Here is a 120,528-nt window from a genome sequence, read left to right on the forward strand (position 1 = left end):
ATTTTCAAGTGTGAATAGTGTATGAAATGCAAAAAATACCAATCATGTTAATAATGTTAATTTCGGAATAACAAATGGTGAAGGAGTATCCTCTCATCAGCAGCATTAAGATCATGAATAACAAATATTGTGTTAGGTGAAAAACAAACATGTCCTTTTCAGACCAGTGAAGATTAGTTCTTTTCATTTGCTTGAATAAATGAAACATCTAAAAGACTGAGATTGAAATATATGGCGTGTCCTGTGCAGTTGATAAATGTAAATTAGATTGATTTATCTCGCAGTGTAAAATGTTATGTTTGAAATGCTTTTAAGACCATCGGATAAAAAGTTTAACTATTATGTAAGGCAATATGGCGTGTTATACGTGAATAAACATTCTGATATATGTTGGAAGTCGGGTGTAATATTGTGTTTGGAGTTGGATATGTAAATATTATTAATCAAAATGAATGTACCAACTGTACATGTATAACCAGAAGTGGGCTCGGTAATACGGCGATAAATTGTAGGAAATTTGTTACCATTTTAAAATCAATTTTTGACTTAAATGGAGAAAACATCTATTTACGTCGACGGAATTATATGGACGTTTGAGATTTATCAATCTCGATGTTTCAGAACCGATTTCAGCATCTGATAATATGTATTGAATTATGCATTTAATTTAAACTGTCGGGAGACCATTTTCGCCACGTAAAACAGCTTTGTTGTACACTTACGGAGTACCTACATTTACTGTTGGTTTAATGAATTTCATCACTTAAGTAGCAATCTATATAAATATCAGACAGGTGGTGATTCATGTTGGTAAAACAAACACCACCGAATTCAATTTAATTTCTTATTCAAAAACACTTACAGACAACAAAACCAGTCGTTCGTTCGAGATGAAAATTATATAGACTGTGTGAAATTGGCGCTTTGCAAGCGTAATCGTTCTTGATTTTGGTTTGATTTTGTTAGTTTTATTTGGAAATGAATGTATGAATTTCTAAAAAATGCGAATCTTAATACTGAAGGGACTATCGTTACGTAAATATATAGCATCTCTGGACCGGAAAAGCGTCGTTTTTTTCGCTGGGTTTGCCTACACCATAAATCACCTCTACCACTGGCAGTGCCTGAATAGTATATGGACTGGTATTTAATGAGCATACCTCACTTCTTACTGTATCCAGAGATGAAAGATATGAAACAACATGTGCAAAAAATGTATACCAACGTTTTTACTTTGCAAGGAGAACTCATTTTTGCCACTTATTTTTATTAAAATAATTAACTTCTTTGAAAGAAAACCCACAAAAAAATGCTCATCAAATGACTGTAATTTGAACTTTTTTACAAAACGTAAAGTTTGTAAAACAAAATTATTACGGGTTTAAATTGATTTTAATATCACAAAATAAGGTAATTATGAAGACATATGACTTGATTGTATTATTTGGTTAGATTACTTTTTCCTAAATTAAGAAGTTATGACCAAAGTTGAATTATCTAATATTGTTTTGATAACCAAGCTTTCATTTTGAAAGACAAACATGATATATTAGTCACAAATGTGGTAGCGATAATGGGAAAATGGCGAAAATGGTATTAAACTTTACATGTATTATAAATACAACCTTAATCTCAAACTCGCGTTTGATTGTTCAGATAATACTTGCTGCATTTGCAAAAGAATGCAATATAATAAGAGAACAAAATGACCTTTAATTTCAAATTTTACGAGGCACTCGATCGCCATAATTGAATCCAACAGGTTATAAGAGTTTTTAAATCTGTTTTCTGAATAATACACATTGCACCAACATAAGTATTTTACATTACACATTCCGAATGTAACTCAGTAATATAACTTCAATATAAGCTGTTGTGTGAAATAATGAAACCATGAACCTAAATGGTTTTTGCATTAATATACGACATTTGCATTTATTGTTTTTTTTATCATTATTATTTTTTGTGTGTGTGTTTTTTTGAATTATGTAGATATATATATTTTTTAATTTTCTTATAAAACACGTTACAAGTTGACAATATTTCTGTGAAAGAGTTTCATAAATAATGCACAAACATTTTCACTTCAAGTCATTGCATCAAGACGTTTTTGAACCCTTAACTGACATTACTCTTATTGAGCTGTCATGATCAGTTCATTATGATAAATCAGTGTTAATAAATAAGATATTACATTTTTTCTTTACATTTTACCAACAAAAGATAATAATTCATTATTCACGGTCTTCAAATACTTTAATCTTAGCAAAAGCAAAACATATTTTATTGACAATTTAATGAACGATAATTACATTAATTATTCTCTGATATTAACAGACAGCTTTATAAAGCAAAACACTTTTGTATTGCTGTCACTACGCCAATAATGTTCGCAGTAATGATGAATATCCTTCATAATCAGTGTAATTTCAAACCAATCAAGATTTAATTGAATTAAGCTCTTATTAACGGCAGTGATAACTTTGTTCGCGGCCAATTACGTAATCAACTGAAATTTAATGCAATATGGTGCCTGCTGCACCTTCTGGATATTAGTTTTAATTTTTATTTTATGAAAACCATATGTGATAGTTGAAGTCTTATTCAAGTAGAAGATGACTATCCTTTTCACTTTTGAACATCAATAATCTGTTAAAACAAAAACAAGAACAGGTGAAAAAACTGTACACTTGATAACATATGACGGTTGATTATTTTCACACATTTTGAAGGGAACACATTATTACTTTATCTGAAATTTATTATGTCAAAAACTTTAATGTTCTTTTAATGTGTTCTATTATTCATTTATTTGTGGTGGCATTGGGAGAAAAAACGTTTGATATAGATCGTTCTTATACAAACGTCAGATACTTTTCGTGGTAAAAGTGAATAGCAAAAGAGTCCACCGTATATAAGAACATATACTTAACACCGTCGGAAGAATTCATTTTTGCCCAGTGATTAAATATATAATTGATTACAAATATGTCATCTCAATGTGCCATTTACGCGTATTAACTGTTTTTTTTCAAAGAAAATGTTTTTTAATTGATTTTGGTGTTTGATTTTTTAGACGTTTTAGCTTTCACACAATTTTTTTTATTAGAAAAAATAGAATACAATTACAATAAAAAAAGAAAACGAAAAGAAAATGAAAGACGAAAAAGATCATTTCTCCTTAGTATGGTTTAAACTCACTCATTTTCCCGATATTGTACAGTGGAAAAAAATGGCGTGAAAGAAATAATATTCCGTATGGCTATATGATTATCAATGTATCATTAGTACAGGTGAATATTTATTTTCAATATGGAAGCAAATGAATATTAATATCATTTTGAAGGAGAAAAAAGTGTTTTTTTTAAGTAAATACCTAGTAAAGAATAAAATTTATGATGATGCATGCAACCAGGTTTGTATACTCTGTTCATGTAAGAACTCGTACCACGTAAAAGAAATTGTTCAACACAGATGAATATACTAACACTGTATATACCTGCCAAACCTTTATAATGTGATAAAATGAAAATAGCAATAACAAACACGATTGAACTTACATATGTCGTGTTGTATTTGTATATGGTTTTGTATATGTACATGTATATGAAATTTGAGAACATATGACAGTACATGCCAAACTTGAGAACAATAAAAAATTAAATTAATATAAACAAAATAAAGCAAATACAAACAAAACAAACAAATAAATAAATAAATAAATAAATAAATGAAATAAAGTTTGTTGTACAGTGTCAAGACGAATGCATGTCGTTCATGATTTAAAACAAATACCAGTATTTCATGGGTGCATCTCGTTTTATAATTTGGTAATTAGTGAGAATATCAGGGTATCAGAAAGTAGGATTGACCGATTAAATTGTGAAATTAAATTCTTTCATTTTCATATTTCATACTAGTATAACAAACAATGTATACATGAGAGCCCATTAACGATATTCGCCTTCATAATGTCAAAGAAAATCCTTAAAACAAATGTTGTTTTTTGACGTTGTCAGAGTGGGTGAAAGCCGTCATTAATCATTTTGTTGAACCAGTACCAGTAGACAAATCTCAAAACAGTTTTTTTTATTTGCGAGTCGCATTACATCAAATGTTTATTATTGAAGGTGGATGTAGAATATACTACCAGTAATGAGGCTTCTACTACTACCACACACTTTAAAGAAGATTTTATACAAACAAATCTGTTTTATACTTTCTGGTCTTTTGGTCTCTACAAAAGGCGATGATTATGATTTTCAATGATAATCCTGAAAAATTCGAAAGATTTTCTGGATCCTCAATGCTAGATTATTATCAGATAAAAATGGCGTCAGTACTACTATTTCCAATATTCAGTTGAGTTCCCGACCCAAAAGCATAAAATCGACATTACTTCGGAAAAGACGGTTCACCTAGCTACAAATACGCAGTACTTCGCAGAGACTCCTCATACTTTGTAAAAGGCAAGTCCAAATAATCATCAAAAATATTCTGAGTAGATGTATCAAAATGCAGATTTTTTTCTCAACACTTTTTTATCGAGTGTGTTGGACACGTTTATCAACAGACAATCAGCACAGCAACGGAAACAATTTGTGCTCCCCTACTCGCTGAACTTTTCCTTCTACCTATTTAGGCTAACTTTATAGCCGATCAGTTCAAGAATAAGGAACCCCATTAATCCAGATCCTTTGATCTTAATTTCCGCAATATAGATGACGTTTTTTCTTCAAACAACTCTGGTTTCGGGGCATTATACATTGCATCAACCCAAACGAACATTAAGATTAAGGACACTACAGACACTATTAATTCAGTCTTATATTTTGACTTACACTTAGAGATCGATAAAAAAGGAAAACTCATGACTCAAGTATACGACAGACTCGATGACTTTTCATTCTGTATCGTTTACTTTCCTTTCATTTGTGTCAATATGTCTTCAGCTCCTGCGTATCAATGTACTCATATGTTATGCCACAGCTTGTCGTAACTAGATAGTATTCAAATTTGTACCGCACACGACTTCTTACAACTAAGTTTCTGCGACACGGTTATGTTGCTACAAAAATTTCAGTCATCACTTCAGACCTTTTATGTTCCTCATCATGAACTGATAGACCATTATTGGGTATCTATCTGCACCACAAGAACCGATTTGTTCACTGCGTCCTGTTTTCCTGTTCTCTTTCGTTTATCCCGGACGTAACATTTTATGAGCAACGCGACAGATGTTTCTAGAGGTTTACACTACCTTTGTACCTGGTCCATGCTCCCAGATTTAAGTGAAGTGCGGGTTGTTCATTTATTTTTGTCCCTTTGTACGTATTATTTTGGTTATTTCATGTCCTTTGTTGTGTGTGTCTGTTTTCATTGTCTTGTCTTTGTTCATGGAATATATTCTTTCAATTCTCCTTAAAATTTTGGTTCTTTTGATTCCCCGAACCATGTATTAGATTCAGAAGCTCTTCAAGAATTCATACGAACAAGGCTTTATAGATGGATCTGCAAAATGCACTACCTAGCCTATCTCGAAATAAAGAATACCCATAATTAAAGCTTTAAAGAGGATGCGGTCTTAACACGACACTTGTTACTCCCGTCGTAGTATGAGTTCAATGTGGATCCTGAAAATTCGAGATAAAAAAATCTTCTGGAAACCTTCAATGAGAGAGTATCATCGGAATATGAAAGAGTCAAGACCTATTATTTTTCAATTATTTAAACTTCTTTCCCTATTCTCTGTTTTAACCCCCACCCAAAACCTTTATGTCGTTGTAAGATTAAACAATAGAAAAATACGTATTACTTGGTAGATATTCTTGATAAGAAAGTTATTTAAAGTTTTCTTCTAACTGTACTGAAGAAGACGTTGTCTTGCTTCTGATTTTTTTTCTCGATAGCATATTTGTTAAATAAAGTGGCCGTTATTTTATTTCATAGAGTAATCAAGGGAACCAAGGTTATAGCGGTAATTAAAAGAATGTAATCCAGGGACAAAGACCAGACATGGAAAACAGACATACACAACAAATAACATATAGTAACTAAAATCATACATACAAAGTAACAAAATCAAATGAGCAACTCCGACTCCACTAAAAACTGGGAGCATGGACCAGGTGCACCGGTAGGGTAAGCGTCCTCTGCTTTTCTAGAAACATCCTCCGAGTTGCTCATAAAAAGTTAAGTCCGGGGTAGACGAAAGAGGAAAGGAAAACTATGACACGTTGAACAAATTAGTTTTCATGGCGCAGATAGATACACCGTGACGATCCACGAGTTCATGATGACGGCCATAAAACTTCTGTAGTAATGACTTCAATCTTGTAGCAACATAACCCTGTTTCAGAAGCTATTAGTTAGAATTCAAGCGCGATACAAAAAGTCTGCGTAGTTTCGGCAAGCTCTGGCATAACGTAAGAGTTGTGATATGAACAATCCATACGCAGGTGCTGAAGGGATGCTGCCACAGATGAAAGGAAAGTTGACAATTTTGAATGAAAAGTCATCACGTTTGTCGTAAAAGTTGGTCAATAGTTTTCCTTTACCGTCGATTTCTAAGTGTAGGTCAAGATACGAAGCTGACTTCACAGTGGCTGTTTTATCCTTTGTCTCAAGTTCTTTGGAGTAGATGCTATGTATCAAAGTTAGGATTGTTTAAAGATAATACGTCATATATATAACGGAAACTGAGATTAAAGGATCTAGCTAAATTATATTCTATCTTTCGGATCAGATCAGCTATAAAGTCAGCTTCATAAGAGTGAAGGAATAGGTCAGCAAGTAAATTTTTTCCCATTGGATTGTTGACCGTTTGTTGAAAAACGCGGCCGTCACACTGAACAAATATGTTGTCGATTAAAAATTCCAGCATTTTGTAAACATCTTCTGTAGATTTGGAAGATGATTTGGAATTATTTCTTACAAAGTATGGGGAATCTCTACCAAGAACTATATATTTGTATCAAGGTGTACCATCTTTTTTTGAACAACGACGATGTATAATGTTTTTATGACGGGATTTTAACTGAGTATGTGGAATAGAAGTATACAGTGTTGAAAAAGCATAGGTTTTAACGCTATTATATTCTGATAATAGTCTTGAACTCATTGTCTTCAAAAGATCTTTCGAATTTTTTATGATCAACATTGAATTAATACCACTACGGGAGTAACAAGTGTTGTGGTAGGACTGCAAACCCTCTTTGACAGCTGTGAGTATAGAAGTTAAAAGTTTTGTTTGGTACATTTTGCAGATTCAGCTATGTAAAGTTTTCCTTGATTCTTGTGGAGTTTAGGAATCCAGTACATAGACGGTAAATCAGTCATCGTCTTTGGTAGAGAGACCAAAAGAGGATAGCACAGATTTATGGTTTTCCACCATTTTTTCTTTCGAGAGTGTGGTAGCAGTATAGGTCTTATCACTGCTATTATTTTCTACGTCTACCTCTGATAATAAACATTGGATGTAAAACGTTTTGCAGACAAAAACAATGTTGTTTTGGGCTTTGTCTGCTGGTTCGACAACATATTTGTGATGTATAGTAGACAATGTTTTTTGCTACATCAAGGTCTTTGAAAACTGATGTAGCATTGGCACTCATTGACCTACTTAAAACTTCCATTCGTTTCAAAATTAAGGACCTCACGGCCGTTAACCTGTCTGACAGAGAATCAATGTCTTCTTCTTGTCGTTTTATCCATTTTCTTGCGTAATCCTCCACGGCATCCATAAGAACTTTAAAGTTATAATTCCAATTTATGGAGCGCGGTTCACGGTACTTGGAACCTTTAGAAAGGATATTACACAGAGATTCGTTTTCGATGATTGACAAATCTCCGGAAGGACCATATTTGAATAAAGAGTTTTTGCAAGAACAGTCAGGTGGTTTAGCCTTGAAGTCCTCAATCTCGAGGTACCGCAATAGCCTTTTATAACAATCGTAACGAATTGTGCTATACTACTCTACTCGCTGACATGCTATTTCGCTATTATGCGGCTCATTTTATAACTGATTCAAAAGAAGGAACACAATTAGCAACTTGTAGCATCTAGACACACAAAATATTACCTTCTGTTTATAAAACTCTCGTTTTTAATTTTTTTTCCCATTTGCATAATCACATATTTCACGACATTGGGGCAAGGTTATTTATTTCTCTTTCACTGTATAAAGTATCTGGACTAAGGTAAGACAATTAATTCATTTTGTAGGAATTATAGGTCAGAATATTTATTTCAGGGATAAAATATTTATTTAAAAAAAAAATTCCAGCTCCCACCTCGCCCCGAATCAAATGGTCGTCACTTAAACAGCCCGTTTCTTTATACTAGTATATATTTTTATAATTGGGACAGAGGTGATGGATTCCTGGAAAGCGGAGTTCCTACAAACCACTATAGACATTAAATACACAAACATTTGTACAGTTTCAACCAATATCGGAAAACATACTGAAGAGTCATGATCAGCAGTGGGATAAACCAAGTACGTCAAAAACTCCAAAACATGGCGAATACGTGAACACAGGAAATAAAAAACATGAGTGACATCTGGTGCTCTAGAAGGGTAAGCATATTCTGTTCCACCAGCGGCACATGTAATATGACAAGTGAGTATTGTCCGTATGAGGATACATGTTAAATGATTGTAACTTCAATTTTAAAATACTGTTACTATCTTACTTTCATGCCTTTTTTCTACTATTTTGTACTTTTGTTAAACAGTTCAAGGAGACAGGGTGATTTTATAATACAAATAACATTGTCAAAAGCAATCGTATGCTTCTGCAAAACTGCTGTTGTGTTTAGAATTTGCTTCACAAGGACGAATGCAAGACATGGTGTGGTAATGTTGCATATGATTTGAAAACAAAATAATAAAAAATAACCAGTTTATTCCTAAATGCGTTTTATTATTGTAACTTGATATTTTGTAATATAATTGAATCATGTCACCTCTGTGATATTCGCGCACTTGACGATCATGAATGATATCTTTTATGAGATGCTCTGCGGTATTTTCTTTTTTTTTAAAACATTTTGATAATTGAAATATCCTAAAGTACGCATGTACATGCAGCATAATAAACAAACTGTTTTGAAACATGCCTATTTCAAATTTTATAATGACTCCATGAGACGATTTTAATTGTGCGTCTCAGTGGAGAAAACGTCAACATTAAGTAACATCGACATTTACTGATAACTTCTTGCAGTGAACTTACTTAACAATCTTGGCAACAATATTTTGCAGCAAGGTAAATATACATATTTAACATCATAAGCAAAGGTCATTTTTTACATAAAGTATACTTTCTAAGAGATGTTTTTGAGTATTATACCTATGTATCATGTGATAACAACATAAAGACTCAATCAACCAAATATGACCCACCTGTATATGTTTTTTCATGACGAAATATGCTCTAATGTAAAGTGAAAGTCAACTCCTTCGTGTTTTGCATGAACATCGGAAACAAAGACCACATCATTCATAATGTAGCAAACCGAATGAAATTTACACATAAAAACTGAAAATAAGGGAAGTATTTTGGTAAACACCATATAAATGTAATATTCTTTGTTGTGTTGATCATGTAACTTGAGGACGTGGTCAAAATTAGCACACACGATCTAAGGTCATTTGATATAGACAAATCTCGGTGCTTCAGATTAATATCACATTTACACTATACTGTTCACCAGACAATAAACCTACTGCTAATGATCATCTAATGACAAAAAAGCAATAGTTTTAATATGATCAAAACTTTATGGATTTCCAATTTCCTTTTTGGAAACAATGAACATTTCCACACTCTTAAGTTTTTCTGTTTGTTTAAATGACTATTTGTTAAAGACGATTGGTTATGTATGTTGATAAAAAGGAAATAATCTAAAACATAACTGGGGGAGTACACAGTTTGTTTTGTTTTGCTTTGGTTTTCATATCAAAAACTTAACGTCACATTGAATTGGGCTCATTCAGTAGGTTAACATAGTCTACGATTATAGGCTTCTAACTTATTGACACAATCGAAGTAAATAAGAAATAATTTAAAGTCGGTATCTGAATTATGAATTTTCAAATTGGTAATACGGATGTGTTCATGACATCGATTTAAAAGATTCTAAAAAGTTGACGAAAGAAGAACTACATCAGAATTAAGATTCTTTACAAATGACGAAATCAAAAATAAGATTCTTTATAATTGACAACTTCAGAAGTAAGATTCATTTACATTGATAAAATTAGAACTAGGATTGTTTAAGTTGACCAAACCAGAACCAAGAAGAATAACATCATAAAGGGAATAGCATTTAAAGAATGAAAACAAAGTAGTTGAATATTTCTTACGCGATGTGGAAACAACTGTAAGTCCAAAATCTATTAGGGGTCAAAAATATTGGGTTTATTATGAAATGGACAGCTTTCAGTACCACTCTAGCTATACGCCTTCATTTGTTTAGGAATTACAAGACTGGCAAGGTAGTCAAGTGTATCAAAATAATATATTCTGCGGAGTTGTATTTGTGATAGATGAAATGACTTTTATTCACAGAAATGTAATTACTAATGTTTATTTCTGCATTCTTTCTGTGTAAACACTCGATAAGAGAATAAACTATATATCAGAATGTTGTATTTCCTTTGCATGAACAATTAAATATCCAGTGACGTTACTTATACTTAGGCATCTGTGATCTGTAATGTCAAAGAAATACCTAACACAAAAATACATTATTTTTATAAGTTTCTACTTTATGGTATTAGACAGCTTCAACTCTCAATAGAAAAAAAATGTCTGAGTTATCACTCATGAGCATATATGCATGTATAAAGCTGAGCTACAAGTACAAATATCATTATTACTTATTAAAGAAACAAAACACTTCTGTAAAAAATTATATACAAAATATATATGTCCAGCGTTTCAACGGCCTTAAGCCTGTGCAAAATAAAACATTTATTATTAAATCGGTGTCCATAGACGCCCCGAGAAGAAGGTGGCACATGACAATTTTTGTTTTAAATGAATTTCATTCATAAAAAATTACAAAATCATCTTTTCAAAGAAATGTATGGTAAGAATAAAATGAATTATTGGAACTGTATTCAGTTTGTTTGTTGGGGTTTAACGTCCGAGCAGCAATATTTCAGCTATGTTCAGACGATGAACATGAAATTGATGATAAAATGAACATGAAATGATGATGAAATGAAAAAGGGATGGGACACAAGGACAATGGGATCGACAAATTTTGATTGCCATTGGAAATAGGGAGAGGTGGGTAGGGTCGGGCAATTTAGCCTCCTGTGTAGGAGCCCTATGGTTCCTACTCCGTGAGAATACCACAATACGGTTCTTTAACGTGCAAGGAACGTGGCATCTTTCCAAACATGGTGTACCACTATGGTTTGCGGTCAGGTTTTCCGTATTATAGCCTGACAATCCCAGCATGTAACACGCCAGGGGTACCCCATTCCACTACCTGGGGCACACATCCCAGTTACTCTGTGGGCAGAGCGCCCTAGCCCCCGGCTAGGGTTCTGAGCACTATTTAGTCGCCTTTTACGACAAGCTTAGCGCTGCTGCAGACACCCGGACCTACACGGGGCCGTTTGTATTCAGCATTTTACATCAATCTCATGTAAGCTTCAAAGTAAATCGGACTGATTTCATTCTGTTTCAATTGAAAGCTTAATAGACTTTGGTGAAATTGAATATGATACATACATGTCACTGATTTCAATAGTAAGTTCCCTTACCCTAGGTCTACATCCTTAAATATCTAGTAACCAAATTAGGTAACAATTATATAGCGAATATAAAATTCGTGCTACACATTTCTTGCTTAACCAATAGCAAATGTAAAACTCTGAATCTCTAGGCATAACAGAATGTACGAGATTTAACGTGCCTGTCTATTATGTAATAAGAGCTATCCCGATCTTACTTTGTGAGGTTACTCATACTTTGTTAGAAATAATTCCAAATCATCTTTAAAATATACAATGGAAGATGTTTTCAAAATGCTGAAATTTTTAAACGACATCATATTTGTCCAGTGTGAAGGACGTGTTTTTCAACAAACGGTCGGCATTCCAATTGGAACAAATTGTGTTCCTTTACTTGCTGACATATTCCTTCACTCTTATGAGGCTGTCTTTACAGCTAGCTGATCTGATCCGAAAGAAAGAATAACGTTTGGCTAGATCCTTTAATCTCAGTTACCGCTATATGTATGACGTATTATCTTTAAACAATCCTAATTTCGGGGATTTGATACATCGTATCTACTCCAAAAAACTTGAGATAAAGGATACTACAGACACTGTGAAGTCAGCCTCATATCTTGACCTATATTTAGAAATCGATGGTAAAAGAAAACTATTGACTATACTTTACGACAAACGTGATAACTTTTCATTCAAAATTGTCAATTTTCCTTTCATCTCTGGCAACATCCCTTCCGCACCTATGCATGGAGTTTTCATATCACAACTCATACGTTATGTCAGAGCTTGCCGAAACTACGCAGACTTTTTGTATCGCGCTACAACTCTAACAAATAGGCTTCTGGAATAGGATTATGTTGCTACAAGATTGAAGTCATCACTACAGAAGTTTTATGGTCGTCATCATGGACTCGTGGATCGTTATGGTGTACCTATCTGCACCATGAAAACTGATTTATTCAACGGGTCATATAGTTTTCCTTTCCTCGTTTGTCTGCCCCGGAATTTACTTTTTATGAGCAACTCGGCGGGTGTTTCTAGAAAAGCAGAGGACGCTTCCCCCGCCGGTGCACCTGGTCCCAGTTTTTAGTGAAGTCCGAGTTGCTCATTTGCTTTTGTTATTTTGTATGTATGATTTTAGTTACTTTATGTTCTTTGTTGTGTATATCTGTTTTCCATGTCTGGTCTTTGTCCCTGGATTGCATTCTTTTAATTACCGCTATAGCCTTGGTTCCCTTTATTATTCTTATATGCTGAAGCATATCAAAATCAAGCAGATGAAATAACAAATGCTGAACAAGATGCTACGATTTTTTTAATTGAAAGAAACAACAAAATAAAAGAAGCAACCATGGAAACCGCAAATCTTTTCGAAACATTTTTCAAATAGTACTGCCCTCTCAACGTCTTCAATGCCTCTACTTTTAAAATATATCAACACAACTAATTTCCATTCTCACCACGTGTTTGCGTTTGCAGTAAAAATAAAGTGTTGCTACTTTTTTAGCTATTTACATCCGTCGGCTAAAATTTCCTGCCACAACTTTATGTATGTATTTTGGTTATATGATCACAATTTAAAATCTGCATGTTGACATGTACTCAACGTGTCATTAAAATGTTTTTAGCATTGAGAACTGCAAAAGACAATAAATTGTAAACTTTATCAAAGACCTACATTGCATAAAATATATTGCACCCGAGACTTAAATCAAATCCGAACAAGTCACATTTTGTCACATGCAGTATCAACTCTTAACCTACATCATCTTTCGCAGCACTAGTAAATTGCTGATATACAAATATAAAAGTCCGAGGTCGATACGGTGTGTGACACTGAATTTGACTTGCGATATTCAGTATACATATGAAAGTTTGTTGTTATGGATTTGAATTTTTATCTGTTTGGATTTGTTCAAGTGTGGGTGCTTAATGTCTTTACTTCATTTTAATTTTCGAGTAGATAAAGCCCAAGTGCAAACTAAACAATCATCTTATATTTCATTGCTTTAACCATGTTTTGTAAGGAAGTACATGAAGTTAAACCTGTATAAACCGAAACCTTGCTATACCAAAAACCTTTCTAAACCGGATACATCTCTATAACATATTAAGTGTATTTTAAACATGAATAAACCGAACACAAGTCAAAACCGTACACTTTCCACAGGCCAGAAAGAGTTTTGACGTGACTATACGTAGCAATACATAACGTTTGACCAATTTTGTCTGCTCCAACAACTAAGTATACCCAATAAGTGAAACCAAATTCTATGACACAAGACTATTTCCTGTAGCACAGACGAATTTTAATCCATTGCATGTAGTCGTTAGCCTCTGATGAGTCGCTGTTTCAGTATATTCATTTGTTTAAATTATCGATTCCGTCTTTGTCGTAAATCATTCTCCAATATAAACGGTCATAATCTGTAAATGCTGAAAAAGTCTGAAATATGTACATCTAATCGAACAAGATATTTGCAACAGCTGAATAACTATGTATAAGAGACAATGTAACATAAAATATTAACATAGACAAAAGTAAATAATTTCATTATAAAAAAACAACATATTTCATTTTGGTTATATAAAATTATCACATTTAACACCAGGACAGGTATGTCTGATAATGAAAATATAAATATTTGATTAACTTGTGTTATGTAAGCAATTTAAGTCTAGTAAGTTCCTAAAATTTAAAAAAAAGAAATAATCCATAGCTGAAAATGTATAAAGGGATCCAAAATTCGTTTTTTTTAATATTTATTAAGGATAATGGCTGGACAGGCAAATAGACACACACACACACACAAACATGAAATAACCATAACGACATATTCCAACAGAGACATAACTGACATGAATCTGTCCAGACTTCAGTTTGTTTAGTATATTTATATCCTGCAGTATTTGGTAGAGAAATACAACAAAAAATTATCAATCCTTATCTAAAAATAGAATGCTCTCATGCAAAGCTAACGAGATAGCAACTAAGTAATGAATAACTATTTTTGATTAAATATTTTGTTATTGTCAGTGTATGCTATAATTATGACATAAAAGGATAAATCTAGAAACTCTCCTTAATATTGTGATTGTGATTCTATAATTTTTGTTTGTTAAAATTATTGTATGGTAATGATAACTATGTATAAAGCATCCTCCAATATTTCTAAAAAAATGGTTCATAAACGTTGTTTTATATTTATTTAAATAACGGTATAACAACTATCCAATAGCTATTCACTTCCTTGTCTAGAAATGATAGAAAGAAAAACTGAATATGGCTGCAAGTATAAATCAGAGACATGAAATCTTTATATCAAACACAAAAAATAAAAGGAAGATTTCTAAGAAGAAAATCATCGGTAATATAAGATATTTATAGATAACATAATGATTAATAATAGACGAAGAGTTACACAATTCCCTTCAGTCTCAAAACGATTATTATTGTAATACTCTAATTAAACCAGTACACGGAAGAATAAGAAGTTATACAATAATATAATATTTAAAATTATTGTTTCCAGAGAGTTTCATAATTCCTGTTTAAAACGATACGCATTTTATTATGGAGTAAATTTCAACTTGTTACATACATAAACGTTTAGTTTTGTCAGTACTTAGCGATGTTTAAACAATTTCGTTGTTACCTTGTCTGTTCCAATGTTGCTCTGTGGTTAGGTTTGATTCATTGCCCTAAATTTAGTCTCCCTCTTTGTTTGAAAGCATTACTTCTTTATTATGTTTTTTGCATCTCTTATAAGTGTTGTTTGTTATTTGTGTTGCTCTAAATCACTATGTCACTATGATCGAAAATTAATCAGTGCAAATTTTTTAAATCTGTCATACGCAAGAGTCTTTAAAGTGAAACAATGATACAAAATACCAAATCCAGAATATGAATGGCTTTACACAAACATACTCAAGAAATATGCCAGTATTGTTTGTACAAGGATGGACGTTTTAAAGAGTTCTCCAATAAAAGTAAAACCTTAACAAATACACAAATTAAAACACACCGAGCCCTGGGTATACCATAATCCTGTCTAAGCTGGACACCTTATAAGACCCTTCATCTCAGATTAAATAAGTTTCAAAACTTAGTTAACGGAACAGGTGTCACTGTACATGTCTTAAAGTTTAAATAATTCTAAAGTATTGTTTAATGTGTGTAAATTCGTTAAACACAAGAGAAAATTACCACTCTGACATGCTAAGAGGTAAAAACTTCAATTTCAAAGTATCAGAGATTCCTTATACTTTATTGGCGACTCATTACCCTAGAAAATCAGTATATTGTCATTAAATTATACACCACATGAGTTTAAATTTCGGTAAGCTACCTAAATGACAATATTGATTGAAGATTCGCTCGAATTTTAGTGGTATTTTGGTACTAATGAGGCAGTACCTGTCAAACTAGAGAAGTATCTTTCCGCACTGAAGTTGAGTAATTGTGTTAATAAGGTTAGCATTTTAGTAATTATTTAGCAGTGACGGTTAAAAGGCGACAGAAATACTGAATTAAAGCGCCAAAACTTTTTTCTATGTGATTATTTGAAAAAATGTGACGAAATGTGTTACTGCCAAAATGATGATCAGTGTATGAAGCACTTTTAACTGAAGATAGTTTCATGTTTTTGAAGATGAATAAAACATACATGAAATCGGTTTGAAATCTAGAATACTCACACATATCTCGTAATCAGAGATTGACATTCACAAGTATTTTCATTCATTCAAAACAACAACCAGTGGCGGATCAGGAAATGTCGAAAAAGGGATCACCGATTACACTTTGAGATTCCCCTCTACTAATCTCCAGTTGTTAATTATATAGTCAACCAAAATTTTGAGCACAGGTCGAGCTGTCGCCACACTTTTGGATCCACCCTTGACAACAACAATATTGAAACTTATTATAGGATTGTTGTATATATTTCTGAACATTAACATCAGAAGTCATTATGCAAGCACTTAGGCATTCTGGATTTTATGTCGCTTACTTATATTAATTTCAAGCGTTAACATCAGGAAACCTTTAATCACAAACATAGATATAACACTCTTCGAGTTCTCAAGTACGTTTGTTTAAAAGTAAAAAAAAGCAATTATTGTGAAATTATTGATATTCAATTGAACACCATCAAATGCAAGATGGATTTTAATCTGTTTACTCCCTGCAGTTTCTAACCGCAGCATTTATTTTCGAAAAGGTCAGCACATCTGGTGTGTGTGTGTGTGTGTGTTTGTTTGTATTGCCTACTGTTATCATTTGAATTACTAATCAGAGATTTCAAGAAAGACAATTTTAAAAATTGCTTTTAGGGCATTTCATTTCCAGAAAACTAGTAAATTATGAAATGAAATTAAAACACAAACGTGAAGACACAAGGAAAAATCATCAACACCAATGCACGAAACATTGCATACACTATATATTGAACTAGTATTATTAAAAATATGACTGAATGCATTATTTATTTTACCATACACTCGTCTACTTGTTATACATGTTTTACTGCAAGGATTTTTATTTTGACGAAATATGGCCAAAAAATTCCACGATTTACCGAAAGTAAATCTTAAAGCGGTCTTTGAACGAATATTCATTGTTTAGAATTTCTGATTACTACTTACATATCATATTTATTCTATAGATTTTCCTGATAATGCTGTTCTTCAAAAATATAATTCAAATGTTGTAATTGGTGACTGATGTTCGAAAGCGATTTGACTCTTTGGTGGCAGAAAGTCCCAAAATGAAAAAAAACAAAACAAAACAAAACAAAACTTGTAGCGTATGTAAAATATAGTCATATTTTTTTACAGGAACATAACAAAAATCACTGCTTTCGATTAAATAATGCATTTTTTAACTCTGAAGATTCACGAAGTCAGAAATCAGCCAGTGACAATTATTTGTATATTACCGCAGGAAATATTACGGAAGTGGCGAGAACAAACCAATAAAAGTCACAGAAGTTTTATCGGGCCAATTATTTGTAGTTTTACAACATTCAGTATTAATAGTATCATTAAATCACTTGACGAAATAATGATGGCAAGACATTCAAAACTTGGTCAATGGCCATGTCTGCTATGGACCTGCGAACATTATATTCAATTGTCCTTATAAATCAAATAGTAATTTATATTCATAAAATCAGATATGCATCGTGTGCTGAAAACGATGAACAATCTGTAAACATACATGGCCATAAAAAATTCCCTCGTAAATGTCTGTGCAAAATCAGGACTATTCCTTTTGACTGTTGTCTAGAGTGTATCAGTTCGTATTAATTGATTATTTCCCTTTATTCAAATATTTACCTGCAAAAAATAGGATCTTGATTTCGTTGCCTGTCTCCAGAAAGGTAACGAAATCGGTTGGAAAATAATTGATGAATTTTGATGTGATTTTTCTTTGTACGTATTGTTTTCGTTATTTCCTGTTCTTTGTTGTGTAATTCTGTGTTGGACTATATTCTTATAATGTTTGCTCGAATCCTGGTACCCTTGATTACACTTTGGCATTATAAACGTTTCTTTTTTGTTTTGGTCTTATTATCCATCTCAGTAGGTCGATGGATTGCATACTGCAAAATATCATCAATGATGTTTTTCAGGAATATCTGATAATAAATATGTATTGATTTTTTCTTCCCACTGCTCATATAAAGTACACAACATGCAAATATTTTGGTCTGCAAATGGAGAACAACCGCATGTTGACATTTCTCCACATATCAGGACGTAGACATAAGGGGACCTGTTCTTATTTAATAATAATATCATGACGAAAGAGGCTTTAGCAAATTGAATTTTATGACTTATTCGGTCACTTTATTTCTTCATTTATTTGCCTTTACTAACATTATAAAGCGTCTCTCATAATTAACAATTAGTCAATTGTACGGAAGGTCATATGGCATTATAGAGACTGGTATGTCGCCCTTAAAAATTAAAAAAACAGCATACACTTCAATACTAACTGTTACATGTAGACAAGTAAAAGAAATAAGTAGCAGTCCAGCCAAATAATGTGCAAAAGGCGATGCTACATGTGTATTATCTTTGTAATCTTTTTAATTTGGTCTTAAAACAATTCGCTTAGTATATAGGGGCACTTTTGGCGGGAACATTTTCCCACACGACACTTTTTTTTCAGGTAAATTATATTTTCCCATGACCGGAGTCAATTGCATACCGGCCTACTTTCTTCTCTTACTAACCGCTGCAGACGGGCCTTTCTCGAAAATAACTCGAATCATACGTGGGCTTACAATCGGATAATGTTGCGTTAAATCATTCACATGATTACAAAAGTATAATATGAAGTCATCGAAATAAAGGCCCCGATCTGAAGTTTACTGTTAACTCCATTCAAAATCACGTGCATTTTTTTTCAAACTTTCGTTTGAACCGATGTGCATTTTTATAACATATTACTTATTTTGAAGTAACACTTAAAGACAATATTTTACGTTAGAAAAATAGTTGTGAGAATTTTATTCCGTGCATGCCAGGTTATTATGATTGTGCAGGACAAATGATCCCTTTGCGCCATGCTTAAATGCGTTATATGGCGATAGGTAATCATAAGTCGATTATATGTTTGTTCTTTAAAAAAGACATATATTATTATTAGTTTCATTTTTACCGCTAAATTTCAGGATCGTTTTTTTTTTAAATCAAAATTGATTTCCAAAAAAGTTTTGATCAAATAGCAATTCAGTGCTTGGTATTACCTTATCAAATGCATAGTTTCATGCTTCTAAATTTCTAAATACTAGTTTCAAACACATACATAAGGATTGGGAAATACTGTAAAATCTTTAGATGAATAATGAGAATGTAGTCAATGTGGTGACTTAAGATTAAAAAGAGAATTTTATTTCAATGCTGTATATCTTTATTGTACAGTAAACAAAAATGTACATGGTTCTTGTGCTGTCAACAGCATTTTTTGTACATAGGTCTACTGCTGTCAACAAAAATGTCGATATTTCTAAATCAGCCACACGGAGAAACAAGGTAAAAAAATATTTGATCTAATGCTATATTTGACAGGGGACTTCGAAAATTGAACCAAACATGTAACGAAAAAAAAATCAAACTAAAGTTTAAAAAAAAACAATGATGTTTAGGTGTGATCAATCCTTCTGTTTATGTCGCTTATGTTTGGTAGCCAGCAAAGCAGCATGATGCAAAAAGAAATCATGGATCGATGCTGGTAGAAACTAAACGTTATGTATTGCACATGTTTCCGGACTAACAATGTATATTTTTCCTTCAGTTATTGTACTATCAATATCTCGGCATTTATAAAACTGAGACTCAAATGATTTTTAGAGCTATCTATGTATCTTTAACCATGAAAAACATACCTTTTATTTTGGACAAAGTGCCTTAAACGATGTGATGTTGTGAGATCAGTGCCTCATGTGTGGCGACAATATTCTGAAATAACAACAAATGACCTAACAAATGCAATACTTATATCACAAAAATAAAAACATTAACAATTGTTATATCACTTAATTTCATCTGCAGAGACACTTATGAGAAACTTGTGAAAAATCATACTTACATTGGAGATGTTCCTATGTTGGTATCATAGAAGACCATTGCGAAAGAACCATCAGCATTTAATTTACCAAATTGTTGTACGTATACATGGTTTGATGCTTTTTTGGAATTTTGTTGTTGATAAAATTAACTATTTTTGTCGAACATTTTGTATATATAAGTTGTCTGTAATTAACTTGTTTGCGTCTAGCGCTATTATTCAAACTTGATTGTTTGGTTTTTATATATTTGTTATCATTGATCTATGTTCCATTGACAATTTAATACAAAAGAAGTCTTCCTTATAATGCTATGCAAAATATCATCAATGACAATCAGATTAATGGGAGAAAAAAAATAATTTTCCTGAAGAGAAATCCCTGGTTAAAGGCCACCAGATATACAGTGATGTCCTTCAAAAGGCTTAACAGACTCATACTTTATTCTTGCCTTAGTGATAGTTCGTGAAATATTTAAATTTGAATGTAGTTTTACAGTATGTTAAGCAAAAATTTGCTTTGAAACACATCTAAAACTCCTACATTGCATACCATATACCATAGTTTCCAGTTGTCCTATATTATGAAGGCTGCAGCAAAACGTATCAATCTATTTCATGTTTTAAGTTCCTAGAATAGGTTCTAATCAAAACATAAACTCATTTTATTGTCATTGAAATGTGTTTTTTGCAATATAACTCAACCTACTGTTAAAATGCATTTTCTGTATGCCTAACAAAGTGAGTAAAGTGATAAATCATCTGATGAAAGCAAACTTGCTAAATTAAACACTTCATTTCCATAATCATTTTACATACATATTTCATCTGTAAAGAACATGACATTATTCTTAAAGTTAGAGGGTAATTGCATTCTTAACATTATTACAATATATAACACATATACAAATATTATGCATTATCATCTGGTTCTTAACCCAGAAAGCGTCTGAAATGTTCACGTACAGTTATTCTCAATGTCTGCATCCAAACATATGCATGTATCAAAGTATCTCAAACGGCACTCTTATACAAGGACTAACTCGTTGTTTAAACAGAGTTTTGACAAAACAAATACCACTTTGCATATGTACGTTAGGGAATCACTAATTAATAATATCCAATATTTCACATATTCACTATATAATTTCGTTATAAATGTATTTTTCCCCAAAGGGTTTTTAAATAGAAAGGATCTTATAAAAAACGTGCAATGTTCAATAAGAACAATTGTGTATATTTAAGTACATGCCTTTACCTATTGTTTGTACTGTTTTGATGAAAACATACAAAGGATGTGTTTATATTTCTATGAAATGCATGATACAATAATTCAAAATACTGTCATTTTGTTCCAAATAAAGCTGCAATACCGAAATTGTTAACGAGGAAAAATCAAGACAACACTGAGAAAATCAAACTTGGATCACTTGATTCATTGATTTATTACTATATCATATATATCATGCATTTTAGGACGTGATCAAGTGACCACTCAACCAGACCCTGCTTTGTACTAGTCCAACTTGATGAACAAAAGTTTAATTGCGCTTGCTCACAAATAAAACAGCTCGAAAGTAGTTATGCCAACAAGTCAGACACATTATTTTGACTCCGATCCAACGAGTTGTCACTCTACACCTTATACACTGCATGCTTATCGGAGAAGCATTAACTACAAAATTTAAGTCTTTAGTGTGACTCAACCGGGGATCAAACACAACGTTCTGGAGGCGAGCAGGCTTCCATAAGAAGACCAAGGTAATTAAAATTACGCGAGGAACCAACCGTACTATTTCAGAACTTAAACAGAACAAACCCATCTAAAAACAAGTGGTGATTATCAGATGCTCAACGTAACTTGAAACATGTAAGTTAATCACATCACATACATTATTCATTTCCGAATACCTACTAATACAATAGAAAAGTTTCATATCTTTTATAACCATAATTGTAAACTCATGTTCTATCTAGCATGCAAAACATTGAGCGTAATTTTTTTTCAGTGATGTAGGTAATTTATTTGCGGAGATATAAAGTAAGCATGGGTCGGACTTGAGGGAATTCATACTATTTAATTTGAATGAAATTTTAGTATAAAAACGTTTTAATTAATGAGGCTAATAAGATAGTGTAGTGATGATTAAAGTATCACGCATGCAATGCCGATAAAACAAAACAAATGTAAAACGCCTTCACATTTGTAAATCAAAATGCAAATCGAAAAATATAAACAAATGTCATTCTTATCTGTAATAAAAAAAAGGTCATCAAAGGAATGTAATCAAGGGACAAAGACGAGACATGGAAAACAGACATACATAACAAACAACATCAAGTAACTAAATTCATACATACAAAGTAACAAAGGCAAATGAGCAACTCGGACTCCACTAAAAACTGGGAGCATGGACCAGGTGCACCGGTAGGGTAAGCGTCCTCTATTTTTCTAGAAACACCCGCCGAGTCACTCATAAAAAGTGAAGTCCGGGGTAGACAAACGAGGAAAGGAAAACTATGAAACACAAGAAAGATTACAAAATCGAATGTGCGGTCATCGTTCGTGGATTAATACCATCAAATTCCCGACAGTTTATCCAATTTAATAAACAGGATCATTCAATCCTCTCTACAAAAGTTACCATCCAACGAACAGTCCTGTACTTAGGTGAAAGCTAACACAGGGAAAGAGAGGAATACTGGATACCCAGACTTGGTTCTGCAGTACCTTCCGTGTGCAATGGCAACAACAAAAGTATACGAACCCTTTCAAGTCAATATAACAATAACATAAAGGTGATGAATTTATTTGACAAACGAGGAACAAACCGTACAATTTAAGAACTTTAACAGAATAAACCCAACTAAAAACTAGGGGTGATATAATATGCTTAACGAAACATGAAACGTGTAAATTAATTACATCACATATATTATTCATTTCAAAATATCTACTAATACAAATACAGAAGTTTAATTATCTTTAATGTGATCTTAAGTATATGTCTTTGAGCTTGCCACGTCAATATAGTCATAAATCAAGCAAAAACAAAATAAAATATCACCTGACTTTTGGGTTGTATACTTTGATGAGAACTTATTAATGTAAAAATAATACTACCTTACTTTACTCATAGTCTGCAAACTTAACATTTTTATACTTAAGTATTTATTTTCTATACTTTTTAAGATACTATTGTTTCGCATTTCTTGGTTTCATCTGTAGATGATTCATATTGGTTTAGTGCATTTGTTCTCGAGGTTTATACTCGAATAACGTTTAGGATTCGATAATGTACTTTGCAGTAAGACAGCAATGAACAAACATGGCCATGCGAATGATTCAATTCGTTCCTCTCGATGAGAAGTTTTTTTTTAATTTTGTTTTCGACTCTTTCTTAGCTGCATGCGATTTATGTATGATAAGCACTAACGTAGGCCTAAAAGGATGTTTTGAGTAATATACAAATGGTATGTGATTAAATTTACTAGGATGTCAATCGTTCGATATGACTTTTACTTCCCTGTCAAGTCAACGATAATAAATCTGAATTAACATTCATCCAAGGAGGTAATTTTTTTCGTTAAATACCTGATTTCGTGGTTTGATGCTATCTACGAAAACCATGAAAACTAGAAGCCCAAGAATAAAGAATGAAACAACACTTTATCATATAAACTTTAAACATATTAAGTAGCGGTCTTTATAAAAAGCAGCAGGTGATTCGTGCATGCCAAAAACCCACCGAATTCACTTTTATTTCTTATTCAAAATCTGTTACAGACCATATAACCAGACAAAGTTTTTCATTTGGATGTTGCGCTTTTTTAGATAAAATTCATATAGATTGTACATGAAATTAGCACTTTGCATGAGTTGTCGTTCTTGATTTTGTTTGATTTGGTTGATTTTAGTAGGATACATATGTATGATTTTCTCAAAACTACAGGTCTGAATATGGAAAGGACAACTGCTACGTAAATATATAGCATATGTAGATTGAAAATACTTGGTATAAAATGAAAACGATGCGTTTGTATATTAAGGAGATGCAGAATACTTGACATAAGTTCAATAGAATGTTTTAGATGTTCTCGTGTAAGCTAAAACATGTTAAGCAAACGCAAAATACTTGACATAAAGTTCAAAACTATGTTTTGCTATGCCATTCTTGTTTTTGACGTAAACTTACTTTTTGTGATTGGCTTCAGGTTATTAAAAAACAACTTGACAAACGTTTATTGCTTTTGAAACATTCCTGACATTTGCGGTTACATCTATATATATATATTTAATTTATCATTATCATTATAAACGCAAGTTTAAAGCAAAGAAACAATGTAGTGTAAGCAAGAAAACCTGAAATACGTATTAAAATATCATGACAACCGTTTGATCTTCACTTTGAATACAATGAAACAGAATATAACGCGAACAAGCAGAAAAAAAAAAAACAGATTAACGAACAAAACGAGAGCGAAAACTTGAACCCATTAAACGTCAAGAAGATTTACCGATTGCAAAAATAACACTAGATTTAGAATAAATATTCCTTTTTCTTAATCTGGGCCTATCAATTTAATTATGGATTTTACTTAATTTATTGTTTGTAATATTTATTTTCAAGATTTGAACAAGCGATTGTTTACTGTTGCGTAAATGTAGAAAGTAAAAATGATAGTATATATTGAAGCAAAAATATCGTTTTATTTTTGAAAATGTATTTAAATAGAAAAAATATACAATACAAGTAGAAAACAAGATCAATGAATCATCCAATCGTACAATTTTATAATATCTCTGTACATGGGCATATTATGAAGCTCCAAAACGTTGGTTATTTATTTTCTGCATTAGATTACAACGAATGATATAATGATAGAGTAAAAAAAGAAGTGTTTCTTCGACACCCTGCTTTCCTGTAGCAGGAATCTAAAATCAGGGGGCGGAATAGCATCCCTTTCAGTAATGAGTGGTTTAAATTATTTTATCAATCGCTATAGTGAAATTACTCTAACATGAAGTTGCCTCAATAAAAACAAAAATAACGAGTTATGTTTAAAAACATCTTCGTCAAATTTGTAAAAAAGCAAACTTTCTGATTTTTTTCTTTACGTGAATATAATCTAACGAGTTCGTTGAAGCCGTTGTATTCCAGTTGATGCAAAGTACACATTTGAGGAATCAAATTATCAGAAACTTCATCTACTTAAAGTAATGAATTTTTCATGTTTAGAGTAATTCAATAAAATAAATTAGTTTTATAGTATTATAATTGTAAACTCGTGTTCTATCTAGCATGCAAAACATTAAGCGTAAACATTTTTTTTCAGTGATGTAGGTAATTCATTTGCGGAGTTATGTTGTAAGCATGGTTCGTACTTTAGAGAATTCAAACTATTTTATTGGAATGATATTTAAGTACAAAAACGTTTTAATTAATGAAGCTAAAAAGATAGTGTAGTGGTAATTAAAGTATCGCGCATGTAATGCCGATAAAACAAAACAAACGTAAAACGCCTTCACATTTGTAAAACAAAATGCACAATGCAAAAAATCTGAATAAATGGCATTCTTATCTGTAATAAAAATTGCAAAGGATTTAAAAAGCTACAAATGAACAAAACTGAAAATTCTAACAATGCACATGTACAATGTATGTTTGTAAGATTCAACACTGACAACAGTCCGGACACACGGTTGTCTTGTAAGGCTGTGGTGTCTCCAGATAGAAATACCTAGCACGCTATTATCAGGTATGGATAGTGCCCCAACAAAATGTGTAACCAATCGTATGTGCAGTCTGGTGACCATCTATTCCAGTACACAAATTTCGACAATTTCAATATAATCAAACCATGTTCTATCACTTTAAATGATATATATGACTACAACAATGACGAACCACATTGTGCTTTATCAAAATGTGGAACTGTGGAATTAAAAATTGCATAACATGAACATTCTAATACCTGACTCTTCACAAGTACCCGCACGAACAAAATTTTTCACACAAGAAGTCATAAAGAAGTTACAAATCGACGAACTTAATCTACGGATTAGAATGCAACTTATGCGGTCTAGTATATGTCAATGGAACACAAGAACGATTATACAAACGAATGTGCGGTCATCGTTCGGGAATTAATACCACCAAATTCCCGACTGTTTATCCAAATTTAAATCAACAGGATCATTCAATCGTCTCCATGAAAGTTCGTATTCTTGAAAAAGCGTAAACAAGGAAACCAAGATTTTAGCGGAAATCAAAATAACGTAATCCAGGGACAAAGACAGGGAAAACAGACAAACATGACAAAGAACATAAAGTAAATAAAATAATACATACAAAGCAACAAAAGCAAATGAGCAACTCGGCGCAACTAAAAACTGGGAGCATGGATCTAGTGCACCGGTAGGGTAAGCATCCTCTGCTTTTCTAGAAACACCCGCCGAGTTGCTCATAAAATGTCAAGTCCTGGGTGGAGGAAAGAGGGCAGGAATACCATGACACATTGAACAAAAAAGTTTTCATGGTGAAGATGGATACGCCGTAACGATCTACGAGTTCATGATGACGACCATTAAACTTCTGTAGTGATGACTTCAATCTTGTTGCAACATAGCCTTGTTCCAGAAGCCTAATTGTAAGAAGTCTAACGCGATACAAAAAAGTCTGCCACATATCTTGACTTACAGTTTTAGATCGATGGTAAAGGGAAACTATTGACCAAAATATACGACAAACGCGATTATTTCTAATTCCGTATTGTCAACTTTGCTCACTTGCTTTTGTTGCTTTGTTTGTATTGTTTTGGTTATTTTGTGTTGTCGTATGTGTCTGTTTTCCATGGCTGGTCTTTGTCCCTGAATTATATACTTTTGTTTTCCGCTAGAATCTTGGTTTGGTTGATTACTCTTCCAGAAATAAAGCGAAAATTTAAACCGGATCAGAAGTAAGTACTTAAAATCTGCCTTAAGGGAACGTCGGTCAATTCGATTACATGTCGAGACTAGACACTTCTTGAAGTTCCTTTTTATCAATTTAAAGTATGTTGAACCTTGGTAAACTAAACACTTGTCTAAACTGAAAACAAATAATGTTAATAATGCTAGTAAGTTCTATTTAACATTCATGCAAATTATTGATTTATGAAAACCGACCCATTTTGATACTTTTTTCAGGTTGTAATCTATCTTATGATCTTTTGTCGTTCCCAAACTTTTAATCTCAGCAATAATCTTCCTTTCAACTTGTTTTACTGCCTATTCCCATTAGCCCAATGCACCAAGGAACGTTAAAATTGTCCTTATTATTTGGGAATTTTATACTCTTTGATGTACGAAGGCTGCAACATAAAGGATTCATTTTGTCACCAGGTATCACTAGTCACAACACAAGATGATTGAGATGAATAAGTGCAACACGCGACAATAACAATAAAACAAATCCACAGCAAAGATTATCAACTCCTTTTGATTAGACGGCAAATATAACTGTTGTAACTCTGTAACATGTTTTACAAATCAAAGGAAACTCGTTGTAATTAATTAATTTTCAAATTCATTTCAACAATAAAAAATTGATAATATTTAAAAAAAAAACTCGAAATATGAAATCCATATATTTGCAGAAAGTTAAAACAACATAGATGGAAACATTTAATACTACTTTTCATAAATCTGTTTTTGTGTAATCGGTTGAAATGAAGTTAAACGTAACAAAGAAAAAAACTCGATTCATAATATAAATGTAGAGGACGCAGGCATAACCATTACGATGATCAACATGAATTGAACGTTTGATTTTAGATTCTCTGAATGTCTGATTTAAGGAGGTAGCCTAATGTAAGGGACACAACTCTTTAAAATCATTGGAACGTTTGTATTCAGCCTCTTTATATCAATCTCATGTAAGCATCAAAGTAACTTGGATTGATTTCATTTTGTTTCCAATGAAAGCTTGAAAGGCTTTGGTGAAATTGAATATGATACAAACATATCACTGATTTCAAGATTAAATCCCATTACCCCAGGTCTACCTCCTTAAGTGTAAAATGAAGTAATCTGTTGTTTAATACATGGGACACAATCAACTAGTTTCCACGACGATATCCCACTTATTGTATTAAGCTATATACTTCTTTCTCGTGAACATTGCACCTGGTTCATTTCCATCAAGAAAATGAAACAACCCTTATGCACTGTCTTGCAGCCACAAAATCTTTTCTTTTGAAATGGGTCAAAGATACAAATGGCCGGGTTGCCGTAAACAAGAAGTAGAAGAGCGACATACCTGTTTTTACATTCTCGGATATGGGACCCCATTCTGAAGTTGCGTACCACATAACTCGTGCCTGTGACCTACAGTAACTGAAGAAAATGTTTTCCCCGCCTGCCCCGACATTCAACACCCTATAAGCCGAATTGCACGAGCGATACGCAGCCAAATATCAAATTAATGTCTAACCTAATCATACCAATGTGGATTCCGAATCATTGTGTCTTTGTACAAATTTAGAAATAGTTCATGGCAAAACTATTGTAAATCAACAAGTTTAGTTGTGATACCAACGATCAATGCAAACTAGAGAAGACGTGAAATAAGTGAAATTGGAATAAAATAATGATAGTGAGGATTGTCTTTTAAAATAATAATGTAATATGCAAACAAAACTATTTACTAAACCTCTTACTTAGTAATGAATGCAGCTTATGCCTACTATATAATTGTCCTAACCTAAATGATCAGTGTGCATATTAGAGAGCAGACGTCTTGTCTGGCAATTTGTCTTTCTTGTTTACAGAAGCATAAGTGTTAATCATATGATGCAGCCTTTGGGACTTCTAGAAAAAAGTTATTAATTATACTGTATATCATGCTATATTTCTACTGCTGATACATTCAATGCTGAAAACATCTATTTATCAACGGACATCGAAACAGCTTTAGTAAAACATCCATTCATTTGACTTGGAATCATAAAGTAATAAAAAAAACTGATTTTACTCATATACAAAAAGATAAAAATATGTATTCGAATATTTTGTCGATGTATGTGATTATCATTTTATCATTTTACTTATTGTGCATCCTCTTTGATGCAAACCAGATTTTCTGTTTTAATATTAGATAAAATTTTATGTCCCATCGGAACAAGGTGTATACGTACAAGACACAACGTGATTTATTCAATTTATCAATTGTGGTTAAATGCAATTATCTTTTATTTATTTTCATTGAATTAACAAAACGCCAATTATAGATATAACACGACCAACCAACTTTCAATACCGTCTAAGTGTTGCTAACGTGTTAGGTCGGAATAGCAAAAGGTTATCAAGAAGAAGTGCCAAACATATTAAAAATAGTATGCAAGGCCTTTATCATCACATTGTCAAGTAGGTCAATGAGTGTCAATGCTACATCAGTTTTCAAAGACACCGATGTACCAATAACATTGTCTACTATTCATGATAGATATGTTGTGGTACCAGAAGACAAAGCCCTAAACAGCATTGTTGTCTGTCTGCAAAACGTATTACATACTTTGTTTATTATTAGAGGTAGACGTAGAAAATAAAAGCAGTAATAACACCTATACTGATACCACATTCCAAAGAAAAGAAGTGGAAAACCATATCTGTGCTATCCTCTTTTTGTTTGTCTACCAACGAAGATGATGTGATCTACTGTCAATGTACTTGATTCCAAACCCCCTAAGAATACATACAAACAACGCTACAAAGCTGGATTTGCAAAAATGTACTACCAAACCGCTTTTTAGTTTTATAGTCACAGTTGTTAAAGAGGGTATCCAGTCCTATCTAGAAACTTGTTACTCCTGTAGTGGTATTAATTCAATATGGATCCTGAAAAAAATTCGAAATATCTTCGGAAACCCTCAGTTAAATTCCCTACACAATAACATTATACATCGTTGTTTTTCCAAAGAAGACAGTTCACCAAGGAACAAATATGTAGTTCTTGGTAGAGATTCCGCATACTTTGTAAAAGATAATTCCAAATCATCTTTCAAATATACCAAAAAAAGAATGATTTCAAAATGCTGGAATATCTGTACAGTATGGACACAAATCACAACTCATTCGTTACGCCAGAGATTGCCGTAAATATGCAGACTTTTTATATCGCGCTAGACTTCTTACAATAAAGTTTCTAGAAGATTGAAGTTATCACTAAACAAGTTTCATGTTCGTCATGATCGTTACGGCGTATCCTTCTGTAACATGAAAACTGATTTGTTCATCGTCTCATAGTTTTCCCCTCTTTCATTTATCCTAGATTGGACAATTTTATGAGCAACTTGGCAAGTGTTTCTACAACAGCAGAGGACGCTTACCTTTCTGGTGCACCTGGTCAATCTTTCCAGCTTGTAGTAGAGTTGTTAACTGACTTTTGTTGCTTTGTATCTATTATTTTTATTGTTTTATACTCTTTGTTGTGCGTGTCTGTTTTCGATTGCTAGTCTTTGACCCTGGATTACATTTTTTTATTTCCACTAGAATCTTGGTTCCCTGTGGACAAATTGCCCAGTTTTTAATTTACCTGGTACACACAGTTTACGATTACATTGTATCATTAAACAACAGAGGCAATCGTGATATTTTCCAACCTCACATGTACTTCTAAACATGTTTCTGTAATTAACTATATTTTGCATATAATTGTTGTTTCCATCCGTACTCTGTCACGTTAGCATAGCGTTTTAAGGGAATTATCATTAAAGAACCAGCCTATGGTTGTTAAGTCTTGTAAAAGCATTTGATAACATCAAAAAAGTATTTTTGTGCATTAGCACGCATATTGACAACACAGTACTGATAAATTAAAGCTTTTATAAAACAAGAATGTGAATCTTTTGATTAACGTTACATTCACATTAGTGCTCTGATGTTCAGCATTACTAACACATTAGTGAAAGTTTTACCAATATAATATATCTTGAACGTTACAGCTAAAATCTGCAGCATATACCAAAACAACTCCAGCCTTCTATACCACCCCAAGGGCTACCGGATTGTCAGGTTCATTATATCTTTATAATACTTCAATACTGTTCCGTGTAGGGGTGTGATATATGGTATACGATATAGGTCTAGGGGTGTAATACTGGGTATGGTGTATAAAATAAATATATTAAACAATCAATTAAAAAAACATACATTTCTATTCTAAATATTTGATATTTAAATACAATATTAATAGTTTTATTCAAGAAGAGTACAGTAGATAAAAAACAATACTAGTAGTTTTTTGTATGCTTTATACGAGCAGCTCGTTATGTGGAAACTCCATTTCAGGTTAATTTACTTAATGCTTGCAATGTTTACAGTAGTGAAATTAGTTGTTAATTTTGTCTTTGTGCATGTATCAGATTTTGTTTAAATGTGTTGGTTGTTGTTGGTATATATTCTCTCGATCCAGGTATATTCATGTTTTTTTTTATCAGGAATGAATGTAATTTAAATCGCAGTTTTCTCAATCATTCTTTACTTTCTCTAAGACTGCAGACCATTTATTTTAGGTGCAATGCAATAATAGCATTGTTGTATGTTTTAATATTGCTTCATTTTGTATTAGTTTTTGTTCAGTCTTATTCGTTAGTGAACTTGATTTTGAATTTACATTAGCTTTGGATGGTTATTAGTCGGTTGATATCTGGATGCTTTGCTTGTTTGTTAAGCCTTCCGACAAACTATTTTATCCACTAAACATTAATCTTTTCTTTGACTAAAAGCAAACATCACCAAGACGTGCTATCAATTAGAGCATTATGTATGCTCTTAGAAAACGCTTACTTCAACATCAAAACAATAGCGTAAATATCATGCAATGGCGGAAAACAGATTTCTAACATTAAAGAAATCAAATCAAGCGTTATAAAAACATCAGCGACTGCATATTTTAAACATAAATTTCAGGCACCAGCTAAGTCCTGACGTAGTCTCAACAACAGCTATCGTATGGAAATGTCAATACTTGACAGGTTTGTATGATTTCCGTCTTGTTTAATACTATGTGGTATATTTATAGGAATGATCCAATTTAACAAGGTTGACAAACTCTTGTTGACAAAAGTACTTTAAGTGCATCTTTAACTAACATCCGTATTTTAAATGGAACTGTCATGACTCATTTCATCATTATGGTAGAAACAACCAGGTCTTAGTCTTGTATTCCTCGCCCTATAGGCTTGTATACTAAACTTTAAATGTTCATAATTTGGAAAAAAAATAGACAACAAATTTTAACCTTACTTTGACCATGTTTTTCCATTGAGGAAATGTTTATAATATTTTTTTAATCTATTTTAGTAAAAAAAAAAAGCACGAACTTTGGTACACCAGAACAGTTAAAATTAAAAATTACACTTCTTCTACTTTCACTCGTATTTTGGGTTCATAAATTAGACCCCTATTCTGAAGTATTACTTTCCATGGAAATACTGTTTTTCCTCAAAAATGCGTTTTTTGTGTCAAAGTTTGATATCAATCCTATACTTTTGATGAAAAATGATAATCATTTGCGAAAAAGCAAAAAAAAAAAAAAAAAAAAAAGAAAAAGAAAAAGAAAAGAAAAAGCGCACTATATTTTAGCCGCCATCTTTTGACGTACATCTGCTTAAGAATATGTAATACAAGACCAATACTACAAGCTTATATCACAAAGAGAAAAAAGTTACTTCGATTTGTGATTGATATTTCATTGCATCAATTTAAATATTTGATCGTATTCGTTCAAGTCACTTCTTACATTGTCTTCCATGTGAGTAATATGACGATAAAAAACTGATAGCTTCCTTTAATGTAAGCGCTGAAAAAATATTTCATATTGATTTCTTGTTTGTAGATCATGTCTTGTAGTTTTGGTAAACTGATTTCCCATATTTACCTCAAAAAGAAATAAAATATATATATCAATGTTCAATTCAAATTATTATTTATTTTAAATTATACACAGACACAAAAAGGAAAAAAAACAATAATCTTTGAAATTTTAACATTTTTTTCTTGTTGTTTTCATAATCTACAAAAACCTATTTTACTTCAATATATTATTTCCCCGACAATTATCACCTCGTGAAAGTATTCTTTTGATGATGTAGAGATTTTTACCGTGAACGCATTATGGTAGTTTTGCTAATTGAATGGACTAAAACTAAAGGTTTAACATTTCATTTGATATTTAGTGCACGTCATTTATTTTCATACGAAAGCATGGTTCCATGAAATGATAATGAACTACCTGAATTAACTTTATTTAACTAACCATATGATTTTCTTTTTTTTTTCTTAATTCACTCTTATAAATATCATTGCGAGAACTTCATATCCTTCAGTATTATAAACAACGCAATGCATTTGCACTGATTTATTTTTTTAATTTTTTGCCTGACGTCACGGCGTCAGGCATATCTATTGGTTAAGACAAGTTCCGGTTTTGATTGTTCCTAGCAAAATGGTTTAAAACAAGGGACGTGTACGATTTTGTAAACCAGTAATCAAAGTTGTACTGATCTCAACAAAGTATGGAAAACCAGTTCAAAGTTCACAGAATTATTCACGACATACGCATGAGTAATACCTAGGCGAACTTTTTTTTTGTATCACCGGATCATGTGACCGGGCTAAGGATTAATCGGCACAACCGGCTTACAAGCGAAAAGTATATAAAAACTACGGATGCCATCTCGCTCTAGCTTCACACTTTTCCGTCAGTTTTCTCAGCAACCACATGCAGTAAAGCTTCGATTTTTTACAGGATGTTCTACACTACAGTTGATACCATTTTCATGGCTGTCACTCATCTACTTCCTGTTTATGTAATACTTAGTTAGTTTGCACATAGTGGACATATACAATGTTTTCATTGCAGATTTTTCAGCAACAACATGCAGTTGAGTTAAGATATCATACAGAATGTTTTATCCTATAATAGTTCTTAAGCATGTATACTATTTTCACGTTCCGATATTAGCGTGTACACAAAATTTGTGAAGTATTAAAGCGGCTTTAGCTGTCATTTTTTAAACTTTTACATTAATTTTTTTGTTCACGTTTTTGGTTCATTATGATAAGGGCAAATGGTATTGTATAAGTTTAAAATTGCTTACAAAGAAATCGGTAGAATTTAAGTGTACACGTTTTTTTATCGAGTGTTTAATCTGAATTTAATTAGGTCGTTTTTCCCTGTATTTAGTACGTGATTTAATGTATAAATGAATATCAAATAAAATAATGATTTTTTTTTACATGAAAAGTACAATTTATTCGAAATAATTAAATCTACGTCTGTTTCAACAATGAAAAAAAAATTAACAAATTCGGCAGCTAATGCTGCTTTATGCAATAAATGCTTATTTTCCTGCGCCTTTGTCCAAGATTGTTTGCTTCAACATACATAAATTTAAGAAGAACAATTAGGTAAGATGCCAGTTTTTAGGAGAAATATACATCTAGGTATGGTCAAGGTGTGCAATGTACTTTTGTGGCCTTGGTTTCATTGATGGAATTACGTAGTTTACAAATCCCGCACCCACTTCACTGGTCAAATGCCACCTGAATATACTCGGCTATTCAACACAAAGTGGACATATAAAAAATTACATAGCAGTGTTTTGTCAGCAACCACATGCAGTAGAGCTCAGATATTTTGCAGAATGCTTTATCCTATAGTTATATAGCGTGTATACCATTTTCATGGCTGTCATTCATTTACTTTCTGTTTACTCATGTTTTTTAAGGTGACATATGAACAATTTTTTATCATATAGTACTATAGTGTGTATACCGTGTATACCGTTTTCATGACCATATCATCTATTTTTTATTTACTGAATGCTTAGAAAGCCGGTGACACGTCTTCCCTGGAAGACTCCATCTAGCTATGTATATATGTACATATGTGTTTCCTACATATAATTAACGCTTAAATACCTAATTTTGTATTTCAATGTTTCTCAAACAGTATGAAAATTAATTCTAATACAATATATTTAACAAGAATTCAATCAATATAAAGAGAAAGGATAATAAAAAATGTAGCAAAAGCGACCAAAATCGCAAAAATACAACGAAAATTCAATTGATCGTTTCGACTAGGTCTTCAACATGTGTACCCACACCTAGTAGCAAGATATAGAACCTCCGTTACAGACAAGTGACAACTCCACAGTCACTTCTTGCTTATTGCTACATACATATATATCCTTCGTAGACTGACCTACATTGCCCCCAAAATTGAAGTCACAAGACCTATATTTCAAGGTGAAATGGTTTTGAAGTTACATGTATGTAAAATGTAATGCTATAGAAACAATATTACATCTAACTTGATTTCTAAGATAATAGGTGCACTGCCATCATATACATGTAGTTTGAAATCAAACAAAAGAAAAAGTTGATTTGACCTAAACTTTATTCAGCCTTGTTAAAACATCAACCTTTACTTTCCAAGATGCAATCCTGAAGATATAGGTTGGCAGCTAAAAAAAAGAGTGTCAGCATCCCACAAAGAGAGATAACTTTTACCTACATTCCATGCTTGACTGACTCTGTTTAAATAATGTCTTACTTGCTTCGTCAGGTACTAGTACTGATACTATCATGTAGCTTATTTATGTCTCTCTCCACTTTGGTGGGGACACATATTGTTTTTCGCCTGTCTGTGTGTCTGTCACAAAGTTTGTCAGCCCAACTACTCTGAAAACAACAGGGCAGAATTTGACGAAACTTGGTATGTAAGCTATTTTCATCACTTTGCGTCAACCGTCGGCGGCGGCGGTGCTACAAACTTCTAGTTGGTATTTCAAAAACAAACTTTAATTCATTGGTATTAAGTATAACAAACAAAATGAAAATATTGGGATTTTATAACCCATTCTTCATGCTCGATTGCCTGGTAATTTTTGCAATCATACCAATGTTAGGTCACATTTTATGTCCTACCTGGTTTCCCAGATATTATGTATGCAACCACCATTTTTAAATTGATACGTCTGTCAACATCCATCCTAAAATAAGTCAAATGACCTACAAATTACACTTCATTCACAGAGGTAAGCTAAGGGTTAGGCAGATTGTTAACATGGAGGTGTAATTAACTACCATATCAACAGTTTTTTTATTATTTCCTCTCAAAATAGTATTAGACATACTTGCAGACCACATGAGAGCAGCAACCAATTATTTAACAGAAATATTAGGGCCTCGCCACAAAAAGTAGCAGTCGCCCTAAAGTAATTGCCCTGTCTGTTCGTTCGTTACAAAATCTTGTCCCGACTGTAAATTTAATGTTTTTTTAGGAAGACTTTTGATATTTGGCATGTGGCTAGGTCACCCGAAGACGAAGTGTCACGAACCATCGATAATGACCTTCGACCTTGAGGTTAAATCGCTGATTTTAAATGGTAATTTCTTGTCTGGTTTTGAACATTTTTTGTTTTATGAGATAGGATTTGGATATTTTACATGTGGATAGATCACTTTAAGGCAAAGTGTCGTGCACCATTGATGATGATTTTTGGCCTTGAACTTTTGACCTTGAGTTTAATTATTGATTTTTACATGATAATTTCTTGTCCGGTCTGGGACTTTTTGTCTTATGTGATAGGCTTTTGATATTTGGCATGTCGATAGATCACCTGAAAACATAGTGTCTCCTACCATTGATGATGTCCTTTTATCTTGAGGTTGATTTATTGATTTTTACATGGCAATTTCTTGTCCCTGCTGTTTTTTGTCTTATGTAATAGGCTTTTGATATTTTGCATGTGAATAGAACACCAGATGAAGTGTTGCATACATATTATAGCTAATTACCCTAAGCTTTGAATTTTGATCTCAAGGTCAAATCATTTTATTTTCTATTTCTTTGTTATTGTCAAAACATTTCCTCTCACACTTATCCAATATGTACATTAGTATGAATGTGACGAATATGTAGTGTCTATCCACCATATTGTGCATATCACAAAGACAAATAGGGAGTAGATATTGGTGCACCACTTGCGGGGCCAACAGAGATGGTTGCCATCTCATCGATGTCTAGTTGCGTATAGACACTATTGTTAAAAGATTCCGTGTAAATACTAACCAAAATTTTAATTCTAGATAATAAACTTCTAATTACCTTGACCTACAAGTTTTATATGTGAGCTAACATATTTATTGAATTCTTAGTCAAGCAAGCTTTTTTGAAAGATTATACTGGTATACAATTACCGATTCAATATTACATGAAGTATGACCATATCCCAATGTAAGTTGGTGTTTAAAAATGCATGTGACCTTTTGTTTTTTTCCAGGTTTCTACAGATTCCATTGGAGAAACCAACTCCCCATAAGCACATCTTTTTAAAATTATCTTTCCAATCGAGATAGTGAAATTCAGTTTTAACATGACTAAAGCTTGCATGTTGTAAATGATAATTTAATCGTCTCGATTGGAGAAAAACTTTTAACTTACTGAAAGATATTCTATATTTTCTAACCAGTGAAATTAATTTGAAAACAGTTATGTTAATTTTGTTTATTCATAATGAGGGAAATAAAAATAAATTATTTTGTTATTGACTTTGTGGTGTTAGAATCAACCTTTAACAGCCACTAGTTTATATCACAGGCGGCGTTGATAATTGCATTAGATTTATAATTAAAACCCTCACCATCTGCACCATGAAAGCTGATTTATTCAACGGGTCATAGTTTTCCTTTCCTCGTTTGTCTACCCCGAACTTGACTTTTTATGAGCAACTCGGCGGGTGTTTCTAGAAAAGCAGAGGACGCTTACCCTACCGGTGCACCTGGTCCATGCTCCCAGTTTTTAGTAGAGTCCGAGTTGCTCATTTGCTTTTCTTACTTTGTGTGTATGATTTTAGTTACTTTATGTTCTTTGTTGTGTATGTTTGTTTTCCATGTCTGGTCTTTGTCCCTGGGTTACATTCTTTTGATTACCGCTATAACCTTGGTTCCCTTGATTACTCTCTCATAAATGCAGACTCGGACAGAAGAGCAACTATTTCCACGTCTTTTCTGACGAGACTTTCAACATGAAGCAGCTTTCTTTGATGATAAAAATATCATTAATACTATGTGGACATCTTTTCTATTACACTATTAAACCACAACAAACTATTAATTGATTTATTTTTCAAAGGTTATTTAATATTGAATTAAATTTATCTACAATGTGTATTGTGGTAATAAAAGTGAACAAAAGTCAATGGCCGCACCTGGGTATGTCAATAAGAGAAATGTTTATCTTACATTTGCCTTTACTTTAATAAATATTGATATGTATTTCTAAAGGCAACACTAAGTAAGAAAATTCAGTAAAGTAAAAGTGTGGAGGTCGATGAACACTCTAGATACATTAAGATATTTGTTTTTTTCCTTGTACAAAAACCCTTAAGGTTTCCAATCATTGGTGACCCCTTTCCCTAGATTCGCCACAGTACATTACAATAACAGCCGCCGTTTGGTTAAAATTTTTCATTTAAAACATATAACATTCCTCAATTATTTCCATCCCCTTTCCCCACAGAAACATCTCAATATCGTATAGAACGTCCGTTGAATTTGTTTATTTTATAATAACATTATATTATATCATAATTATATTATTATTGTCTTGTTGTTTTTATTAAACTGAATTCAATTTATATACAAATAACGTTTTTTCCAAAACATATTCACAATTAAAAATTCTTCATCACCATTACAAGATACACATTACCATATATAAAAAAAACTAGGAGATAACTGCATTATTGTATTATATTTGAAGATTTGGATATGATGGTGGTCATTTGAAATAATTAGCGACGTGTAAGTGGAGTAAAATGTACGCATTTAGAATGGGGATTTCATCAAAAGGCATTTAAGTATCTATAATTGTGAAAACAATAATAAACATTATTTAAAACAATTATGAGTATGGGTAGTCAATTATGCAATTTTGTTTAATGTTCAACCTACTTTTTTATTTATTTGTACGTCGATACGTTGTACTTTGTTTCAAGCGTGGTTTTTTATCATCGTTTTCGCATATCTGAAAACCAGTGCATAAAAGACTATGTTTCACTTCACAGTTCAGTCAATGTGAATGTTATTGCTACTTATTCCTTAAAACCCTACTTGACATGATTCAAACAGAACACAAATGCATGCAAAGCTTTTATTACAAAATCGCTCATAACATTGATAAAGCATCAAACACGAATTTAACATAACACTCTTTCATGTAGTAAAATAAATGCACTGTTTGGCAGTCTTAGTGCTTGTTAACGTTCACTATAAAAAAGTTATGTTCATGTAATGTTTGGTAAAATATTCAATAAGACATAAATCTCGTGTTATTTCATGCAAAAAATGAAAAATATATGAACCTAAAACATTCCTCTGAATATAAAGCAAAAAAAAAAAAAAACATGATAATTGAAAGACAAATATGTAAATTCATGAAAAAAATGTAAAGAATGATTTTCATAAAAAAGAAATTGATCTTTGTTTTCCATTAGTTCATATCTATAATTTAAAAGAAGAATTTATTTTAAAACGTATTTTTTGTTCCGATATTTATTTCAAAAAGGAGTCTGTTGCATTGAAACTCGTAACATAATTTAACTTTGTTATTGCGAATAATGTTTGTTCTATTTTTAGTCAAATCAAGCCAGTTTTTAACCTTCAATTCATACTTTCAAAACATACACTACATCAAAACATGAGATTACGAATTTTAATGTGATTTATTGTAGTCTTTGAACTGTATGTCTTTGAAATGTAAGTGATAATGGCACCAACCGCACACTGCTAAGATAATAAGTCTTAAAAAAATCAATAATAATCTAGGAAAATATTTGAAACTACATGTAATAAGCTTCATCTTCCTTTACATAATTTACTTTACCCTATCCTTCTATAAGTTGTCTGTATTTTATATTAACAGAAGTAATCTTTTGTAACGTTTTATGCAGGCTTGTATTATCAGAAAAATTATTGAAATGTGATATAAAAGGTTTTCTTTTAACATATATAGAAAAAAAAAGTCGACAAGGGTGTTTTTGTTTGTTACTTATAAGCCTCTTCATATCGTTCAAATCTCTTTAATACCCACAAATAAGAATAAAGGTAATATATTTATAAGAAACATTCCATAATGACCATCCTAATGAAGCCATTTTAATGTCTTCGTTCAGGTAACAATGTATACAATCACATATTATTGAAAGCAAAACTTACATTTAGAAGAAAAACTCGCGCATACTATGAAACCATTATTTTGTATGAACAATTCATGGTTCTAAGAGCAATCAAAGGAACGATGGTTCTAGTGGAAATCAAAAGAATGTAATCCGGGGTCAAAGACCAAATATGGAAAACAGACATACACAACAAAGAACATTAAGTATCTAAAATAATACGTACAAAGTAACAAAAGAAAATGAGCTACTCAGACTCCACTAAAAACTAGACGAAAGAGGAAAGGAAAAATATGACACGATGAACACATCAGTTTTCATGGTGCAGATGGATACACCGTAACGATCCATGAGTTCATAATGACGACCATTAAACTTCTGTAGTGATGACTTCAATCTTATAACAACATAACACTGTCCCAGAAGCCTAACTGTAAGAGTCCTAGCGCGATAGTCTGCGTAGTTACGGCAAACTCTGGCATAACGTATGAGTTGTGATATGAAAAGGCCATACAGAGGTGCCGAAAGGATGTTGCCACAGATGAACGGAAAGTTGACAATTTTGAATGAAGTCATCACGTATGTCGTAGAGTTTGGACAATAGTTTTCCTTTACCATCGATCTCTAAGTGTAGGTCAAGATATGAGGCTGACTTTACAGTTTCTGTAGTATTTTTTATCTCAAGTTCTTTGGGGGTAAATACGATGTATCAAGTCCCCGAAACTAGGATTGTTTAACGAGAGTACGTCATCTATATAGCGAAAACTTAGATTAAAGGATCTAGCTAAACGATGCCCTTTCTATCGGATCAGATCAGCTCTAAAGTCAGCTTCATATGAAAATATGAACAATAACAAGAAAAGAAATTTATTTTATAGACTTAAGATATACGACTTCTTGCATTTTACTCACTACGTAGTATGATACTATGATGATACCGGAATTTGTTGATAAAAATTGTTGGTTTAATGAAAATATGTTTATACCATGAATCTTTAATTAGTATATTTTACGTTAAAAACAGAAAATGTTCCATAGATAGTTGTTTTGTTTTGTTTTGTTCATGTTTATGTTGTGTAATTGGCTGAACACGAATCTAAGATAAGATGTTCATCTACGATTTATCATTTGGCGATCACTATTTCAAAACGTGATCGAAAAAGTAATCAAGGGAACCTAGATTCTAGCGGAAATCATAAGATTGCAATCCAGGAACAAAGACCACAAATGGAAAACAGACAAACACAACAAAGAACATAAAGTAAATACAATAATACATACAAAGTAACAGAAGTAAATGAGAAACTCTGACTCCACTAAAAACTGGGAGCATGGACCGGGTGCACCAGGGTTAAGCGTGCTTTGCTTTTCTAGAAACACCCACCGAGTTGCCCATAAAACGTTAAGTCCAGGGTATACGAAAGAGGAAAGGAAATCTAAGACTTGTTGAACAAATCAGTTTGTGTTCCTGGTGCATATGGATACACCGAAATGATCCATAAGTTCATGATGACGAACATGAAACTTCTGTAGTGATGACTTCAATCTTGAAGCACATAACAGTAGTATATAAAGACGGTAAGTATAACAAACTATCAAATACTGTTAATGATTTTATAATCAACACTGATTGAATAATTATTTTAATAATTTACGGTTTTCGCAGAAAACTTCGTACGTAAAATATTTAGAAATGCATTACAGTTCGTAATGCGCATGAATATGGCCGAAATAAAAAAAAATAAACAAATGGAGCAACAACAAAATAGGTACTAATCAAAACATTGGTTTCAAGAAGAGTTAATAACCGTAATTTATCTAGCTGTTTTTTTTTCTTTTAACGTTCCGACATTCGTATTCCGTGTCAATCTCCACGCACAGACAAACGTTCGTTTACTTTCTCACCAAACACTGCAGATATGCCTTCCAAATAACAATGTTGGCGTTATTTTTTTCAGAATGTAGTCTATAGCGCAAGGTAAAAGGGAAACTTGGTACCTTGTATACAATATTCCCCACTCAGTCGTGGTTAAAGTATTTTAGATTGTTGAATACTCTTTCAGATACGTTTGTATATGTTCAATAAACTTTTTACCATATTTGAGTACAAATTTCTGCACCTCAAAACACCCTAACAACATATATTATTTCTAATTATAATGGTAGAAAATCTCATTTGTACTCATCATTTTGATAAATTATATTGAAAATCTAGCTTCCGAACTTTAATTATAAATGATTCAACGTTCACGTAGGTGTCAAACAAACTATAAAGTATCATACATATTTTACAGTCCTACTGTGCTATGTATTAAGTCTTAGGGATAAATGCGTTCTTACAGCTTACTCACCAAAGTTATTCATCGTAAGCAATTAAACAGAATCCGATCAATCACATCAAGTGGCAAAAAGTTTGTAAATTTTCACTAACAAATGTATCTTTAAATTTTATGAATATTTTTTAAGGTACAGGAGGGGTTAGATTTTACACAATCATTGAAAACAATTGAAAGTTTTGCTCTTCAATTGTTTAGTTTCTCTTTGTTAGTAAAATCTGTTTTTAAGAAATGCTAGTACTAATAGCTAGTCCCTAAAAAACTTTGACAATTGAGAGTGAGTGTTTGATTGAAAGTGATTTATAATGAATGATCATAGCGTGTGTATTCATGATCTGAGTGTATTTTTATGATCAGAATGTGTACCCTTATGATCATATTGAGAGTTGTCATGATATTGGTGTGTATTTTCGTGATCGAAGTATATATTTATAGATTGCTGCTTTTCTTCACGATCGTTGCGTATTTTCATGATCGTAATGTGTATTTTCATAATCTCACTGTATTTATATGATCGTGTTGTGTACTTTTATGATCGTAATGTGTATTTTCAATGACGGAGCGTGTATTTTCAACAATATTATGTGTATATTTCTGGTATTGGTGTTTTCTTTCGAGATTGTAGTATATATTTTTATAACAAAAGGTTTTTTTTTGAATGATCGTAATGTGTATATTCGATCTTAGCGTGAAGTTTCGTGATCGTAATGAGTATTGTTATGATTATTATTATAGTAGTGTGTATTTTCGTCAAGGCTGTATCGTTTGGATGGTCGGGTCACAAAAAAAAAAAAAAAAAAAAAAAAAAAAAAAAAAAAGGCATTTCTAAGTAACTGATTTAAGGAACTAATATGATAATTAGATTATAATTATATTAAACACTTTTATACTTTAAACAATATTCTTATGATCTAATTTTGTCAATAAAAGCTAATTTGTTTTTTAATGGTTGTTTCAATCAGTACTGTTCGTTTTGTTTTTCTTAAAATAATTGTTGAAATATAAATCTTCTTCCTCAATAACCTTTAAAATGCTTAAGGATTTTGACGGACATCCCCTCTTAACTTTGTAAGAATAATTAGGATCCTCAACGTCCCCCGTTACGTTAAAGCTACAGTACTTGCACTTGACATCTATTTTCGATCTATTCACGATCATATCCCTCTACCTTGACAGAGTAGCGGGGCGACCTAAAACACCAACTATTGCACAGTACCTTCACCTTTAAGCGGAAAATAGTTTGATGAACTTTGTTTTAAATAATATTGTAATACACCACGCTACCTGAATATTCATTGTGCAACCAACTCGTTATCGCAGCAGTATACACTGTTTAAGCAAAGTCTATATATATGCTTTATATGATATCCCAATAATAGATTAGAAACAGGAAATGAAGATGAAAAATAGATTTTGAATCATTACAGTTAATCAACATGGAAAATTAATTCAATATTACGTGATTTATCTTAATAGTATAACGAAGCTTGATTATTTATGATGATTTTAATCATATGAAAGTGCAATGTAGGAAAACAATTTATGGCGGTTAATTTTACGATTTGTTTATGAATTGGGGTATTAAATTTACGTGGTTTTTATTTTTGGGGACTTAAGATTAAATGGAATTAAATTAATATGTGAAATATATATGTTCTATGCGTAGGTTGTATCAATTTGATTCAATAAAGCAGTGTAGCGAACAGAATCGTCACATTCTATGATGTATAAACGACTCTGTTCTCTACACAACTCCATCGGATCGAACTGATACAAGGAATATAACGTACCCATAGAAGGGTCTATACAATTCCCAACCATGGTAGAACTGTTAAATTTGCAAAGCGGGACTCAGACTCGAATCGTTGTGACATCTATGGCCACGCTGCATACACAAAGTCCAGAGCCATAGATCACCCGGCCAGCTAGGCTATTACTATATTTTTATATAGCCCGGTTGGCCGAGTTTACAAAACAACTCTGAAAATATATTGATACTACAAGGATATCTTAGTCATGCAATAGTTCTGGCTGACAAAGTATTTAAAATGAGTAGCAAATTTCTTAAACTTGCACTAATTAGAGGTCTTCGGCTGAATCAAGAAGACATGAAAGAATTCGTAAGACACCAGACTATGTTTCTGTTTTCTAAATATTTCTATTTAAACAGTTTTGTATATCTGATGCAGATATTATCTGATATTGTCAGTTATTTATGTTTTAATTGATATGCTTTATGAATTTTCTTTCTGTTATTTGATCCCTGATTATATACTCTCGTATTTGAGATTAGATATAAACATAAGGCATGAAATTACAGTTCATAAATTTTTACTTGCTCCTCATAGAAGTTGTAAAAAATCTATATATTAAACACAAATATATATCGTCATGTCAATTGTCATAAATAAAGATAATTAGAAGTATTGATTAACGGCATATGCGTTCATTGTTGTGCTAATTAACATGTTCTCATCTGTTTTTCAACACTAAATATACTTTGAATGTGACAATAGGTTTAGTATAAATAAAGTGATTTCGGAATTCAATGGAAATTACTTTGTATGAAGTAGACGATCCGAATATATATTCAAAACGAACTTGTTTTTCATGTTTAACCATTGGTGTTAGTGTCGACGTTTACGTGATTTATATATATATGGTCTGACAGTTTCCTTATCACCCAGGAAAGACTTCATAGATCAGGTAATATAAATATAATCTTTAATACTTTGATGATTTACATTTGTTGTATGTGTTACCTAATTACTGCCATTCAACAGCTTTTCCTCAACTTTTGTTTAACAGAAGGATTTAATTGACAATTTATATGCGTGTATACGCTTTAAACTATGGGGTTTTAGCTGGGTTACAGACAATTAGTGATTATAGGCTATATTGCCCTTTTTTTCAATTGTGCACGTTCACAAAAAAATTTACCGACAAATGTTTGTAAAAAAGGGGTTTATCAAACAACTGTATAACATTTTTATCGTTTTAAACATAGACAAATTTTGTAAATATGCACAAGTATACTGAATCAATAAGTAATCTTTTTTAATAGGATTCAACAAATTTTAAAATTCTGTCTATTATTTTGTTTAGCTTTCAAATTAAAACTTTAATTGTGTTCTCTATCTGTATGTTTTGATTAAACGCGTCGTACTATTAGTCTCTTTGCAACTTTTGATTTACTTAAATATGAGTTGTTGTAAGCCCTGTTAGACACAAATCAGAAAGATTGCCATCTGTTTCAGTGATAAAAAAAGCTGTCGGTCAAGTATGTATTAAATACTATAGTAAATTACAAGGAAACATGTAGTTAGTTGATACAAAAGGTAACAAATAAGTTCTATTGTATATGTACATGAATATACATGTTCATAATTTGGCAAACCATGAATTCAAATTTCCTGCAAAAAATGTGAATTATAATTGAAAATTAATAAAGTTGCTATGATAAGGAAACACGAAACTGTATACCACATCAAGCCATATCATTATCATGATTTTATTGATTATTTTAGAAACTTTTAATGACATGTATCATCCTCTGAGACCGATACCTGCATTGTAGTAATGTTTAATCGAAGTTTCTTATTACACTAGAATTATCATGTTTATCCTATCAATTTTCAATTTTGATAAATAGAAGATAGAAAGAGCAGCTGAAACATACACCTACTGAATAATATATATTTAATGCACATATATCTTTGATCAATTCCAGTAGCTATTGTGTAAACGGAGACATTACGTTTTTAAAATCATGTTTGAGTATTTTTACAGTTATAATCTATCGAAGTTATGACCTCAGGATGTACGAGGATTTAATACAATTAAACCTTTACATACCTTATGCCAGTAAAATCAATGATTGCACCCACTTCGAGATGGTCACAACCAAATCTAATCACAAAAACTTCTAAAGTTATTTTCTGCAAGTATAACTATCAAAATGTATTAAACCAACGTTATTGCACTGCATTATTTGTTTCGTTTTAATCAGATTTGGTTTTCGTTTTCTACGTAAAGAATGATAAATAATTGATCCAATAAGGTGATAATCGGAATGTTTTTTTGTAAAAAATAATGGGAGTAGTAAGATAATAATCACCAATATATATCATGCATCTCAAAACATGCTGCACCTATGACAGTAAAATCACATGGAAATCAAGTTTAGATGACCTTCACAAAAACAATTTGCGAAGTCGGAATTGGAATAAAAATATAATGAATAAGGAACATGTTATTTGTTCACATATGTATCATGCAAACGGTGTCAGCAACTTCGAAATGCAATTGGAAGTTCCAAGTCAACAACTTGGAAATTTGATTCGGAAGTGAATTACTTGGAGTATTGGAATATTACCTTAGTGAATCTAAATGACTTCCAAGTGGATAGTTGAAATAACTTCCAAGTGACTTCCAAGTAAACTCAAAAAAACTTCTGAATGGCAACATGAAAATATCTCCAAGGGACTTCCATATCAAAAGAAACTACACTTCATAACTTTTATAAGTGTAAATTTATACATAAATGCAATGTAATCCAAATATTAAGGTTTTTGGGTGTACTTTAGTAGTGAAACAAATTATAGTAGTCATAGTTGGTTGTGCATTACAACCACATTATGTTAGTAATGTTAACACTTAAATACTGCCACTTAACAAACTTCACAAAAAAAATCATTTTCCCGGTTTTTATCGATATGTTTGCATATTCTGAGATGGCTGTCCGAAGAGTATAGAGTGAGTTTTGAACGCTGCATACTGCTAAAAGGAAGGTGATATTCGTTTAGTGGCCTAGTAATAGGGATCAGCATTGTTAATATTTTAATATTCATAAGAGCATTGTTTTTTTTTAGTTTTTGGCTCATGTATCGTAATATTACGTAATGGATAAGTCTGGTTAAAACTCCATTGCTATGTAGTTCATGTAACAACACAAATAAACCATACGAATCTCATGTGTGTTGGTTACAATGTATGTTAATCGCTTTCTTTAATTAAGTACCCAAAAGTATACGTTGTGATACGTATTTGTATACGTATTTGCCATCTTCTGTTATTATTTGCGTCATGAACTAGTCATCATTTTCGACCATTAAAAACCTGACCTTTTTTTCTGATGTGTATCACGGTATTTTGTTTTGAGCAAGATAGATTTTTTTAAAAACTGATATTTGTGTTGCTCAATTAGCCTATAGCAATTTTGAATATTTTTTTCAGTATTTGATAACGGGTAAAGATTTTACTCTCTTATCATTTTTTCCTCAAAATGTTGAAGGTAGAATTAATCATTATCTTTCATAGGCATAAAGGCAATTTAAATGCCAAAAAAAATGCATAAATAAGATACAGAACGCACAGATTTTACGAGTGTGCGAACTTGTTCCGAGCACAAGTTAATTCTTCAAAGTTCATGGTACGAGCCAATTTTAATTATCCGATATTATCAATAAAGTATTGCTTTTGTTTGTTTTAAATTATGTGTTCGTTAAAATTCATGTCACGTTTTAGCAGGAGAAAATACGAAAGTGAAATTATCGGATTTATTTCATATGTATATTATCGAAATTTATTATCAATTCCAAGTAAGATAATATTTTACTGAATTCATGAGTTGTTCAGGTCACTCAACATCATTTGAAACGTAGGCAAAATGCTCTAGTGTATTATGAACTGATTCTATGTAAAAAAAAAAAAAAGCAAATTGAATCTTGAAAAAAATAACTTGTTTCTAGTAAATAACACAATTCTAACCTTGTTATGCCTTATTTGAACAAGATCTTGTTCAATGAATTTCATTTTGGTATTCAGTATGAAGACCTCTTTTGTACAATAATATTAAATTCCTATATATAATCTTAAGGAGTTCATCACACTTCACGGTATTGAAAGCTATTATATACTTAAAACTATAAAGTAAAACAATAGCTTGCGAGTTACATATAGTTTTCTTCTACCAAACCTGGTTAAGCCAACTTTATGTTAGAATGCTTGTACCAAATCAGGACTATGGACATTGATACGAAAGTCTTCTTTGATCTTTGAGTTTTTTTTCTGAAAGTTTCTATGTACTGCACTATTTAGAATATCGAACATAATTTCCTGTTCTTAAAGGTAGTTTTTAGATATATATACTTTTGAAGCGGTCATGTTTCTGGGCAAAATATGAATCATAAAATCCAAAGCGTTATATGTGTATGTGTAAAACAACAAATAGAGATGAGTAGAATTAACTTTTTTTCTTATTTTAAATATAAGAATAATGAAAATACAGCTTAAAGGTTTATATTTTATATTTCGTTGTAGCTTTCGTTTGTTTTTATCTTAAGAAATAACTAACTAGTATACGTGTTATGTATTATTTAAGTTACTTTATGTTCTTTGTTGTGTTTGTCTGTTTTACATATCTGGTCTTTGTCCCAGGATTACATTCTTTTGATTTCCGCTAGAATTTTGCTTCTCTTGATAACTCTTACACAAGTAATATGGAAACAAAATGATATTATAAAAAATAAATATCAATTCATAAATCTTTAATAAGCTATATGCAGTGTATTGTAATGCAAAAGATTGCCCAACATTAAAAACATATGTCATTAAAGACAATAACATCTTATGCTTTATCTGATCAATCAATCATTACAAATAATTTATTGAGATTAACTAACACATCATAATCCTTAATGGTTAATATGATTAAAAAACCAATAACTATCATATTCTGAGGACCTTCCATCAAAACATTACGGATTATTAAAGCGATACTGGCCATCATAAAAATGATTGTATTTTGTTCGTTTTTAATCTATGGAAACCACCTTGACAATACACCCAATTATCTACGCACCTATGTTCCCATTTTTATTATCTTTTATTCATTTATCATATACCGTAGTGTACCCAACCATTGATAATATATGAAAATCTAATTATTTAAAAGAGTTGTATGCATAGCAAGCACTTTACAGTATCCTTTGTTCATGAAACGAAAACTACTTTTTTATGTCTTCTCTAAAATGAATATGTCATGTGTACATTGGTGTGAAATGAAAGGTTTTACGCTTCAAATCACATTCAACTAAAAACCTTAACACACAGTTCCATGATTGAAAGCTGAACAAAAATTAAACGATCAAGGAATGTTAAAAAATACTGATACCCCATGCATTGCAATTGAATTCTTAATCGGTCTATATATCAATTATTCAATTTTCAATTCAGAGAAACTGCATTATTATTCTGCAATATTTTCGGCCATGCAATGTCTGAATTACTTTTTTTCATTTATTCTATATAATACGATGGAACTAAGAGGATCGTATTTTATGCTTATGTATTATCTATTAGAGAAAAAAATAGTTGCTGTTAGTGCTTTACGAAAGGGTCAATGCGTTTAAAATAACCATGAGCTAGGAATAAAGAATACAATGGTAATATTATTATTGTTAAATGATAACTATGTGTTCGTGTTTCATATCGGGGAACGTCTCCGTGGTTTCTTGTCTGCTCGCCTTGGGTGTGGAAGTCGTGGTTCCCGAACGAGTCAAACCAAAGACAAACACACAGGTTGGAGCTCACTGCTGCTCCGCCTAGCACCCCGTATTTTTATATTGGAGTGACTACAGGAGGGTTTGGAGTCAAACCGATGTGTCCTAGCGGGATGAAATGCATTTGGGCCACATATTATAACTGTGAACTAAACGTTCAAACATTCTGAGACGTTGTATATATATATATATAAAACGTCTCAGAATGTGACGACTCTATTCGCTACACTGCTCCATTGGATCAATTGATACAGGGAAGATAACGTAAACTTATAGAAGGGTCTGAAAAATTTCCAACGATGTTATAACTGTCAAATTTGCGGAGCAAATTCTTGGTCGTTCCCTCCTCGGGACTCGAATTCGTACCGCTGTGACATCTATGGAAACACCGCGTGCACTAACTCAAGCGCTCTAGACCACTCTGCCAGCTAGGTTATATAGAAATATAGCTTTCGCTGGCCGGGTCATTCCTCCTCGTAGGATTAATCTAGGGCTGTAACTTAGTACACGATGTATGGTAGTACGGGACAGTTCATTTCAGATGTTATTATTTATAATAGTGGATCAAATTAATGATGCATGTCACAACAAATCAATATTATACAACGTCTCAGAATGTGACGACTCTATTCGCTACACTGCTCTATCGGATCAAATTTATACGGGAAAGATAACGTAAAGAGTAATCAAGGGAACCAAGGTTATAGCGGTAATCAAAAGAATGTAATCCAGGGACAAAGACCAGACATGGAAAACAGACACACACAACAAAGAACATAAAGTAAATAAAATAATACATACAAAGTAACAAAAGCAAATGAGCAACTCAGACTCCACTACAAACTGGGAACATGGACCAGGTGCACCGGTAGGGTAAGCGTCCTCTGCTTTTCTAGAAACACCCGCCGAGTTGCTCATAAAAAGTAAATCCGGGGTAGACAAACGAGGAAAGGTAAACTATGACCCGTTGAATAAATCAGTTTTCATTGTGATGGATACATCACAACAATCCACGAGTTCATGATGACAACCATAAAACTTCTGTAATGATGACTTCAATCTTATAACAACATAACCCTGTTCCAGAAGCCTATTTGTTAGACTTCTAGCGCGATACAAAAAGTCTGCGTAGTTTCGGCAAGCTCTGGCATAACTTATAGAAAGGTCAGAAAATTCCCAACGATGTTAGAACTGTCAAATTTGCGAAGCAACTTTTTGGCCGTTCCCTCCTCGGGACTCGAACTCGTACCGATGTGACGTCTATGGCAACACCGCCTGCACTAAGTCCAGCGCCCTAGACCATATATATATATATATATATATATATATATATATGTAACAGAATACAAATGTCGACGATGCCATAAATCTAGACTAGTTTAAGTACTTTTCCGTCTAAGGATCGGGCAAAATGTTTTAAGTATACATTATGACCTCTAGAAAGAACCATCAAATTGTTTGTAAAACCTGCCTTTTTATGATATTGGTAACTCAAAGTATGAAATGCACTACATAAAAATGGCAGCAAAAATTTTCTGCAATATTTCCTTACATAAGCAGTCAAATGTATCTACGTCACATATGCTTCAGGATAAATTTGAGTGACATTTTAGTTGTTTTCTAAATGTATTACATATGTTTGAGGTAAGAAAGACGAAACTGAGAATTATGATGTACCACCCATTGCTTGATTCTTACAAAGAATGGTACTTAAAATCATTATGCGACTATCAACATATACTTATTTCTTGATTGAAGAATACATCAAAGGGCCAAATGTAAAAATATTTTGATACTTTAGAAAACATCTCCATAAGAGTAAAATCCGGATTCAGTATTTTATATTTTTTACATTTCACCCACGAGTTCTTATTCTGATAAATTTGTGGATATCTAATAAAAAGTTCTCAGTTTTCTCTTTCGTCTAATAGAAAAAAAAAGAAAGACGACAATTTATGCACATAAGAAATATAATAGCATTTTCTATTACCAAAGTTAAAGTAAATCTAGAGTATCAATTAGCTAACTCGAATCGTAGTATTTTTGCTACTCTAGGTATTGAGAGTAATGGACATGTCGTGTTTATATTTTTATTATATATTTGTACTGTGATAATGTCTAATTAACCATGTTCAAAACAATTTCAAAACAAATGCAAAAAGTTGTCTACACAAATTTCAAGTGCAAGATATTTTCTTCGAACACAGGCACTTCTGATTTTAATAAACATTGTCATAATTGTCTGCATATTACCAACACTGAACATGTACGATAAAAACAAATTTTAACATTGCCTTGTCTATTGGTAGTAAATGACTGTCGTGTTCATTGTTGGAACTCAATCCTTGTATTAATTGATTGTTTTTCTTAAATTTCAAGATTTAGTAGCCAATCATAATATTTGTAAAAAACAGCTTTATGTTTCTCCTGCTTAAGTAAAATAATCTTCATCTTTCTTTATTCGTTTATTTTGTAAACAAATATTCAGAAAGAATACATCTGGGGTTTCATTTACAACGTGTTGAGCAGGGTAGCATATATGATTTTTTCCGATGGGATTTAAGATTGATGTCTGTATATTTATCTATTATTTTCTCTCGTCGTTATTGGAAAGCAAAACACTAAGCTTGTATGATAGCTGCAGTAATCGATGGCATTAGAGAGATATCATTTAGCTAGAAGTATTTAACATTACAAGCCACTCTGTACCAGATAAGTTGTGTTTAAAGTTTAGGAGAAACGCAAATTGAATTGGGATACTTTATGCAATTCAGTGGTAAGATTATTTTTAAACTTGTTTGATTCAAGTATGAAAGCATTATTCGATCATCTTATGAAATTTTCTTCTCAAATACATTGCCAACCTCTCAAATTGTCAGATCAATTATGGAAACTATAGGTAAGTACTTCCTAAATTTGTAATTACGCAAGTTAACGTTTTTGTGTTTTTAGTTTGGTTGTTTGCAGAAAACATTAACTTAACCTGCACAACTCAGCATCATTGATATATTTTATTGGAGAAGGGCTAACTTAAATATGTTATACAATAATGACTGTTCTGATCAGTTATTATTGAATAAGGCTTTGTTTTGTTTTTATTTTTTTTATTGAAATTTTCCATTTAATACAATAATCTCTTACTTAAAAACCTGGACAATATGAATAAGAGAAATTTTTAAGCTGAGGTTTTTATTCCAACAAACCTTTTTATATGAAATATGTATTACTCATGTATAGAATTTGAATTTCTAAATTAAATGGACTAACGATGGTAGAGTTGATATTAACGTCTAAATTACACGGTTATGAGCTAGCGTTGTTTTTTATTCATACTTTTGTCAATATTTGATGACAGTTGTATTTTGATGTTAACTGCATACTTGCGTTAAAATTGAGTACACTATGCTTTGAAACATTATATATATGCTAAGAAAATAATATAATAAACTCTAACATGGGCTAGCAGTCATAGATTTCAAATTCAAAAGGTAATTGAGTAAAAAATGATGATTATCTTTAGCAAACGTATAAAAGTTATGTTTTTTTAAACTTATATCAAAACTGCTCGCATTTAGACATACCACTGATTAAATACATAACTCCCAACTATTAAATTCTACTCATGTATAATATCAGAATGGAGTCATTGATTGATAAAATGACAGGGGTTCATTCTAATATAGCACTGTGGTCTTATCTGCTAAAAACACTGACAACATAGTACTGATAAGTGATCTATAAAGTTAACTGCCAGCACATTTAATTCAAAGTTGTATACATTCAACTCCTTGATTCTCTGATATTTTAGTGATTATACGAAAAATAGCATTGCTTTTGAACCTGATTACATATTTACCTTGAAACCAATCATTGTTTTCTGATGCTCTTCGATAGAGGTCTAGACGATTATAATTTGGCCAACTACAAGTTCGACAAACTTTCCTTTTGGTATCATATTATTTACTCTTGTGAATATGTTTCCATTTATTGAGAAACTATCCCACAGAAGACATTGCAATTTCTTAAAGAATAATAAATTGTTTATATCACTTTAACGCCTGTAATACTATATAACAGCGTAGGTGTAAAGTCGATACGACTAAAACTAATGCATATTGGTTTACATTTGGCTTGGAAAACGATATAATATGCCTTATGGGAATAAAAGTATCACGAAAATTAAGTTCTATTCAATATCATACTGTAGAAGAACAACTGAAATGTTCTGCAGGAGTATTATATGATTATTTACTATATAGTTGGTATCTGGTACATGTATTGTATGCTGTCAGCGCTTTGGTTTAAACATTTATCGGATATTTTACTCGAAACATAAAACAACTTGGGAAATTAAATTTTAAGCAACGTTTGGTGATTTCGTTGGTGGCAAAACTGTATTTTAGGTCCTTTTAAAAATATATATGTTTCTAGTCAGTATTACGTTCGGTAAAAACAGGAATTATGGTAGCTTTGTTAGGAAAAAAAAATACGAAAATACAGATAATAAAACAGGGAGGCTGGTTTACACATATATATCCGTGGTATCTACGCATATGGATATCTATGCTTGATACATGAGTTTGTGTTATGTTTCTGACGACAAGCCTTACACATTTATAATTGAATTAAATTTGTTTTATTGTCAACAGCAATCATTGGATGCGATATTTCATTACACTTTCATTGTAATTGATTAATTACATATAAAGCTACAGGACTATAATAATATAACATAAAAAAACTATGATCAGTGTTCCAATTGTATGTTTATATTATAATTAAGAATGAATTTGCAAAAAAATACAGATCTGCTTTCGTTAGTTGAAAATTCATTCCTTTGAAAATAGTTCAATTATTAATTAAATTACACCAATATGTCTATCATTACACGAGGTATTGATGTTAATAGAATATAATTTGTAAATAATTGTGTGATAAAGTTTAAATAATTGGATATAGAATAAATATTCTTAACAAAGTCAAACATATTTTAAACTTCAAAGACCCATTGTCTAATTCGCATCTTTTTAGCAACACTTCAATAAAACTAATGGGGCTCATTCACAGATTGGACATTTAGTTGATTCATGAAACGTATGGAACTGCAAAGTTATGTTTCCTATTTCGAAATCTTTCAAAAAACTTACAAGTACTACGCCACTGTATTTTCGTTTTAACGGTCTTCATGCTTCGTGTTTGTCAACAGTGTATTTCCTGCATAATGTTTTGATATAAAATAGGTTTGCCAAGATCAACTATTATTTACATAGATTTAAATGAAATTTAGTATAAAAAATAAAATTGAAAGATCTTAAACATAACAATTGGATTTTGAAGATCAATTCATTTGATGAATAGCTACAGAAGTCTAAAATTCCTATCTAATAATTTTTCCTTTAATTCTTACCATGTAGATTGTACTTTAATTCGATGTTGTTTTTTTTTTTTCAATTATTTCTCGTTAATGTTAAATTGCAATGATTTTTGCCTTCTAAAACAGTTATGACGTCAATATATCAAATTTGCTAAGCAATTACTGCTTTATGTTATAAGGTTTTGATATTAACGGCACTCTCTCTGACTTCTCCGTTTTAATCATATATTTATGGTTATTCTTGTCTTGAATATCAATGTTATTTCCTCTTCTAAATAGTCATGTTATACATTTATGCTTAATATTCTGTCATTTCAAAGCATAAACCTGATATCCGAAAATACCCAATTCAGTGCTGCATCAGGCATCCAACATAAAAAAGGTTTGAGGAAGCGCATGGTCTCTCGATTGTGGTGAAGGCAAGGGGATAAAGGTCAATAACACTAATAGAAACAAAAGAAGTGTCAAAAACGGAAATACTTGTCTTACTTTATATGTTATATACCTGAATACTTTAAAAGCATCCTTTTGTTTTGCTTTACTCGTCAACGGTCCAATATATATATTGCTTCATTTCAGTAAGTCATGTTCTTCGGATTTAGGAGATTTAACTATTATCACCTCTTGTCGTTCAACCAATGATAAAGTTTTATGTAGTGACCAAAGTAGTAAGTAGTTTTAATGAAAAGAATATGAATTACCAAAGTCCAGGAACTGACGCTCAATAACCTTTGAAATTTGCCAAGTGAAATATTAATGACCTAACATATTGCTTTCCTTCAATTTCACTTCCTAAAAATTCCATTTAATCTAACTGATATATACTTTACATTTATCAGACAGACGTGAGTAATTGGTTTGCATATTTGACGATAAAGACTGTAAATAAGTTAATATGCCAACACGTGGTTTTTACAAAACCATTGCATGTTTACAGATAGGTTCAAATAAAAACATGACTTATGTTTTTGTTCTAAGATTAATACGTTTGTAATTGTAGAAATAAAAAAAATAGACCTCGGTTATTTTAATACGAATGTAAGTAGAACGTAAAGTAAGTTACTTTAAATTATATCTTAACACTAATTCTATTAGATAGGAAGTTAAAAAACTAGAAAAAAACTTGATGTCCTTACTCCCTTCTGATTGCTTGCAACCTTTGTCCTCCAAATTTAACTGGATTAAAATCTAATATAGAAAGTGCATAAAAAGAATGAAATAAATATTCTGTGAAAGTTTAATTAAATTCCATTTGTTGTGTAGGAGGAGTAACCGGATACCCCTTTATGTAACGGAAGAAAGGACGAAATACGAACTGAATTGTGGACGAAGTCCCTGTTACTATATACCCTACTCAAAAGTGGGGTATAATAAAGACAAACTTGTTTCTTTTCAACACAAATAAAATCTATTGGAATCAAAAGAATCGTTTATCAATGCCAAAGTATTATTGAGGTCATAACAGCACAGATGTTCCTGAGCCCTATATTTATTTTACTACATTTTCTAAATACAGTATGTTCCGTAAATCTTGTTTTACACGTTAGTTGTACAAATTTCATAATAACACATGATTCCGTATACGTATTTTGTTTATTCGTGCTGTACGTTTTTTATTTTTATTATTTATATTTTCGTGCTAGACGTAACATTTACGAAATTGTCCGCGACACTTATTTCTGAAATAAATAGTTCTGCACTATACATGTATATTTTTCGTACAAAATTATTTGAAATTTAGTTACGAGGATGTCAGTAATCTACACATTCTAATGTGTCGTATATCTTACTGGAAAATGAAAATATGACTTTCCCCTTATAAACATATGCTTATGTTTGTTTATATAGTCTCGTTTTCTTGTAGTTTATTTACATGAGTAGCTTGCAACTTTTTACAATTTGAGTAAGAAAATGCTTCCTTGAACTCGCTTCTGCAGTTTTTTTGTTATTATTAACAGGAGACGATTTTACAACTCGGAAAAAAATCTTGTGTTTAAAATGACAATTTATATACTTCTTTAAGGAATTAGACCAAGGGTAAGGGACATTACTCTTGAAATCAGTGATATGTTTGTAACATATTCAATTTCACCAAAGCCTCAAGCTTTTCCATGAAACAGAATGAAATCAGTCCAAGTCACATTGATGCTTACATGAGATTGTTGTAAAATGATGAATACAAACGTTCCAATGATTTCTTACAGTTGTGTCCCTTACCCTGTCCCTTACCCTAGGTGGTGTACCTCCTTAAGTCATTAAGTCATTAAGTAGTGATGATAAAGTCACTCTTCATCAATATATAATGATCGTTATAGGTATGTTTTAGCATTTTCCTTCTACCACTTGTCATATCTAATATTAGTAATGGTGGGGTCATGGTAACGTGTTCGCCTCGTGTGCAGAAGGTCTTAGGTCTGATCTTAGACTGAGTCACACCAACACTTTAAATTTGGTAGCTAGAGCTTCTGGCAAGCATGCGGTACTTAAGGGTATTGTGAATAGCGGTTGGATCTGCATGTAAGTCAGAATAATGTATCCAAGAGGGTTGACATGCCTACCTGCGAACTGCTTCTTCTGTGAGCTAGCAAAATAAGGATCTGGCTAGGCGTGTAGGACTAGTACAATTCAGGGTCTGTTCGATTGTCCTGAAATTCATGAAATATATCCCATTACCATAAATAAAACACATCAACTAATATAAGTCATGAAAAAAGCTGCCACACAAGAACATGTGTATTTAACGGCAAGTACAGCTTGTCAGTACTGTTTGAAATAGGTGCTCTAGTACTTTAAATTCTTTATGCTCAAAATACAACAATAGCTTCATAATTGCATCATACTGGTGATTGCATATTACAAAGTTTGTCTTTATATCATTGTTAATTATTCTCTTTCAATAAAAGACATTTATTTAACATATGGCGCTTTACGATGTTCGGCTTACAATATATGTTACAGACCCTGTTGTCACGAAAATGAATTAACGTATGTTTTTTTCTACTTAAAATATTACAAAAGATCACATAGCAGCGAATTATATGTTAATAAGAGAAATTTATACTATGGAAATGTTGCCTAAAAAATAGTAGTTGTTGTGTACTTTCGTATTAAGAATAAATGTTCAAAATGTAAGTAATCAATCAGTGTAAAGATGATGAATTAGCTTGACAAAATGCTCGTGGGTTAGCCAGTGCGTACCAGCAATGTCTATTAAAGTGCATAAGGCTTTTTTTCATTTATCGACATTCCAAAGCACGAATTACGCATTACATTATAGCACAATAGTAAATCATTTGTTACGTCATATAATAGTGTTATTTTAAACGTTTTTTTTTCGAACATAATATTAAACTGGTTTTATTTCTTCGTATCTTAACAGTAAGTAATTGTAAAACGCGCATGTGGTTATTTAGATTGAAGCACATGTTCTTGAAAACATTAGAATAAGCAGTTGGAAACGATTTTGATCTTAATTTGTAACTTTTGAGAGATCAGTGTTAAAGTGGAGCATTTATTTGTAAACTGTTTTAAAAAGCTTTTATCGTGGCTTTTTTGGGTGATAATTGTTTTAAATCATCGTTAACAGTGGAAAGGGTTGATGTTTAGTTTCATTTTTATACACAATTTACGTTTTATATTGCATTACAAAATGCTAAAATATCATGAATGAAACCTTATACTTATGATACAATGCCTTCATGGATATGCGTATTTCAAGGAAAACATCGGAAATATTTAAAGCTTATGTGCAAACTTTGTTCATACAGATCAAGGGATGGGTAGGATCGGGCAATTTAACTTCCTGTGGCGGAGCGAAAAGGTTCCTACTCCTATCAAATATCACAGCAGGGTTCTTTAACGTGCAAGGAACACGTCATGGTATGCATTGTCAGAGTTGCCTTTGCACATAAACAAACATACATTTCATGTGTTTCTATACGATTTATAGAGTAAATAAAAGCATTTTTTGTAGTTAAATTATACTTCATTCTGTAACTAAGTGTCACGGCATCGTATTTCCACAAATTTGAATAACATGCTCAATTACATATAGCTACATTTATTGACTACTCCTTAAGCTCAGTTGGAAGAGGGTTGGCTTGCAGTACCTGTGATTCTGGGTTTGATTTTCGAATAGTACAGTTTGTTGTAAATTTTTGCCCTATGTTACATATGTAACAACACCTGAATCAGGAAGATGTTTTGCATTCTTTCCTTGTAAGTATAAACTGCGCGACAGTTCGTGCATATATCATATGCTCAAACCATACATAATCATAGTTTTTATCTAGTATTTCAGTTAATTTCTACACTTTTACATAAGTGAAAAAAAGACAAAAACAAACAAAAAACAAAACAAAACAAAACAAAACAAAAACAAAACAAAACAAAAACAAACAATGTAAAATAACATTCGCGTCGCAATAATATGAATGATTTGACCCTAAGCTGTTAAACTATATGAGGACATTATCAATTGGACGATGTGTAATTTTGAACCACACCAAAAGTTCTTGTGATGTCGTTATTTGTCAAATTTATATCGTTCACTTAAGTCTACAACAACCTTAGTAAAGTTATTTAGCGCAACATAAAAATGATAAAATGCATGAAAAATAAAACATCATCTCATATTCTTAATTTCTCGAAGTGTTTACTCCTAAACATCGCTTATGTTTCTATCACTGTATTTCTCTCCGTACTTGTCGTCCCGGCTTCATTCTAACGTGACTAGTTGGTCTTATGTAATAGTGTGTCATTATTCATATGATTCTCACCAAAAACCATTTCAAAAATTACGAAATTCCTTGTTTTTTTTTTTCGTTAGATTCATACATATTGACCAAGTCATATCTCATCTTTACAATATTTCAATTAGTCTGAGCCTAGATTTATATTCAGACTGATTAATACATTATGGCAAATGTCATACCTAAAAGATCAGTGTTGGGTTAAGACAAGGACAAAATCGACAAGACTTATTCTCTTATTTCAGATAATGGTACAGTTGTTAAGATCGAAGCATACACAAACAAACAAATCGATAGTTCGGATGATTTCTTGCATACATTTTGTATTACAATGTTTTGAGTATCTTTGATGCATACGTTTAATACATTTGAAGTTACATTTTTGTTTTTAGAGAGTTCACGGTATTGAACACAGCCTGTGCAATTTAAGTAATTTATTCTTTTAGAAAACAGGACACATTTTTATTTACTTATTCTGAGGTGTTGAATATTTAGATGATATCATAGGTGCAGATATAGAAACTTCATTGATTGACTTCATAATCTGTCAACATCTCTAGTCGTGATAAAATAATGTTTTATATCATTTGTTTTATTTCATGCAATATCATGCAAAAGCATTGATATATTCTTGCAGATTGAAATAAGGAAACATAATTATGAACACATAAAACGTTTTACGTCTGTCAATAGCAATAATTTTATATCACCAAATTGAATATTTTCATGGTAGATAAAAATGTAGAACAGCAAATAGAAAACACTATGTAAAAAGTTTCCAAAACCAAAGTCTTCACAAATTCGTACGCGTTTGTTTTATCGTTATCTTGTCAGTTACATTTGTATCACCGGTGATGAAATCAAACATACAAACAAACGAAATACGAGATGAAACTGAAGAATACAAAGCACCAAATTCAAAATATCAAATAAAGAAATGTAATCTAAAATCGTATTAATTTTGGTTCTATCATTAATCAATTCAAATTAAATAAAAACATTTATTTATCAAGTTTACAAATTGCTCGATATAAGAAAAAATGAATATTCAGTTAAGACACTCATGTATTTACTAAAAATGAGCACAGTTTTGGAATAAAGTTGATACCTTTTACCGGATCGAACCTAAGAAAGTTTTAATTGGATCATTACATGGTAGTGACATCAACATTTCCTGTAATGTAAGTTGATTTTACCTTTTGCCAATATCCCTTGAACTTTGATGTATATTTGATGGTACACCTATACAGATATATAGTACTTGGTAAAGATTCTTCGTACATTGTAAAAAAAAAAAAAAAAAAAAAAAAAAAAAAAAAAAAAAAAAAAAAAAAAAAGAACGATTCCAACTCATCTTCCAAATTTACCGAAGTTTTCCAAATGCTGGAATTTTTTTATCGATAACATATTTTTTTTGTGTGGTGGACGCTTTCATCAAAAGGTCGGCATTCCAACGAGAACAATTGTGTTCCTCTACTCGGTTACCTATTCGTTCTTTCTTATGAGGCTGGTCTAATCCAAGGGAAGGGATATCGTGTATTATAGTTAAACAATGCTAGTTACGGGGATTTTATAGATAGCATCTACCCTAAAGAAACAGATAAAGGATACTATAGACACTGTGAAGTCAGCCTCACATCTACACTTCGAAATCAATGGTAAAGGAGACCTACTTATCAAACAATACGACAAACACAATGACTTTTCATTCCGTGTTGTCAACTTTTATTTCATCTGTGGCAACATTTAGTCAGCACCTGGGTTTTCATATCACAACTCATACGTTATGCGTTTTAGCTTGCCGTAAATACGAAGACTTTTTGTACCGCATTAGACTTCTTACAAATTGGCTACTGGATAAGGGCTATGCTGCTTCAAGATTGAAGTCATCACTACAGAAGTTTTATTGTCGTCATCACGAACTCGTGGATCATTACGGTGTATCCATCTGCACCATGAGAACCTTTTGGTCAAGGTGTCATCGTTTTCCTTTCCTTTTTTGTCTAACGTTGACTTGACTTTTTATGAGCAGCTCGGCGGATGTTCTAAAAAGCAGAGAAGGCTTAAACTACAGATATACCTGGTTCATAATAGTTTTTAGTGGCGTCCGAGTTGCTCGTTTACTTTTGTTGCTTTGTACGCATTAATTTGATTATTTATATTCTTTGTTGTATCTGTCTGTTTTCCATGTCTTATCTTTGGGCTTAAAATACATTATTTTGATTTCCTCTAGAATCTTGGTTCCTTTGATTATTTGATATCTTTTGTGGTTGCCATCGAAATAAAGCATAAGAATAAAAATGAAAATTTGATGAGTAAAATTACCCTGTCCACAAATTTGCGTGGTCATTGAACTATTTAAGAGTAGTTTGTAAACCGTAACTGTCTTTGCTAGAACTGTACTGTTTGCAATATATTCATTTTTTATGTTAAGTATACAAATTTCGTGTTTTTGATAATGAAACTCATAAAGAATAAAACAGATATTACAATAAAGGTTAACTACGACAGAGCAATATCGACATTTAAATGTTAACTCTGTCTCTGTAAGTCTCAGGCAGTGAGTGAAACATGGTATGAAAAAAGGCGATCATTGAAAGTTTAATTTGTCTATTTGCACCGACACAATCAAGGGAAAGTACAAAATTTTCTTTATCATTTTAGTAAATCGAGTTATAGTTTCAGTGAAATGCATTGAAAATGAACATTCAAAGAATAGATAAGCAAGTCAAAAACCATATTTTTCCAACATTCTGTTAACAAATTTCTGAACAAATTCGGTTATGCAGGGATCAAATAGTGGTTGTCTTTTCAAAGAGAGAAATCACCCACGAGTTTAATTCTATCATCAGGTCGGTGGGTTTCTGACTTGCATGTTTCTCATTTTTCCTATTTGCCCGATTTATACACTTAAGGTAGTAGACCTGGGGCATCCCCAAAATTTATACATGATATAACATTAACTGTGGTGCATCATCTGATAAATATTTAAGAAAATTCACCATGCAGATTTTGAACAATGAGAAATAAAATATTGCTGTTTTAAGAAATCTGAATCATTGGCCTAACTGAACAACATCTGGTATTTTAGGATTATTTTGACAATATATTTAAAATAAATAAATAACTGAATATTAAGTCATTTTCACTTAAATGTGCTAATATATCACATTTAATTTCATTCTACGTATTTTGTAGAAGAATTAATTAGCTTTAAATTTACCAAAATGACAATAAGGGGGTAATTTTCAGCTATTTTCTGATATAAAAACCTCTGTTTTGCAGAAAGTCCATAATTCAATTTTCGTACAAAACGTATTATATATGGACTATTCATATGCAAATCAACAAACCAATTTTCAAAAAAAGTTTACCATGTAATTTTTTTTTAAAATGCAATGAAATATTTTTCAAATAATTAATAATTACTACTAAAATCATATCAATATTCAATAAGATTATCAAATATCAAATTTTGATGACTTATATTGATGAAAGAGCATTGCCGGGCACAGATTGAGTCAACTACTTTTGCAAATTAAGTGTCACACGAATATTCATACTTCTGCATGAAGGGAAAAACTTATATGCTAAACATAGTTTAGTGCTGTACCTAGTTGTACAATGTATGCTGAACAAAGCAACAAAATGAAAAGAGAAAGCTTGAAGTCTTATGAGGAATTATAAAAAAAAATAATTCTAAATGTTAAGGAGTTATAAAACTGGCCTGGTTATTGGTTAGCTGCACTGTCTCATGTTGTGACAGAGATTATTTTAATATTTCAATTTGAATATTTTATCTAAAGGAATCTTGGTTTGCAATAGATGGCAGCCTTTCAAGATTTTCTCACCTTATTAATATAAAATCCTCAATTTACCCATTTGAAACATTTAATCAATACTTCTAAAGAGCATTGTTACTGGGGGCTGGCATCTTTGACTTTGTTCTAGAAGTTGAACCCTTTCTGGGAATTATTTCCCTTTAACATGAGTATCACTTTGAAGCTTGCATATTAGGAATCATTCAAACACTGAAGTGACTAAAATTCTGATTACCTCCCTTACCCTAGGTCTGCTACCTCAATGTTAATTCATAATTAACCATCATATAAATATTGCAAAATCGAAAATTTCGACATCTAAATGTTGTTTCCTTTAACATGATATGTCAAAAACTATCAAAATGATAACGAAAATCAACTGACAGATCGGGTTCATTGTTGACCGATCATTTAAGTTTGACGAAAGCAGGTTCCTCATAACTAAACTATATGACGAGCGCAATTTATATTTTAATATATTTACATTTGTTTTTTGTACAATGTTTTAGTCTCATTGTATAACATTTCAGTATTCATATCTCACATTATTTTAGCGCCATTATGAGCTGCATATTTCTGTTCAGAGCTTAACTTTCTTTCAATTATATTATTGACAAAAATTTTATTTCATAAACAGTTATGGACGTGGCCACTATGACAACATAATTGGTAACAATGTTATGTGTTCATTCCTTCCTTTTTAGATAGATCATACTTATTACACTGAACATATATTTTAGTCTTAGATCCTGAATGCTCGTATAGAAGTATATACATTGTATTAAAAATAAACAATGAGCGTTTGAAAGGATGTTAACATTTATCTTAGAATAGTTGAAAATATTATTTTGACATAATACTTTATATGTACAATTAGAAACATAATATAAAACGCACCCTTTTAATGTCAGATAATTGGTTGGATAGTGTTTCATAGAACAGTAATAGGAATTAAACAAATAAAACAAAAACTGACAACCATTTTTTCTATTTAATATGTGAAATACTATTAGATATACGTATTTTTCTTTTATGGTGTTAAGGAATGTATATTGACCAATGTTTAAGCTGCTGACATAAGAGAAAATAATTCCTGTATACGAAGGATGTTCACTCTACTGAAACACCTGGTCCATTCTCTTAGTTTAAGTAAAGTCTGGATTGCTCATTTATTCGTCAGTCTCTGATGTATTTTTGTGTAACTGTTTTCTATGTCAAATTTCCGTCGGAGTATAAATATCAGCTTCTCCGTTCTAATTATTGTCTTCCTTTTTACTGTAATGTACCCAAAATAATGCATCTTACGTCTACCCCGGATATGACTTTATTAAATCTCGGCGAATATTTCTACGAAAAGCAGAGGACGCTTACCCCACTGGAATACCTGGTCTATGCTCCAAGTTGTTTTGGTTTTTTTATGGAGTCCAGTTGTTCATTTAATTTTATTTCATTGTACGTGTAATTTTGGTTATTTGATGATTTTAATTTTGTATGTCAATTTCCCCTGTCTTGATTTTCACTCGAACTTTGGTTACCTTGATTTCCCCCTATATAAGTAACACCAGATAAAAGCAAAATTATTATATTTTGAAATGAATCATTTGCAAGGGTCAAATCAAATTAAAATAATCAGGCGTACAGTTTCCAGATGCTATCCGTCTATTCAATTATTCTGTGGTTCAATAAACACTTATTTAATCCAATCTGTGGACGAAGGTTCATCTTATTTGAATAATGTTACCTCTATTATATACACGATTTCATGTTAATGATACAACACTCATGCTTTATCATCGACATCGCATCTTCCTTCATAATATTTCTCTTTCTATCAGAATGAAACACTAATAAACAAAATAGAGAAATCATAACATTTGCGGAAGCTTGAATTTGGGAAAACTCTCTATGACCTCAACCTTTTTCCCAGGACAATATCTACCAATATTGAATTACACCTAATCAGATGCTGGTTCCTGTTTTTCTTCGAGCAATACGTCTTCGATTGAATAATTGAAGTGAACATCTATCAATGAAAGAACTTCAATTTACTATCAAGTCACTGAGAGTAATCGCAGGTATTCATACAGCGTAATATTAATTGATATTACTCTACTGAATTTTGACAAATGGACTAGATAATGAAAATTATATGGGCAATAATGATTTCAATAAAAATTGAAGCACTTCAGTTTCAAGAATGTGGTTGTGAGCCAACAAAAAGAGAGCATATATTTAGTTTTATGCTAGAACAAGTTAAATTGGTTTTTAACCAAATTTATTCTAGTTCAAGAGATAACTAAAGGTGGAACTGCAGTAATACCAGTTTTTCAGAAGGCATACATTTCACTATGTTGGGTAAGTCGAAGTTTTTATTGACTTAGAAGTCGTCGGTATTTTTACTCTGAAAATCAGATGATTGTTTTTTATACTTGACTACTTTTAAGATTATCTCTACAAAACATTTTTCTGATTTGTTTTGTTTTCTTGGTTTTTTTTTCTGGTCTATTGTTTTTGCTTTTTTAACATATTCCAAAACTATTGGCATAGAAATGCTTATGTTACATGTAGGTCAGAAGAAAATCAGACCATATACATATAGGATATTGCATTGAATAATTAATTACGACATCTATTATGGAATATCAAAATCAATTAATTCTATGATTTTTACTGTTATATCTAACAACTTTCATCAAGTAGAATATCTTTGTTAGGAATGAATATTACCGTTTTATTTATTTTGAACACATAGAACATCAGAAGTTAGACAAAATTTATTTGTATCTGGTGTTTCACAACTTTATCGATCAAATTATTATCTGTAGTACAAGCTAATCAAATCAATGCTATATCCATTTGATACCAATGCACTATCAATTCAAAATTAACTATTGTAGAGAAATAATTAAATGTCTTCTTACCCACCTTGTATTGTATCTTGCAAAATGTATATGATACTGTTTGGCCAATAAGACTCGAACAGCAAAGTTTTTGCTATTTCAAAGTACAAAATTGAAAACTATCATAAGTGAAATTTTGTTCATTCTAGGCAGACAGGTGTTCAATTCATGCATTTCTAAAATACAATGTTAAAGGCAAAAGAAAAACTGCCCGATTTTGACAGGTTTATTTTATACATGTTTTACTGTTATCACGACTAGTTGATGATCGGGTGTCTTTAATAAATAAAAGCAAATTAGATTGCTACGAACTGATTTTAAAATATATCAATGATATTGTCATGTTGACTTATACACAAATTAACAAACTATTAAGTAGACATTCAGTAATCAAAGGCATTCAATGATTTGATCGAATAAATCTATTGCTGTGTATATTTGTGTAAAGATTAAAAAATATATGTTGTCAATCAAGTTTCGACTTTGAACTTTTAATCATTTGATAGAAGGATTCTATTCCTGTGTATATATTTGCAAAGATGAAAAAAAATATATGTTATCATATTATAAAATCAAGTTTTAACTTTTAACATCTGGAGGCACGAATGCACTGAATCCATCTAGCAGTATTTACAGCAGTGGTAACATTGTGTATACCGAATAGACAATGTATTTTTGAAATAACATATGTCAACAAAAGTTGGCTTTAGTAGAATTAATATATTAATTTGTACTGAATTCTACCTTGCATAAGAACGAAAAAAATATTATACCTTATATCATTAGTACACCATTTAACACTTAATCAGTAATATAAATCATAATATAAATCATTCCAATGGGATAACTCTTGAGCCAAATATCATCGTTCGAATGTTTGCATATTTTACATATGTATCTTCAAATAACATTCGGCTATTTTCAGTTCTTTTATAATCAATACGTACATGTACATTTCGTAAAATATGTTAAACGACTTGTTGAAGCTGTTGTTCAATTAATTAGTATTAAACGTATTACTTGGTTCTATAAGTAGGTTCTCCATTAAACTACGCCATTGAACGTGATGTACATACAAAATGCCATATATCTGGATGTATACACGTACCTTTAGGGTTACTAAACATTGAGCAAACATTAGGAATTGCATACTTGAATTGGTATACGTTAACCTTATCATAAATGCTAATATCTTTACTCTATTTTTTGTTTTGTTTTTGTTTTTGTTTTTAATATGAACCAAATTATTTGAGCACTGGGGGGCGGCTCCTACATCCCAATCTCCTTGGATTCGTTTCAGGTATGCATACATTGCTTTTACATATTTATTTATATTTTATCATGTTTATAAACAAAACAAATTATTTACGCTTTCAGTTCAGTTTTCTGTGGTCTCTGATTAAAAAGACAAAAACAAAAATCAGAGTTTTTTTACAAATTAAGAATCCTATATTCCATTTGGTATTTATACAAAAACAGAGACGTTCATAGAACGTTTTGAAAATATGGCAATATATATCTCACAGTCCAAATAAGCCCAACTTGACACCTTTGAAGCCGCATTATTTTGTTTCTGATGAAACATCAGGACTCAAACATACACCACGTGTAACCACCGTTTTCGTTTCCTATTAGGAGTTAGAAGTCTCCTTTAAAACAATGTAATCTGTATATGTAAATAATATAAACACTGGCAAATAGGAAAGCCTTTGGCGCTTCACAAAGATCAATTGTTAAAATATGCTAATCACAAAGAGTCTGCTAAATTCCCACTAAGCATATAACACGTGATACGTATAATTGGTCAGAGACAGTCAACTTCGCCTGGCAAACATCTACAAATATTGAATTACAACTAATCACAAGATCCTGTTCTTGCTTATATATCGGAAAGTCTTCAATTGAAATACTGTAATGAACATCTATCAACCAAGGGGCTTCCATTAACTGGAAAGTCGTAGAAAGTAATTGCATATATTCACATGCCGAAGTATTAATTTCTATTGCTTAATAAATGTGCTAGATAATGACAATTATATGAGCAATAACAATTTTATTTCGGAGCTTTATAGCTGCTGAGAAAGTAGAAGGCTGACGCATACAAAATGTTCGGATTTATTTAGTTTTACGCTGGATTGACTTTAATTGATGTTAAGCAAAAACGTCATTTAAATTTTAATGGAATATTGAACGAGTTCCAGATCACACTGAAGTCGGTTTCCTGAGAGAAAAAAACTGAATGTACAAAACATTAGCTCATAGGTTTTGCTATGGTAAATGGAATATAGTTTGTTAAGGTAGGTTTAGACTGCATACATTGTCAGGGAATCATATATATATATATTTACATATGATTTGATTTACCTATGAAAACAAAATTTGACTTTAAGTAAGATTTCTGCAGATTATAGTATTATATTTGCTTTACATTTTCACTTTGGGTCATCGTAGCAAAAACGTACGAATGCGATATAAAGTTATTTAGTAATTCCGTTGAAAATGCATTTAGACCTATTTCGGCTTTCATTTTAAAAAGAAAAGAATCCTAAGCATATGGCTTTCCTGTCTCCATATTGGCTGGTATCAATTCTTCACTTTGATTTATTGACAATGAATTATTTATACATCCATAGTCATTTGATTATATGACCCTTCGAATGGACTTTGGCAAGATGTATTGTAAATAAAACGATATAAATGATGTTAATTTTCCGTGGTGAATGCATATTTACATTTCACTATAAAGTCGTCCTGATAGAACCTGATAAATTTAGCGGTTTTGTTTTTGTTTTTTTTGTTTTTTCGATGTTATGGTTTTTTTTTTCAATCAGTATGAAAACTTTAAAATCGTAAATATTTCATATTTATAATAATGAAAGTACAAGACAATGCAAAGTTATTATTTTTTATTATCTTTTTAATTTAAATGTTAAGAAGACAGTGTTCGCACATTTTCGAAAATACTCAAATATTGTGGAGTTATATTGTGAATACGGAGCTAAATCATTTAGCTCAAAATAGTCCGTTCGGTAGATGGTGTTGTGACCTAATATCAAGGACAGAGGATTTAGATCTAATGATAAATTATGTATTTCTTAATACTACATTTTGTACTTTATATAGGGTTATGGCTAAAACATTTGGTATCCTTTTCCTTAGGCATTGCAATGAATGAACGTGAAAGAAACAAATATATGTTCATAAGGAATTACGTTTTAAAGTTACCATGAAATATTTCTGTTAGCATATTCTGAAATTAGGAAAACCAGTTTCTTAATCAATCTTCTAGTTTTTAGCTCATAATGAGAAATGTTACAGTGTATTTATTCCAACGACCGACATATTGAGGGAGACGATATAAGGACGTTTGAAATTTACATCTGATTACTTGCTCGAAATATCGGAAAGTAATGTCCGTAAATTTTTTTTGACTCTGTCTCAAAGTTGTATTATTTGTCGTGTTAAAATTGGTTATTGATTTTGTTTTCCAGGCTTTTCTGATGATCTTTACAATCAATTGCAAAAATCATTGAATATATATGTAATTGATTGTTAGGGCTGATTTCTGGGTTGTTTAGACACATGTAGTGGCATTCTGACATGTACTTTATAATTAGTGCAAATTGTCGACATTTTTTCACTGATTTCAAAGGCAACATTTATTTTTATGTAAGATAGAACGAAACTTTTTATCAATTTAAGCATGTTATGTTAACTTTCCCATACTATCGCATCAACTAATGATTGAAACCTCCATTCCTGTTCCGTTTAAAATATGTGTTTGTTTAATACAATTATATGAAATAAGATAATGAACAAGGCGTACAGAAGTAAAAAGTTTAGCTATTGAATTGTGATAACTCGCATCTACGAAATTGCATTATCAAAGTATGCGTAGATATTTCATACAGTACAAATTATCAATCAGATAGTCAAAGTTTCCATTTCTGTATGCAATTAATATGATTTATGAGGATTATTTAATTGTTCTCCAGCTAATGATAAGCAAGTAGAAACCATATGACTCTTGTTGACAATCAAAAGATTCAAAAGAAAAAAATAATTAGAATGATCAGTAGAAGACACTATGGGAATGTGTATTGTTTTGATCAGTTTGGTAGTCTGCTTTTCAGGATCGTCGTTTATTAAATTATGGGCGTCATCGTCATTTCAATTACCAAATTTTCAAAGTAATACGTTACGGTACATTCTCATTTCCTAAATCTGTCGGTTTTTCTTTAAACTCAATACCATGCGTATTTGATTTGGTTTTTTTTTAATAGTGATTGTTTATTATCTTGCAAATTAATGGTAGTTTAAAGGTGTTGACAGAGAGTTAAACAAGTATCAGAGTGAGCATTATAGATTACAATGTGATGTTTGTATTGCATTCCATCAAGACGTTCAATATAACGTTAACAGTTATCGTCAGTATAATATACATAAAGTGTTTCATGAGTAATTACAAAAAAGAAAAAAAAATGCCCGGCACCAAGAAGGTTAAGTAAAGAGAACCAGACTGTAAGAATGAAGGAAAAATGTAAATACAAGTTTTTTTTGTTGTCTTACACAAATAAAAGGTTTATCTTCTTTCAACTGGCGTATACATATATTTTTATACTACAGCTACCTGCATGAAACAAAATGGCCTAAGTCTGATTTTTTGTCTTTAACACTATTAACTTGATCCACGAAACAATTAGAAAATAGAAAAGCTTTATTTTTACCGTATGAAGAGCAAAACCAATAAAGGATTAAACAACGTCGCTACAATGGTACATGTAACCATAATACCATACGTCTTAATGGTCCTCATAGTATGAAGATAACCTCGGGTTAATTAAAGATAGCTGATCGCAATTAAACCTGGTATCAGCTCCATATGTATGTTTTCAAATTGATTACAAATCGATAATTTAATTTTCAAGAAGGATAGAAATGCTTGCAGTAAATGGACGGAACTAATCAAAACAACATAGCTCTCGTTTATTGAATTATGTAAGAGGTGAAGAAAGTTCAAGTCTTTTATTATTGAATAAACTAATTTGTTTTGTATGCTTTACAAAAGGTCTCATAAAGTGAATAAACTGGAAGTAAAAGATTGAAGCAAATTCTATCTTGAATTATAAGTTTCCTGTTTAGTTACAAACTATGTATATACACTACATCATTGAACAAATATGGTCAAAATTATACATTTTTATTTATTGCTTTCATCTTGGCATTTGCACGAAGACCTTGTTTTACCTAGACATTTTATGATATATTTTCACTAAACTCGATCTCAACAGTATAATCCGAATTCAACAAAGTTTTATAGTTCGTTTCGGATCTCTGTCTTCCCACCACAGTTGTAGGTTAAGGGGGGTTTGAGCATTACAAACATGTTTAACCCCGCCAAATACTGTATGTGCCTGTCCCAAGCCAGTAACCTGTAGTCAAGTGGTTTTTGTTGTTTTTTGTGTGTTCCCTAATATTCGGTTTATGTTTTCCTCATAGATTAGGTCGGATTTAGTCTTTTATGGAAAGTTTCACTTCATTTATTTTGGAGGCTTTTACAGCTTGCTTTATTGTATGGGTTTTGTCCATCATTGAAGACCGTGCGGTGACCTGTAGAAGTTAAGTATTCGGTTATTGGCTTTTTGTGGATGACTGTCTCATTTGCAATTATTTCACATCTCCCATTTTTATATTGTATGGATCATGGGCATCCTGTAAAAATGTGGTTAGGTGATTAGTTTATGGAAATGTGGATACAATTCTTATATATCCGAATACTATTTCGTTTTTCATGTAACTGGTCTATTTTCTTGTAAAAAAAAAATACACTTTCTTCGGAATTGCTTACACTTTCCAAATTGTCGATAAATACTTTTTCATATATTCATAGGTTTGTAATTGATTTACCTTTGACCCGAATAAAAGTGTGGCTCAAAAATCATCATGAACTAGTTTAAATTGCTAACGACATTCTTTTTAAATAAAAACGATCAAAGTATAAGTTAATGTTGCATCCTAGTAAACTTTTATTGTTATTAATCCGATTCTGAACTGTCAGCTATCTTGAAATGTTTGGAGTTCGGACAGTTTCGGTGTTAATATAGATAATTGACTAACCTGATAGCTTTCTGTGTATTTGCAGAACATTTACAATTTTCCAAAATTGTTGCCAATTAAATATGGCAGTCTTTTTGACGATTACAAGACGTTAACACAAAATTATAAAACTGAAGAACAATCATAAAAACTTTCTGTCAAGTTGTTTATCAATCGGTTGAAACATTGTTTTCAACTCCCTTGATAAACTGTATACAAGAATAAATGAACTTCAATCCCCTGTCAATCCACGTCACATGTCATATTATCCAAATACCCTGTGTTTAAGGGTATAAATGAAGCTTGCATAAGTAACTGAACAGTTTACATTTTTTTCTTAAGTGTTTCAGGAATAGATGAATATTTGATTATTCTTTTGGATATTTAACAAACCTGGGACCAAATTCCTTTCTTCAAACAACTCGTTTATTTATCGCCTTGTTCTATGTGTTTCCATATATGCATTTATATGCACATTCAAATCACGATGCAATTTTATGATTGCCTTACACGAATTCAATTTCAATATTGAAAAACTAAGATACAGTTACCAAATATGGACAGTTTGATGAACATTGTAATTGAGACAGGATTAAGTAAAGCATTTCATTTCAGTATTCTGTTGAAGCTCATTTGATTGTATGTTTTTAGAAATATTTTTAAAAAAACTTGTTCGTTTTATTTGGTAAAACATTTCATATTGATTTCTCTGGAAACAGTTTAAATTATAGATACTGCGAGGACTTGGAAGTGAATCAGGTTAGTTTTAAGAGTTTAATAGCTTAATTCTTAAAATTTCAGGTTTGATAATGCATATTTATTTAATGGCATATTGGAAGACAAAATAACAGCAAATTTACAACATTTCTAGGCATTTTATATTTTTTGTATACGTTTTATAGATTCCTGAAGAAAGTTTGCAGATAAGTTCAATAGTTTCTCAAATTCCATGCAAAAAAACGATTTGTGAAACAGATGCATTACTTGGTAATTTTGAATTCGAGGACATTTTGTTATATCTTGATGCAACGATTTCATATCGTACAAAAAATGACAGTTGTGGTAACATTCAATACTAGCGAATATCTGAATCTCACGAGATTTAATTACATTGAGAAGTAGATGACATAATTTCATTTTAGCTATGCATGTGTAGATCTTAGAGGCGACAGCATATACAAACATCATGAAATGAGGATTTAATTGATATCTGTTGTTATATTTAAGTTCAAAATAAAATGAATTACATATTGTTGAAATGTTAAATGCTTTTCAAGCAATTTCGCATTTTAAATTGGAATTAACAGACGTAATGATGTAAAATGGCCCATAAATACGTATTACAAATCAAAAATGAAATATTATATATACTTTGCATGTCCTTGGAATGCCTGTTAATGATGTTTGCATCCAAGGGTTCATCACGTAATATTAAGTTTAGTTGCTGTAGCCCCTGGATTTCTCGCTATATTGATCTTAGTTTAAACAAATGTAATTTGAATTGCATTCAAGTTTTAATAACTGTTCCATCATTTTTTTTTTTGGTAAACATCATCAAAAATAGTTCAATACCAACCCTAAATGTCAAAGCGACCATTAAATATTTTCATTTATCGACAACGTAAAAATACAACGTCTTTATGACGACAGCAATACAGTTAAAGCTGAATGGCAATTACAATTTGTGAAATAGTATATTGTGTTTTATAACCAGAATTTCGATATCTATAATATAGATTGATTTGTGTCAGAGTATAAACTACTTTAAACTGAATAAAATATCATGACCGAAATAAGTCATTCACGTGTGTTGACAGATGCATGTATCAGCATAAACAAAAACAAATGTGTTTTGTATACTGTCAGGATTGCAATGCTTGTGTAACATCTATTATAGTCTAACCTGCATCGGACAAAACCAACATGTACATTTTATTTTGCAAATCAACAAATATTAAGAAATATTAAAGCATTAAAACAAAAGCTAAAACAAATTCAAAAATAGAAAGTTAAACTCAAATTTTCAATTTACGAAATATGACAAATATCATACATTTATTTTGAAATTGTATAATTGTATGACGAAGACGTTGTTTGTCTCGTCGTCACTGTTCGTTTTTACTTGATGTTATTGTTCACTTAAGGAGCCAAATACATATAAAAGGCCAAAAGAAAACATTTTAGAAAACTCAACAACATAACGTACGTAAATATTTGAGAATCTCTATGAAACTGCTACTTAAGGACATGCTTATTTTGTTTTTTTGGGAGATTACATCATCTTTAAGAAATAAGAAAGGTAAAATATGTGTCTGGTTCCCTCTTGTTATTAAAGGTGTGTGCATCCCTATGAAATTGTACCATGAGGTTCAGTACCATAAACGGAAGGTTTTTATTGTTTTAAATATCAATCTTTATAAAAATCAGACAGGAGGTGATTCATGCATGTCAATAACCCACCGACTTGAATTCTATTTCTTGTTCAGAAATAGTTACTGATCACATAAGAAATCCTAGTTTTTCATTTGGATATTCCCCTTTTGAGATAAAATTTATATAGATTGTACATGAAGTTGGCACATCTTGCAAGAGTTATCGTTTTTGATTTGGTTTTATTTGGTTGGTTTTATTGGGCGATAAATGTATGGTTTTTTCAAAAGTGCAGATCTGAATACGGAAATAATTATTATTATCTGAAAATATAGCCCATGTGTCCTGAAAAAGCATTGTTTGTTTGGTGGGTTTTTCTACACCATAAACCAATTTACCGATTTGCAGTGTCTTGATTTTATGTGGACTGGTACTTATTGGGTTTGTGTCTCTTAAATTTTAATAACTTAATACCAAAATGGGTTGGTAAGCGTTTTCAGTAACTTTGTATGAAATACTTATTTCTATTAGTTACTGTTAAAGGTTAACATCTGCATTCATATCATGCTGCGTCCTGCGAACCATTTAATCACACTTTGAATTGTCATTTATTGTTGAAAAATAGCAGATGCTATCAGTACAAATTGTGACAAATTGTTCCAAAAGTAAAAGAGAAACCCGTTAACATGTATTCTGCATGAAATGCAAAATAACTGTTACAGATCGATTTGATGTAAAACAAAATTTTGCACTAAACAATGATTATTTTAATTCTTACGACAAATCGTTTTATAATGTCTGTTTATGGTCCTTTGAAGTTGGCGTTATCGGTTGTATGCAACATACCGTTTTTGTGTTTGTTTTGTTTTGTTTTCATTTTTGCTTTGTTGTGTTTTATTTCTCATTTTTGCAGAAACAAAGGGACTGCAAAAATGAATTAGTATGTGTTCAATTATTATTTTTTTTACCTTCTGCCAGTACTAAAAAAGACCACAACAAATTATGTTAAAAAGAAATTAAATACACTTTTTTGACAAACCGCAGAAATTTCGACCTGCAAAAGCACAAATTTCAACAATTGACGTACAAATCAAATTATAATGTTAAGTAGCACTCCAGCTAAGAATCATACAAAATGATATACATGGTTGGAAAACCTACATATTTTTGCCAACATTGTTATAGTTAACATAAATTTACATGTGGTTTTTCATATAACCCGTGCTCTTAGGTCTTAAATATTTTATATAATGTACTATAGAATTCGAAATTAAGGGAAATTACTCTGTATGACACTAAATTACAATGGAAACTGTCTGGATATTCAATTTGGATTCTCCACAGAGCAGAAGGCAGATCGGAATGAATAATTATAAATTTCAACTTATATGCCTTTAAAGCAACTTAGTCACAAAACAATTGAGTAGACTTTTTGGGGTGTATCCCATTTTACAGAATTTTACATGATTCTTACAAAGACTGCTTCTTAATATTTGGTGATCTACTCACATGTTTAACAAGTTATTATAATTAGATGCATTTAGGTAATTATATTTGTTTGCGCGACTACGATCAATCTTTATCGAAATTCAATATGTGCAGTCAAATTATTCTTCACATATGTTACCGTGCAGTGATATATGTCCATTACCAATGCAATAACTATTAAATTATATAGTCGGTGTCATCAATTCTTTCTTTTTTGCTTCATGAAAAATCATAGATATATATTTGATAGATACCGTACATAACAGATATAAAGCGAACCATCAGTCATTAGTTAATGCCTGTGTAAAAGTCATGCAGGAGACAAATCCCTTAAGTTTATTCAATAAACGCAACAGACCTACATGTAGAAATAAAGCACAAGTAGAAGGGGGAGATTTGTGAAACCATCTAATTGTTTACAGGTTAAATAGGAACCTAGAATAGAGAAGACCAATTTTGTGGTGCATTTAAACATTTTTTAAGTGCCATAAAGTCGTCAACACAGAGTGTCAAAACAATGATTTAAGTGTTTTAAGTTCCAATCTATCAACTTTAAAACTATAAAAAAAAAAAAGCCTTAACTGTCAATGGTAGAAGTGATTTGAGCTGCTAATTCGTTTGACCAAAAGATAATTTGTGGTTTTTATATGCTTTATTTTTAAGTAACTACATAGGCCTTTCTGTATACCTCTCTCTCTCTCTTAATATAAAATACAGATCGTGTACGTTGTAGATAGTCAGGTAGTTGTGTTGATTCACTGCTATTTGATTATCTAAAATTTACACGGATCTGTACTTCATATAAACTGACATTCATCAAACATCGATTACATTGAACTGCATATTATCTATCATCCTGTGATTTATTTTGTTGTTGCCAGCTAGTTTTATCTTTAATGATGCATTTGGCTTAAACTATAAATTACAGATTTATCATACTGAGCGGACAACACTGCGTGTCTTGTTAAACATTTGAATCAAGACACGTTTATCTATGCTGACCTCATAAACATGTATTCAAATTCTTTATCTTGAAAAAGACAAATATTTCTTGTTTAAAGGCAGTACATCGTTCTTTCGTCTATCGGTCAAGTATAGAAGAAAAACAAATTATTAGTATAATTGATTGAAGGATAGAGAGTGAAAACAAAAATGTGTCAAAGTGATAACAACCCGTTCAAACAGTGAATAACAAAGCCAAAGACAGACAGACCTACAGAGAACGGTGAGAAAATCCCACATCCGAATAAATCTGTCTTCGACTGACTCAGAAGCGACAAATATACTGGATTAGCGAAGTATGTAGCAATGTTATTCTAACATGTATATAACCAAACTCAAATTCACATTATGTTTTTCCTAAATGAACTAGTTTTTTTTTTTATTCCGAGACGCCTATGTTTCAGAATATTGCAATGTCCCTAATGATAACCCTTGGTGACCATAGGAAACGTAGATTTTTTTATATTTTGATAAATAAATGCACAAATTTTCGGGAGTGGCTCTTTAATATGTAAAGTTACAAAAGCATCATTAAATGTATCCCTTCATCCCCTCGAAACATTCCGAACGACCGCTTGACCAAAAAGTAATGCTAAAACTTGATGACAAAAATTGAAATTAGACGAAGACGAAACAGTTCTTAAAGTCAGGTCTTCGCTGAAGATAGCTTTTAGCAACCGCATAATATTGTCGACCAATATGATGATAGCATTTTTTTCATTACTTGATATCGCTTCATTATATCTCCAAATAGTTAACATCATTTGATCTGTGGTTCGTTTAGACAGAATACGGTCTTTAAAACCCTGAAATACTTTTTCTTTGAAATTATTTGCTAGCTTTCCACAATTTTTGCTATCTTTGCATAGTTTTTTGTCACCAGATTGCCAAGGTTAAAATATAGTACTAACCTATTCTTAATAATAAATATTCTTTTTAACATGGCCTTTGTATCAGTTATGATACAAACGGACGCTTTTCAATATGGGTGTAAAACCCGACCCGTAAACATGTCTTTAATTATAGTGAATTATGCAGAGATGTGAACATTGAGAAAATATGCCCATTCCTTGGACTTAAAGTAACTCAAAATATATTTATGGTCTCAGTCCCCATGTTATAACTTTTAAACTTGAATCTGAAGTCCGAGAGTTGAAAACATTTCCTCCAAAGGGACCTAAGTATCGTTCTCCCGTCGCTATCAATTGGAATAAATGTAGTAACATCATCCAGGACTCCATCCGTATGGTATAAAATGGATAAAATGTGAGAATGTAGACAATGAAGCATTAAATTCTTTCTTCAAAACAGTTATAAAAATAGTTGACATCCGACTAAAACATTTCGAGGAACACTTTATGCCCAATAAACAACATAAAGACCGTATTTCCTGAATAAAACAAAAATGAAAGAGCTCAGCAAGGAATTGTTTTGTTCTTGCTGACAAAGCTGCAAATAATATTATTGTTTTTTGTCGGAAGTTTTATATTGAAATTCTACAAGAAGAAATTATGAATTCACTAACATTCTAACTGACTAAGTTTGCAGAAAGTGAAATTGTGAACAAACACAAACCCGTCGCAACCTCTTCACAAGCTGAGTCTAGTAGCTTGGAAATTCCCACTATGTACTTACTTCCCAAACTTCACAAATCACCTTTTAAATATAGATTCATTTCCTATTCAAATCGTTGCTCAACGACAACCACACATTTTCCTTTCACTAACTAGTGCGCTCAATATTGTAGAAAAACACGTTTTTGTAACAAAGCTTATGAAAATAGTGGAATTAATTGCTTTTTGAGTGTTAAAAACCCGCTTTAAGTGTTTTATAAATTACATGCTCAAGTGGGATCTTTCGATTCTGTTCAAAGTTTTGATTTTACAACTTTATACACTACACTTCCACTTAATCTCATTAAACAAAAATTCGCATATCTTATGAAATGATCATTTAATAAATTGGGATGTGAATATTTGTTCGAATTGTTTTTGATTATTTTAGGTACAAAAAAAGTAAGAACTGCTTTAATTGGACTTCATTTGATATGATTACAGCATTTTTAGGTGTGTTCAAATGTGTACTATCTTTCCACAGTGGCCAGATTTTAAAGGGAGTAGGTTGTAATCACACCAAAGTGTTTTAACCCCGTCGCATTGTTTGCACCTGTCCCTGATTTCTTTCCTCAGTATGTCTTGTTTCGTTTTCATCTTTAGTTTTTATTTTATGTCCCTTTAATATTTAGGGGCAACTCTTTTGCTGTACATGTGCATAATGATGTTTGGGGCCAGCTGTAACCTGCCTTGTGATATGATGATTTCCTCGTCGTTCATTGAAGGCCAATGGGCGGTTTTGGGTTGACATTTTCATCTCGGAGTAGTTATTGTCCCTCTGACATATACGCCATACATATTCTCATTATATGTATCACTACCAATAATAGATTGAAAAACTAAAATACTGTTTTAAATAATTTTGCACAACAAATGTATGCGTGGTCTACACATTTTTGCGCTTGAAGTGAATCCATGCATGCATACTTCAAAAAATTAAATGTGAATCATTTCAATATAACCCATGGAAAACAACCCTTTCCAGTCAATTTGTACATGCATCGCGTCAATTATAAGCCTACCAAATGATATCGTCAACATATCTTGTGTCGTGGCCTAAGTCGGTTGCCTATTGTATTTTACATTATAAACAATCACGGAAAAAGGATTGTCTATCAAGAACTAACCTGTCTTTCCAAATGCTTATAAACGCTAAGAAATAATGTCTGATGTGTAGTTTAAAATTATGATAATAAAGCTGTAATTCAAGAGGATCTCATAATATTCTACGAAAAGTGAACACGTGGTTCTCAGTAATGCCATCTTTAGATATTTTTAGTAGTAGTCTTTGTAAGAATCATGCAAAATCTGTAACATGTGATACACCCTTAAAAAGGCTACACATTTTTATTTTTGTTATTGAGTTCTTTTATAGGTCTATATGATGAAATGTATTATTAATTCAAATCTTTCTGCTCTTAGGAAATAATTCACATTGAAAATCCAATGCTTTCTATTGTATTTAAGTGTTATTTACAGAATTATCTCCCTTAGTTTTAAATTCTGCAGCACATTCTATATTATTAATATATCTTAAGAACAAAAGTATATGAAAACCTACATGATATTTTCTGTTTACTCAACAAAATATCAAAAATAAAAATATGTTGGCTTCCCAACCATGTGTCACATTTTGCATGAATCTTAGCTGGAGAGCTGTTAACATTTATAAATATTTTAGTAATGCGAAAAATAAAACCCAAATTTCTGGTAAAGCCGTCTCCTATACTAATATGCAAAGCATTTTATCACAGTTTTGATGCTAATGATTGACTAGGACAAAAGAGTTGAGTTCAAACGTTGAATAATGTATAATATGCAGATTATTATGACACATTATTAAAGCAAAACGTCCCGTTGAGATGAAAAGGCAGATACAAAGCATTAGATTAATTAAGGACATTGACTTCAATCGAGTATAAATAATAAGTAAAGGATTTTATAGTGCAACCATCTTGGAACAGAAAGCCTTTCAACGATTTAATTCATTTACTCTTTATCAACTCATAATCTTAATAGTCACACAAGTTAAAATCAATAGGTACAATTTATACTTTATATAATTACGTTGAAGGATAGTATTAAGATAAAAGGTAAAGTTATTAATGATAATAAACTAAAAGTATCCCTTTTCTTTATAAACATCTCTTTACTGACGTTATATATTTCCATTTGCTGATCCATTTAACACTGGTAGTCTTATATTAAAGTTTACAATATCAATTAAAATTGGCATTGGTTAAGGGTAAGGTTATATAGATGAAAAAAAATAACTGTGTTTACTGTCAACGTCTTTGGGGCGGTTAACAAATCAGCGTTTACAGGTTTTAGGTTCGTCATATTAAATGTAAAATTAGAAAATATCGACCGAAATGGAACGCCTAAACTGTCTGATGTGATACACATTTGTTTACGTGTTGTCAATTTATATTACTTGCTGTGGTTTTATAATTACATGTAGTCATTTTGTATTTACGTTATGTAGGAACATCTTTACATTATGTCGTTTTGTCTTTACGTTCTGTCATTTCGTCTTTACGTTCTGTACTTTTGTCTTCACGTTATGTCGTTTTATGGTTGCATTATGTCAACATATATTTACATTATGTGGATTTATCTTTACGTGCAGTGGTTTTCTTATAACGTGAGGTTGTTTCATCTTTCCGTAATGACGCTCTCTAAATACTTTGTGTGCATTTTCTTTTCTTTACGTGCAGTGATTTCTTTTTTACGTGATGTGGTTTCATCATGAAATTTTGGTTCACATTACATAAAGAAGAAACCACATCACGTGAAAAGAAAATGCACATAAAGTATTTAGAGATCGACATAACGTAAAGATGAAACGACCTCGCGTTATAAGAAAATCACTGCACGTAAAGATAAATCCACATAACGTAAATATATGTTGACATAACGCAATCATAAAACGACATAACGTAAAGACGAAATGACAGAACGTAAAGACAAAACGACATAATGTAAAGATGTACCTACATAACGTAAATACAAGATGACCACGTGTCATTATTAAACCACAGCAAGTAATATAAAGTTGACAACACGTAAACAAATGTGTATCTCATCAGACAGTTTAGGCGTTACATAGGCCGATCATCCCACATGTATGAGCTACGATCCTTGTTCCAAAATGCACTAGTTGTATAAGTATTCAAAGCACTCTTATACTGAACGAAATTGGAACTGAATGAAACATCTAAGTACATAAACATTCTATAATGAATTATTCTTAGATGTATTTACGAGCACTAAATAGTATAATAAATCCAAGCAATAATGTTCAGTACTAGTATATATAGTCCCTTATTCCAAAATCAAATGTGACCACTAGAACTGTTTTGCTTGTTGTGATCATGGAAGCATTTTAGCCTACAGCTTTATACCTTGACAACGGCGTATTTTAATTGAGATGCTACAGGTAAAGCAGCATCTTGATCTATCTTAAAACATAATGATAAATCAAAATGCTTCTTCAGTTGTGGTACTTCATACCAACAGAGGACTTTTCAACTACCGGAAGTTGCGATATGTCATGTCAGGTAATTATTTTGTCATTATTTGTTATTTAGCTTAAAAAAACTTTAAAGCCGTCGGTTCAATGTACATCAACGCCTCATGATCAAATTAAAAAAAAAGTTATGATTACTATCTTAAAACAATTGAACAGATCAATATCAACCTAATAAATTGAGCAGTAAGCCGTTGATAATATAAACATATTTTTCTTACTCAATCAAAATTTGAAACCGTTATAGTTCAAGTTATATTGAAAATGTGTTAGCCGTGCAAAGTTTCTGAACCGCCATATCTGTGCTTATATAACACAGATACCGGAATACCGGAATACTTTTCATAAACGTTTAATTCAAGAATATTCAAGGGTTTTTTTATTGTTCTGATCAACATCTGTTCTTTCTTTTTTATTTGCTTATATTTATGAAATCACCGTTTGGACTCATTTTGACATGAATAATACAATGCTCTATTAGTCCTTGGGCTATAGTGTTTCCTTTCTATCATGTTTTCGTTAAACAATAACCTTTTGTAACAATACTTCCATGAACGATTACATAGCAGTTTTCAGCCAATTATGATTATATCAGCATCTTTTTTTCTCAAATATCTTCGTTAGTAACGGATGTCGTTTTCACATTTTGAAATTTATCAATACTTTTTAACTAAACTGATTACAGTTTTAATTGGCCTATTTCAGTTTACGGCGTCGCAAATTATGTCATTGTTCATATTTGCTCTGTGGGATAATTGCTATTCACTGATTCAATTCCATCACGAACATGTAGTTTAAATGACGTTTTAATCACTTTTTTATTAGTTTGTTTGCAAAGAACAAGTATTTTGTGGAACGTAAAATGGAAATTGCGCATGTAACGTTTCAACCTTGCAATTTATTTCTACTGAAACTTTGATCATAGTTGTATATTTCAGCTTCTTGAACATAAACTGTAGACATCCATCAATCACAGTAATGTTTAAGTTTCCTAGTCAGAATTGGAATATCAAAAGTCCTTCTAAATAACGGAATTGGAATATCAAAAGTCCTTCTAAATAACGGAATTGGAATATCAAAAGTCCTTCTAAATAATAATAGTTTTTTTATGAATCAAATGTTTGATTTCTTACAACCATTTTGATAATTATGCTCTTCTAGCGACATTAATCATGATAAATCTTTGAAATTTGAAATTTAAAGTACCTGAAATCTCAATACTCTAAAAATGACATCTTGGTGAAATATTGCCGTAGAACCCGAATTTATATTGGTACAGCGAGTCAAGCGGCTTGCAAGAAGTGAACATTACGTTCTTTGTGTAAAATGCTATAAAAGCTTTCTATGTACATTTTAGAAATAACATGCAGTAACTACAAGAATACATATCTTGTTCCTTGTCAAAGACTTAGAATTTTTATAATGATATGATATAGAATTTGATATAAATGTCAAACGTTATATTATAGGTATTAAGGCATAACATTTCGTTTTATATGACAAACATGTATATTGATAAAAAATTATTAAACACATTATCAATTATGTTTTCTTGCTGTTTGGTTGATTAATCGCAGTCTTACGTGTCTCTTACCAAGTTCTTGTACTTGTAAGTTCCTGTATTGTTAAGGACTTTATAAATGGTTTCATTGATTAAACAATATTGTTACTGGCAAATGTTTCCACCAAACTCTTTTGATATTGTAAGATTGATTATGTTCAACAAAAAGCAGCAATATTCTTTTGCAACATTAAATCCTAGTACGATAACTCAATATTACAAACCCTTGCAATATGTATACGCTAGTGGAAAGTTGGAATCTTACTTAAATGTGATAAATTCCTGCATAAAAATAACGCTACAACAACATTCTATATATAACGCTAGAATATACGTATACGGTGGTGATTATTCAAGGTAAGTGGCAAGAGGTAAGACTGAAAAAAAAAGAAATAATCTCTTCATTAAATATAACACAAACAAATCCTCGTCAAATCAATAGTTTGGATACCTTATAGAATTACTGATCCAATGAGAAATTGAAAAAGTTCAAGGGGTCAGAGGGTAACTGTTATATCAGACTAATATTCTACAAAGAAAAACGTTGTCTTGATGATATGCCTAATGCCCATTTGTGCAAAGTTCAACAAGTCAGTCTTGTTTGTTTGTCTCAGCGATTACTAAAATAACTCATATGCGACAGTGTTATGACTAGGTTTCCTCAAGTTCAAATCATGCATGTTCACTGCTAGGTTTTGCTGTTGACATTCATGGACAATTGCAACGGATATTTTTTTATCAGTGTATGGTCGAAAATAGATGGGCTAAAAAGCAATATCTTAATAACTACTTTAAAATCTCCTGTAGTGAAACATGCAAAAAGCTGGAAATTGAAGTTATATCATTAAAGGGAAGGCTTTCATATGATTCATTTCCATAACAACTCCACCTTTAGATAAAAATACAAAAGATCAAGTTTTTACTTTACTGCATGCAAATAAATTCAATTGAATTACAATGAGATCTATACATTTGATTCTGGTACAAGTATTTTGTAAAATCAATTTGCTCCATATTTTCATGAATTTGATCTAAGTCATTTAATGTTCAAAATGAAGTAACTAATGAGTGTTTTTTGTATGTACAATTTCTATCTTTTTACTGTCATATGGTCTATTAGTGATTGGAGTACCTCCTCGTCTAAGAATCGAGCAAAATGAGGCGTAAAACATAAAGAAGAATAACCAGAGATTACCATAGTAAATAGACAAAATTTCGGAATAAATTTAAATAGTTAAACGATTTTAGGTTTCGACAATAGATGTATTTAGAGCGAATATGCAGTTGACAAACTTTACAAGTCAAATTTTGAATATAACCTGATTTATTCCTGTCCTTCATTTTGATGAAAGTACATTTAGTTGCTTGAGGGCCTTCACAGAGAAGCCAATGGACACAGAAAAGGAATATATTTGAGACAAAACAGAGGGAAATTGAGAAAAATGATGTGCACCCATTGCCTGATTCTTTAACAGAATGGTACTTCAATCATTCTACATCATACACATAGTAACAATTTCCCTTAAATCCACAGTATAGATAGGATTATCTTTCCCTACGGAATAATCAGAGTGTATTCAAGTTTGAAGCCTTAATCGATCAAAAGTGATGTTGACCTTATCAAGAGAATAGATATCGACAAAACAAAACCGAAGCGTCGGCAGCAGGATAAGTGGGAAAATTCAAATACGCTAAAATCTAAATATAATGAAAAACTATACAAAATTTAGGGAACTTTATCAATAATAGAACAGTTATCATCAACTTCATACATTTTTTCTTAAAATTTACGTCAACTCGACTGTGACGTCATCGATAAACAGAAAAAAAAAATCATTATTGAAGTCTCGTCAGAACATAACACCTTGGTGAGAAAGGCCATGCGTGTTATTCTCTGTTTCGACTGCATAAGTTAAAAATGCCGTTATGGAGTTAATGGTTCCTGTTTAAAACATACCAACGAACTGCCTTTAACCTTCAATCATTAAAAAGTACACTTTTGCTTTCTTTCTGAGTTGTGTTTATTATGATCATGAATATTTATTCAATCTAAGATTCTAACCCGTGTAGTCTAGAAGCAACACATGTTCATGTTTTCTAGATATACCTTATTGCAATTAAGATTTTAAAACAATATTTTCTGTTGTTTTAAATAAAGTAGATTACGATTTTTAACGACCACAGATAAACTTTGCCATAAATGGGGGTCACAAATTTTGTAATTCCTATGATTGAATTTTTAACGTCTTCATGTTATATAACATTCGCACTATTTCCTGTTTGTATTCCTTCCAGTAAAAGTAATTTATTTCTACTAAGGGATTTAAATGTCAATTATTGTACTTTTACTGTCGTGAGTTTAAACTCTCTTGTCACTGAAATTACATCATTTTACCAATACAATATCCAGAATCTAATCCTTGTTAGGCCTTAAAATTACTAAGATACTTATTAAACATTAAACATCATTTCATCTCCTCTTCTTCCTCGGTCGCAGGTGTCTTTTGTTGCAATGACATTTCCGGATTTAAATTCATTACTGCAATCAAGCTTTGACTTGAAATTTATGTCCAATAATCGTGAACCTCGTTATTGTATTATTGCAATGGAGGGTCCTACTTACTTTTGCTAAGTTAATACTTGCAATAATTATTCTTATTTCACTCGTTTTTAACACGTACTTAAGACTTCATATTACTCGCACTGGTAAACTTAATATAATTGGCACAGGTGTAAGGCTAAGCAGTAATGTAACTCCTCTATTTAGGAAATACGCCCTTTAGTTAAAGCAAAATACTTAAAGAAGTATCTGTTTCTTGAGTGTGGACACCATTTCCTACCCAATCATATGTCTAGAAAATGACCAAAAGAAACAAAATCGACAGAATATCGGAATTTAACACAACTTCAAGCAATATATTTGTTTTGGAAGTCTTTATGTTTCTCATTTGTCATGGATTCAAGCCTTCAAATTCACAATTAAATCTTACAACACTTTATGATTATTTTGCAGTTTTATTAAAAGCTAACGAGAGCCTTCATCGCCAATTCTTCTGTAAATTTTGGCGACTGATATATGATATATTTCGGGGTCAGACAAGTATATCTACTGGGTTGAGAGAAATTTTTTATTAACTGATCAATATTTACCCCTAGTCTGTACGGTGCTCGGTTTCGACAGATGTCAAAATATTAGTCAAATTCGTGTTTATTCTAAGGGAATAGTACAGTTCACATGTCAAATATATTATCGAGTGATTATTTTGACTGATTGCTGATTATTGAATAAAATTCAAATGACGTCATTTACCAACTTACAAGATTTAAACTATTCAACATCAATAATCATATTAATTTCACGAGCTTTTATATTATAATCTTTATATGAGAACATGATGAGATGAAATATTGTTTATAATGATAGAAAACAAAATGGCTTAGACACATGAGAAGAGCACGATTAATCAAGGAACCATACGACATATTTTCCAAGAAGTATTCTCACAGCAAATAATAGCACAATTAACCGATATTTTTATTTAATTACTTTATACAGTAACTCATTAATAGGAGATCATGAGCATGATTGTCTAGTTGATTTAACAATATGTCTTTAATGTTTTGGTTACTTGGCAATCGGTTAATTTACTTGGCAAAGGTCGCAAATATTTAATGGGTAATCTGTGCTGAAGTGAGCCTAAAGACGACTAGGTAGCCGATACTGACGTGATCTGAAAAAAATGATCTAAATATAAATTTTTATACGGACTCACTCGCAAACATACATTTTATAGCTCATGTGTAACAAACAAATATTTGGAATAGTTAGATTTGTGATATTAGACAAAATTGATGTTTTATTTGAAGATGTATTAAAATTGATTTTAAAAATTAGTCGATTGTCGTTCTTAGCCAAAATTAAAATTAAAGTTTTTTCTACTTTTTTGCCAAAATCAGACTATTTTGTTTGTTTTGTGTCCTATAAATTATCCAAAAATACACCTGCCACTAAAGATTTTAAAGCGTTATCAAGGGAACCAAGATACTGGCGGAAATCAAAAGAATGTAATCCAGGGACAAAGAACAGACACGGAAGATAGGCAAACACAACAAAGAACAAAAAGTAACTAAAATAATACATAAAAAGTAACAAAAGTGAAAGAGTAATCAAGGGAACCAAGGTTATAGCGGTAATCAAAAGAATGTAATCCAGGGACAAAGACCCGACATCGAAAACTGACATACACAACAAAGAACATAAAGTAACTAAAATGAATGAGGAACTCGGACTCCACGAAACCTGAAAGCATGGACAATGTGTGCCGGTAAGGTAAGGTCCAAAACCACCCGTCGAGTTGATCATAAAAAGTCAAGTCCGAGGTAGACAAAAGAGGAAAGGAAAAATATGGCACGTTGAACAAATTAGTTTTCATGGCGCATATTGATACACCGTAACGATCCACGAGTTCATGTGACTTCAATCTTGTAGCAACATAACCCCTGTTCCAGAAGACTACTTGTATGAAATCTAGCGCGATACAAAAAGTCTGCGTTGTCTTCAGATTTTCCCTTTTGGCAGATTTGTTTGGCTTTTTTATTTCAGAATTATGAATAATCTGGAATGATATAATATAAGGTTTTTCTATGAAAAACTACATGATATTGATGTTTAGAATTTAGGTATGGAACGCCTCGAGTAAACTGATCATGAGCTAGTCTCGATTATACAAACCGATATGAATAATATGTCATCTCCATCCTTGGTTCATCAATATATTGAATCGGGGCTAGAAGTATTCAAAGCGGATTAGATACAAAAAATCTGTTAAAATATTAAGAAAGTATGTCGCGAAAACTCTCAAACTATGACATTTGAGAAAATTCATTGAATGCTAGTCATGTATACAAAAATCGTCTTATGTGTTGTATAGTACATTTGTATATACAGAACTTATATTTTGAATTATCATTTTAGGAACAATGCCTGTCTAGAGAATTCACCGGCCTATAACAAGCGTGATGCAGTTAATAACAACTCAGAATAATCTAACCAACGGATCACCCGAGGGACAGTTCATTGAGCCAGCTCATAAGGGTTTTTATGAAACGTCACAGTTTATTACAGGGCTTATATTGTATCCGACGATATGTATACCAGGAATCCTAGCAAATATGATAACGCTGATAGTTTTGTCAAAGAAAAATATGTTGACTTCAACTAATGCTTTTCTTAGCGCCTTGGCCGTCTCCGATAGTGTAAAATTACTCAACGATATAATCTATTTTTCTGTAACTTTGCTTTCGAAAACTCATCAAGCAGAAGCAAATAAAGCTTATGGCCATATCTACCCATATGCACATTTCATCTTCAACATGTCAGCTTGTATATCTTCGTGGTTAACTGTTGCCGTTGCAGCGGAGAGATATATCATGGTATGTCATCCTGCAAAGGCAAAACTTACCTGTACCAGGTCTCGAGCGATTGCTACAAGTGCCATTATTTATTTCATAATGACTTGTGTTGCTATTCCATCCGCAATGAGATACAAAACTATACACTTTATAGATCAGGGAACAAATGCTACGATGTATGATGTAGAAATAACTTCCTTGTGGCAAGATGAAACATTCGCATCGGCATATAGTTGGATGATTAATTTTCTAAGGTGTAATATTCCTCTTCTTATTTTGATTACACTCAATGCATGCATTATAAATTCAATTCGAAAATCTAGAGCAAACAAAAGAAACAACGCCCGTCATCGAGTTACAATTATGATGATCGTTGTTATCATGACGTTTATGATCTGTATTACTCCAGACGCTGTAATGACGTTTTTCAATTATGGTTATCACGAAGAGGATTACTTAGTTAAAGGAATAAGGGAATACTCGGACACCTTATTGGCACTCAATGCTGCTGTGAATTTTATAATATATTGTCTGTTCAGCAGAACATTTATGAAAAATTTTGTTGCCTTATTTTGTCCACATCTATCAAAGAAACAATCAGCTATAGATGAAGAGGCAAAGTATCGTCGTCTTTCAGAATCAACGGTTTTTAACAAATCAAAGAGAGACAGTGCAGTTTAATATTGTATCAATATCTAATCTGTATTTGATCATTATTTTTTTGGCATTTTGCCGTAATGAAATCTCATATATGTGACAAAGAAAGTACCAGTCTATGTAATAATGAGGCAAAATGGAAAATTGTAACATGCATGGCAAAACCTCACCGATAGGGCAATATATTTTACATAAGGAAGTCTTTAATATTTTAATTTTAATTACCACTTTCATCTGTGGCAACATCCCTTCGGCTCCTGCGTATGGAGTGTTCATATCACAACTCATACGTTATGCCAGAGCTTGCCGGGACTACGCAGACTTTTTGTATCGCGCTAGAACTCTAACAAATAGACTTCTGGAACAGGGTTATGTTGCTACAAGGTTGAAGTCATCACTACAGAAGTTTTATGGTCGTCATCATGAACTCGTGGATCGTTATGGTGTATCCATCAGCACCATGAAAACTGATTTATTCAACGGGTCATAGTTTTCCTTTCCTCGTTTGTCTACCCCGGACTTTTTATGAGCAACTCGGCGGGTGTTTCTAGAAAAGCAGAGGACGCCTACCCTACCGGTGCACCTGGTCCATGCTCCCAGTTTTTAGTGGAGTCTGAGTTGCTCATTTACTTTTGTTACTTTGTATGTATGATTTTAGTTACTTTATGTTCTTTGTTGTGTATGTCTGTTTTCCATGTCTGGTCTTTGTCCCTGGATTACATTCTTTTGATTACCGCTATAACCTTGGTTCCCTTGATTACTCTTTTGATATTTGAATTTTTTCAAGAGAATTTTAAAAATTAAGGTCTTTTTGATAGAGGTATCTACCCCTAACTTGTTTATTTGCAGTGCATGTTGATGAAATAGAAAATTCTGCTACCAAAATGAAATGGAAATCCGTGTATCTATTCCTTTACGGTACAAATTAGCAAACCACAATGAAGAGGTGACTATTAATTTAATATTTTGTTACACTAACTGCCTGCTTTTTTACGTAGACTGGTACTTAAGTTTCATTACTTCTGATTACGATACAACTTACTCTGTTTCGTTTTTTTTTTTTTTTTTATATTTTTGTGTTTGTACAATATTTCATAGAATAAGTGTTTAGTTATAATAATAGATGCATACGTAATTTTGCAATGCTATTGTTTTGGAATTGAGATTGATGATTAACAACCGTAGAGAACACTTTTAAGGAATTTTTGTTCATGATATTTAGTTGAATCAGAGCAAACATTTAATCTCTTTACAGTTCTGCATCTGTGTAGCCTGTAAAATTCTTTATGTATATTTACCATTTAGTATTTTGCGGGCATTCATTCATTTTTTTACCATTTTAAACATTTTATACTACATATTGAGCAACCCTTTCAGAAACAGATATTCATTTTTGTTAAATGTTCGTCATTTTTAATTTTAAGATGAGAGGTTATTAACTTTTTGGATAAAAATATGCTCTTGTTAACTACGACATATAGCAATGAAAAAGAGAAATATGTTTTCGTGTTTCACAGAAAAATTTTTATCTCAACAAAATATAATTTTCTACTTTAATCAATTTCGTCCAAAATTATTGTACATGCGTTCACGAAAATATCATTGATTATCAATAGTCCAAAATAGCAAAGAAACTATTTCCGATTTGTCTTTAAGACTCCAAGAATCATACAATTTTAACAAATGGTGACTGCGTTTCTTTTTAAATGATTTTACGAGTACAGATGAGTACAAATTGTTAAGTGATTTAAAGACTACCTACACTTTTTGTCGATTCGCATCATTTAAGTATCACACTGGCATATTACAATATAGTGTTTTTTGTACTGTTATCATATCAAAAATGTGTTACATAGTGAGATACATGAATGGAAACAATATTAACTTGTTTTACTAATAGGTTCTCTACATCATATCAGTAAATCAACACTTACGCTATTCAATTGGCAACTCTACCAGCACGAAACAAGATTCTTTTAGCTATTTCTCCGTATGCAGTGTTATAAAAAATCTAGTTATATCAATGAAACACCTATTTATAGGAAAGGCAAAATAATAAACATCAATCTTGTAAGATAATTGTAATGTAAGTGGTCAAAATGATTAAGTGACACTTGTGACACTTGGTGTTTTTACACTTCTGTATATCTGCTTTCATTTGCTTTGGCAATAAACTTGTTTTATTCAGTACAAATGAAGGAGTCAACTGTGTATTAACATTGCTACGGCATTGTATGGTAGTGTGTATTCTTCTTACAGTCAAACAATTAAATAAAACATGAATTAATAGATGTTAATTCGAGTTATGGTTTTCACACAAGATCGATATGGAATATAATAAAAAAAAACTTACTGTAGATAAATTGCTTAAAATATAAAAGATTTGAAAGGCGTTATTCCAATAAAAAATGTATGTTATGGTTGTGTGTGTATATTTCTTATAGTTAACTAATTAAATAAACTATGAATTACTTGGTGTTGATTCTGTTTAAGAAATATCTGATACATGATATTTAAAAAAAACATTGTCGTCTTGAAAAGCTTTTATTCCGAGATGAAATTGAGTGATACCATATTCAATACAAATCTAGGTAGGCTTTTGAGTGAATCTAAATATATCATAATTTACGAGTGGTCAAATTGGAAAGAATGTGTCCAAAATATTACATATGTTTTCAGCGATGAAAAAGTACGACTCATCTGCATTATGTAGCGCATAGTTCTAACTAGAGAGCTTATTATTTCTTCAAGAATTCTATATATATAATATAACATACATGCAATAGACGTATTAACACTTGTAGAGACAATTGAGGAAAAATGTACTGTCCCGTTGTATTCATATTGAATTCTATTTCAACTTCAAGATTAAATTGTTTCTCTGACGTCGACATCATTGTAAAACTATTGCAGTGGTATGTCAGTTCTCAATTTGACAAGTAGTCTCAATGTGAAAGGCATTTTTTATGTTGGGGGGGGGTCCTAGACATGACCTGAAATTCATTGACGATGGCAAATAGTAGCAGTAAGGTTCGGTTTGGACACAACACAATTTAGAAGATTGGTTTTGAAGATAGTGTATAGTTATAATACAGTGACGGACCCAGAGTTCTTGAAATTGAGGTTCGGAAGGGAAACACGCTCACTCTGCTTGGCAGATATTTGCAGCTTCGTTTTGAAATCTACAATGAAAAATCAAGAAGAGTGTTCCTGAAATACGTACACACTTAACCAAACTATGCATTAACTATTTATAGTTCTATAATATATCTATGAAAGTATCAATACGTAATGAATCCCTTATTGTTGCATGACATGCCGAACTGCACTTTTTACAATCTACTCTCTTGAAAGAATGTCCATTCAGAAATCAGGCGGTGCCTATCATATGTATGGCATATGGTAAATTTTATCCCATAGATTATTTTGATCCAATGTAATGTTCATATCACGTATAGGACAAACATGTTTTAAAAATCGACAATGAATGGCTCAGAAAATAGAAAGCAAACAAATTTTGCACAGAATGAAAAACTTGTCTCCTTTTTTCCATGAATTGCAATGCTATCTGTGTAATTTATTTCTCATTAACCGTTGTCTAAACACCAACATTCGACTTGGAGAAAGAATGCATTTGTGATTTGAATTAGATTTAACAATCTTCAAAACAAAGTTTGTCTTGTGCCACCAATTGCCAGGTTTTTGCGTGAACGCCCTCTTAATAATTAAACATATCTCTATATTTTTGTCCTGTTGTTCACATATATTGAAATTACTCACCATAACTTTATGTGAAAACTGTCTTTAATGCGAGTTCAGCCTATCAATGCTCTTACGAGATTTAGAAACTCTCTGACCATCCCGCTTGGCAATTATTTCTACTTTCTTGTCAGATATTCCAGATTATTTGACTTGATTATTCTTAATTACTCCATCTTAGGTTTACTTAGTAAACTACCTTAAATTTCAATTGAATATAAACTCATTATAGCTAAATATTTTAACTTAATTTTCTTAAGTTCAATTTGATTATGAAGAAACTGTGTATTTCAATGACAGACGTGACTGCTGAACAATGGAATATGTTCTTACGTGCACAGAATGTTATCAAACTATTTCAGTTCTTTTACACTCTAAGTAATATTCGTTTAACTAAAGTATTGCAAATATATTATTCGAAGTTCAATGCCCTATAACATTTTAGGCTTCGTTATGCTAGAAAATATGAAAATGAATACAGGTGGCAGAGCTATATTTTATATTCTTTTCAGTATAAAGAACTATTTTGAAAGGTCGATTTTCACTATGATTTAATACGGTAATTAACAACATGTTCAGGATGCATGCGTGTGGCTATATTGGCTGGAAATAACAAAACATTTAGTTTTGGAATCTATTAGAATCAGGACAAATTGAATAATAATGAATAATACCCAGAAAAACCAATCGAATTTTAGAATGTGGGGGAGGCACATAGTTAATGTTCTACTGAAGACAATTCACCCTCTTCTTAATTCTATCAGAGAATAGCACTTAAAACATTTACAGATAGAACAAGGTAGACATGAAAGACGATCACAAGCTTATCTGACCAATGTTAGTGATTGGAGTATGCTGATTCCCTATTAGTTTGCGTTGCAGAAATATGTTTATCAATCTGGGTCTATTTGTTCTTCAATTAGAGTAACAACAAAATTACCGAACACTAATCCCATTTATATATCTGGCAAAATACTTATTACACTACCGGAGCAGCTGAAACGGTGGGTTAAATCTAGGTTTAACAGCGCGCTAAATCTCCCTCTTCCATTGTGGCGTGAATATACCAGTGGTAATTATGTTATTGTCATAATAGGTAAATCAATGGTCACATCAGCACACAAAGAACAATTCACAAAAAAAAATCAATCATTACTCATTGTCTAAGAAGAAACTGAGTATTTTTTAACCAAGGACTGATATCTAAAAAAGAAGTTGAAAAGAGACCTTTTAAGACACATTTCTTCATACCCCTGATTGAGGACTCTGTTACACAGATATGGCGTTCAAAGAATTCAGAATAGTTAGTGCTTGCTCTTGCGTAGGGAATCAATTGTGAAATATAAACACCATATGCAGGAGATGAAGGTATATTGCTGCACAAGTAAGGACAATTTATGATATTTAAAGTCGTCTCTTATATCATAAATCTTAGTGCTGAGATGATAATTGTTGTCAAATTCGAGATGTAGGTCCAAAAAGATGTAGAACAGGCTGTTTCTGTAGTCTCCTTTATCTCGAGCTCAATGTTAGATTTTAAACAATAGCAATATTCAGCAAATGGTTCAGACATTGGTTAGCCCCAAAAACCCCACTCAGTTAATATTGACTCGAAACTTGGCAACCAAGAAACTATACCGTGATGGATGCACATATTAAACGTTTATGTTAACCTTGTTATGATATGGACAATTGTACAAAAGTACAAACAGTTTGTTGTATATAAAAGATCAAGCCCATGGAAATAGAATTATGGTATTGTCTCACAGCTTATGCTTATTCATGATGTTAGGTATATGGAAGTTGGACTCGGGTGTCATCTGGTATCTGACCTTGAGTGTCATCCGATTGGTTAAGGTATCAAATACAAACTATGCATTTTTATATCTGTAAAGTTATCATATATAATAAAAAAGTATATACTATTAAAATGTTTTCTCTAATTTTATTCTGATTAGTTTCTGGTCTAATTTCTCTCATTTTAAATCAGTTGTAGAATATTTCTATTCAAGACTCATTCTTGCCCTACAATGCTGATTTGTTTGGGTTTTTTTTTCTTATACAAGACGACAGTGTGGATCTTTTTTTATTAAAATTGGAGGACCACTAAGTATCATACACAACACATACCGCCTCATGGTGCTATATTCCAAAGCAAACAACTTTTGACATAAGAGAAAAGCCATAATATATACGTTCAGGGCAACATTATTTTAGAGGAGAATAAGACGAAAAAAAATAACATAATCTAAAAGATTAAGGATCAAGAGAAAGAGAAGACGAAGACGAAAGCATATTCAAACAGAAATAATCTGCTCCATTATTATAATTATTATGAGCTAGAGACATATTTCCTACCATAAATAGATAGTTAAACAAAAAAAAGTAGCAAGTTACATTGAAAATGTCAAAGAGGAACAACGCTCCTAAAGTTCTTCTCTTATAACCTTTGATTTCACACGAGGAAGTGTTTATGAACCAAATCACATTAAAATATCTGCAAACAATACAGAATCGTTAACTATGAGAGATTTAAAATATGCCGAAACCGACATACATGACCAGAACATAAAACAGGTAACAAAGACTATCTACAGACACGATGTAGCGAACCATATGAAATAGATAACTTAAGATAAGGAAAACAAGACGTAACAAAATACCAAAGCACTAGCAAAACAGTATAAAAAACGGGAGTGACATAAGAAGGTGCTCCAAAAAAGTAAGTATGTATTGTTCCGACAAACAGAACCCGTCATAGCGCACGTGAGTGTAATCATGTAATAGTCTAGCAATACAATTCAGTCCCCCGACAAGAGTAACAAAGGGGTCCTATAAAAACAATTAATATTTGGGCGATATCATTCAAACAACAAAGTATCACCATGTTAAATATTGTAGATATTGCAGAAAAAAGTGAAAAATTATTCAATCACAGACAAATCAAATTAAGATAATCGAAAACTACCATCAAACGTGGGACAGTATTAACTTTATATCAAATACCGCTGGAAATCGATCTTGAACTTGATATAGCAATAAATCGTGAAAAAAACATAGTGTCACGAATTTAATTGAAGATTTTAAAGTAAATTAAATGTATCTTTATGTAATTTTAACTTCATCACATGATTGTAGTGTTATTACTATATTAAACTGCAATTGAAAAAATATTGTTGTGTATCGTATGACCTGGCTCCTTTGACTTGCTCCGATACACTTATGTCAAAGAAGCTATACCCAGAGCAATTAAATGTGAATTTCGGTAGGTTGTCAATTCGGGCAGACATGGAATCTTTTTGATATCTTTTCTCATCTTTGAGGTGGAAACTTCATATCAGTCAATCAACCGACTGTTAATCTCCTGTCATGGTAATTTTTAAAAATGTCCAACGTACCCCAGAAGAAGTTTAGTTTGACTTTATTCGTGCTCTACAGAGAAAATCCGTGTACTGATTACTGTCTCGACATGCATTTTCGATTTCAAGCGTTCTTTATTATCCATATACGAGTTGAGGTTCTGGTGTGAAGCAGAAAAAGGTGTATCAGTTCATTTGGCTAGATTATGTTAGATGTAGATAATCCTTGAATTCAAACGTCTGAGTGTAGAATTAACGAGACACGAGCTTGAAACAAAGATTGTTATAGTTAACTCATGATTTTTCTCAATAGATTTCTAACAGGAAAGGTCAGTAAACATTTAGCACTTAGTTGGCGATGTAACTCCGTTTGATAGGACATACTAACAGATTAATGGTGCCATCTGTACAAGATCTGTTACATTTTTATGACACTGATTACTTATTACGAAGTAGAATAGAGTAAATGTAGCGAATGTCGCAGTTAACTCGACATTTAGATTATTCTTACATCAAAGGATAAAGTAGTGTCAAATAATGCTTCATAGTGTCAATCACTAATATAGCACTTTTAGTGCTACAGTGTAAAACTGATACCCAGATTTTATATCGGTATGAAATAAATTAGAAGTTCGGCGTTGAGAAACGTAAACTATTTTTTAATTGAATATGTTTGTCCGTGGATCAAACTGATAATAACTATTTGACGCTTCGTTATCAACGATGTTTTTTTTTCCTCAGCAGTTTTTTACCTATATGACTTGTTCTTGTGTTGTTTTTTGTTTTTTGTTTTTGTTTTTTTCTTTTTGTTTTTTGATTTTTGTTAAGATAGAAAGTCATTTTTTTAAATTTCATGGCAAAAAAATATACTAGTAAACTGCTTGACATTTTTACATACGTTCAAATGTATATGCAATCATATGCAATCACCGCATCTGCGCCAACCATGTGGGATATAAAGAATAGAAATGAAATGGAGTCGTCAGCTCGGCGTCAGAGCAAATGAGTGATCTGTATGGTTCTTCAAAAGCAAAATATCTTCTAAAATACACTCCTCTTATGTATATGACTATGCGTCTTGACAGAAGTCAAATTACTGGTATTTTTTTTCTATCAGTGAAGAAGGAAGTATCTGTTTACATCGTTGCTGCAAGAGACATTTACAGAATATTAAGACATTCTGCATAAGATTTGTGAGAGTCCTTTAGTGACAATAACTTTTGATTACAACATATCAATGTCTTTCCATTATAGGAAAGATTGAAATGTCACATACGAGTCGGACGCAATGTTCATTTGTAAATATTCAACAAAATTGGAGTTATTAGTAATATGTGGTTTTCATTATAAAGTCTACAACTAATTGACTTATTTTGTAAGAATGTCATGAACACGCTGTACAGTTTAGTGAAGCAACCTATATTACGTTTGATTGAAATTAACTTTGTAGTAGGTATATTTTGAACATATCAATCATGATAAATTAAAGAATTAATCAGGCTCCGTATACTGTCAACGAATAAATTTTCGAGGTGTACTAATTTTAATTATTTTCGCGATGGACAGAAAACCGCGAAAAATAGTACCCGCGAAATAGAAATTAAACTCTATATTAGGCGAACAATCGCTTTAAATCGCAAATATTAATTATTTGAAAATTCAAAGACAGCACAATTAAATTATGAATGTTTGTACTAAAAATTTAAAAACATGATAGGATTAAACAAGGTTCATGACCTGAATGAATTATAACAGCACTTGCATGTAGTCACATACTTAAGAGGAAATAGAGAATATCCGTCTAACAAAGTCTAGAGAACTTTGACTGCATGCAAAAAAATGGAGTCGTCGGTGTGATCGGTCTACGAACTACAAGAAAGAAAGTCGAAAAATATACGACAGGATAGGTATACTACGAGAAAAATTACAATATAGTTTCAAGATTTTCCCGTATTCTAATAAAGAAACTCTTTCTATTTTTATAAATGGCGAATACCGCGAAAAAATTAAACCTTAAAGAAAAGGGTCAAAGTACCCCTTGGAATTAGAATAGATTTTGAACCCCGTTCAGGTTGCCTATACAACGGATAACCTTTTATTGGCATAGATATGTCGCATACCATGTTTTAGACAGTTACTGCGTATAATAAAATAAGATTCATATCGGCTTTTGACACCATAGACTTGATTTAGAGGTTATTTGTACAGTTTTAGAAGAGGATACAGTTAACATCAAACAATTAAATGGCGAATCAAGAGATATTTAAGAAAGAGGACTTACCGAGGGCCCTAATTTTCACAATGAAAACAAATGTAAAAACACATTCATCACACTCATTTATGTTGATAATACAATACGTAATTCATTTGTATTCACAATTTTCAATGCGTATTTGATTGCTGTTCGTTTAAGCCACCTGCCCACTACACTCAGCTTAGATGGTTATTCTAATCATGGTCTATAAAACAGCCTCAAAAACCTACAGTTCCACCTTATTTAGGCATTTACACATCGTGTTGTATAAGTATATTTTGCTGCTTAGCAGCTTGACCAGATATCGGTTTATTAATCTGTTCGTAAAAGAGCATTAAAACTCTCCTGGAGTAGATACCAATTACTATGATGAGGCATCATTTCCTTAGAGAACTATAAACTACACAATATTACCAATAGAATGGCTGATTTCTAATTAACGGAAAAATAATTTATGAAGCACATACGTTAAAGTTCGTCTTTTAGATCATACAACAATACTTCATTGATAACTGCTTTAATCTACGTTTTACTTTCAGTCATTGTATTGTACTTTCCAGTGAAAGACCTTTAATTCGAAGCTTACTTTACAGAAAGTGTAATGAATAATATAAAATCAAACAATACAATTTATAATGAACCGGTATGGGGCACCATGGGGATGTAAGGGAGTTCCCTGAAAGAAGTGGGGACCAGAAAAGCATTTAAAACAAATATTTTGGATATATTTTGAAAACGAGCGAAATACTTGAAAATTAGGTTAAAAAATAACTGGCATAAGCGGTCTTTTTTTTACAACCATCATTTTGAAGTTTGCAGGCACCGGATATTCTTATAATTTGTAACTCCCCATTCAAATACAATAGGCTGTCGTTTGAAAAACTATCAAAAGAACGTGTAAGGATAAAAAAAAGTCTACTTACTTTCTTCTAAATTGTATTACTAGTATTTGCAAAATCCAGAAGAAAAGCTTTGGTAGTACACTAAAAAGAGAAATATGGTTGGTTAACCTTATGCAAGGAAATAAAAAAGAATCTACCATATTCCTTTAAAGTGCAACGGTGGAATTACATGCATAGACCAAAATTCTCATTATCACATTAAAGAGGAAAAAAATGGTGTACATGGTTTAATAACATGTGTATGGGATTATGAGCTGATTTGTTAAAAATGTCATACATACGACTAACAAAGCATATTATCTACATAAAAAGGACTAATATTCTGTGATAATGACGTATTAACAAGATTCATTAAGCGGGAAATGTTATTAGTATGTATATGTATGTACATTTTTCCGACCAATTCTTTTTGATTTGTTTTTTTTTCGTACTATGTATGATAAAGTGTATTTCTGGTCATAATCATTGGAATAATACCATTCGGAAATACTATTGCAATCATTATTTTTAAACATTTTTTATAAGCCGTTAAATGACCCTTGAAAATTTAAATAAGAAGGTGATTAAATGTAATAAAAGTTTCCAGAAATGCTATGGATTTCTGGGTTTATTTATGTCAAACTTGTAGCAACAAGCGTCGAGGAAAGTAGAAAGATATCAAAAGAAAGAGAAAGAGCGTATTAAAACACGTACTGTGTAGTAAAAACGTTTATGGATCTTTATGTATGAGGAAACAGATGCGATACTGATTGTACGAACGAACGGAAATCTCTTGTTGTAATGCAATTTTGTTTCCACTCCTCTAGAGTTAGGGGAAGACACACAAAATTAGATAATACTTCAAATGATAAAGCGTCAAGTATTTCACAACCATTTTTGAATGAATTTACTACAAATCCTTTTCCACAACATTTGCAAATCATGAATATCATCACTGCATACACTTGTTTGTGAATTGCAATGTTGTTTTACCTCTGTTATTGCACAGGAGAAATGAAAAAGATTTTTAATATTGATTAGACTTATATAACAAATCCTTTGGGATTATTTGCAGTGATTACCACTTACCGTTTTATATATATATACGGTAAGCGGTACGAGTTCGACCAGAAATTTGCATCGCAAATTTGACAGTTCTAACATCGTTGGGAATTTTTCAGACACTTCCATACGTTTACGTGATCTTCATTGTATCAATTTGATCCAATGAAGCAGTGTAGCGAATAGAGTCGTCACATTCTGAGACGTTGTATAATATTGATTTGTTGTGACATGCATCATTAATTTGATCCCTTATCCTATATAATAACACCTAGGTAAACTGTCCCGTACTACCATACATCGTGTACTAAGTTACAGCCTTAGATTAATCCTACGAGGAGGAATGACCCGGCCAGAGAAAGCTATATTTTTATATAGCCTAGCTGCTCGAGTGGGCTAGGGCGCCAGATTTAGTGCAGGCCGTGTTGCCATAGATGTCACAGCGGTACGAGTTTGAGTCCCGCGGAGGGAACGACCAAAAATTTGCATCGCAAATTTGACAGTTCTAACATCGTTGGGAATTTTTCAGACCTTTCTATACCTTTACGTGATCTTCCCTGTATCAATTAGTTCCGATGGAGCAGTGTAGAGAATAGACTCGTCACATTCTGAGACGGTGTGTGTGTGTGTTTTGCACGAATAGCTGTGGACGCATTTATTTTTAGAAATATTCTTTATTTATCTTTAATTGCAGTCATCTGACATTTAGGTTCGTTGTAATTTTTTTATTCCAGTTTTATGAAGCATATAAGGTCTATCTATTGATAGAAATATAAAGAAATATTTAGTTCATTTAGTTCTACGATAATTGAATCATTTTCAGTATATACTCAACTCACTAAAGCGGTTTTCTGTTTTGCCCAATCACGGAAAGCGAATAAGATAAATACAAATCGAATTTTTTGTGAATGACCAAATGTTTTCATAATTATTTGTGAATTTTGTACTTGAAATCGTGGGCTATGTATGTGTATTTAATCTAGATTATGTACAGTATTATTGAAATATTAGATGACATATATATCCTTTATATGAATTTTGTTGGCATACAAAGACAAAAGTCTATGTGATTTCCTAAGGAATTAATTATACGAAACTCGAACGTCGAAAACAAATATTACTGATGTGTTTCTTGAAATGGTATTTCAAAAGTAGATAAAATGATCTAAAATCCTATTAAGGTTTCAGACAAATAAAAAACATTCCCGACATTGAATCCTTTTTATTCACTTTCCCTTGAGTATACAAACGTCAGATTCTTAACTTAATTAAATGTTTAGAATTTAATGCTGTCATCTAATTTGAGGGTTAATTCTTGTAGCAAAAATGTCCTCACGTCGATGAAGTTCGGGGAGGCAATAGAATAATCTAATCGTAGATAAATTCGTGACATAATTTACTGTGATATGTTTTAAATATATTTGAAAGTTATTCTTTTATTTTAAAGTGACAAATACGATTTGTATGGCAAACCGATGAAATGTTTTAGGTCAACAGATTTATTTCTTTTGATACGCAGACTAGGTACTGCAATACCTTACGGATGCAATGACAACATCAAAAGTATAGGAAAACTTTCAAGCCAATATAACAATAACATAAATGTGATGAATTTATTTGACAAAAATCCAAGACGGGAAAGGAGTCATGGCCATCGCCACTATACATCACCTAAGTTACATGATGTCTCCATAGATGGTCTCCTTCCTTTCATACAAAAACCTCTTGGACTTCATCACATTAGAACCAAACTTTATTCTATACCTCTCACTCTACTACACTCCCTTTACAAAGCAAGTCTTGACACTCCTGTTTCTGACCCCACTTCATCATTATACAGTCTTGTTGCCATCATTTTGGATATTGGTTTCCACAGACTCTTTAAACCAGTTTGTGTGAAAAGTCAAGATGAAGAAAAACGATCATTTCTTCCACTTCCGTTCGTCAACAAAGGTATAGATGCAATTAATTTGGCTACCATCCTCCATCACAAAAACGTTACCAACAAAGTTCCCCTATATTTCAAAGACAAATCCATACCAATTATTTCATATTCCTATACTTCACCCATCGCATCCAAAATTTTCAATTATAAAAGGCTATTGCAGAACCTCGAGATTGAGGACTTCAAGGCTAAACCACCTGACTGTTCGTGCAAAACCTCTCCATTCAAATATGGTCCTTCTGGTCACGTCGTTACGGGAGATTTAACCATTATCGAAAACAAATCTCTGCGTAATATCCTTTCTAAAGGTCCCAAGTACCGTGAACCACGCTCCATAAATTGGAATTATAACTTTAAAGTTCTTATGGATGCCGTCGAGGACTATGCAAGAAAATGGATAAAACGAGAACAAGAAGACATTGATTCTCTGTCAGAATGGTTGAAGACCGTGAGGTCTTTAATTTTGAATCGAATGAAAGTTTTAAGTAGGTCAATGAGTGACAAGGCTACATCAGTTTTCAAAGACCCCGATGTAGCAAAAACATTGTCTACTATACATGACAAATATGTTGTCATACCAGCAGACAAAGCCCAAAACAACATTGTTTTTTGTCTGCAAAACGTTTTATATCCAATGCTTATTATCAGAGGTAGACGTAGAAAATAATAGCAGTGATAAGACCTACACCACTCTTTCCAATGAAGAGATTGTGGAAAACCATAAATCTGTGCTATCCTCTTTTGGTCTCTCTACCAAGGACGATGATTGTGATTTACCGTCTATGTACTGGATTCCTAAACTTCACAAGAATCCATACAAACAACGTTTCATAGCTGGATCTGCAAAAAATGTACCACCAAACCTCTTTCAAAACTTTTGACTTCTATACTCACAACTGTCAAAGAGGGTCTACAGTCCTACCACAATACTTCTTACTCCCGTAGTGGTATTAATTCAATGTGGATCTTGAAAAATTCAAAAGCTCTTTTGGAGACAATCAGTTCAAGACTATTATCTGAATATAATAGCATTAAAACCTATGATTTTTCAACACTGTATACTTCTATTCCCCATACTCAGTTAAAATCCCGACTTAAAAACATTATACATCGTTGTTTTTACAAAAGGATGGTACACCTAGATACAAATATATAGTTCTTGGTAGAGATTCCTCATACTTTGTAAGAAATAATTCCAAATCATCTTCCAAATATACAGAGGAAGATCTTTACAAAATGATGAAATTTTTAATCGACAACATATTTGTCCAGTGTGGTGGACGTGTTTTTCAACAAACGGTCGGCATTCCAATGGAAACAAATTGTGTTCCTTTACTATCTGACATATTCCTTCACTCTTATGAGGCTGACTTTATAGCTGATCTGATCAGAAAGAAAGAATATTGTTTGGCTAGATCCTTCAATCTCAGTTTCCGCTATATAGATGACGTGTCATCTTTAAACAATCCTAATTTTGGGGATTTGATACATCGAATCTACCCAAAAGAACTTGACATAAAAGATACTACAGACACTGTGAAGTCAGCCTCATATCTTGACCTACACTTAGAAATCGATGGTAAAGGAAAACTATTGACCAAACTTTACGACAAACGTGATGACTTTTCATTCAGAATTGTCAACTTTCCTTTCATCTGTGGCAACATCCCTTCGGCTCCTGCGTATGGAGTTTTCATATCACAACTCATACGTTATGCCAGAGCTTGCCGAAACTACGCAGACTTTTTGTATCGCGCTAGAACTCTAACAAATAGACTTCTGGAACAGGGTTATGTTGCTACAAGATTGAAGTCACAGAAGTTTTATGGTCGTCATCATGAACTCGTGGATCGTTATGGTGTATCCATTAGCATCATGAAAACTGATTTATTCAACGGGTCATACTTTTCCTTTCCTCGTTTGTCTACCCACGGACTTGACTTTTTATGAGAACTCGGTGGGTGTTTCTAGAAAAGCAGAGGACGCATACCCTACCGGAGCACCTGGTCCATGCTCCCAGTTTTTAGTGGAGTCCGAGTTGCTCATTTACTTTTGTTACTTTGTATGTATGATTTTAGTTACTTTATGTTCTTTGTTGTATATGTCTGTTTTCCATGTCTGGTCTTTGTCCCTGGATTACATTCTTTTGATTACCGCTATAACCTTGGTTCCCTTGATTACTCTTTGAACATAGATGCACATTCTGATGAGAAAAAGAAAAATGCGAATTTCATATGATAAATTAAAACAATTTATGTAAGGCACATAAAATTAACATGAATTTGTGAATAATTCCAAATCATCCTTTCAACATCCTATCATTTCGTATAATTAATTCCATACTTTGTAAGAAATAATTCCAAATCATCTTCCAAATATACAGAGGAAGATGTGTACAAAATGCTGGAATTTTTAATCGACAACATATTTGTCCAGTGTGGTGGACGCATTTTTTAACAAACGGCGGGATTCCAATGGGAACAAATTGTGCTCCTTTTCTTGCTGACCTTTTCCTTCACTCTTATGAGGCTGACTTTATAGCTGATCTGATCCAAAAGAAAGAATTTCGATTAGCTAGATCCTTCCATCTCAGTTTCAGCTATAAAGATGACGTACTATCTTTAAACAATCCTAATTTCGGGGATTTGATACATCGCATCTATCCCCAAAGAACTTGAGATAAAGGATACAATAGACACTGTGAAGTCAGCCTCATATCTTGACCTACACTTGACTACAACTCATATGTTATGCCAGAGCTTGCCGAAACTAAGCAGACTTTTTGTATCGCGCTATAACTCTAACAAATAGGCTTCTTGAACAGGGTTATGTTGCTACAAGATTGAAGTCATCATTACAGAAGTTTTATGGTCGTCATCATGAACTCGAGTATCCATCAGCACCATGAAAACTGATTTATTCAACGGATCATAGTTTTTCTTTCCTCGTTTGTCTACCCTGGACTTGACTTTTTATGAGCAACTCGGTGGGTGTTTCTAGAAAACAGAGGACACTTACCCTTCCGGTGTACCTGGTTCATGTTCCCAGGTTTTAGTGCTGTCCGAGTTGCTCATTTGCTTTTGTTACTTTGCATGTATGATTTTAGTTACTTTATGTTCTTTGTTGTGTATGTCTGTTTTCCATGTCTGGTCTTTGTCTCTGGATTACATTCTTTTGATTACCGCTATAACCTCGGTTCCCTTGATTTTGATAAACAATGCCGACTTTACATGAGGAGAACACCCCCACTCACAAACTTGTGAGGCATAGCATTGCATCTTCTGGATCAAATTAAAGTTATTTTATTTATAGCCAAATATGTCACCATATTACATTTCAACCTGTTCCATTCAGTTCACTATGTAAAGTTTGTACAATCTTACATCCACTAGAAACTGGCATCTTTAAATTTTGTAAGCATCCTTATTATGGTAAGTCAAAAAATATAAATGTCACTGTATATGTGTAACCTATAGTTCTTGAATTGTGTATACATCCCTTTTATGGAGTATAGAAACAGTTCGTAAACTTGGGATTATTGCTCTCAATAATATTTTTTGACGGACGGACGGAGCGTTTGTAGTTATAAAAAAAACCGACCATGTTGATGCACTGCCATGTAATTATGGGTGTTGTCACAATCAAATGGAATAGAATAGTAATTAAGAATTTGAACCATTCCATTCAGACCCCTATAGTTGGAAGTAGATAGTGTGTACCTTTTGCATTTTTTTGTGCCAAAAACAACCCATAAACCTTAATTTACCTTAAAAGGGCATAATACGGTATATCAAAAAGACCTACAAAATACGCCACCAGCAAAAGCAGTTAATGTCCTCATAATAATCCCATAAGTATACACTATGAGTAAACTGTTACTATTCATATTAGTGATACATTGGTTTTACCTACTCACATTGTTGATACACTTATCTTACTATCTTACCTACTCACATTGTTGATACACTTATCTTACTATCTTACCTACTCACATTGTTGATACACTTATCTTACTATCTTACCTACTCACATTGTTGATACACTTATCTTACTATCTTACCTACTCACATTGTTGATACACTTATCTTACCTACTCACATTGGTGATGCTGTGGTCTTACCTACTCATATTGGTGTAAACTGGTCTTACCTACTCACACTGGTGATACACAGGTCTAGCCTCCTCACTTACATTGGTGATGTACTGGCCTTATCTACTCACATTGGTGGTACACCGGTCTTACCTACTCATATTGGTGATACACCGATCTTACCTACTCATATTGTTGATACACTGGTCTTACCTACTCACATTGGTGATACACTGGTCTTTCCTATTCATATTGGTGATACACCGATCTTACCCAATCATATTGGTGATACACTTGTATTACATACTCACATTGGTGATGCGCTGGTCTTACCTATGCTGACCTACAATTTGAAATATGAAAAATTATAACCGACAGGACAAATAAATTAGCAGAGTTAAACTAACAATTCCAAGGAAATGAATGTCTGGGTTATAACTGTATATGGTAAATGAGGTAATATTAACGGTTTGCGAGGTCCAGACATTTCCTTACTGTGACAATCCATGCTATTAAATTTGACTGACGACGTAGACATTAAATACTGACATGTAAAAATACTTTTGAAATAAATTGGGACATTTGCTCATGTATTTTAATCTTTTTTTCTAGGAATAGAAAAGGTTTCACACACGTAAAAAGGGAATAGTCTGTGATTAAATATGTCTATAACATATTTTCATTACCATTTATCTCTTAGAAGTGTATATAGTTGGTATAGTAAACTGCATTTGATAATGAAAAACAAATATTAAAAACAATACACTGACAAGACAATACAAAAGACACATTCTACTACTATTAAAGCAAAACTTTCTGATAGCAATGGCTCATAAACATACATCAGAAAAGTATTTAACGGTTTTATATTTTAAAAGCACCAAAGCCACCTTACTCACTAAATAAGTTGACAGATAAGTTAAACAGACCAATGAAATTGACCTGTCACTATTTGACTGTTTCCATAAAAGCTTTGCACTTCAAAAAAGAATAAACAAATTTCACGTCCAATACTTCTAATGAATAAAAATGCTCACTGACAATAGACCGGAATTACGCTGTTAAGTAATATTATGGTATAAGTTGAGGCTCTATTGGAGAATTTGACTTTTGTCACGATCTCCCCATGTGTCAGAGTGTTTGCCTAGTAGATATGAGTAGTTTTGATACAACAGTGCATGGATATCAAACTTTACAATAAATACTTTTGCAAGATATCTCATTATCATTGAAAATGTGCAAAAAAGTTAATCCTGAAATATACTCATCAACCGCCTCACTTATTGGATTTTTTTTCATAAGGAACGTCTTGTAGTTGACACTTCGATAATGTGAATATGTTTAAATTGGTAACGGAAATGGCCAGAGCGATTTTTCTTTTTTCTATATTACGTCGAATTACGTATATGTTGCTATCATCATTATCTCAAATATACCTTGTGCATGCATACTCGTCATATTATTTCAAAAATAAATATCGAAACGGTGATGCGTTATTAAGACACTTTCTTACGTTTATTCAGAGAAAACTGACAAAAAAGTGACAAAATTAACGTATAAAACCTATACGTTAATGTATATTGTTATACCTTACTAACATAATGTTCTTCAAATTCTGGTTCATTGAAATAACATGTTCTAATGGTTTTAATATATAAACATGTAACAATTGTAGTTGTCAAAAATCATCATCATAGAGGATAAAGGTTATATGAATACTATCGATTTAGAATGTATATACAAATTTATCAGGTTAAAAAGCCTTGCTTTCTTTCAGTGGATTTTTATAAAGTCTCAAATAACACGTGTTTCGCAATCTTCAGCAACCACTTCAATCCAGTCAAATGTGTGAACAAGTCTGATAACAGCTTTGAGAATTATTCAACTCAATAGAAAATTTCCCTATACGACGATAAATCAAATAAAAAAGAAGTTGATGTCTACATTCCTGAAATTGCTCACTTTCGTATATTTACAGAAGTTTGTATTGCGTAATTAAGTATGGTGCGTTCTATAAATTACAAAACAAGCATTTATTACTGTTTCAAAATCTTATCCTTACTTCCCTATTCAGAATAAATCATATAAAACGAGTCTGGTATTGTATCATTGTGCAACAAATGTTATCCCACACTGGAACTTATATCATTGTGTACATGTAAAACTGGTTTTAAAATTGACATAATTAAATAAATAAAACATATTTTCTATTTTCATGTACCATAATATGATAGATTGATTCAGGAAATAAACGTTCGCGGTGTACCAGATAGTGATATACATGACCGGATCAAGATCATCTAAACTATATATTGGAGATGCCATTATCTATTGGTTAATGTTACACTACGGGTACTACGCCTAATCATACTGGGTAATGATTTGATTGCCGAGATGCATTTCCTAAATATATCAAAACACTATTGACACAAATATCAGTACAAAGCAGCATTCCGATAAGAGATACTTCTTACTAGTTTTATAAACGGAAAGTTTAATCCCAGTTAATTTTCAAATGTTTAAATCTTTCAAATCATTAATTTATTTTCGTTCGGTAAAGATGACGGCTAGTTTATTTGTTTACTTTCTTACAACACTTTTTTGTGAACCATTTTAGAAATACAGCAACACCTGTCTAAACCCAACCCACTTTGGACTTTAAAATTGATTCGGTTCAAGCAGATGTTTGGCTTACAATGGTTCAAAATATTATTCCATTTGAATTGATGCAAAAAATAACTTTGAAAAAATGTGTTCGGTTTAGAAAAACAATTTTGGATGGTTCTGTTTAGAAAGGTTTCTATGTATATAAATAAACCAAGTAAATAACTGGTTTATTACATCACGATTAAACTACACATGAGCCCTTCGTTAAGACGCTGCTACAGTAGGAACATTAGAGAGTGGAATATCCTGCTTTTTTCGAGGACTATACATTTTAGTAAAATACAGTAATAAATTGCAGTGTTAAGAATTGGAAAAGAAATGATTGAATTCATATGTTCTCACAATGCAGTGTAGCATCTGTTGAGATGATTATAAGTTTTGACATTGCCTCATAAATCATGATGACCTAAAACTTTGCTACTTTGCTCATGAAGGTAAATACTCCCAATAATCGTAATTTTAATTTTATTTATTACAGTTTTGACATGCTGTAGCGAGGCAATCTCAGTAAACGCTTCGCTCTCAAATAAAATGAAATCTCGTCCATGCTCAAGCAATTGGCACATTTTACTGCAGACACCAATCAATCTAAATTGAGCGACATAGACCTCGATCTGTTATATGTTGTTTCTATCACGTCACAAATGTGATAAAAACATTTATAGAAAATTCCAATATATATGCATACATGTGTCTTCCGTATTGCGCGAGTCACACCAACAACTATAAAGTTTAATGTATATTTTGATGATATATGTAATATTAAAATATGGATTTTATATTTCACATAATCTCGTTCTCTCTATGCACACTTATGCATTGTATTCACTAAATGTGAAGGTGCCCATTATACAGTTTGGTGATCTCAAATTATGAAATCGACACAATTATCAAGTGATCAGACTTCTTGATCAAGACATTAGTTTGTGTTTAATGTACATATTACTAATTTGTAGTCCATATAAAACAATCACGTTTAGGTACAACAGGTCCCTAACCTTGCCTTTTTGTGATTTTAATGCCAATTATGTTGATATTCCATAAATAGGTATCAATACTTGCTTGATGTGCCCTGCCCTTTTTGTGTTTTTTATAGCGCCCTGTCCATTTATGTTAATTTTCTATAAAAAGATATTAATGCATGCTTGGTGTGCCTGGTGTGTCATTTTTTATCCTGTCAAAAGCAGCAGGAGACACTACTAAATTTAGAACCAAATGCAGTTGTATATTGAAAGACAACAAATTGTAATATCTCGAGATGACATACCCAGTTTAAAAACAAATTAACTAATGTATTCGAATGATTTGGAATATGCATTCTTAATTACTGTTACGTAAGTATGTGTTTGGTCTTACAAGATTTTTTTCCTCAAAATGTTCAAGCTTTACCTGCGAATTTCAGCATGACTTCAATATATTTTTTTCCGACACATAATAACGAAATCTGTCATCTGAGCCCTGAAACCTTATTCCTACCAGAATAATGAGTCCTTGGAAAATAATGAGATATTCACTTGCATTTAGTGCTTAGAGTTAAAATTTCAGAATGGTTAATAACATTTGACTTGCTTTATCAAGGCAATTTTGATAAAAGCCTTACTCTTAAATTAAAAGAAAATTCCATTTTCTCTTAGGCAGTCGCGTTTTAAACGAATACGGTAATGTTCTTTAAGATATATCACAAAAAGACAAAGGGTTTCAATCTATGTAATTGTTCCTTAAAGCTCACTCCAGATGTATTTGTCATCTGTGAATTTGCCTGCTGCAGTATATTCTTTATTTGCTCAACTTCAGTCAGAAACTAAGATTTTTATTGGCCGTTACGTAACGCATTATTTCCATTAAACTACATGCATCTAGGGTTTTAATATTACATTCTTGAACAGATAAATTTAAGCTATTGCCGTAATTCCCATTATTATTGAGATTTTTTTAAATAGTGTTGAGATATTTAGACAACTTGTTTCTCATATATGTGATATATAAAAACATTTCGACCGTAATCATATTCGACCTTGGTTGATTCGACCATGTTTAGTGTGTACTACGCTGCGGTCATCGGAAAGACATGACGTAATTAGATGATTAAAAGAAATGATAGATTTTCATTTTTCGTTTAAATTCAAGAACATTTATTTATTTTATTTATTTATTATTTTATTTTATTTTTATAATCTAAAATATTTAATTTTAGCAAATCGATCTAATATTTGTAGAGTAGGCTGCTTGTTTGACAATAGATGTAAACTTAATGTATTAAAACATTTGGAATCTAACACACTTTTTGTGTTACAAAAGCATATGTAGACGCAGGTATAACATATTTTCTGTTTTTATGTACATATTATTAGTCGTAGTGTGGTCTGAACCCTAGTAGCAAAAAACAGATGTTCGGTAAGAAAGTAAAGATTTATCATTCTCATTCACATTAACAATAGCATAGTGTTTTTCTGTGAGTTTTGCGATACAAATTATGTAGACAATACATGAAGTTGGGACCTATCGTTCTTGACTTGGTGTGAGGAAATAATTTAAATCCGCGTCAGCTATTTCATTTTAATGTCACTGGTTGTTTCTGTCTCTGATTGCCTTGTTTCTTCTATTTTTTTGTTGGGTCCCTAGAAGTAGCAATACGGGAGGTACGACAAAGAGTAGTCCTTAACACGCGGAACAACAGGCAAAGAACGAATGGTACCAAGCTCTACAAAGCGACAATCATCCGTTTCCTCTCTTACTAACCGCTGCAGACAGGCCTTTCAAAATTCTCGAAAATTATTCAAAACAAACGTCGTTTGACAATCAAATGATGTCGCGTCAAATCATTAACTTTTTCAGACTTTTTAAGATTGCAATTACTGAGGGGGGGGGCTGGCTGCAACGTCTAGAGTGCATTTCGAACGCCAGACGCTGTTTCGTGCTTGGAGTAGTACAACACAAAAGAAAAACACGAACCATACTACAGACGGGGTGATTTGGAAAGTTGAGCTGCTCCTGTTTCTTGCAACATATCCACAGACAAGTTGGTTAAAGCCTTATAAAACAAGTTTAACCTCAGCGCAGCTTTCATGTGCCTTTCCAAAGTCAGGAAATGTTGTTCTTTTATATGTCTTGAATCGTTATATTACTTTTTAGTTTAATTTTGAATAAGAATTATCGTTCTACTGCCGTGGAGTTTATTACTTTTGTTGTCAGGGACTTGCATGGCTACTGACAGGTGTGTTTACACTTGTTGATCTCTAAAATATTTTCTATTTTGTACCTATGTTATACGCTGGTGCATTTGTTGCGATTCATCATATCCGTTTTATATATATATATATATATATATATATAGGGCAATAGGAAAAATGTGTTTGATATATGGAGGTCATTGGTTTTATTGAAATGATCACTCTTCATCTGTCCAAATCGTCAAGTTGACAATCAATCACTTTGGAATGACCAACTTCCATCTATAAGCAACATCACTGTCTCAATAGCATTGCAACTGCAGATGCATTATTAAAACTATAAGTATTTTGTCGTAATGACTTGAAAAGATATGATTTGAGATACCATAAGACAAGAACTACTTGTGCTTGAGCAGCTGCATAAAATATTTTTGTGTAAGACAGTGTCGATGAACACTGGGAATTCGCACTCGTAGCTTCTGTCATATAGTTCAGCTCACAACTTTTCTCTACTAATAATGACCTAACCATACATTCGTTGTACTGTTCGTTGTGTACAGTTTTCAAATTTTCTGTGGTTTAGTTACATTAAATCTTGCTGTGTAATAATTTATACTTGCATAATGAACATTTGAAAGACATTTGAGAACAGATTTCATTTCCTTGATATAAAAAAGTAAATTTATCACTGAAGATTCGATTTTACAGATGCCGCACTCAGAGTTATCACTCCTTTGATGAGGCCTATATTTAAAAAGCTTACAATTACTTCACAATATATAGATGCATTTTAATTTTATGAGTGAACAGTTAGTTTCATGACAAGAACATCATTTAAATTTATGAAGTTCTCGAATTAATACACAGTCACATAGAAACCCCCAATAAAAAAAGTTCGCAACCTACTTTAAAAAAAGTAGTATTTAAGTACAAATCCATAAAATATTCAGATACCACCAACATAGTAGTGATTCATAGTGCAGAAAAACTTATTATGCTTTTTCCTCCTACATATACCACATTTTTATATAATTGTAGTTCTTTCTGCCAAGAGGTTCGTTTCTTTTTAAGAAAACTATTCATTCATCTACCATTTAAGTCAACCAAGTTAAGAACGATAACTCTTTCAAAGTGCCTTTTTCGTGTATAATCTTTTTATTTATCTCAAAAGTGGAACAACCGAATAAAAAAAAACAAGGAAACTGCCTTTGAATAGCTTTTATAATACATGTAACTGTTCAGTATATTATGATATACAAATATTTTATAGACAACAAATTAAAACCTTCAATTAAATATGTATTGTACCTGTACAAACAGATGTACGCCTATGCCTTACCAAATTCAAAATACGCGAAGTTCTTCAGACTAGTAGATAGTGTCTTCCAATTGTAACTCGTAGTCGTCCACTGTGCGTGAATTGAATAGTATAAACATCGATTTACGATGTAATCCATCATAATATATTCTTAAACTTTCCTTGAACCGTAACGTCGATAAAAAAACTGATGTTTTTGTAATACTTAATGTAGTTAGGGTCAAATTTTTCTACATGACAGAGTTCTAATAATACTAATTTGCCAAAAAGCAAAAAGTGTTAAACCCAACTACTGTATGTGCATTAGAATCAAAATAATTAAGTGACTATCTAAAATATGCTGTCCACAATGAAATGCAATAGGAACCCATACAATTTAGTAAGCTTAATTATTCAGTAGATACCATTCAATTAAATTCAGTTCTTTCAGAATCAAAATTAAAACATTGTGTCACTGTTCACTCTAATTGGGGTATTGGTGACACATTAAAATGGTAATGCTTTCCTACATGTAGTGGTGTCAAATAACTTGTTTTAATTAATATATTTGAGTGTATGGCATCGTTTATGAAAGGCAACTTAGAATCAAGAATTTGATCATTTACTTATACCCTAACACATGACTAAAGGAGTTTTTGGTACGATGCTTATATTTTTTGTTTGTTTTGCGTTTGTGTTTGTGTTTTGTTTGTTATGTACGTATATTTGTTTTGCTTTTGTTCTGTACTTTTGTTTGTTTACGTTTGTATTTTTTTGTGTGTTTTTGTTGTCGTTTTTATTGGTTTTTTTTTTTTTTTTTGGGGGGGGGAGGTTTTGTTCGTTTCTTTTTTTATTGCTTATTGGATTATCTATTGAGTATTGGAAATATCTGGAAATAAATGACCTTGACAGAATATTCATCTCAAACAATGTATGTAAATTAAAAACAAAATTGGAAAAAAAACTCCTTAAAGACAATTAGACATTTTGCCAAACATAATAAAATAATCATCAGACAGGTCTTTCAGAGTTTCCGCATTAGCAGCTGAACGACAGCATAGAACAAACGAGTATTAAAATTAAATTTGAAACTGAATGACATGTCAGGACAGTGTCTCGGAAAAGCAACTATGAAAAGGTGTCTCACTTCATCCGGAAACATATTTGTTATTAGGATACAGAAATAAACTTGCAGTCTGCCTGTTATCAATTGAAAATTTTATTTAAAAAAAAACTCGTATTATGCCACATCTTACCTTATAATGTACTTTTGTTGTGTTAATGAAATTCGTTTTGTTCGTCCGCTTTTATTGGTATTGTATTGTATTGTATTGTATTGTTTGTCTTGTCACTTATCAATATTGCGTGTTGTTGTTTTTATGTGCTTTTCTTTGTGTTTTTATATTCATATTTTTTATCTTAGTTACCGTTTGTTGATTTGTTTTTGTTTGTATTCTTTTCTTCAGCACTGAAAGGTTAAAATTAAACTGTCGAAAAGAAAAGTATGTGTATTATTAAAAAAATTGACGGTATGGTTTTCCTTTGTCAGTTTACAACTCTTTGGAAAATTCATTTTGTGGACTAATTATCACAATAACTAGTCCAGGGAAAGAAATTCATTACGTACCGTAATTCAATTTCCTGAAAGATTAAACGTTAGTTATGTGGATAAAATGTTTAAGATTTTATTTACGTTCTTTAGCTCTGTTTACTTCTTTGATGAAGACGTTTGTTATATATAAATCAATAATGGGTCTTCTGTATTAAAACATTCATATTTCTATCAGTATATGTGAAAGAGAATGTGTCGCGTTTCAATACATAGCTTTAATTATACGTTTCAGTGGAAGCAAACAAAACACAATTGAGCTGAAAATCTTGAATTTTTGTCACAATATACCCAACGAATTCACAGTTTTTAGACTGTGAATATATAAAATGATGAATCTGTCAAGGTTTTTGGTTCCATTTTCCAGGAATAAAACAGAAAGTTGGATTACAGCCCTGGAAAAAATGAGTTTTTATTTTTATAAGATCTTGAAAAATAAAAAAAAAATCCACTAATACAAATATGCAATATTTTGAATAGGTTTAATTAAAGATTTGGAAGACCAAAGGACCAAAGGAGTTTAAATTTAATAAAATGGCAATACGAGATTAGTTTTTAGAAATGTAACAACCTAGGACAGAGGTGTGTGTTCCAGCCTAAAATGAACCTCTTTTTGCGTTCAGTAGAAATTAATCAATGTACCTATGTCTGGAGATGATTCACTTGAAACATGCAATAAATAAGTCACTATGGGTGAAAGTTATATTTTTTTTATAAATACGTTTTAATCGATGTTTTCTAAAATTTAAAAGTTATAGGAGAACGACGTCCATAGTAAGAACAAGGAACATGACATCTGCAAATCTTAGGACAAAAATAGACAAAAAGACAGACAAAATACCACGAATAACACAAGTTTACTTAACAAATGCACACGGAAACTAAAAAAAGAGATGAGCAACACAGGCTCAGTTAGGACAATGTGCACCAGTAGGGAAAGCATCCGCTGATGTTTTTATTTTCATTATTTACTTCTTTTATTTTTCATTTTATTTTCTTTTTTTTATTTCTAGTAACGTCCAAAGAGCTGCTCATCATTATGTCAAATCTGACATGAATTGAAAGAAGGGACACTACTAGAAAAGTTAAATGCAAGAACTAAAACTGAATCAGAACTCAATTAATATACTAACCAACTTGGTTTGAACTCTGCCAATATCTGTATTTAGCGAAATACGGTATGATGTTTTTAATGCCTAATACATGCGATCATTATTGAGTTTCTGATATTATAATAACAGTGCCTTGTTACCTTTGATGGAATGATCATTTTCCCTATATTATGAACAATCTTTGTCAGCGGACATATATGAGAACTGGAAATCTCATCAGTAATATTACAACGTGAAGAAAGAAATCAATGACATCTTCCTTTTCAATTTCCTCCTGAGGATGAAAAGTCCGTTTTATGATAGAGAAAACGGTTTCTTCCTCCACGTGTCTATATCGTTCCACATTTATGTCAGGATTTGGGACGGAAATTAGTTTTGATTAGAGTTTTGATTAGAATGGGAGATACACTAAAGAAACGAGTATACCTAATTCAGACATTTAGTTTCTTTGATACTGTAGGGTTTATTGCATGAAAGTTTGGAAAGGTCAATATTTTCCTTTTATATTGAACGAACTTACTTCGAGGAATCATAATTTTCCCTTACACTATAATGAAATATTTAAATAACATTTTCTCTCTAAAATATCGCAGCTATATACGAGTTATCTCAATTCCATTAAAATTGCTAATGCTTTTTCCTAAGCAACAATGAAAATGGACAACAAAAAGAAGAAAGAAAAACAAAATCGCCAAATGAAGTTAAAAATACGTTTATGCTACATAAAGCTTACAACATGTTGGCATTATTTATTCGTGTTAGGTGCATATCAAGACAAAGGGGGTTCCAAGCTATTGTTTACTCATTGCTAAGCCACTTAACGAAAAAAAAATAAAAAGCAGTGACAAAGTAAAAAGAATCTTTATAGTAACCCTGAAAAAAATCATACTCAAATCATATTATATACTAGTTTCAGTGTTCAAGCCTATCTTTTGGATAATGGTTTAACTTTCTTGCCAATCAAGTCGGACAAAAATGAATAAACATTAGCTTGGAACCCCCTTTTCAAAATGTTTTGATATGCAGCTTACAAGAAAAAATAATTCCAACTAGTATATAATATGATTTGAATATGATTTTTTGCAGGTTTAGTATAAAGACACCGATTCTTTTTACTTTGTCACTGCTTTTGATTTTGTTTGTTTTTTTTTGCGTTTAGTGGCTTAGCAATATTTGAAAACCTCATATACATGCCAAATGTTGACTGATTGCAAATTGAAATTGATCTTACATAATTCTACCGTAGTTCAACCTACCTAACAAACGAGTAAAAATTGTTTACAAAAATTAAAAGTTACGTAGATATTTTCAGTCGCATTTTTTCTAACTACTCGGTTTCAGATGGCTTGTCATTTTTCAAAAAAAATGCTGTTTCTGAAACTTGCCATTATTCTGTACGATATATCATGGCCTTTCCTGAACAGTGGCCATAAATGTGAACTCTCATATTGATTTTTGTTGCCAATGGCTGAACACACCGAACTGCACATTATAATTGCGAATAGGATATTTATGTTTATTTGCAAATGTACAAATTATATACAATTAATTTTGACTAAATGTATTAAATAAGAAAGAGTAATCAAGGGAACCAAGGCTACAGCGGCAATCAAAAGAATGCAATCCAGGGACAAAGACCAGACATGGAAAACAGACATACACAACAAAGAACATAAAGCAACTAAAATCATACATACAAAGTAATATTGTCTGATTTTGTTCGTTTCAACGAAAGATTGACCACTTCAATAAAGTTAAACATCCATACTAATTATATCGTTGCTAAAAATGAGCCATAATCATGAAGCCGTAGGTTTAAAGATAAATCGCTGTTCTGTCTCGACCAACCTAACTATAAAGATTGCTATCAATGTCCGTTCTTAGAAACACTCAAGTCGTAAAGTGACATCACTAATTTTACGCATACGAATAAAACCAAACATAACTTCGAATTTCCGATAGCGCAATTCCTTTTTATGGTTAGATGAAAATAAATCGACAGGAAATGTCTGCTTATTCTTTGGTCAAGGGTGACAGAACAACTATAAGCGGATTTTATTTAAGCGGTATTTAAGTTTCATCTAACGGATCAAGCTTCAAAAAAATTTCAAATTGTTTTGGTTTTTTCGTATTCTTGCGAGACAAAAGCTTTCCACGGCGTTGAAATTGATATGTTCCATATATAAGTATTTGTTGAATGGGTTTAATATTCATATCTTCTACATTTAAAAAAAATATTTTGAAGTAAATATAATTCTGTCAATAACCAGTTTAGTCCTACTCCTAAATTTGTT

At 31.8% G+C, this 120,528-nt stretch overlaps 1 protein-coding gene and 1 long non-coding RNA gene across 5 annotated transcripts; one reads left to right on the forward strand and one right to left on the reverse strand.

The window, feature by feature from the left end:
* The first annotated feature begins 45,375 nt into the window (after nt 1-45,375).
* Nucleotides 45,376-93,505, forward strand: LOC148612346 (FMRFamide receptor-like). 4 transcript variants are annotated; one of them, XM_088593689.1, is made up of 2 exons: nt 45,376-45,599; nt 89,936-93,505. In XM_088593689.1, the coding sequence occupies exon 2, from the start codon at nt 89,980-89,982 to the stop codon at nt 91,051-91,053; it is 1,074 nt and encodes a 357-aa protein (XP_088449815.1). In that variant the 5' UTR covers nt 45,376-45,599; nt 89,936-89,979; the 3' UTR covers nt 91,054-93,505. The 4 variants fall into 4 exon arrangements, with proteins under 4 accessions (XP_088449815.1, XP_088449814.1, XP_088449817.1 ...); XM_088593688.1 differs by lacking the exon at nt 45,376-45,599 and adding an exon at nt 52,933-53,231; XM_088593691.1 differs by lacking the exon at nt 45,376-45,599 and adding an exon at nt 53,232-53,354.
* Nucleotides 93,506-97,836: 4,331 nt separating this feature from the next.
* LOC148612347 (uncharacterized) lies at nt 97,837-101,455 on the reverse strand. The gene is made up of 3 exons (XR_015924623.1): nt 101,325-101,455; nt 99,046-99,294; nt 97,837-98,414 (listed from the first exon to the last, which is right to left on the reverse strand). It is a non-coding gene; the product is annotated as an uncharacterized LOC148612347 (long non-coding RNA).
* Nucleotides 101,456-120,528: the final 19,073 nt, after the last annotated feature.

The sequence above is a fragment of the Perna viridis genome, chromosome 7 (assembly GCF_037379345.1).
Source record: "Perna viridis isolate PV_CMFRI_1.1 ecotype Kerala chromosome 7, ASM3737934v1, whole genome shotgun sequence".
NCBI lineage: Eukaryota > Metazoa > Mollusca > Bivalvia > Mytilida > Mytilidae > Perna > Perna viridis.

What these genes read in the sequence shown, in the direction of transcription:
- LOC148612346 (XM_088593689.1), top strand. Translation starts at nt 89,980, where the DNA reads ATGCAGTTAATAACAACTCAGAATAATCTAACCAACGGATCACCCGAG.